The following is a 117040-nucleotide window of genomic DNA, read 5'->3' as shown; positions in this document are numbered from 1 at the left end:
AAAGGAAGTCCGCTGCCCAATTTGTCGCCCCTGGAAGATGTACTGCCCGCAGTGAAAGAAGGTGATGGTGCACCCAAAGCAACAGCTTGCGGGCAACCCGGTGGAGACGGGGGGACCTGAGCCCGCCCTGGTGGTTTATGTATGCCTCCACAGTAGTGCTGTTCGTCCAGACAAGCACATGTCTGCCCTGCACCTCCTTTAAAAAAAATCTGCAAGGCTAGAAACACTGCCTGCAGTTACAGAATATTTATATGGAGACCCTGCCACAGGGGTCTCCATACTCCTTCTACTCCCCTGTCGTTCCACCCGGCACCCCAGCCAAGGCTGGGTGCATCTGTGATAACGACCTCTCTCCTGGAAACGCTGCCCAGCGCTATGCAGGCTGTGTCCACCAGGATGCGATAGTGGCATCTACTGGTGGAAAATCAGCCAAGCCAAGTTTTTCATGCAGGCTGTACAGCATTCCCAAAGAATGTGAAGCAGCAGGTGCTGTAGACAGGTGACCCCAGGATGAATGCACCTCAAAGAGGAAATTCGGAAGTACTGGAGGAGACACCTGAGAGGGAAAGGTGTCATCCTCAAAAATCGATCATCTACATGCCATGTAACATTCAAAACATCTGTGGCCCTTTTTATCAGTGGCAAAAGCTCAGTTGATTATGACACATGCGCTACTGGTGTTGCGCCATCTGAGTCACCCTCCTCAGAGGGGAAATCTTGATCAACTGTCTCCTCAGAAGCAGCGATAGACAGCAGATCCTCTTGCTGCCACTCTGCATGTACTCCTCCCTGTGACTGTAATGGTGCAGAGGGAGCAGGTGTAGCAGTGTGGTTGCGCAACAGCTCCGCTAACATGTTTCCCTGTTGAGAGACCGCCTCCCAGAGCTTATCCAGTGGCTCAGAGCTCTCCAATCTATTAGACCGGTGGCTCTTTCTTCCTTTTCTTAGGAGGGGAAATGGAGGAGGAGAAGGGGAAGGAGAGGATGAGGAAGATCGTGAAGCCAGTCTCCTACGTCATGGTCTCCTATCTTCCCTAGGCACAGAGCTCTCATAAGAGGATACAGCTGTCTCCTTCTGAGCTAAGGAAGAGGAGCCTTGTCCAGGTGGAACAGACAGAGAGCCCTCCATAGAGGAGCTGCCAGCTTCACGCGGATCACAAGACTGCTGAGGGACTAACAAACAGCCACGGCTGAGTGCACAGTACAGGAAGTAATATTTACTAAAACACATAAAATAATCACAATAAGTGATATGACATAAGAGAACAATCAGATATAAATCTGACCTCCTTTCTTTCCCTCCTCCTCCTCCTCCCCCTCCTCTGATCTCTCTATCTCCATTCCTCTGGAATCTACCACACTCTGTCCCTCCTCCTCAGCTAAGAACCTCAGAGTCACCCTGGACCCCTGCCTCTCTTATTCCCAGCACATCTCCACTCTGGCACGCACTTGCCGATTCTTCCTGAGCAACATACGAAGAATCCGACCCTTCCTCACCAACTACGCCACCCAGCTCCTGGTCTAGGCCCTGGTACTCTCCCGTCTAGACTGCAACTCCGCTGCTCGCCTGGTGTTCTCTCTGCCTCGCTTCTCCCACACAACTCCACTGCTCCACTCACTCCACTGGCTCCCGATCACCGCTCGCATCCAGTTCAAGACTCTTGTACTAGCCTACAGATGCCTTGACCAGACTGCACCCAGCTACCTCCAGACCATCATCTCTCCCTACACACCCACTCGACCTTTCCGCTCCTCCTGCACAAGACTGGCTCTACCTCCTCTACGCTCCCCTGCCTCCAGAGCCCGCTCCTTCTCCACCCTCGCCCCCGAAGTGCCTGGACGGTATCCCTACCTAATTAACAATGATCAGTGTGCTGTCTTTGAAGCGCACTTCCAAACGAATATGGGGTGCCATGTCTTTTTTTCCAGATTTAACTTAAATCTTGTATTTTTTCACCAGATTTATATAATGTAAAAATAAATAAATATTTTTCTAAATGTGTACATTCAGATATAATTTATAAATCTAGTTACAAGCTTTAACATTTAGCTAGATATTTAACTACATTTTAAATTTCTTAACAAGATTTAACATTTATCTAAATATTTAACTGAGCAGCTAAATCTGGAGTGTGTATGCAAATGAGCTCCGTCCGCTTTGTGAGAGATGTGGTAAAGCATATTTAAAAAAAAACATGACAAACCATTACATTACATATGTTTCTATTTATTAAATGGTTACTTCATAGAATCTATTCTTTTTTTAAAAATATTGAATTTCTTACCATTTAATATGACATGATATTTGTTCTGTATATGTTTTCTATTGCAGTTTCTGATTGGATCATTGTTTTTCTTCTATTAAACTAAAAGCTGTGATGAAGTAAAATACTTATAAAATACCTTCTAGAGCTATCACACCTATGCAACATTTAACACAAATAAAAATAAGGGGTCACCAAATTAGGCAGCTTATTTACATATTTTTTTAGTGAAAGGTATGAAACGAGGACATGGTTCTTTTTTTATAATTGTTTTAAACTATTTGTATCATATACAGTACTCAGCAATCAATGTGAATATATTTTTTTAAAGAAATTAAATTGGCACCAGGAGACCTGAAACTATTGTATTTCATTATTTCTAAAAACAACACAACATGAAATAAAAAACAAATTCTGAAACTTATAAAATATTTTTACAATATGAATTTCACAAATGTGAAAATGATTTTGTATTATTCACTAACATACGTTTCTTAGAGGGTATGGTGAACAAAGTGAATATATATATATATACTTATTTCAAAAGAAAATATGTTTCCAAATACTTTTGTCACATTGTACAGCCCCTCCTATTGCTGTGATGGGCTAGTTTAATGCACAAAGGGCCCTATTTAGCAATGTTCGCAAACCCCTAAGGCAATTGCAAAACACAGTTACCAGACCAGAATCAGGCACATGTGTGGGCAAACAGACTTTGCCCACCTATGTGATTTAGCAACACGTGTTTTTGTGCCCACTCGGCAAGTTAGTGTCAGCGCTTGACAAGGGCTGAACTTGGGGAGTGTCCTCATTTAAATACAAATGTAGCGATTTAGCAAACCATCAACAGCGTTGGCGTTTGCGTTTCAGTAGACATGTGAAAACCAGGTCTAAACTGTGAGCAAATTACATGGTCCACTATAAATACCGGTGAAACTACCAGAGAAGCAGACAAATAAAAAGAGAGAGAGAGAAATAGAAGAAATATTGAGTGCACACTGGATTAATGTGATATTTTATAATGTGATATTTTATACTGTGATTTTGTAACAATTGTTCAGTAGTTCGGGACAAACACCAATCACAAAATGTTTTAGTACAAATATTTATTGTAGAGAATGCGGAGTACGCGATTTTACAGAAAAGTATGCTGTATATACACATTCATTTGGCATCAAACCTAACTTGGTTTGAGGGTTCGCTGCCTGGCCGACTGGACGAGGCTGAGACCCCCATTGATAAAACATAAAAATTGTTATTAAGAAAGGTGGAGATGGGGAGGTGGTGGGTTACGATGAAATCAAAACGCAACTGAGAGATAAGTGAAGAGGGTATTTATAGTGCTAACAATTTAATTAGCTAATGTGTAAATTGAATGATTCAATTTGGTGACGCGGAGATTGGTGTCTGACCCTCCTCCCGAACTTTAATTATAAATTTCATTTAGTCGCCTTGGATTATGCCGTCTGCTAATAAATAAATAATAATAATAATAAAATAATAATAATTGATGCAAACAACTACATCCCAAATATGTATGCAAACTATCGTTGCTCCACTCATGACTTGTTTATCTTTGCTAATTCACAGGTGGCAGCTGTGTTTCAGTGGTATGACTGAAGTCTGAGAGGCTGGTGATAGGGGACACCGGGTATCCACTGAAGTGATGGCTACTGTGACCACTGCTCAACCCCACGTTTAATCGTACCTTTAAATAAGAACATAAGAATATAAGAAAGTTTACAAACGAGAGGAGGCCGTTCAGCCAATTTTGCTCGTTTGGTTGTTAGTAGCTTATTGATCCCAGAATCTCATCAAACAGCTTCTTGAAGGATCCCAGGTTGTCAGCTTCAACAACATTACTGGGGAGTTGGTTCCAGACCCTCACAATTCTCTGTGTAAAGAAGTGCCTCCTATTTTCTGTTCTGAATGCCCCTTTATATAATCTCCATTTGTGACCCCTGGTCCTTGTTTCTTTTTTAAGGTCAAAAAAGTCCCCTGGGTCGACATTGTCTATACCTTTTAGGATTTTGAATGCTTGAATCAGGTCACCGGGTAGTCTTCTTTGTTCAAGACTGAATAGATTCAATTCTTTTAGCCTGTCTGCATACGACATGCCTTTTAAACCCGGGATAATTCTGGTTGCTCTTCTTTGCACTCTTTCTAGAGCAGCAATATCCTTTTTGTAACAAGGTGACCAGAACTGAACACAATATTCTAGGTGAGGTCTTACTAATGCATTGTAAAGTTTTAACATTATTTCCCTTGATTTAAATTCAATACTTCTCACAATATACCCAAGCATCTTGTTGGCATTTTTTATAGCTTCCCCTCATTGTCTAGATAAAGACATTTCTGAGTCAAAATAAACTCCTAGGTCTTTTTCATAGATCCCTTCTTCAATTTCAGTATCTCCCATATGATAGTTATAATGCACATTTTTATTGCCTGCGTACAGTACTTTACACTTTTCTCTATTAAATGTCATTTGCCATATGTCTGCCCAGTTCTGAATGCTGTCTAGATCATTTTGAATGACTTTTGCTGCTGCAACAGTGTTCGCCACTTCTCCTATTTTTGTGTCGTCTGTATATTTAACAAGTTTGCTTACTATACCAGAATCTAAATCATTAATGTAGATTAGGAATAGCAGAGGACCTAATACTGATCCCTGTGGTACACCATTGGTTACCTCGCTCCATTTTGAGGTTCCTCCTCTAATCAGTACTTTCTATTTTTTACCATATAGGTAATTTTCCATTTGGATCTTATTATAGTTTACATAAGTTTACATATAATAGAAGTCAGACTTAGTGGTCTGTAGTTGCCTGGTTCGGTTTTGTCTCCCTTTTTGTGGATCGGTATTACGTTTGCAATTTTCCAGTCTGTCGGTACAACCCCTGTGTCAAGAGACTGTTGCATGATCTTGGTTAGCGGTTTGTAAATAACTTCTTTCATTTCTTTGAGTACTATTGGGAGGATCAGTCCAGGGGATTTGTTTATTTTAAGAGCTCCTTGTCCCTTCAACACTTCTGCCTCTGTTATGCTAAAGTTATTTAAAACTGGATAGGAACAGGTCGACATGTGGGGCATGGTGTCCGTGTCCTCCTTTATAAAAACCTGTGAAAAGTACATTTAATATATTTGCTATTTTTTTTTCTTTGTCAATGATTTTGCCATTTGTGTCTCTTAGACATTTAACCTCCTCTTTAAATGTTCTCTTGCTGTTATAATATTGGAAAAACATTTTGGAATTGGTTTTAGCCCCCTTAGCAATGTTGATTTCTATCTCTCTCTTGGCCTTTCTAACTTCCTTTTTGACTTGTGTTTGCAGTTCCAAGTACTCTTTCTGTGTACTTTGTTTTTGGTCCCTTTTAAACACTCTGTAAAGTGCCTTTGTTCACTGAATATTTTTGTAATTGATCTATTAAACTATTTTGGCCATTTTGTTTTAGATTTAGATTTGTCTACTTTTGGGATGTAATTGTTTTGCGCCTCTAGTACTACATTTTTAAAAAACAGCCATCCTTTTTTCTGTGGATGTTTTCTCTATTTTACTCCAATCTACTTCTGTTAGTCTCTGTTTTATACCTTCATATTTTGCTTTTCTAAAATTGTAAACCTTAGATTTAGTCCTTACTTTTGGGGTTTTAAAAATCACTTCAAATGAGACCATGTTGTGGTCTGAGTTTGCCAATGGCGCTCTGACCTCTGTTTTAGTTATTCTGTCTTCGTTATTTGAAAAGACTAAATCAAGGCATGCCTCCCCTCTAGTCGGTGCCTTGACAAATTGCGTTAGGAAGCAGTCATTTGTCATTTCCACCATTTCAATTTCGTCCGTCATGCTCCCCATCGGGTTTTCCCATTTTATACGGGGGAAGTTGAAATCTACCATTAGTATGGCTTCTCCTTTTCTACATGCATTTCGAATGTCATTGTATAACAGATTATTTTGCTCGGCGTCTGAATTTGGCGGTCTATAGCATGCTCCTATTTTTATGCCCTTTGAATTTTTGTCCATTATTCTGACCCATATTGTTTCGCCATTGTTTTCATTGTCCAGATTTAACACCTGGGCTTCAAGACTATTTCTTATGTATAGCGCTACCCCTCCGTCTCTTCTGTCCTGCCTGTCTTTCCTATACAGTGTGTACCCACTAATATTATATTCGTCTCCATCACTTTCAGGCAACCAAGTTTCTGTAACACCTATCACATCATAGTTACTTGTTAGTGCAGTAGCTTCAAGTTCTAACATTTTGTTTCTGAGACTTCTAGCATTAAGATAAATACATTTAATAGCTGTCTTACCTGAGTTGTTGCCTTTGTTTTGATGTGGTCTCCCTTCTGTTTTTTTGTTTTCTCCCCTCTTCCTTTCTAGTTTAAATGCTTCTGGACCTCTTCAAGGATCCTTTCTCTGAGTAGATTGGTTTCCTTTTTATTTAAGTGCAGTCCGTTCAGCCTATATAGATAGTCCTTGTTGTAGAATGTGCTCCAATGTTCTCGTACTGTAATTGAGCAAACTTTTGGAATACTCAAAATGTGATTCCGATGTTTGGATGTCTGGCGGAATACTACAGTACATTCCTCAGAAGCTTAGACAACATATCTCTCCATAATAGATGTTGAACTTACAGAGGAACGATTACAGGGTTTGAGGGAAGCAGATGCTGAGCTTGAAGCCCCAGTGTTTGAGGTTGCAGATGCTGCAAGTGCCAGGCAGGTCAGACAAAGCCTTTTAGACAGGGGTTCACAGGTACGCATACAAAACAATAAAAAAAATGCAGACTTTGTTATTGTTGTATAAGACGCAAATGCTACCATCAGCATATTTTTAACAGGAAAGCATTTACGATAAAGACAGCGACGGTGCTCACGGTTCAAAGGTGAGCTATACACTCCTTGATTCAAGGAAATCTCCTGATTCTAAATGTTTCGCTCTCACTCGCTCTCGCGGAATTTTCAATTTTTTAAAACTGAAACGTTTGCTCCCTGCTATCACTGTACATGTCACTAGAGCGCATACACACTATTTGTACAGTGAGAAGTGTGGAGGGGTTTCAGTGCGAGCTTTAGTTCAGCCATGTAAAGATTCCTAAGGCCATGAGCTCCAGAAACAAATCTAAACTAGCACCGAATATAACGGCAAAAGATAGGGCACAAATGCAAAATGCAAAAGTCCAGTCATGCAACTACTTCGCCGTCTAGTCTGGATATTAGTGTCAAACAACTTTATTATACAAGCTCGCCACCTCCCAGGCATTCTCAATAACGCTGCTGAAGCTCAAACTGCCGAGGAAGCTCCTCACGGTTCTCGAGTAGTGGGAGTCATGTCTGTCCTGTCTGTCTACTAATTCTCAGCCCTTAAAGGAGCCCTGTGAAGTATAGTTTAAAAATGATATCCAATAGTCTGTGTTGTAAGAGTTTTTTTAGTTTTTTTTTAAGGGAACACTCTTTGCTTTATTGTATGTGTTTTTTTTTTTCTTCTTTGATTTCCATAAAATATGGCAAACATGTTTGTTCTGTTGTTTTCAGATTTTAGTAATGCGATTTAATTAAAAAATAATAATAATTTAACTAACTGTGACTTACTTTTTCTTATTTATGTATACTCATTAACACTGTTTTTCATTTAAAAAAATTGCAGATTTTAGGAAATTTTACCGCAGATTTAATGCTAAAAACTATTTAATGTTACTGGTCGTTCAACCTCCTTTAGTCACATCAAGTGTTGTACTGTAATAAGATAGGTATAATACAATATTCTGTAATTTCTCTTACCAGCGCGACAATGCTCTGAGGAATAAACGGGACGAAATGAGCGTCCCAAAAGGTTCTGGGGACAACACTGGGACCAGTGTTCCAAAAGTGGGACGTGTGGTCACCTTACTTTAGAGTGAATAGCAGTGTGAGCTTTTCTGGTGCTAAAGCAGTAATAGAGCATTTGTAATGTGATTGATGTTTGAACTACAGTTGGAAACCCCTGCCCCTTCTCCTCTGAAGAAAATGAGAATCCACAAACGGCTTGGCCACATATAGCTTACTATTGATATGTATGCATACATGCCAACAGTCCCTATATGGTCGAGAGTCCCTATTTCCTAGCAAATGTCCCGCGTCCGGATGCATAGGAAGAAAGTCCCGATATTTACCCATAGAAAAAAAATGTATTCTGCACAGTAGAGATTGTGAAAACCACACGCTGTGCTCTTCGTGTGGCTGACGCTAACTTATACAAAGGTAAGAACGCTTCATTATGTCTATTTTTACTGTCATGATGGTCGGGTCGTGTCGTGTCGTGTCGTGTCGTGTTGAGATGGGGGGGTGGGGGGGGGTTAATACGTCTGGTTAATACCCCGGAGATGAGCGTCCTGCTGAACAGTTTCCAAATGTTGGCAAGTATGTGTATGCATATTTAAGTCAATAGATATGTATCTGTAAAATATGTATCTTAATAAGAACAATTTCAATTTGTTTATTAATAATCTGTGTACTTAATCATAATGCGTTACTTTAAATATGTGCAGTGCCAGAATATTTTAATGGAAAGTTTGAATTAAAAGAATTAGAAGGTAATTTTGCAATGTTTTTGTTTGTTTGTTTGTTTGTTTGTTTGTTTGTTTTGGGGCTGGGGGGGGGGGGGGGGTTGTAATGACAGCGCCATTTTATGTCATGGAAAATACATTTTCATTTTTTGCACAACGTATACCAAGTGGTAAGCCAACACCCGACCCGGAGGAGATAAGCCAATCGGACGTGCAACGGTTTCAGCCAATCACACGCGTTGGTTTCCAAAAGCTCAGCTGTGACGAACAAAGAAAGCTAACCCGGAAACTTGCAAACGGCGGAACAATGTAAGAAAACCTTTTTATTTTAAGAAACAGTTTTAAAAAACATGCAAAGGAAGCGCGATGAAATACACGCGGATAGTTTTCAAATACAGATATTTTTTAAGTACAGTGTATTTATTTTTGCCCAAGTTGTCACACTCAGAGCTTGTTAGTCGTGGGGCGCCCATGTAAACTAGAACGCTTTGTTTTTGTTTTGTAAAATGCATTATTCAGTTCAAGGGTCTTGCAAGGTGAAGTTCAGTTTTCGTTTTGTTTAGGTTAATCTACGATGTATAGCTAGTTTTACCGATGAGATACGGTTGAACATACCTATTTACCCAAGCTTCGAAGAAGCTACACGCATGGCAATGTGGGACTTGTAGTTGTTAACCAGCCTTGTTCACATTGAGAGCAGGCAACGTCTATTTGATTACAAACGTCAATTACCACAATGCCGCGCGGCAGTCTCCGTACGCCTTTAAACTACATTTCTGTTCAAATGTAATCTTTGCAATCGCCGTGTTTTTCATGTAGAATAGAACAATACGCAATGCTATATGTTACGTTTTTGAAAAATAAAGAATGCATTTTAATTAGTTTCTCAAACAAGTTTGAACACCCATATAAAATAAATATACAGAACAGCCATACTAGTAATAATCCTATGTCTGTAATATGTATCAACGAGCAAAATATATTCATACATGGTGTATAACCAAGGACAGTGGGTCACGGGCCTGTGTGAATACAGTCATGACGGAAAACTACTTGTTAAACAATATTTCATAATCCCATAAAACCGAATAATATATTCTAACTGTACCTGGAATATATGTGCAATGATATAATATAACTCCTACCCAAATATGTTTTCATGCACTCTTGAGATATGTAAATATGTGTGTGTGTGTGTGTGTACAGCTATGGCCAAAAGTCTAACGTTGCCTAAAATTGAGACATAGTTAATATATATATATATATATATATATAATCTTTTATTTAACATCATATAATCAAAGAAACTAGAAAATGATATTGCAGAAGTCAACCGGAAGCCATAACAGTAAGGCAAACTACATTTCAAACAATACCAGGTTGATCATTTTTAGCCTATTCGCTAAAGTGCAAGTTTTTGAAAATGACCCATTTTCATTGGTCCAATAGTTAAACTGAACGCAGTAGGGATTCAAGGAAATAAGAACATAAGAAAGTTTACAAACGAGAGGAGGCCATTCAGCCCATCTTGCTTGTTTGGTTGTTAGTAGCTTATTAATACCAGAATCTCATCAAGCAGCTTCTTGAAGGATCCCAGGGTGTCAGCTTCAACAACATTACTGGGGAGTTTGTTCCAGACCCTCGCAATTCTCTGTGTAAAAAAGTGCCTCCTATTCTCTGTTCTGAATGCCCCTTTATCTAATCTCCATTTGTGACCCCTGCTCCTTGTTTCGTTTTTCAGGTCAAAAAAGTCCCCTGGGTTGACATTGTCTATATCTTTTAGGATTTTGAATGCTTTTGACATATTTATAAAACCATAAACAAACTAACACACCGTCAAATACAATAACTAAATCATAATATACAAAAACAAAATAACACAGGGGCGGAAGGGGCGGAGGGGTACCCCGTTCCATAAATAAACAAACACACACATGTACAGGGCTCCTCGCCCTGTTACAGGGAGATGCTGAAATTGAAGAAGAAATCTATGAAAAAGACCTAGGAGTTTATGTTGACTCAGAAATGTCTTCATCTGGGGGGCTCCCGAGTGGCGCATCCAGTAAAAGCACTCGCTAGAGTGCAGGATGCGCTCTATAGCCTGGATGTCGCGAGTTCGAATCCAGGCTATTCCACAGCCGACCGTGGACGGGAGCTCCCAGGGGGCGGCGCTCAATTGGCCGAGCGTCGCCCGGGGGGAGGGAGGGCTAGGTCGGCCAGGGTGTCCTCGGCTCACCGCGCACCAGCGACCCCTGTAGTCTGGCCGGGCGCCTGCGGGCCTGCCTGTAAGATGCCCAGAGCTGCGTTGTCCTCCAACGCTGTAGCTCTGAGGCGGCTGCGCGGTGAGTCTGCAGAGTGTAAAGAAGCGGGCGGCTGACGGCACACGCTTCGGAGGACAGCGTGTGTTCATCTTCGCCCCTCCCGAGTCAGCGCAGGGGTGGTAGCGGTGAGCTGAGCCTAAAAATAATTGGGCATTTCAAATTGGGGAGAAAATAATAAAAACTAATTGGCAACGACTACATTTATAAAAAAAAAAAAAAAAGAAATGTCTTAATCTAGACAATGTGGGGAAGCTATAAAAAAGGCCAACAAGATGCTCGGCTATATTGTGAAAATAATTTAAATTAAGGGAAGTAATGTTAAAACTTTACAATGCATTAGTAAGACCTTACCTAGAATATTGTGTTCAGTTCTGGTCACTCTTGCTCTTATTGTATGACTTGTATTGTAACACTTGAATGTATTTGTATTTGCTTGCGATTGTAAGTCGCCCTGGATAAGGGCATCTGTAAGAAATAAATAATAATAATAATAATAATAATAATAATTTGTTGCAAAAAGGATATTGCTGCTCTAGAAAGAGTGCAAAGAAGAGCAACCAGAATTATCCCAGGTTTAAAAGGCATGTCGTATGCAGACAGGCTAAAAGAATTGAATCTATTCAGTCTTGAACAAAGAAGACTACACGGCGATCTGATTCAAGCATTCAAAATCCTAAAAGGTACTGACAATGTCAACCCAGGGGACATTTTCGACCTGAAAAAAGAATCAAGGACCAGGGGTCACAAATGGAGATTAGATAAAGGGGCATTCAGAACAGAAAATAGGAGGCACTTTTTTACTCAGAGAATTGTGAGGGTCTGGAACCAACTCCCCAGTAATGTTGTTGAAGCTGACACCCTGGGATCCTTCAAGAAGCTGCTTGATGAGATTCTCGGATCAAAAAGCTACTAACAACGAAACGAGCAAGATGGGCTGAATGGACTCCTCTCGTTTGTAAACTTTCTTATGTTATTAAGAATGAGCAAGGTTAGGGTTAGGTAAGAATGAGAAAGATTAGAGAAACACAGTGAAGTATGGTTATCCATTAACACACTTGAACAGTGTTACATTTTAACAGGAACACGTAGCTGGGACGCCTGTACAGCCATCCATGCATCATGCTTAGTGTCCCAGCACCCCCTGCAGTGTTACAGAAACACATGGCTTCTCTTTGCTGTATCCTGTGTTGTCCGTATCGCAGCAGTGTTACAGAAACACATGGCTTCTCTTTGCTGTATCCTGTGTTGTCCGTATCGCAGCAGTTCTTTTTTCCAACATATTCCCGATATTATTGCTATTTTATTATTCACTGTGAACAGGCTGGCTGTAGGCGTGACATCAGGCCAGAAAGGAACGCACAGACAGGCAGTACTGGCAGGTGAAACTGAGACGAAATGGCTGCGCTCAGTGTGTTTAATGAATTAAACAAATAAAAGATTTAAACAAAAATAGCACACGGCACTTGAGGCCAAAATTAATAGACAAACAAAACGGACTAACACTAAACAATGGACTAACAGACAAACAAACACGGTGAGTCAGAACAAACAAATATCGTGCTGTTCCTTCCAGCACGAAATAGCAATTGTATTATTTATTTTATTTATCCTTTTAATTAATTCTCCTCTCCACTCACCGAACACACAACCCAGAGTGAGTAAAACACGCATCTGTATATATGGTTGTGCCGGGATTCAGTTACTAATTAATTATTCACTTGAATCCCAGCACGTGAACTAATTTGTGCAATCCTGTGCACACATACTATTACATGCTTTATCTGCACGTGAAGTGATTATGCAATCCCTGTGCCTAAATACAACTGTATATTTTAAATCACTCGTGCTACACAGACCCATTTATATCCCATGCACCAATACCTATACACCAACATTAACACACCACACGCAACACAACACATAACACGCAAATGGGTGGTGCACACTGCTACATTCACACATCACAGGTAAATCAACACGGGAATTACTTTTTCCAGCTTTTACTCGTGAGCGTTCACCAGGAGGAAGAGGATGTTTCTTCTAAACATTGCAGTGCATCCAGTTCACACTCCCTCCTGCAACAATGCTGCCACTCTGATTGAAATGAGTGGCATGTTCTGGGAACAGGAAACCGGCACTGTCGCATGTGGGAGCGTGATCTGGATCTAGAGACCCATTTAGCTAAGAGTGATGAAGTGTGTTCCTTCATGACAGCCTGCTTGCTTGTTTCAAACAGAGTCCTTGAAGCAGGCTGGACAATGGAAGACATTGCAGAGCACGTCGTGGATCTGGGCTCAATAACGGTGATTGAGGATGCAGACCTGGAGTCTGTCCACACAGAAGAGGAGGAAGATGAGGAGGGGACTCTGCTGAGAATAATCATCCCTGATATGCAGGAGCCTCCCAGTCCTGAGTTCAATGCTGTGAAAGTCTCTCTGGAGAAAAGAGTCAAGCCAGAAAGAAGATATCCAACAGCTTCCACTGGCGCTGAGACACGTACGTAACCTATAGCAGGGCAGTTCCACTAATCAGGCAACCCCACAGACACAGTCATCCTAATTATTATTATTATTATTATTATTATTATTATTATTATTATTACATTTCTTAGCAGACACCCTTATCCAGGGCGACTTACAATTATTACAAGATATCACATTATTTTTACATACAATTACCCATTTATACAGCTGGGTTTTTACTGGAGCAATCTAGGTAAAGTACCTTGCTCAAGGGTACAACAGCAGTGTTCCCCCCCGGGATTGAACCTACGACCCTCCGCTCAGAAGTCCAGAGCCCTAACCACTACTCCACACTGCTTTAAAAAGGTTCTTTGTATACTATTTGGAACCCCTGAAATACGGTTTCTTGGAATAACTTTTTCAAGAGTGTAAGATTTTTAAAACTCACAAATATATTTGAGAATATTCCTGGAAGGTATTGGTAATAATCAGACACTTGATGCAAGTGTAGCCCATCAACCAACAAAACCTTTATTATTTAACTTCCAGTAAAGTACCAAACAAACAGTGTGAGTTGGGATTTGAACCGGGAATCACCTGGTATGAAGCCTTTGTCTTTAACCACCTTACCCAAGCTTCATCAAATACCTAGCTAAATCACCTTTTTAACTCTCAACTCTTGCTCTTATGTCATTCTTAGAGTCCATGACAATTCGTCCAATAATTACACTGTAGCTTACACACTAGCCGGCTACTTTTATTTAAAAATATTACGATTACTTTCGGGTATTATTATACCAATAAACACAAAAAAAGTGTATTCCTCTTATTATGAGATATTGTGGGAGTTATGTCATGTATCGAGGCTGTCTCCTTTAAGAAGAAAGGCATGCTGGGATATCATAAGACGAAAGGGAGAGGGGGATCTGAGGAAAGCCTTGTTTCCACGGCCGTAAAACAGGTGTTTCCACTGCTGGAAAAAACACAGAAACACGTTTCTGTTGGCCTGGGATGGTCAGGGCCGGTCAGCAACAGCCCCGGCCTGCAGAGGAAACGAGGCAGAAGGGAGTTTAGAGAGTTCAGACTGCAATACTTGGTAACAATAGGCACTGTAACATTTGTTCGTTTATCTTTGTTATGAAAAGTTATTTTATATATATATGGCATTTCACACACAAACAAATGCATTATTTTTTACTTTAAATTTAAAAAAAAATCTTGACAGTAACAGTGCACATGTCATGAAAATAACTGGTATTTGTGACATGTACCTTCAATTAAGATGTGTAAATGTGTATTGTTGCAGTCTCATAAATATAAGTTAGTTATATCCAAAATAACAACATTTTAATTATCTACTCTCTGTTCTCGTGAATGTCAGACTATGATATGTCCCAACCGCAGTTTGTGTTAGAAATGTCCATACATTTTTTTTTTTTTTTTAATAGTCTTTGTATTACTGGCTTGATGCTGTCTAGATCATTTTGAATGACCTTTGCTGCTGCAACAGTGTTTGCCGCTCCTCCTATTTTTGTGTCGTCTGCAAATTTAACAAGTTTGCTTACTGTATCAGAATCGAAATTATTAATGTAGATTAGGAATAGCAGAGAGCCTAATACTGATCCCTGTGGTACACCACTTTAAATGCATGTGCATACTTTAAGTGCAATCCCTGTGCCTAAATACAACTATATATTTTAAATCACTTGTGCTACACAGATCCATTTCTATCCCGTGCAGCAATATCTATACACCAACATTAACACACCACACGCAACATGTAACACAAAATAAATTTTTTGTGCACATTCCACACACATAAACAACTCTGATAATCGCTCATAGCTGTACCTGCATCACTGTGCCAGTGTCACATAAATTCCTAGATCTTTTTCATAGATTCCTTCTTCAATTTCATTGTCTCCCATATGATATTTATAATGCACATTTTTATTGCCTGCGTGCAGTACTTTACACTTTTCTCTATTAAATGTCATTTGCCATGTGTCTGCCCAGTTCTGAATGCTGTCTAGATTGTTGGACACCATGATATTTTATGAGCATTTCTCTCATCAAGACACATAATGTCTATCTGAATTCCAGTCCGAATAGCTTGACATACCATACCCAAGTAACAAGCTACTCCATGATTATACTAATGATTGCCCACATCCTTAAAGTGTCTGAAATGTACGTCCGAGACTGTGGAACTGCCCAGCAACAGCATTGTTATATGCCATTTTATAAGTCATGGGGTTGTATTTTAATCATCTATCAGCAGAACTAAATACAGCATACTGGGGGAGGGGGGACCACCACAGGGTTTAATATAACGGGGCGCTAGTGAATTAGCCCTCTTAGACACTTAGACACTCAAGTTTTAAAAATTAGTCCCTGGTAGTTTCACAAGCTATGGCCAAATCAACCAGTTTCTTGGAACGTACTCGGGTTTCAGTGATAGAAGCACGTGCATTAGGCACTAGACATTAATAGGTTAATTTTAAAAACATTTATGGATGTTAAATATGCTAATAGCCAACGCAAACTCTGAGCATTGGCATAGAGAACATGTAAGCAGTCTAGGGCCATGAGACTGGTCGTGCTGCATCATGCTCAATTCATTATTCGGTCTTCCATTTAGCTTCCTCCTATGCCTGCGCTTCATGTTCTACTGTCTAAGGGTGGGTTGCGCACATCGAGATCAAGATTCGACCCAATCTAGGATTGACTAATCCGGGATTGAATCCTGGATTCATTTCTGTTGCGCACGTCAAGATTGGTCACAGATCTGCGACTCCAAGATTGAGTCTAAAACTCACCCGTTAATCCTGGATTCATGGTGTCTGTGATGCTGGTTCATTACGTACATCGTCTCGTGAAGTGATACATTAGAGCATAACCATGGCTACAATAAGTAAAACTGTTGCGTTTTCTTTATTTGAGAAAAACTTGTTATCAAATTTAATTCTTGATAACAAAAATTACAAAGAAATTATAGAAAATAAAGACGGATAACGTAACTTTAGCACGGAAGGAGTCAACCTGGGCAAAGATCAGTGCAGAATTCAATTCCCACAGTGGAGTAAACTGTCGGGAACTGAAGCAGTTAAAACTATTACATAAAAATTTAAAGGCTAAAGCAAAAAAAGCCGTTTCCAGGGAGAAACGAGAGCATCACATGACTGGTAGTCTACCAAATCCATACGATGAAGATGCCTGTTTCAACAAGGAAGCTTCCACTGGGGTAGGCTTCGGACAGTTGTAGAAAACAAACAAAATAACATTTATTATATTCTGTATCAATAGCCTAGATTATACATTTACAACTAAATATTGTTATTTACCTTGATAGCAAGTCCATATGCTGATTAACTCATTTATGTTTGTGTTATTAATTAGAATAACCAATCAACTGAATTAACTAAAACATTGATTTATTTACAACACATTTTCTTAGTCGACGATCCAAGTCCATTTTCCAAGTCGACGATCTGCCAGATAGCCCAGCTCCTGACACCGCTGTCTGTACTGCTGCTAACTCAGCCACTAGCTCTCCTCTCGTAGAACAAGGCCCGCCCACTGTCACTTTACCGCCTGTAACAAAGCGAAAAAGAAAATCAGCTGACCCTGGCCCAGTTGAAATTCATCAGATATTTTATTCAGTAGGGTCAGATGGACCGCTAAAATTAAGGTTTAGGGATCTGCCACAACAACTTGAGGTCTGGCACGGGGGCAGATTTGTGTTTGTATTTTATTGAAACATCATTTTCATTCTATAATATGTAGTCATTTCTTTCTCTCTCTCCCCTTCTGTAGCGGAACAAGAACAAGAAGATGCACCCTGTCCATCTCCGAGCTGTGAGGTCAGTGTGGAAGAAGTGGACCTTGGCAAGGTGAAGGTAGAAGCAGGTGCCCCGGAGGAAGGAGAGCACCCAGCCGTGTCCTCTCAGAGCACAGCCCCCTCAGACCTGCTCCCCGATGGGAGCGCCTTCAGCAGCAGCATGCCGGCCGGCTCCAACGACCTTGTCGACTTCACAGCGATCAACAAGGCAGGGGGCCAGTTCCACTGCGTCCTGTGCGACCGCTACTTCACCAGAATGACCAGCCTCAAAGTGCATGAGAGGATCCACACTGGGGAGACGCCCTACGTGTGCAGCGAGTGCGGAAAGCGCTTCAAAGCCTCGGGGAAGCTGAAGATCCACCAGCGGCTGCACACCGGCGAAGCCCCATACCACTGCAGCGAGTGCGGGCAGAGCTTCAAGCAGTACGGGACCCTCAAAACACACCTGAGGACGCACACCGGGGAGACTCCCTACCAGTGCTCTGAGTGCGGGGACAGCTTCAGCCAGTTGTCCAACCTCAAGACCCACAAGCGCATTCACACGGGCGAGGCGCCATACTGCTGCCCGGACTGCGGGAGGGGTTTCAAGGACTCGGGGAAGCTCAAGATCCACAGGAGGCTGCACACGGGGGAGATGCCCTACAGCTGCAGCCACTGCGGGAAGAGCTTTCGTGAATCGGGCAACCTGAAGCGGCACCAGCGCAGCCACACGGGCGAGGCGCCCTACCGCTGCACCGTCTGCAGTAAGAGCTTCCGCAGGATGGAGACACTGCGGGAGCACCAGCGCATTCACACGGGTGAGACCCCGTTCGGCTGCACGCTCTGCGGGAAGCGCTTCACGCAGATGGGGAACCTGCGGACGCACCTGCGCATCCACAGCGGAGACACGCCATACCGCTGTGGTGACTGCGGCAAGAGCTTCAGCGACTCAGGGAACCTGAAGACGCACCGGCGCATTCACACGGGCGAGACACCCTTCCCCTGCACGGTCTGCGGCAAGAGCTTCACGCAGCGGGGCTCGCTGCGCACGCACCAGCGCATTCACAGTGGAGAGGCGCCCTTCCCCTGCACCATGTGTGATAAGCGCTTCAGGGACTCCGGGAACCTGAAGATTCACATCCGCACTCACACGGGGGAGGCACCCTACCCATGCACAGAGTGTGGGAAGAGCTTTAAGGACTCGGGCAATCTGAAAAGACACCAGCTGATTCACACCAGGGCTTTGGCTGCGGCTACCAAGTAAAATGCGCACCCACCCACGTGATGGATTTCCTTTTTTTTTTTTTTTTTTGTAAAATACGTATCAATGGTGGGATCGAATAAAAGGAAGGTTGTGGAATAAAGACAGTGGGGTCTCCCAACTCCCAGGTGTGTGGTTATCTCAATGTAACCATAGTTACTACAGTGCTGTATTGCTGTTATAAGTCAGGTAATTCACTATAGCTATTTCAGTGGACATGTTTGTTTAATTTTTTTTTTTTTTTTTTGGGTACAGTGTGTTATGTTCAAGGACCTGACAGTAATAACGGCTATTTTGGTTGGTTCTTGAACTTGGAACTCCTGAACTGTTACTTAAGTACACAGAATACCTGAGCAGCAGTATAACCTGCAGTTTGGAACTCTTTTATTTAATGGTGTTAATAAGCAATTGTAAATTATTCTCATTTTTAGGATGGTTAAAGAGTAAGTAGCGGGGTTCCACATCCCCACGTGTTGCTACAACTGTTTAAATAACATACCTGCAATTTTTATTTTCATTGTTAACATCCTGACAACTTTTTACACTTATAACTTTAAAGTCCGTTTCAAAGCGGTTTTCAAAACGTCTGCTCTAGTACTTTGATAGTGTCTGGATTGTTGTCCACATTGTCAAACAGCTAACACAGCAATAACAATCCATGATGTGGTACGGAACAGAAAAGCCAGAGCACTTATTATGTGTTTTTTTTTTTGTTTTTTTGTTGTTTTTTTGTAATTGCTCTTCCTGCAGCCTCTACTAGCTTCTTAATAGAACCAGCAACTAGCAGCAACTTTTTACATCTATCATTTTAAGATATCTGCAAGTCCCAAATTAAAGCATACAACTAAAACAAAGAACACACAAACACAGAAACCTTTTTCCAGTTTAATTCTATAGAACATGTTTAATCATTTGGACTGGCTGAGCTGGTTTCTACAAAGCTGGACTGGTTTGAATTACAGTCTCCACTAGAAAAGTTTGTACAGGTGTTATGCCACACCTTCAAAAAAAAAACTAAATCATTACATTTATGAACGAAGGAGTTGAAACATTTATTTGCTTTACTAGAAGTCTTTCTCAGCGGCTTCAGTGTAAATTCAATGGCAAACGTTTCCACTAGAAGTCTTTCTCGGTGTCTTCAGTGTAAATTCAATGGCAAGGTTTTTGCTGCTGAGGTAAGCCTTGATTGCTTCATCCACCTTTCCGAGGCTACCCCTAGAAATAAGTAGTTGATGCAATCCAGAGTTCTTCCTTTGTGCTGTAAAATCGACAGGAAAACACATCTGTGTTGTATCCCAGCAGGCTAAAGACTGATCAAGTCAACCTCTTGTTTTTTTAGACGTGTTTCAAAGTCTCTTCTGTTACAAAGTAGAACAAGAAAGCATTGTATGATTACTGTGGGGTGCTGCAGAGCAGTCTGCAATAGCACTGTAGATCTGCTAGCCTACTGTAGGAGTGGGTCAATAATATAATAATAACCTTTAATAATAAGATACTTCAGCACAATACAGTCTGCTTTCTGTGGTTCTTGCTGTGTGCTGAGTGAAATACTGTTCAGCTGAATGAATCTACTAAACTGATACCAATGAACTGACATCGAATCAAAAGACATGTAGGATGGGACGGCCACAAATGAAATGTTTGCTACGGAAGTAGTTCACCTTTAAATGAAGCTACCATAGGGGGTACATTTGCAGAAATGAAATTGCTTACAGTGATAATTTCATAAATCTCCCTGCCTTGTTCTTTTCATTACTGACTAGTTTTGAAAGAAGTTTTGACATGTGTGCATTTTGAAACAGAAATCTGGCACACTGGGTCAAAGTAGTTCTCAGTTTTCTTCCCTTGCCTTACAGAAAATTGATTACTGCGTCACTTCCTCTGTGATTTAACCCCTGCAGTGTTATCTGGGTCAATGCGACTTGCTGGCTACAAAGCATGTCAGTCATTCATCGAAGCAGCTGGTTGGTTACTTCGTTACTGACAGGAAAGAAGGCTGTGAAGGAGTTGGGACAATTTTACTCTGTGTCACCCACGAAGTGCAAGACAATCTGACAAATTGAGTTTTTCAAACAGGGATTTTTTTTAAAGCTGTACTATGATATGTTGTAAAAAAAAAAAAAAGAACTGTTCTCTTGAGCCATATGTAATTCATTATTATTTTAGCTGCACTTACTTTAAAGGTGAAACAACTTCCATAGTAAATATCATTATTAGCCATCATTTGTAGGTGAAACTCCCATCATCCCTTAGTCTAAAAATATAACAAGTGTAGTGGTACATATCCCCTACAGCCTCTCACATTCTGTCTTTGTGTTTTGGGGTGCTTCAATGGATGAAAAAGACCTGTAATATTCAACATCACAAAGATTCATACTAAATCAATAATCAATTAAACATGTTACCTATTAGATACAGGGGGCATCTGATTCTAATAAAATGGTACAGCAGTTATGGTACCCCATATATTCAGTGCAGTATTTGAAACTGAGGTGTAATGCCAGATTTTCAGCACTAGAGGCGCACATATCACAAAAATATTTTGGAGTCTAAAAAGTGCAATGGAGCCTCCAGTGATTACCATGGAATATTTATACTTGCTGTAATATCATATCATAGATTTATATATATATATATATATATATACATTGATTATCTTATAGGATGGAAGTGTGTGTATTCTACCAACTTGTAAGTATATAACCTTCCTCATACGAAAGCATAAAAGAGCTGTATTGATGTGTTACAAAAAACATTTTGTTTAGAAAGAGTTCATCATGAAGTAAAAACCTCCCTGGAAAGCACCATCCCAGCTGTTTTCCAGGATGCTCTTTATTACATTAGGATGTATAGAGAGATTTTTGCTCAGCTTGGATGTTTGTTTGTTTTTTGACCACTTTAAATATATTGGTTTCAGTAGCGATACAGAACACAAGGTGTACAATGCTCAATTTACTTTTGATCACAAATGTTTGCATTGTCAAATGTTTGCATTTTTCCAATTCACTTTATACATGCCAACTGGATTTTGCTTGTATCTCATGTAAAGCAGACATCCGTTAATTCGTGCAGATAGGGATCGAAGTGTGCCAGAATAAGTAGAAAACACAAATTAGTATGCATAACAATATAGCCCTGTGCTGACATTAGTTACATTACACACCTACCGGTATATCTGCTGTTCAGAGGCAGAGGAAGCTGGTTTAAAAATGCCACTCATCTTGCTTTGTCTATTTTTTGTCAAGCTATTGAAGCTACATTAATAAATGAGAAACAGAACAAACTTACTGACTTCAGAAATGTAAGGAGACCCACCCCTGCAACAGAGACAATGTGTATGTATTGAAACATCAAAACTGCTTCTTTCAGAAACATCAAAACTGCTTCTTTCATTACCACCTGTACATAAAACCCCAGAAAAGAACGTAGTCTGTTATTACTTAGTTATATACAGTATTTTACACAATAAAAAACATGTTAACCCTGTCCCAGCATCATGTTTTTTCTTTATTTCTAAAAGCCCAGGACCATCATAAAACATGTCCAGCAGTTAGAGGGCTACTTGAGCAGACAATCCTGCAGTGTTGTGTAATGTGATCTAGTAGAGCAGACAGACCTGCAGTGTTGTGTAATGTGATCTAGTAGAGCATCCACTCGAGCAGACAGTCCTTCAGTGTTGTGTAATGTGATCTAGTAGAGCATCCACTTGATCAGTGGCAGGGAACAATGCTGTACCTGAAGTTAAGTGGAGATCCAGGGTGAATGCAGTGTGTATCCAATCCCGTGTACTGAGGTTAGTGGAGCTCCAGGGTGAATGCAGTGTGTATCCAATCCTATTTACTGAGGTTAGTGGAGCTCCAGGGTGAATGTAATGTGTATCCAATCCTATGTACTGAGGTTAGTGGAGCTCCAGGGTGAATGCAATGTGTATCCAATCCCATGTACTGAGGTTAGTGGAATGCAGTGTGTATCCAATCCTATGTACTGAGGTTAGTGGAGCTCCAGGGTGAATGCAGTGTGTATCCAATCCCATGTACTGAGGTTAGTGGAATGCAGTGTGTATCCAATCCTATGTACTGAGGTTAGTGGAGCTCCAGGGTGAATGCAGTGTGTATCCAATCCCATGTACTGAGGTTAGTGGAATGCAGTGTGTATCCAATCCTATGTACTGAGGTTAGTGGAGCTCCAGGGTGAATGCAGTGTGTATCCAATTATATGTACTGAGGTTAGTGGAGCTCCAGGGTGAATGCAGTGTGTATCCAATTATATGTACTGAGGTTAGTGGAGCTCCAGGGTGAATGCAGTGTGTATCCAATTATATGTACTGAGGTTAGTGGAGCTCCAGGGTGAATGCAGTGTGTATCCAATTATATGTACTGAGGTTAGTGGAGCTCCAGGGTGAATGCAGTGTGTATCCAATCCCATGTACTGAGGTTAGTGGAATGCAGTGTGTATCCAATCCTATGTACTGAGGTTAGTGGAATGCAGTGTGTATCCAATCCTATGTACTGGGGTTAGTGGAGCTCCAGGGTGAATGCAGTGTGTATCCAATCCTATGTACTGAGGTTAGTGGAGCTCCAGGGTGAATGCAGTGTGTATCCAATCCCATGTACTGAGGTTAGTGGAATGCAGTGTGTATCCAATCCTATGTACTGAGGTTAGTGGAGCTCCAGGGTGAATGTAATGTGTATCCAATCCTATTTACTGAGGTTGAAAAAAAAAATCTAAACGCAAGCTGCATTCATGTAATTACTTTGAAGTTAACAAAATTATCATAACAATATAGTTAAAGAGAAGATTTAAATAACAGGTAGCTGGCAGGTTAAAATGCTCCAAAAAATGACAAACTAGCCTGTCCTGAAATGAGGACAATGGCACTTAATAGGTTAAACAATATCATTGTTTATATTCATTGCATCTCAATGCTAAACACATACTGAAGTCTGAAGTTATTTAAAGATGGGGCTCACATTATAAATTGATGCAAAGTAGGACAAACTACCTTAAAAAAACCAAAATTGAACAAGTGGGTCTACATAGAATTCCATAAACATAGACAAAATCCGAATGTGGCAAAAAAAAAGAAATTAATTGCTGCAAACAGTTAAATAATGCGTGCAACGTGTACATTATAAATATACAATAATAACCAAATCACATTAATCTGATTCTGCGTTTCACACATAAAGACTACAACGTCATCTACATTGCATGGTGTTATACGAAATACTTTCCATTAGTCTTTCTGTACTCTGCTTCTACAAAATAAAACAAAAACGTGGGGGCACGCATGCGTTCAGCTATGGACAAAGCGTCGATGTGTTACCACAGAAACGGCGTCACTCTTGAAACGGAACAAACCATTCCAGCATTTATAAATATATATATTATAATATTATAATTAAAAACAACGTGCAGTAACAATGAATAATAATTATTAGATAATAGAAACAAAAATCCGTAAACTGTTCTTTTCGAGTGATTCAATAAGGAACGTGGTGAGTGACGCCATCTCTATAGCGACCCTGGACCACTCCATCCTGTCAACAGAGGGTTGAAAGCATTTTTTCACAGCAAAACTACTGACATATATACCACTAGTATAACGTTTTATACGTGGTTATATTTTAAACTCTGTATATAGAGTATAAAGTTAACGTTTAAATGACAGCCTTACTTTGTTCTGTGTAATTTTGTAATGCTTTGATCTTACGGTCACCCTAAGTGTTTGTGAATCCAAACCCGTTTATCCTCACGCATGCGCGGTACTGCAGAATCAGTTGGTTGTGTTGTTGGAGCTGTGTTTGGGTAAGTCAGAATGTTAATTTTGTTTTTGTTGTTTTTTTCTTAAATAATATTCTTTAGATTTTTTTAAAATCTATTAGAATGTTTGTGTGCATTTTTCAAAACACAAAAAACTGTTTATTACGCTATGCTAAACGTATAGCACGACCAGGTGTGTAGATTTGGTAGTTCTACTTAGTTTATTTACAATGTGGAAGATTACGAGTCAAACCATTTGTATTTAATTGTTAGGGAGTAACTTTTGAAAATGGCAGTGCCGGTGTTACGTAGAATTCAGTGCCCCATGGAAATCAGTTTCCCCTGCTTATTCGTACTACATGCAATCAGGCGGTGTGGCACTTTTAGCACTTTCGCCAAGGTTTGTTTTGGACGAATCCCGAAGTGACCACTAGTGAGGGTTTATATACTCGCCCGATTATTTTCCAGACGAAACGCAGTACATTATTGGCAGGGGAAACTGATTTCCATGGGGGGGGGGGGGGGGGGGGAGACATCATCTTTTAGTTTAGTTTCGAACATGTTTAGTAGTAGGTTAGGCTTTACTGAACAAGAAAAAAATCAGCAATTGAATTATTGAAATGTATATTGTCATGTATTATTATTCCATTCCACAGCCAACCTGTGTGCCTGCCTAAGGGGGTCATGTCCCTGCATGTCCCATTCACAATAAATGAAGGGTAGTTTAGCTTGACAGTCTTTTAAGCTATTTAGAAAGTATATATTGTCAAACTGCTTTTCAGCTGTATTCAGGGGCATAAATCCCCCACTGCATAGCAGCTAGAGCCATGCTAGGTTTTATTATGAGTCAAACATAACTAGGGCTGTGCTTTTTTCAAAGAATAATACAGCCTTACTAATCAATGATGTCTTGATTTCAGAGTGCTAGTGACCCACCTTGGGGCAAGTTATTGACTACATGTGGCCACTGACTTGGCAAGGCAGAAGGGTTTTGTAGAAGAAAAAAAAAAGATTCTGTAGAAGATACAGATTTTGACAGAACAGCCTTCTCTTCAGAAATGCAGACGCTGGATTATTTATTTCATCTTGTCCTTCTGCTGATGTTGACAAGAAGCATTTTTTAAGGTGTACTCTTGCCTAAGCAGTGGTCCATACACTCTTTAAAGTGAACACCGGTGTCTACCAAGACACACACAGTGTTTGAAACGCTCTCTTTAGATTCGTGCATCTCAATTTTCTTTTTTTTTTACTTTATGAAAATCTGAATTCTTGTAACATTTTCATGGCTGCTTTCACAGATCTTGATCAGCACATGTCAAATCAACCAACATTTAGCAAAAATGTCCTCATGCTCCTAATAGATAGTGTCTGAGATATGGCAGGTCATAGTAGTGGTTGTGAAAACTCATACACACTGCAGTAAAGAACCTTTTGAAATACTTATCATAGGGCTACACAACTCCTATGTTATTTGATGTTTAGCCGTTGATTCCACACATCACACCATTAACTCTGTCATACATTTCACAGCTAAATTGCGAACCAGTGGTCAGTCAAAGAATTTTAAGAGGTCTTGAAACCAGCTGATGGATTATTATTCACTTTACTATTGTGTTTGTTTTTTCTCACATAGGAAACTCTGTCGGTACAACTAGATAAAAGGAAAGAACTCAGCATGCCTCTGTTTGGGAATGTGTTTAGCCCCAAGAAGACCCCACCACGGAAATCAGCGTCTCTGTCCAACCTGCATACAGTGAGTCTATAATACCAGAGATCATTATCTCTGTGTAACCTGCATACAGTGAGTCTGTAATACCAGAGATCAGCATCTCTGTGTAACCTGCATACAGTGAGTCTATAATACCAGAGATCAGCATCTCTGTGTAACCTGCATACAGTGAGTCTATAATACCAGAGATCAGCATCTCTGTGTAACCTGCATACAGTGAGTCTGTAATACCAGAGATCAGCATCTCTGTGTAACCTGCATACAGTGAGTCTATAATACCAGAGATCAGCATCTCTGTGTAACCTGCATACAGTGAGTCTATTATACCAGAGATCAGCATCTCTGTGTAACCTGCATACAGTGAGTCTATAATACCAGAGATCAGCATCTATGTGTAACCTGCATACAGTGAGTCTATAATACCAGAGATCAGCATCTCTGTGTAACCTGCATACAGTGAGTCTATTATACCAGAGATCAGCATCTCTGTGTAACCTGCATACAGTGAGTCTATAATACCAGAGATCAGCATCTCTGTGTAACCTGCATACAGTGAGTCTATAATACCAGAGATCAGCATCTCTGTGTAACCTGCATACAGTGAGTCTATAATACCAGAGATCAGCATCTCTGTGTAACCTGCATACAGTGAGTCTATTATACCAGAGATCAGCATCTCTGTGTAACCTGCATACAGTGAGTCTATTATACCAGAGATCAGCATCTCTGTGTAACCTGCATACAGTGAGTCTACAATACCAGAGATCAGCATCTCTGTGTAACCTGCATACAGTGAGTCTGTAATACCAGAGATCAGCATCTCTGTGTAACCTGCATACATAAGAAAGTTTACAAATGAGAGGAGGCCATTCTGCCCATCTTGCTTGTTTGGTTGTAGTAGCTTATTGATCCCAGAATCTCATCAAGCAGCTTCTTGAAGGATCCCAGGGTGTCAGCTTCAACAACATTACTGGGGAGTTGGTTCCAGATTCCCATGATTCTCTGTGTAAAAAAGTGCCTCCTGTTTTCTGATCTGAATGTCCCTCTATCTAATCTCCACCTGTGACCCCTGGTCCTTGTTTCTTTTTTCACAGTGAGTTTACAATACCAGAGAATAGCATCTCTGTAACCTGCATACAGTGTGTCTAGAATACCAGAGATCAGTATCTCTGTGTAACCTCTATACAGTGCATTTATAATATCAGAGATCATTATCTCTGTGTAACCTGCATACAGTGAGTCTATAATACCAGAGATCAGTATCTCTGTGTAACCTCTATACAGTGTATTTATAATATCAGAGATCATTATCTCTGTGTAACCTGCATACATTGAATCTATAATACCAGAGATCAGTATCTCTGTGTAACCTCTATACAGTGCATTTATAATACCAGAGAATAGAATCTCTCTGTAACCTGCATACAGTAAATCTTTGACAGAAGGTAAGGAGCTGCTCTTCAGTTCTTGTCGCCTGCTATAGACATAATGTAGGCAAGATCAATCAAAGTGTGTTTGTTACTTCACACTGGTTCCAGCTAAACTAAAGGACACTTGTTTGAAAAGTCTCAAATCACTAGATGGCGCTAGTTCACTAGACCTGGAGAGCAGCTCCTGAACTGTGCTTTAAATTCATTTTATTTTGACCTAGCACTACACAGGCTCCTGAACACATGTGTTGCTGTGACTATTTAGATACATTGTATGTAATGTAAAGAAAGTGCTATAGTTGTTGCCGCGCATGAGGATATTAAAAGATTGTGTATTTTGCTCTCTCTCTCTGTCTCAGCTGGACCGCTCCACTCGGGAGATGGAGATCGGGCTGGAATATGGCTCTCCTATGATGAATATCGGGGGGCAGAGCCTCAGGTTTGAAGATGGCCAGTGGCTTGCAGGTGAGGACAGGTTCTGGATGTCAGAGTATTGAACAGAAGGGTCATGTTTCTGTTTTCACACCAGGCTTAAATACAGTAACAAGAGCACCCTCAGGCTAGGCTAATGTTTGCCTTCACACCAAAAGGAAATGGGTGAACTAATCCTTATGAAGACAACAGTGATGCTTTTTGGTTTGTTGACGTGAATATGGAACCATTAGCATTGATATCGCACTGGCCCTCTGTGGCAGGATGGCTGGGTGGGTGACGTCACAGACCAGGAAATGCAGGCCACACACAAGAACTCTGGGGGGAGTCACCACATTATTAAATCAAATGCACTTTAAATAATAAACAATAAACAAATAATAAACAAAAACACACAAAACAAAAGGTGATGGTCAAAACAAATATATAAACATATAACCAAACAAGTATCGTGCTGGTCCTTCCGGTACAAGTAGCAATTGTTTACCTTTAATTTCTTCTCCTTCGCTCTCTCTCCTGTTCTTTCTCCCTTCAACCCTCTCCTCACTTTATATAATTACTCTTATATAAATGACCATCTCTAAATTAGTAGTTACTCTTTCATATACATGACCATCTCTAAATTAGTAATCACTCTTTTTTAATACAGGACCATCTCTAAATTAGTAATTACTTCATTCATTTGGAGATGTCCACATTATGCACGTGTTTTAAAGGGATGGTGATTTAATAATACTAATATATTTATTTTTATATAGCGCCTTTCATAGTGGACCACCATCACAAAGCGCTTTACAGAGGTAGGCTGTGAACTGTGCATTATATGCAGAGTCACTTACAATAGGACATTGATTTAACATCTCATCCGCAGGGTGGAGCACAAGGAGGTTAAGTGACTTGCTCAGGGTCACACAGTGAGTCAGTCAGTGGAGGAGGTGGGATTTGAATCGATGACCTTCTGGTTACGAGCCCTGGACTTTAACCACTGGACCACACACACTGCCAACCCCTTTCCACGCTGCCAAACAATAACAAACACAACCCAGTACCTTTAAATAACCACGGAACAATCAATTTAATTCATAACAATACACAAATAATACAGTGGCGGCCGTGCCCCGTCACACCCTCCCTACTGGTGTGCTGTAGATATATTGATGCTGTGCTTTTTCAGGATGTGGAGACTTTTCAAAAACTGTTGCTTTATGGTATTAAAACTGCTCTTTGGGTTACATGTTCTCATTCCTGTTGGATCTTTTGAAGTAAGTCTGACCTACAGCATGGAAGTCAGGGTGGAAGTAAGACCTCTATTGCATAGCAGTTTCACCCATTCCAGGTTTTACTGTGAGCTTGATTAGCCCAGGTGTATAGGTACAGGTAGAGTGTAAGCTCAGGTGTGTCTTATGAAGCTCCTAGTAAAACAAGGAATGGATCAAACTGCCATGCAATGGGAGTCCTATCTCCATCCCTGGGAAGTGATTAGCAACCAGGATGAAACAACATGTATTCTGTTGAGTTGTATTAAAATGTATGTCTGCATTAAAGTACTATAAACAAACACAGCAAAGAACCTGCAACATATACACTGCGTTGTTTTCTCCCTCTACTTGGGACTGTGCAGATGCTTATACCCTGTGTAGGAGTCAGTGGAACGTATTCACAAAGCATTTAATATGTAACTATGATGCTTTGGTGAGGTCTAAATGAAGTTTTATTTTAATTGTTTATTTGAAGCTTAGTAACATCAATGTTTATTTTTTTTTCTTTTAAAAAAAGAAAAAAACTGTGTTAACTTAGCACAGCGGTAAATATTTAAGAACATAAGAAAGGTTACAAACAAGAGGAGGCCATTCTGCCCATCTTGCTCGTTTGGTTGTTAGTAGCTTATTGATCCCAGAATCTCATCAAGCAGCTTCTTGAAGGATCCCAGGGTGTCAGCTTCAACAACATTACTGGGGAGTTGGTCCTAGACCCTCACAATTCTCTGTGTAAAAAGTGCCTCCTATTTTCTGTTCTGAATGCCCCTTTATCTAATCTCCATTTGTGACCCCTGGTCCTTGTTCCTTCTTTTTTAATTTTGTCATTATAGCCTAGTGTGAGTTAAGCTGAAGGAACACAAAGCCACTTTGTGGCTTGGAACTTGGTTTCAGGAGACTAGGTTTAAGGCCACTGCATGGCACACCAGGGGAGATGGTGTTTGAAAGAGCAACCTCAAACTAGCTCTCCTGTTCTGGAACAAGGTTTCAAGCCACTGTTCCTGAAAAAGTGGCTTTGCGTTCCCTCAGCTGTAGACAGAGGTTCAGTGTCTTGTTTCACTGTGTGCATTGACAGATATATCCATATGATTTGTTGTAGTCGGGAGGCAGTGTGTCTCAGAAGCAGGTTCAGTGTCTTGTTTCACTGTGCATTGACAGATATATCCATATGATTTGTTGTGGAGTCGGGGGGCAGTGTGTCTCAGAAGCAGGTTCAGTGTCTTGTTTCACTGTATATTGACAGATATATCCATATGATTTGTTGTAGAGTCAGGGGGCAGTGTGTCTCAGAAGGAGGTCCAGCGCTTGAAGAAGCGAAATGTGCAGCTGGAGGAGGAAAACAACCTGCTGAGACTCAAGATTGACATCCTTCTGGACATGGTGAGACACTGGAACTCAAAACCTTTCCTTTAAACAATGTGGGGCCCTTGTTAAGCAGGGGTCCAATCATCCCATAGCAGCCAGGGTGTAATTATTGATGCAGCACTGGGATCCATCTTCCCTTCAGCAGTACATTGATTGTTTAATTAAGTCTGATATTGACGAAGAAACCTTTCTTTGTGCCTGCTAAAGATTGTTTAATTACGTCTGATATTGACGAAGACGAAGAACCCTTTTTGTGTCTGCTAAAGCATAGTCTTAACAACTTAACTCTTTAAAGTGATCACAGATGTCTACAACAGCACACAACCGTACAAAATAAAGGTTTTAAAAAATGGCTTGAAACACGATTTATAAACATTTTTCAGGCTCTGACGTCTTATTTTTAGCTCATGAGAACAGCAGGGGTGTAGTATTTTCACATCTTGTATCATTGATTGATTTTGGGATATTCTTTTGTATTTTTTTTTTTTTTTTTGTATTTGTATTACATTTTTAAATAACATAGAAGCAATCTTACAATACAAACATATCCTCTATATACTGAGCATCAAAAGAAACTTATCACTTATATTTGAACATCAAAAGAAACTTATCACTTATATCTGGATAAAATTCACTAGATGTGATTGAAAAATGACAAACTCTGTTTTAGAGCAGGTGCAGTGACTTTTTATTGTGCTGATTAACAATTGACATCACAGAGATGCTGCAAAATGATCTGTTGATCTTGGGCAGGTGTTGTGACTCTTGGTCTCCCAGTTCGTGGCCTGTCATTGACAGTGTGTCTGGCTATACCGTCTCGCCAGGTTTGAAATTGCTGGCTGTGAGCACCCAAGATGGTGAGCCACAGTACGCTGCCCTAGTCCAGCCTCCAACATGCTGATTGCACGAAGGTGCTGCTCTCTTGACAGATGTGGCATATTGGTTTTTTTCTGTGATTTTCTTTATTGCTTTTATTCAAGCTTGCAATTCAACAGCTGAAATTACTCCATATCCAGTGTCCAATCAACTGTCTGACTAATTAGGTGATTAAGTGCATATGCTTCAGTCATAGTCACTCAAGCAGCGTGTCATGGTCAAGGATGAATGATCGAGTGATTAACAAGAAACCAAAAACATTATGTCAATGTCCATAATTTATATACCTTATTTTATTCTAAAATAAATGTGTTATAATAGTGATACGTTTCTTTTGATGCTCGGTATATAACTAACATTCATACATGTATAAATCTAAACCTGCAACCCATACCTACAGTAATAATTACATTATAGGAATACATAGCGAGTTTCTTTCACTGAAATAAACAATGCCCTTATTAAGTAGTTATTAGGTACCATAGTTAATGTAGTGTCTGAAACAGTGCTCTTTATAGCAGTCCTACAATCTTGTTGCCCATCAAGTTTCATCTATTTTTAGTTGATTCCAGATTATATTTTTTTATCAGCTTGTCTGACACTTCTACATAAAAAAATAAGTAAATAAATAAATCTGTTATTTATGAGGACTTCTTGAAATCTGAGCTCATTTGTTTTTTCTGATCAAACCAACGTAAACACTGGCTGCCTAGCCGAGTTTAAGTACTGGGAGAAACATGTGTTTTTCATGATGCAGCATTCTTTCAAAATGTAAACAATACAAGTACAATTTTACAGAAGAGCTGCACCTGATGATTTTTTTATTATAATAAAATAAACCGTTCTTTATCCCTCACTCTAAAATGACATACTGTGTATCCTCAAATTAACACTGCCCTCGAGTAAACACTGCACTCGGTTACAGATTTGTAATAGACCCTGCCCTTGAGTAAACGCCACATTCAACAAGAAGCACATGTTCATTTTACCCTGTGAAGATCTCCAGCAGTGGGTCGATTGCCCTTCTCATCTGTGAGCTCAGCAGCGTTCAGCTTCAAAACAAACCGTAGGATGACTACTTCTCCATGCTTCTCACGCTATGCGAGCACCTTGGCAACCGTATGTAAGTCGTAGAAGGTTCTCGAAAACCGTAAAACTTCCAATAAGCGCTGCCCTTGAATAAATGCTGCAGCTGTTTTAGGCAGTTTAAAATAAACACTGCAGTGTTAATTTGAAGATGTATGGTAAGATATTTTCTCTCGGGTTGCAGGTAGAATGCGTGGTTAGTGTTTTCCTCGAGTCGTCTTGTTTTCCCAAGGCGTGGAGCTGACTCCCTGCCTTGTCTTTCAGCTCTCGGAAACAACGGCAGAGTCCCACCTTATGGAGAAGGAGCTAGAGGAGATCAAGAACCACAACCGCAAGAGAAAGTGAGCGGGGAGACCAGGGGGCACAGCACACAACACCACAGAGCAGAGAAAGAGACACAACACAGACGTACTTTCAACAGGGCCTTACACTGGAGGGTGAGACACGCTGCTTCACACAGAAGATGTGCAACAAAAGATTTGTTTTGTGGTAATTTTATCCTCTCTCCGGTAATCAGGTTTATTTTTGGTCTTTGAATTGCTTCTGTAATGCCCAAGTATTTTTTCTAGACCCCATGTTCCAAACACACAATGTGAAATCTGTCCAGCAATATGTAATATATGTAATATACAAATCTTTGCTTTTGAGTCTGAATTGAAAACACAATATGGTACAGAGACAATGATAAAGTGTTGTATCATGCTTGATACACAACCAGTGCTAACAGAGAAAGTCAGAACACTTTGATGGGTTACCTGAAAGGGTATACAGATACCAATGTATTTTTTCAAAACGGGTACCATGTTCTGGATTGTCTGCCATGCCTATCTCTACTTTAAATAGATAGAATTGTACACATCCCGGCCTCTAGCAGGTATTGGGAAAGATGAAATGCAGCCCATTTGAGCTCACTTGGACCCGTACCAGTTTCGGCAATCTCCGTTGCAGAAACCTGTGTTTTGTTGGGATCAAATGAAAAACAAAATGCCCAACCCAGTTCTGCATCGGTTGTACATTAATCATATTGTGGGTACACCTCTGCACTTGCTTTTGTAAATATTTGAATTTGAGACTCCTGTTGTTTTTAAGGATAACAAAATGTTTCAGATTCAGATTGATGCAACAAAAGCTACAAGCCCAGCCGTTTTAACATGTTAACTTATACACAGAATATATATTTATATATATATATATATATATATATAATTTTTTTGTTTTGTTTTGTAATACTCAGATTTCTGGGTTATGTCAGTCATTTACGTCTTTGAAAAGCATGCCTAAAGTTTTTTAAACCATCCCCTTTATTAGTTTTGGTTCCCCTATCATTGTGCAGTTGAACTTTTTCATTTTCAACAGAGAAAAAATAATAGTATAGGACACTGGCATTTGACATCATTTTATGACACTAAAGAGACTTTTATATACTGTTGAATGTTTAATCTTCATAACTGTTGTACACAGAGCCCTGTTTAAGAGCCCTGCACTAGTGGTACTCATGGTACTTATGGCTCTTTTAGTCCAGTCTATTCCATGTGAGGACTGTTTTAACAAGGTACTAGACTAGAATGTCCCAGTTTATGGATTTGCTACTGTTTAGATCAACTTAATAGAACATTTTGCCCCTTTAATTGTGAAATTATGAAGGTGCAGCACTCATGTCCAGCATATTGTGAATTTTTAAAGTTTGATTGCTAGTCCTGTAAGTATGTAAAGGCCTACAATGAGTCTTTATTTGGTACTGTGCGGTGCTATTTACAATGTCAGTGTTGTACAGGTACTGTGCAGTGCTATTTACAGTGTCTGTGGTACTGTGCAGTGCTATTTACATGTCTATGTTGTACAGGTACTGTGCAGTGCTGTTTACATTCAGTCATTACATTATACAGTCAGAAATGTAGCTCTCTAATTATCTTGGTACGACATTGCATATATATATATATATATATATATATATATATATATATATATATATATATATATATATATAATATAATATAAAGCTGTAAATATAAAAGTATAAATCTATTAGAATATTCAAGGAAGACTTGGGTGGCACAGTAGCATATATCTTGAACTTTTTATGCCTTTACCTCTGGAGGTCTGGGTTTGAATCCTGCTGGTTGTAATCCAAGCTCCCATTGGACACTAGTCCTCATTGTAAAACAAACATGCCATATGTTAAGATTGTCAGTCTGTGTTAGAGAGAGGCCCTGGACTGAATGGCAGACAGAGGTGTCCTGGTCAGGGTTTAGGTGTGATCTCTCTCACTCTCTCACTCGCTCTGTCGCTCTTGCTTGCAGAGAAAGAGGAGAACCTCTCGTTTGTGTGCCTAACTGTACCAATGAGTTCCTCGCCTTTCACAAAACAAACAAGGGGAAAAAAGTCCCCTGGTACTGCTCCAAAGGGAATGTCACTTTTAACTTGTTTAACTTTGTTGTTTGATGTTTCAGCCTGTTTCCTTGTAAACTATTCATGGACACGTTTTTGTTAGCTGGCTCTGTTGGACTGTTTGGTTTTTTTGTATACCCCTTTGTAAATAAACAGATTAAACACATTTCTGTTTTCCCTTGTGGTCATTTTGCTTGGCTCTTCAATATGGGTACACAGTCCCGCTCTTATCCTGCTGACTCACATAGCACGCAACAGATGCAGATTTTTAACCTTTTAATAAAGAAGTTGCCCATCCAGCCCAGGGGTCCTGATTTTTTTTCACTGTGGACCTGCAAGATACATTTAATGTGGAGTGGAAAATGTGCCCACAATGAAAAACGCACCTTCTTTTTAGCCACAATGCAGAGCATTGCTATATCCCGACCAATCTTGTAGTGCACATTTTGATTTTTAGAGGAAATGATTATCAGGTTAATCTGCAGATCAGCGTGTTTGCTGGGTCAGCTGATCCCTGTTAGAAAGTTGGCACCCCATTCCCACTCACCTCTCAAACAATTACACTCTTTCTTTTATAGAAATGAGATTAAACAGTTTCATGCTCCTGGTTCATTTTCAATGCGTATTGTTAACCATTTGAACAGCAACTCTAACCAAGGCTTTAAAATCCAGTTACTTCCCTTAAGCACTAGTGATATTTTCACTGGTCACATTTTTTCTTGTGTTTTAAGATCTTTTTGTTCAGTCTTTTTGAAATCCAGCCTGGATAAGCCATCACTGGATTTGACACAGCAGGGATCAAGGATTGCAGCAGCCACCTATTTATGGGGGTAAAATTGGGATACCCTTGTATAGGTGGTTGATGAAATCCAGGGTGAGTCCTGTTAGATAAACTAAAATCCAGCTGTGGCTGATCCGGGTAGGGTAAAGGTTGATTCAGCACAAGTATTTTGTATTGTAAAGCAAGTTAAATGTTTAATTATCTAAAATGGAAGCACCCATCTGCTACTTTAGAAGAAAATAAATAATGTGGCAAAAAAACAAACAAGCATTGCATCTTTTACTGAGCGCTGTGGAAACAAGCATTGCATCTTTTACTGAGCGCTGTGGAAACAAGCATTGCATCTTTTACTGTGCACAGTGGAAACAAGCATTGCATCTTTTACTGTGCACAGTGGAAACAAGCATTGCATCTTTTACTGAGCGCTGTGGAAACAAGCATTGCATCTTTTACTGTGCACAGTGGAAACAAGCATTGCATCTTTTACTGAGCGCTGTGGAAACAAGCATTGCATCTTTTACTGAGCGCTGTGGAAACAAGCAGTGGTCGGCGATGTGATGCATTTTGGGCTAAAAAAAAAAAAAAAAAGTTATTTTATTTTGTTGTTTTTCTAAAGGTTAACTTTAATTTGGATTTTGACTGCAAACTACCTGGGTGTTAAGCTTTTGTTGTTTATGCTGTTATTGGTCTCTTACATATAGTGGCTTGATTCCAGAATCCATTTTTTAAAAATGATTATTATATTATGGAATCAAGTACGTGTACAGTGCATCTCATTTTTATGTTATTATAGCATAGGTGTTATTGAGCAACACCGTTTTGTTGTTCTTTGTTAGTAAGCTGTCCTGTTGTGTGTTTTATACAAGTCGTCAAAGGGTGTTCAATGCAGCTGAAAGTTTTGAAGGTCCCTTTTATAAAGTTCTGTGTTTTATAGTTAAAACCCCTCTGCTGTGTATTCTTATTTCTTACTTCTAGTTTAAATCATTTTTTTACTTTGAATACATTAGATACCTTTAGATGTTTCTTCTCTGTTACTGTTGATGTATTTATCTATGTGTCCCTATGTATGGTTGCTGCTAATACAGTCTAAGGACCCGTCGCTATTATGAGTAATTAGAGGTCGAGTATTCAAAACTTTTATTCTTGTTATATTCAAATATCTTATTCGAAATTCCCACCCCTGGTATTTATACAAGGGAGTGATAGGATAGGTGTGGCCCCGGATCTTGCTTTGCCTGAAAGGAGATAACCCTCCTCTGAGGAGACTGACAGCTGCTACAAGGAGGTACACTCCTCTGAGGAGACTGACAGCTGTCACAAGGAGATACCCTCCTCTGAGATGAGACTGACAGCTGTCACAAGGTTGGGTGATGGAAACATCGATCCCCCAGAGGAATATGCATGTGCAAAGGAGGCAGAGGAGGAAGTAAGAAACTCATCAACAGGATGGAAAGAGGTATGTCTCAGCTTTTAAACGGTTGCGGTAGACCAATGTGGGAAGGAGGCCTGTTGGCTCGTTCTAGAACAGCAGCAAGCATTGAAGGGGTTTAAACATCAGCCACCGATAGGAGTTATTTCTTTCATGTCTTTATAGATTGAAACATTCCCAATGTACAGTACAGTCTTTTCTGATTTCCTCCAGGATTTGTTTAGATGAACACTGTTTAAAGAACGAGAATATATTGCAGGTCCAACATACTCCCTACAGTTATTGTGTAGTCCTGTTGCTTCGATTATTGCCCCCCCGAAACTCAGTAGTTCTGCTGTACTTCAATTAAGAGTATTAAAAGATTGGTGCGTGGTTGGCAGGTTACTCCAAGGAGGGAAGTTACTTATTCAAATAATGAAATACCTGCCTGTCAGAAGTGAGTTAAAACTTTCCATGTAGGAGGAACAGCAGATACAGGCTTCAAGCTGTTCAGAGGTAGCAAGGGAATTAGAAAAACTAAAACCATGACGTGTAGCTCTGTCTGAAGAGCATAGGGACCAGGGGAGAGGAGCTGGGAGAGCTCTGAAGAGTATAGGGACCAGGTAGAGGAGCTGGGGCAGCTCTGTCTGACGAGTGTAGTGACCAGGAGAGAGGGGAGCTGGAGGACAACAGTTCTGAGGGAAAGCTGCCAGTCTTCACTGCCACCAAGATGAGGAAGGCAGTCTGGAGGAACAACTGATGTATATCTCACATTCTTTTAAACAGAAAACCTGAAGGCAAGCCAAAGTCTGGACTTGAGCAACCACCACCGGCTATTACAAGACTTTGAATCATTCAAACAGAAAATCTCGAGAGCGAACTTGGACTGGAGTCTGGTAAGAAATACCCTCAACAGATTTAAGAAACTCAGTCACGCTACATTTTAATACAGGCACTTTTTTTATTAATGGTTTAAAATGCTGTGACCTATTTATTATCATATTAACTTATGGTTGTCTTTAAATATGTTAAAAAAATTCCTGATCAAATTTAAAACCATTTCACTGATATATTAGAATCATTAAGTAATAACCAAGCAGATAACCTGGAAAAATGCTTTATTTAAGGAGTTTAATGTACCCATTGGCCACACGGCTACAGCATGCATCATTTTAAAGCTAACTTTCTCCAGATCAAGATTAACCCTGTTGTACTGTGCCATTGTGGTCCAGTTTTTTTTTAAAAATGGTTCAAGCAATATAACTACACATTGAAAACCATTAAAATCGTTGAAATTACAAAACAAGCTCTGAATTTACCCTGGATCACACCATTCTCACCAAAATTGGAAAGGTGGGTTGTTGAAACATGATAGTTTTGATTTGACACAATTGAATCACTTAGAGGCCTCCTCTATAAAAAAATATTGACCCCTTTCACCCCAAGAGAGGCAATTTTGACTATAGAATTTGCAACATATTTTAGTCTTGTAATAAAAACTGTTATACAAAATGCTTAATTCAATGTATACAACTAAATACACAGGTCTTCCTCATCATATTAAAGACAATCTGGGCATATCAGAGTCTCCTATTACCAGTAGTGCCCTTTAATGTTTTATGTATTTTTTCCATTTTGCTCCCCAACATTCCACTCTTCCAAAAGAAAGAATGTTCCACTGTACTTAATGTTGCATATTTCTAATACACAAACACATTGAAGAAGTATGAGCAACACAAAATATCTACAATGTTAAAACTTTATAACCTCATGTTTTATATCACCATTTTCTACTTTTTACAGAAACCTCATTTAAAACAATGTAGTAAGAAAATATTATATGATACATATTACCAAATTGTTACATGTTTGATTAATCTTGAGATTTGTATTTGTATGATATAGTTTATTAATCAAATGTATTGGTTCTAACACAGGGACATTTTTTAAGCCTTAATGTAGTGATATTTATATTTTATACCTTTAAGTCATTTGACTAATAAATGAGAAAATGTAATTGGAATTTAGTGTCAAAATGTATTTTTTCCTTGATTTCTTAATGATGATCACTCCCGATTTTCTTGCAGCAATACAAAACTACGGTACACAAAACATTGCTGTAATGCTTTATTTCTGAAAAGAGAGAATAAAACAACATTTATTTTTGCTAAATAGTTTATTGGATATATATTTTGGATATCTATTAATTGAGGGTCAGCCAAATTCTAATGTTAATGTTCATTTTCAGCAGTTTCATCATCAAGTTGATTAACTGCTATGGGATTACAGCACCCCTCCTCTCCTGGCATGGGCAAATGTCAATATGTAACTCTGGATAACAGTAATCGTAATTAATTTAAAGTGCTTGTTGTAACCGGCTACGGCATTTGGGATTAAATTCCAACATTTATATATAAAATAATTGAATAAAAATATTATGCTGTGCACACAGGTTCTTTTATTTTGTGTTTTCAATACAAGTCCTTCCCTTGTCACAAATACCAGAGAGGCAAAGTTGAAAATCAAGTCTTTTACTACAAAAAAAAGAAAAGCTGTAAACAGGAGGAGAAGTTCAGCAAATACATCGCTGGCAGCAACAACAAGTGGGACACAATCATGAAGTGGAACGAAATTTATTGGATATTTCAAACTTTTTTAACAAATAAAAAACTGAAAAATTGGGCGTGCAAAATTATTCAGCCCCCTTAAGTTAATACTTTGTAGCGCCACCTTTTGCTGAGATTACAGCTGTAAGTCGCTTGGGGTATGTCTCTATCAGTTTTGCACATCGAGAGACTGAAATTTTTGCCCATTCCTCCTTGCAAAACAGCTCGAGCTCAGTGAGGTTGGATGGAGAGCATTTGTGAACAGCAGTTTTCAGTTCTTTCCACAGATTCTCGATTGGATTCAGGTCTGGACTCTGACTTGGCCATTCTAACACCTGGATATGTTTATTTGTGAACCATTCCATTGTAGATTTTGCTTTATGTTTTGGATCATTGTCTTGTTGGAAGACAAATCTCCGTCCCAGTCTCAGGTCTTTTGCAGACTCCATCAGGTTTTCTTCCAGAATGGTCCTGTATTTGGCTCCATCCATCTTCCCATCAATTTTAACCATCTTCCCTGTCCCTGCTGAAGAAAAGCAGGCCCAAACCATGATGCTGCCACCACCATGTTTGACAGTGGGGATGGTGTGTTCAGGGTGATGAGCTGTGTTGCTTTTACGCCAAACATAACGTTTTGCATTGTTGCCAAAAAGTTCGATTTTGGTTTCATCTGACCAGAGCACCTTCTTCCACATGTTTGGTGTGTCTCCCAGGTGGCTTGTGGCAAACTGTAAACGACACTTTTTATGGATATCTTTAAGAAATGGCTTTCTTCTTGCCACTCTTCCATAAAGGCCAGGTTTGTGCAGTATACGACTGATTGTTGTCCTATGGACAGAGTCTCCCACCTCAGCTGTAGATCTCTGCAGTTCATCCAGAGTGATCATGGGCCTCTTGGCTGCATCTCTGATCAGTCTTCTCCTTGTATGAGCTGAAAGTTTAGAGGGACGGCCAGGTCTTGGTAGATTTGCAGTGGTCTGATACTCCTTCCATTTCAATATTATCGCTTGCACAGTGCTCCTTGGGATGTTTAAAGCTTGGGAAATCTTTTTGTATCCAAATCCGGCTTTAAACTTCTCCACAACAGTATCTCGGACCTGCCTGGTGTGTTCCTTGTTCTTCATGATGCTCTCTGCGCTTTAAACGGACCTCTTGAGACTATCACAGTGCAGGTGCATTTATACGGAGACTTGATTACACACAGGTGGATTCTATTTATCATCATTAGTCATTTAGGTCAACATTGGATCATTCAGAGATCCTCACTGAACTTCTGGAGAGAGTTTGCTGCACTGAAAGTAAAGGGGCTGAATAATTTTGCACGCCCAATTTTTCAGTTTTTTATTTGTTAAAAAAGTTTGAAATATCCAATAAATTTCGTTCCACTTCATGATTGTGTCCCACTTGTTGTTGATTCTTCACAAAAAATTACAGTTTCATATCTTTATGTTTGAAGCCTGAAATGTGGCAAAAGGTCGCAAAGTTCAAGGGGGCCGAATACTTTCGCAAGGCACTGTATATTAATAAGTACATCTAGGGCCTGTTTCACAAACGTGGTGTTCTCCGGCTAACTTCCAGGTTTAGATTTGAAATTCAGGCTTATTCGGTTTCACAAAACAAGATAATAATAACTCAGGCTTAACCATGGTAACATATCATGCTTAAATAAACCTGCTTCGGTGCAGGATAACAAAGAATAATCCTGACTTTTAAATCTAGAAGAAAAAAAACAACAGTAAAATGGCAGCACCTTTCCTATCGGGAGCTGTAGATGTTGGCAAGTCCCGCTGAAATATACCGATTTCTAACCTGTATGAGCAATATCGTTTTTCAGGAAATGGCATATTATATCTGGCGGGTCTCTCTTTCTCACACACACGACAGGTGTGGAAATTAATTATTATTATTTTTTTTTTAAATCACAGGGATATATTGACAGATTGCATAGGCCTAACTACATTCAGTCAAAATTATTCATAGTGCTTGAGGTGTAAATCAGTCTACTTACGCGTTGACTGCATCGGCTGTTGTTTGCAGGCTGCTTCCATGGCTGTACTGGCAATGGTGGTGTTTTTTTTTGGTTGTTTTTTTTTTTTTTTAATGGAAACATCTTTTACTTGATCATATGTCGTTATTAAAATGTGTTGCACGGTGGCAGTGAAGAAAGTCGCTCTTCTTAACTCCTCCATTTTTTAGATGATCATTTAATAAAGATTACCATGGCAACACACTCGACGCCGCAATAGAATGCCTGTTAATGGTAGGTTCCAAGCGCATTGACAGAAAGTTAGCCTGGCTTGAGTTATCTAGGATGTCTGTGCCGTGGTTAACATTTTAATTATGGTGCCTCCATGCTTATTAAAAAGCACCAAATAACAAAACAGAGCAAATGTAATAGTATAATGCATCAGCAACAACATCATGCCTTGGAGTGTTTCAGCGCTCGTTATTACAGTGACAGCGTTGGAGTGCTGAGAATGGAGTGTTTCAGTGCTCATTATTACAGTGACAGTGCAGCAGAGACGAGAATGGAGTGTTACAGTGCTCTATATTACAATGACAGCGCTGGAGTGTTGAGAATGGAGTGTTTCGGCTCGTTATTACAATGACAGCGTTGGAGTGCTGAGAATGGAGTTCAGCTCTTTATTACAATGACAATGTTGGAGTGCTGAGAATGGAGTGTTTCAGCTCTTTATTACAATGACAATGTTGGAGTGCTGAGAATGGAGTGTTTCAGCTCGTTATTACAATGACAATGTTGGAGTGCTGAGAATGGAGTGTTTCAGCTCGTTATTACAATGACAATGTTGGAGTGCTGAGGATGGAGTGTTACAGTGCTCTATATTACAGTGACAGCGCTGGAGTGTTGAGAATGGAGTGTTTCGGCTCGTTATTACAATGACAGCGTTGGAGTGCTGAGAATGGAGTGTTTCAGCTCTTTATTACAATGACAATGTTGGAGTGCTGAGAATGGAGTGTTTCAGCTCTTTATTACAATGACAATGTTGGAGTGCTGAGAATGGAGTGTTTCAGCTCGTTATTACAATGACAATGTTGGAGTGCTGAGAATGGAGTGTTTCAGCTCTTTATTACAATGACAATGTTGGAGTGCTGAGAATGGAGTGTTTCAGCTCATTATTACAATGACAATGTTGGAGTGCTGAGGATGGAGTGTTACAGTGCTCTATATTACAGTGACAGCGCTGGAGTGTTGAGAATGGAGTGTTTCAGCGCTCGTTATTACAGTGACAGCGTTGGAGTGCTGAGAATGGAGTGTTTCAGTGCTCATTATTACAGTGACAGTGCAGCAGAGACGAGAATGGAGTGTTACAGTGCTCTATATTACAATGACAGCGCTGGAGTGTTGAGAATGGAGTGTTTCGGCTCGTTATTACAATGACAGCGTTGGAGTGCTGAGAATGGAGTGTTTCAGCTCTTTATTACAATGACAATGTTGGAGTGCTGAGAATGGAGTGTTTCAGCTCTTTATTACAATGACAATGTTGGAGTGCTGAGAATGGAGTGTTTCAGCTCTTTATTACAATGACAATGTTGGAGTGCTGAGAATGGAGTGTTTCAGCTCTTTATTACAATGACAATGTTGGAGTGCTGAGAATGGAGTGTTTCAGCTCGTTATTACAATAACAATGTTGGAGTGCTGAGGATGGAGTGTTACAGTGCTCTATATTACAGTGACAGCGCTGGAGTGTTGAGAATGGAGTGTTTCAGCTCGTTATTACAATGACAGCGTTGGAGTGCTGAGAATGGAGTGTTTCAGTGCTCATTATTACAGTGACAGTGCAGCAGAGACGAGAATGGAGTGTTTCAGTGCTCGTTATTACAGTGACAGAGCTGGAGCTGAGAATAGAGTGTTTCAGTGCTCGTTATTACAGTGACAGTGCTGGAGCTGAGAATGGAGCGTTTCAGTGCTCGTTATTACAGTGACAGCGTTGGAGTGCTGAGAATGGAGTGTTTCAGTGCTCATTATTACAGTGACAGTGCAGCAGAGACGAGAATGGAGTGTTTCAGTGCTCGTTATTACAGTGACAGAGCTGGAGCTGAGAATAGAGTGTTTCAGTGCTCGTTATTACAGTGACAGTGCTGGAGCTGAGAATGGAGCGTTTCAGTGCTCGTTATTACAGTGACAGCGTTGGAGAGCTGAGTATGTGTTTCAGTGCTCATTATTATAGTAATAGCTGCAGAGCTGTGAATGCAGTGTTTTCTGATCATTGCTAAGGTCACTCTTCTGCATTCTCCCGGTAGAATTGCTTTTGTGTTGTCAGCCCTAATTACGTAGGTCCAAATCCCAGCCTCATTATAAATTCTAAAGGAATAATCCTCAACCTGCCCCTGTAATCCGCTGGTATTAATTCCTATTCAGCCTTTATTTGGCTGATAAAGTTCTTTGTGCCGACGTGTGCAACAGCACAGAACACAGTGCAGTGCTGGAGCTGCTCCAGCTACCCTCCAGTACAACGTGTCTGTCTCTATTATAATTCCTGGGAGAACTTTTTTGCTCTTGCTAATATGTCTTATCTTAAAGTGATTGTAGCTGACAAAATCATTCCCTAATTCTTACCCATTGTGCATGTCAATTTGCCACATGGGTCTCAAATGTGCAGTTTTGAAAGAAACACATGTTTTTATTTTATAGCATGTTATTAACATGTTAGGTTAATCTGTTCTATTGCACTTCCTAGATCATTTCACTTCAGCAGTGTCTTCTGGGTAAAGCAGTAAGTGGCTCAGAGCATGCCAGTCAATATTGGGAGCAGCTGGATGGTTAATGACCATAAAAAGCATCTGAAGTGGTGGGGGCATTGCTATTGCTAATACGGATTTTAAAACTTTGGTTAGCACTACTTTAAAGGGGTTATAGCAAATGAAAGAATCCCATTACTTGACATTCGTTATTTAGATCTCAAATGTCCAGTTTTAAAGAAACGGAGTGTTCAGAGTGTTCTAGTCTCTTCACTATCGCTAGTCTGTGGTAGAAGCAGGTTCTGTCAAAATGCAGTTAAACTGAATTGTTTAAACACAGCGCATGTTAAAGAGTGCAGACACACTGGGACTGTGTGCAATGTGCTCTTTCTTTATTCCTGTTAGTAATATAGGTCTACAGATTAGTTTTTTCAGCTCTAAGAAGTCCCTGTTCATCAGAGTGGCTCTTTTAACCAGACAGTCGGACAGTTCTGGTATGCAAGTATCACTGAAATGAGTTCTGCTCTCCCTCCCTCTCTTGGGAGGATTGTGTTGTCTGCTGGCCGGGGCCTCAGCCACCTCATAAACAATAGCCCTCTATTACGCTGGACTGAAGTGCCGTGCCCAAACCAAGGCTTTAGCTCCTGTTAAAACTCATATACTCTATGAAGGTTTTTTAGTGTTTAATGGATTCCTCCCTGAATAGAGGTTATTAAAAAGAATTAATGAATGCTTAGCCAGTTCAGTTGTACAGGCAAGCACATTCTTAGCACACGTACCCCTCTGTGGTATCATTTTAAATATTTTTAAAAACCCCAAAAGTAATGACTAAAGCTAAGATTGACAATTTTAGAAAAGCAAACTATGAAGGTATGAAACAGAGACTAACAGAAGTAGATTGGAGTAAAATGGAGAAAACATCCACAGAAAAAGGATGGCTGTTTTTTAAAAATGTAGTACTGGAGGCGCAAAACAATTCCATCCCAAAAGTAGACAAATATAAATCTAAAACAAAATGGCCAAAATGGTTTAATAGATCAATTAAAAAAAAATATTCAGCGAAAAAAGGCACTTTACAGAGCGTTTAAAAGGGACCAAAAAACAAAGTACACAGAAAGAGTACTTGGAACTGCAAACACAAGTCAAAAAAGAAGTTAGAAAGGCCAAGAGGGAGATAGAAATCAATATTGCTAAGGGGGCTAAAACCAATTCCAAAATATTTTTCCACTATTATAACAGCAAGAGAACATTCAAAGAGGAGGTTAAATGTCTAAGAGACACAAATGGCAAAATCATAGATGAAGAAAAAAAATAGCAAATATATTAAATGATTACTTTTCACAGGTTTTTACAAAGGACGACACAGACAACATGCCCCACATGTCGACCTGTTCCTATCCAATTTTAAATAACTTTAGCATAACAGAGGCAGAAGTGTTAAAGGGACTAGGAGCTCTTAAAATAAACAAATCCCCTGGGCCGGATGAGATCCTCCCAATAGTACTCAAAGAAATGAAAGAAGTTATTTACAAACCGCTAACCAAGATAGAGTTGATCTAGACAGCATTCAGAACTGGGCAGACACATGGCAAATTACATTTAATAGAGAAAAGTGTAAAGTACTGCACGCAGGCAATAAAAATGTGCATTATAAATATCATATGGGAGATACTGAAATTGAAGAAGGGAACTATGAAAAAAACCTAGGAGTTTAGTTGACTCAGAAATGTCTTCATCTAAGCAATGTGGGGAAACTATAAAAAAAAGCCAACAAGATGCTCGGATATATTGTGAGAAGTGTTGAATTTAAATCAAGGGAAGTAATGTTAAAACTTTACAATGCATCAGTAAGACCTCACCTAGAATATTGTGTTCAGTTCTGGTCACCTCATTACAAAAAGGATATTGCTGCTCTAGAAAGAGTGCAAAGAAGAGCAACCAGAATTATCCCGGGTTTAAAAGGCATGTCGTATGCAGACAGGCTAAAAGAATTGAATCTATTCAGTCTTGAACAAAGAAGACTACGCGGCGATCTGATTCAAACATTAAAAATCCTAAAAGGTATAGACAATGTCGACCCAGGTGACTTTTTTGACCTGAACAAAAGAAAAATGTATTTATTTATTTATTTCTTAGCAGACGCCCTTATCCAGGGCGACTTACAATTGTTACAAGATATCACATTATTTTTTACATACAATTACCCATTTATACAGTTGGGTTTTTACTGAAGCAATCTCGGTAAAGTACCTTGCTCAAGGGTACAGCAGCAGTGTCCCCCACCTGGGATTGAACCCACGACCCTCCGGTCAAGAGTCCAGAGCCCTAACCACTACTCCACACTGCTGCAAAAAAAAGGACCAGGGGTCACAAATGGAGATTAGATAAAGGGGCATTCCAACTCCCCAGTAATGATGTTGAAGCTGACACCCTGGGATCCTTCAAAAAGCTGCTTGATGAGATTCTGGGATCAATACGCTACTAACAACCAAACGAGCAAGATGGGCTGAATGGCCTCTTCTCGTTTGTAAACTTTCTTATGTTCTTAGTGTTGTGGGAGGATGTTATCCCGTAATAAAAACAAAGGTGTGCTCTGTTTTATATAAGGGATGTACTGAGCAGGCATTGGTAATTGTAAATGAATAATAGAAAAGCCTGGAGTAAACAAATTAGGTACCATACTAATAGATTTTTTAACTGAAAAAAAACACTTCATTTATAAAATCCTGTCCTTGGGACAATTAATGAATCTTGTGCATGTGGAAGAAGTTAGACAACAAGCAGTGGAAGGGTTGAAGAGCATAGACAGCAGCGCTCTACCAGGCAAAACTAAAACACTGGTGCTTTCAGTTTGGTCTACTGCCGAGGTTGCTGTGGCCACTGACTGTGTACGAGGATTCTTTGACAACAGTAGAGAAGCTGGAAACTTTAATCAGTTCATACATCAGGAAATGGTTGGGAGTTCCACGCTGCCTCAGCAGAGTGGGACTTTATGGTAAAGGAATACTGCAGCTACCAGTCTCTGCTCTAACCGAGGAGTTTAAGTGCGCCAAGGTCAGACTGGAAATGACATTAGTAGAGTCATGCGACAAATGCGTAAGGGAGGCAGCACCTGTGTTGAAAACTGGAAGAAAGTGGGCGGCAAGAAAGCTGTGGAGGATGTAATGGCTGCCCTTCGAATTGGTGATGTCATGGGGCAAGTTCAGCATGGAAGAGGGGGTCTTGGTCTCAGTTCAGCTCCTACTACATGGCACAATGTAGCCCCAGCTCAAAGGAGGAAGCTGGTAGTCAACGAGGTGCAAAAGCAGGAGGAGAGGATGAGGTGTATAAAGGCCATTTCCCAGGCCAAACAGGGAGAATGGATGAGATGGGAGAGTGTGGAACAACGCAAGATTGGCTGGCAAGACCTATGGTCAATGGAACAGAGCAGGATCAGTTTCCTCATCAGGTCAACATATGATGTTCTCCCATCACCACAGAACCTAAACCTCTGGGTAGGACAGGATCCCTCATGTCCTTTGTGTTCATCACCTGCAACATTAAGGCACATTTTGACAGGATGTAAGGTGGCTCTTAGCCAAGGATGGTTTACTTGGCGCCATGACCAGGTGCTGCGATGTTTGGCCTTAGCATTGGAAGACAAGCGTAACATGACCAATAAGTTGCCACCTGTTCCATCAAAACATAACACACAAAAGACAACATTCCTCTGCCCAGGAGAGCAACCACTAAAAAAAGGTGTTAAATCCAATCCTCGCCCAGGACAATTGGAAGCTGCTAGAGACTGGAAAATGCTGGCAGATGTTGGTCAATGGCTTATTTTTTGACCTGAGATTGCCACCACTAACCTTTGACCAGATATTGTCTTGTGGTCTGGATCAGCACGCCTTGCTCACCTGGTAGAGTTAACAGTGCCATGGGAGGATGCTGTAGATGAGGCGTATGAGAGGAAGAAACTCAACTAGCCACTGAAACGGAACAGCGAGGATGGAGAGTCCGGGTTTACCCAGTGGAGGTGGGTTGTCGAGGATTTGTGGCACACTTCTACAACCCGGTTTCTCAGAGACATCGGATTCAGTAGCCAAGAGTTGCGTCGCACAGTGAAGAACTTATCTGAAGCAGCAGAGAGGAGCAGCAACTGGCTGTGGTTGAGACGGAAAGATTCTGGCTGGGGATCTCAAGCACAATAGAAAGAAAGAAACGCTGATGTACAGGTAAGTAAGCTGGGCTGAGTTGAGTGGGGGACAGAGGGGGGTGATGCTGGGACGCCAGAATCACCGTTGAGCCCTCTTGAGGTGTCGTGGGCTAGTCTACGAAACACTCAAGATGGAAGGTGCCTACTTGAAGACCCCAGAGATGTACCCTACTTAGCTCAATCCAGACGGTTGTCATGCTGATGCGCTGGGGAGGCCGCACTGTGGTTGATCTCTGGAGCCAGCATCGCAGCCGTTGTGTGTGCTGATGCGCCAGGGAGGCAAAATAAGCTGATCCCTGGAGCCAGCATTACACTTCAGCCATTAACACCAGACAGAAGGATATCTACATCACCATATGGAAGCAAGCGCAAATGGATGGAGACACATATGGATCACATTAATTTACTGTAAAGCTACATCTTAGTTGGTGCTTATCTTGGCGAGAGCCGAGTTCAAATCAGCATGAAGTTTTAACATCTACTCTTGTGTAATGGAAATCTTGTTATATAATATTTTGGCACTCCTTTCCACTAAAAATATAGTGAATGAAACTTGCAAGGATCCTGTTTGTGCTATAGAGGGGTCACAATAGAAACTTCAACACATAGAAAGGGATACCAGTTAGTAAGATGTTAGGAAATGTCCTTTATAGGGGGGTGGGGTAGTTAACCAGAGATTAAATAGAAATCAGACAATTTTAGCAAGTTAGCAAGAAGATTGCATCTAATAAAAGAAGATTGTATCTAAAAAAGAAGATTGTATCTAATAAAAGTCTGCTTCCTCTATCATCCAAACAGGTTGTAACAAATGTGCTGGAAAATGACATGGCGGAGAGCGGAGGCTTCTGGGTTGCAGGAGTGGGCGGGGGGGTCATACTGAAATGACAGTTTAACGAGTGCCTGTCTGTGTTCCAGGGTGCGTAGGGAATGGGGTTTCATGACGAGAGGGTCCTGGTGAAGCCCCCCGATGGTGGCTGGGGCTGGATGGTGCTGCTCAGCTGCTTCGTCATCACTGGGTTCTCCTACGCCTTCCCCAAGGCCGTCAGCGTCTACTTCAAGGAGCTGATGAAAGACTTCCAAGTGGGCTACAGCGACACTGCCTGGATCTCCTCCATCATGCTGGCGATGCTCTACGGGACGGGTAGGGGAGTGTGTTTAACATGCAGCGCCCCGGCCATTTTATTATACATCACGAGAAATCAACCAGTCACAGCTCAGGATTTGTCAAAATAATTCCAGTGCGTCTTATCTTGTGAGCAGATCCTGTGCTTAGAATATATGGCCCAAAGCTTAAAAAAAAACAAAAAAAACTTTTTATGCAGTTTTTATGTAGTAAAATATTCATTTTAATTTATAGTGAGTTAACGCCTCGTGTGTAGGGTGTCTCGTATCATATATCATATTTACTTCTGTTCACGGTTCTCTTGCCTAAAGCCTTCTGTTCAAATTACTGGTCCATAGTCACTAACATTAATGACTGTTATGTAATAGTCACAGATTTCCTTGTAGGTTTAACCTCTTCCCGTTGGCAGGTCCAGTCTCCAGTATACTGGTGAACAAGTTTGGCTGTCGTCCTGTCATGCTGATTGGAGGTTTGCTGGCTTCAGCAGGGATGGTCCTCGCCTCTTTCACCACAAACATACTAGAACTCTACCTGACTGCTGGAGTGGTGACTGGTAAGGAGAGGTCGGGTCTAGTCTATAAGGTGATCTTTAGCAACTGGTCCATCATGACAGCATCCTGAAGTATCTCCACTACCCTGAAGAGCCAAATAAGAAGTAGTAAGAAAACATCCAAAAAGGAGAGGAGGTCAGTCAGCCCATCAACACTTCTGGATCAATCCCAGAACCCCATCCAGTCTGTTCTTGAAGGCTCCCAAGAAACTAGTAACAACCTGGCTTGACTACCCATTCCAAACACCCACCACCCTATGTGTGAACAAACGCCTCTTACCCTCTGTCTTAAATGTGATTCCACTCAGCCTGGTCCTGGTCTCTCTGCTCAATTTGAAAAACGGACTGGGCTTGACTTGGTTCATGTCTTTTATAAGATTTTATTTTATTTTTTTATCCCCCTAACCCTTCTAGTTTCTAGACTAAATTGTTTAACGTTTCATCAACCTATCACATGTAGCACCAGAAAACCTTAAGAAAAAAACATGCAGCCCTTTATAACAGCTAACCTTGTTCCTCTTTCTCTTCTCAGGTCTGGGTCTAGCCCTGAACTTCCAGCCCTCTCTGATCATGCTGGGCAGCTACTTCGACAAGCGCCGTCCCCTGGCCAATGGCCTCGCTGCTGCCGGGAGCCCGGTCTTTCTCTCGGCCCTGTCTCCTCTGGGTCAGGTCTTGCAAGACCGGTTTGGCTGGAGGGGGGGCTTCCTCATTATGGGGGGGCTGCTGCTGAACTGCTGCACCTGCGGGGCCATAATGAGACCTCTGGAGTCCAGGAGACGGGTTCTGGCTTTGGGCACATCCAGGGATCCCCGGGAGCTGAGGGAGATGCTGCCCATGAAAGAGGGGGGGACGGCAGAGGACGAGAGGGTTGGAAAGAACAAGGTCAAGAAGCAGAAGAAGAAGCTCTTGGATTTCAGCGTCTTCCGTGACCGAGCGTTTGTGATATATACTGTAACAAAATTTATCACTGTCTTAGGACTGTTCGTACCCACAATCCTCTTGGTGAACTACGCCAAGGATATGGGAGTCCCCGACCGCGAGGCTGCCTTCCTGTTGTCCATCATCGGGTTCATTGATATCTTCGCCCGGCCCACCTGCGGGGTCATTGCTGGCCTGAAGTGGGTCAGACCCAAGGTTGCCTACTTCTTCAGTTTTGCTCTGCTCTTTAACGGGCTCACTGATGTTTGTTCGGCCAAGGCGTCGAGCTACACAGGGCTGGTAGTGTTCTGCATGTTCTTTGGGGTCTCGTATGGCATGGTTGGGGCCCTGCAGTTCGAGGTCCTCATGGGGATCGTCGGGTCTCAGAAGTTCTCCAGCGCTCTGGGTCTGGTGCTCCTGATAGAGGCGTTTGCGGTGCTGATTGGGCCTCCCTCTGCAGGTAACGCTTATTAATTCTTATTCCACAATGGCAGGGATTGTCCTCTTATTCGTTTCATTGGGCTATGCAATGTCTCATGAGGACAGCACCATGGTTCTCTTGAAATCTCTTTGTGTTAGTTTCATATTCGTTCTTTCTCCAGTTTCACCTGATGAAAATGCAATAATAATAATGTTCCTCTCATGTTTTTATTCCCTGATCGCAGGATGCCTGGTAGAGCACTCTTTTAATAATGTTCCTCTCATGTTTTTATTCCCTGATCGCAGGACTCCTGGTAGAGCACTCCTTTAATAATGTTCCTCTCATGTTTTTATTCCCTGATCGCAGGATGCCTGGTAGAGCACTCTTTTAATAATGTTCCTCTCATGTTTTTATTCCTTGATCGCAGGACTCCTGGTAGAGCACTCTGGTAGAGCACTCCTTTAATAATGTTCCTCTTGTGTTTTTATTCCCTGATCGCAGGACTCCTGGTAGAGCACTCTTTTAATAATGTTCCTCTCATGTTTTTATTCCTTGATCGCAGGACGCCTGGTAGAGCACTCTTTTAATAATGTTCCTCTCATGTTTTTATTCCCTGATCGCAGGACTCCTGGTAGAGCACTCCTTTAATAATGTTCCTCTCATGTTTTTTTTCCTTGATCGCAGGACGCCTGGTAGACGCCTTTAAGAACTACGAGCTGATTTTCTACATGGCCGGCTCGGAGTTGATAGCTGCCGCTGTCTTCCTGTGCGTGGCTTCCTTTTGCTGCATTAGTCGGGATCAGCGCACCACAGATCCGCCTCCAGGGGTGGGATCAGATGGTGAGGCACCGTACCCATTGGGTGACTCTTCAAATCCTCGCCCTGCCAATAGCGATGCTCAGATGATGGATGAGGGCGAGGTTTTGCAGGAAGAGGAAATGCGGCTGAATCTCGATCACAAAGTGGAGAGGGAGAGTTTTTAGAAAAACAAAGTGGTCTTGCACTGTTCAGTCATTTTGAACATGAATTAGAAATCAAATATGTTTATAATTAAGAGAGAGAGCAGAAAAGTGGCATATGCTCATTGATATCGTTTTAGGAATTTAAGATTCGTTTTTAGAAATATGTCCTTGTGTTGTTTAACACTTTAGGCAATGTGCTTTTAATGTTAGCCTTAGGGCAAAATTTCGGGGGGTGGTATCTGGGCAGCTTAATAAATTAACGTTGATCATCATTAACCTCCTATTTAAACCCCAATCTCACACTCCTTCTCTGTCTAGTGTTTTGCTTTCTTGCATACACTGCGACCTGTTCTCTGCACAAAATTTCAAACTCTTAATTTTCAGCATGAACCAACTGCAATTCAGATCAGGAAAACTCTCTGCCGGATTCTCCTCAACAATATCTCATTTATTACTCCGATGGAAACTCAGTACCGTCTACTTCTAATGCAGACTTCTCCCAGCAACCAGACCTGCTGTCCCAGCATTATGAAGATCAAAACACCCCGCCAGCAGGCACAGCCTTCAGAGCAGCTATTTTATAAGGATTGGCTACTCGCCTAACTTTTAAAACCATGCACGACAACAGTATCAAATTCCCGTCTGGAAGCGCTAGTATGGCATTGTTCAATATTTATTGTACCTTTTATATCTGCTACACCATGCTGCCTGTTTCTCAAGCACATTCTATCTCCCTCTGAGCATTTAGGATAAACATTCCAACCACGAGGGCTATTAATGACAATAATCAAATATTCTACCCTGAATCACTTTCTAAAGTTAGCGGTTTATTCTAATCATAACCTCTAGATGGCAGTATAACACCAAGTTCTATACATTTTAGCGGATCCTCTTTCATTGAGAAAGTCATGTATTTTCAAATCAGGATCGGTTTCAGAGTTAATATTTCATTCGATGTGAGACACGTGACGGATATGGAAACCATATCTTACTATTATCAACGTTTCTGTCATGGCGCCCTCCTACCCTGCAATGGACAATACACTGATAGACTGCTCCTGATAAAATCAATAGGTTTCACAGCAGCCTCAGAGCAAAGCATTCTTCAACCTCAGGTTATGCAGTGTTCTCAGATCTTTGCATTCTTTATTTCTGCCCCATCTTCAGCTCCACCTAAACCGCTTTAACACTCAAAGACCAATATCCACATTCAGCAGATCTCTGCGCTCTACAGCAGCCCACTGCACACTACCGATTGGAAGTCCACCATTCACTAGTACAGATAACTGCTTCAGCAGATCTCTGCTTTCTACAGCTGGGCCACTGCGCGCTACTGACAGCACTCAGCTCCTCACTACAGCAGATCTCGACTTCCTCTTGCAGCACGCAAAAGTTACTTTAGTTTACAGCTTAAATCTACAACTGTCCTCCTCCAGCGCTCCAGCTTACCTCCAATACTCGGATCATGGCAGCCATTTCTGCTTGACCTCCTCAGCAATCTAGTCATATGTCCGCTCATCCTTCCAAATACTACAAACATTAATACATGGTGAGAGGCATGGTACGAGACTGGAAATCTGTCGATTATGTGTTAAGGAGTTCCACTATTAGGAGAATGACTGGAGCTATGAAACCCAAATCTCTGAAATGTGAGTTCACCTTTTCCATTCCAAGCAGACATGATGGTAGCAAACCACTGATCAATCCCAAATTAACTAACACATAGGATGGTCTCGCCACTTTTGTCTCCAGAACCATCTTCTCCCCAATCATTTCCGATCGAGCAGGTACTTCCGCAGCCAGAGCCAACATCGATATCCGTCCGGTCGTGAAGCGTGGGGCGCTGGTCCTCTGCAGCAGTTGATTCATACATCCGTTCATCCCCTACCGACATAGCAAAATCCACCAGCTAGCATGCCCGGAGTGGGGGCTACCTGACCGCAAAGGCTGCCAGATGTTTTCCCCTCTAGGAAGGGTTTTTTTCCTCTCGACTGAGCGGCAGGTAATCACATAACCATACCACACTAACACTATTTTAACCTCTCCAGTTTGTCTCGTATGTCCCTTCCTGTCCCATCTTTTCCAGCTGTTTCTTTTCTGTTATGCACTGGCGCAACTCTATTGTTTGTCTCACGGTGAGCGTCTCTGCGGGGGAGCCGGGGGTCCATCCTTTGGGAGAGTAAGTGCAGATTCACTCCCCCGACCTCATGTCGCGACAATACTTTGACCTCGCTCTACGGGGGTTCTCACCGAGTGAGTCAGAGGGGACCCCCCAGCCACACTATTCTTTCACAGCTCATGCGCTTTTTCTACCTTGTCATGTGAGGCGCGGTCCTTCATTCGCTAGGGACATGGCCCGCTTTAAGCTCTCAGTGCCCAGTCACAGACTAACCCATCTTTCTGCCCCAGATTCCTTGCGGGAGCTTTTTTCCGGCTTTGGAGGACTGAGCCTCACCTCATGCAAGGGCAGCACCAGACCAGTAAAGGAATGCTTTTTCTATTCTCCTTTCAACCCCCATGATCGGGCGCCTCTGCCAAGCAGAGCAACATTTATATGTTTTCAGATCCTCAGGAACGCTACCTTCGACCAAGCTCCATCCTCGGTAAAAGGAGGGCTCAGCAGTCGGGATCTCTTTCTATCTTAATTTAAGTGGGGTCCTATCTGGCCCATCTAAGCCTCTGTCCTTGGCCCCCGTCTTACTAACAGCTCATTTGTTTCCTCTGATCTATCCTTACAGCCCAGCAGACTCCCCGTGAATTGGGCTACTTGTCTCCCCCTGCCCACTTCAACCTTTACCCCTTCCTTTATCCCTCACTCCCATTTCCTTCCTCACTCCCCCTCAGCACACAGGGTAGTGATCAGTCCAATTTGTTCAGGTCATTTAAATGTGTTCACTGGATCTTCTGCTGAGTATGCAGGAATTGGAACTCATTTGAGTTCTCTGGGATTTTCTAGTCCCTAAGTTTTAAGCATCCTGTATTTTATTGATAAAACGTGTTAAAAATGACAGCAACATGTAGGATGATGCAATTATAGTGATCTTTAATGTATAAAAAAATTGTGGTTTGATATGGACTGATAGTAACAGTACTGTTAATATGACTCTTAGGTATGTAATTTACCTTTTTTTTAATGTTGTCTTGGCCATACAATAGATGTTAGCATTTATATAACAAGTTATTTTACCTTTTTAAATGTAGTTTCTTGGAAACATCTGTAAAGAGGTACTTTTATACAACCCGTATTTTCAAAATATTTGTATTTGCATTGTATTACCTGTTTAATGCATAATTTCCTGTTGCTGTTTATTCTGAGATTGCTAAATTATGTTTAAAACTCCTTCTGGGTTTGTAACTGTAGTTCCCAGTGCATCAATACAACAGTTTTAAAGGGGGAAGGAACTACAGCTGCATGTTTGTTTCAAACAACCTCAAGCAGTGTGGCGTAGTGGTTAGGGCTCTGGACTCTTGACCGGAGGGTTGTGGGTTCAATCCCTGGTAGGGGACACTGCTGCTGTACCCTTGAGCAAGGTACTTTACCTAAATTGCGCCAGTAAAAACCCAACTGTATAAATGGGTAATTGTATGTAAAAATAATGTGATATCTTGTAACAATTGTAAGTCGCCCTGGATAAGGGCGTCTGCTAAGAAATAAATAATAATAATAATAATTTCAGCAATTCAGCTGTTAGAATGGTAGATTATGATCTAAACTGAAACAACAATATAGAACTATGGAACACACAAAATTCTATATTAAACAGGTAAGATGTCAAATATCTTGACAATAAAAGGCATCCTTTGTAAAAGATTGGTCACAGTCTTCAGTAAAGTTTAAAGTGTATGACACTGTGCGTGAAGGTTAGTCAGTTGTAAGTATGCAAATTTAACAGATATCAAAGACAGCTGTTAGGTTAGGAAATACATTATATGCCATTTTCTAAACTGTTAAGTTGCTGATGATTGCGCTGAAACTGTTCGGTATGAAACTTATTGTATTGTCATTATAAAGTATTATGCTGCTCAGCATTTTTCATAAACACACTTTTAATGGACAACTTTCTACCCCTGTAAGTGTTGTAATTCTTTCATGTCAAAAGAGAATCTAAACTGCAAATGTGCCGTGACAGCAGCTGTCATCGTCTGAAATACTGATTGTCTGAAATACTTGACTGGGGAACTGAAGTGATTACAATGTATTACACCATGCTCTTAATATCAAGAGAAAAGTGTCCATGGCTTCAACCTTGAAAAAAAAAAAAGTACCTGTGGACAAAAACCTTTACCCATGTGCTAGTCTAAGGTCATTACTTCTTTAACAATCCCAGTTTATCATGCTGAGGGAACAGTAAGCTGCTTTGTAGCTTGGAACTTGGTTTCAGCCCATTGCATGGCATACCAAGCGAGACTTTCAATACAGCAACTCAAACTGTCTCCAAGATTCAAGCCACTGTTCCTGAAAAAATGGTTTCATGTTACTTTAGCTTTAGTCTCACCTGGAGAACCACTACCTATGCAACATCCTACTGCTGCTCTTCCTTGGTCATTCATGTTGTTGATCCACCAGAAATGTACAGAAAAGAGGTCAACATAGTACAACTACTGTGCTAAATCATGTCTTCACAGCACTTTCTTGACACATGCCATCAACAAAACTAATCCAGTGACAAAAAATTGTGAGAATATATACAAAGTATTACAATAGGGGTGAATATAAAGACAGCAATTCAGAGAGAACTGTTTCAAAACATGGCAAATAAAAATGTGCTCTGCTTTGAGTTTAAAATATAGATTCTGTTTTGCTCAGCTACATTTTGCTGCTGAAATAAAATGTATACAAATGTGTAAAGAAAGTCTACTGGGGTTAGAGGAGCCTCGTACAGCAGCTACACACATAAACGTGAATTTATTCATCAGTATTTTATTCACCTGTGTTTTAAAATATCACTAACACAAACTGAAAACCAACTTCAACACAAAATAAAGAAAAACATGACAACATTGTTCCCCAATCAACCCCACATGAAATACATTCACACAGCCAGGCAGACAATGATATATACTATAGAGAGAAATATATACAGTGCTCCCATTACAATGAAACCCTTGAGAGTATTTACACAAATAAAAGTATGTTACTGAATACTTAAAGCTTGGAAAGAAAAACAAGCAAATACTAAATATAAAGAAAGGCTAAAAATCACATAACAATCTGAACGCTCACCTGGGATCAGAGATCATTTATTTTGGGTGCTCATTAAAGATGTGCAACAGGCTACAGTTAGTGTTGACAGAGATGCAAACCTAAATTCAAGTGGGAAAAGGGCATCCCCAGTGCAAACGCTTGAAGACTGCAGTTAAACACGGACTGCTGTATCAAAGGATAAATAATATATTACTACACTAAACCAATATGTTTTTAAAAGAAAAAATCTGAATGTCTCCGCTTCAGAATGGCAGGAGTGTTGCAGCTTGTTACTGAAGTTGCAGTTCGAGATCCACTTTTGAAAACTGAAAGGTAATATTTACCGGCTACTGGCAGAGTACATCCTGTTTATCCTTCAAGCACAACTCTCATAGAACAGAAAAATAAATACAACTGTACCCCCCCCCCCCCCATATCAGCTTTATATCATTAAATGGTAAAATAGTTGTACTGCAGTATAAATACAAAATTGCATTAACCCAAGTTAAGTTAAATTGAAATAGCATAATGTGTTCAAATGAATGCCAGGAGATCTACAGAACAATGGAGTGCCTGCAAACATGTATCGTGGCTAAGCTGACAGTAAGGGCAGGTTAAAGCAAACCAATCTGTTGTTTGATCACAGTCTCCAATGCCTTGTTTCCAAATGAATTGGTTCATAAATATATAAAATGGTATGTGTTTTCGTAACGTACAGATTTTGAGTCAAAATGAATCTGAGACCCAGTCAGTTAAAACAAGGTACAAGATGATTGAGTGTATAATGTTTCCCCAAGTAATTCCCTCCCTGCCTTCCATTCCAATAAATAAATAAAGCTGTGAGCAGGCGATGATAATAATAATGAGTTTGTGTTATTTATATAAAGATACTCTGTTCTAATCATCATCGATGAGTTTTTCTCCGTTCTCCTCCTGCCTGGCATCTCCGTCCCCCAGCTCCCCCTGTCCCTCCTCAGGCTGTTCTTCATCCCCCTCGTCCTCATCCTCAGCATACAGCTCTCTCTGTCCCCCGTAGTTCAGCATGGTGCGGGACAGGTCCACCTCGATAGGGAACACGTCGGCGTCCTTCAACACTGCATAGCACTCGTCATAGTACCGGGACATCCCCGACACGAAGCGCTGCAGCTGGAACACAATGTCCTGGACTGCAGAGAGAGGAGAGGCAGCAGGGTGAGGTCGTCTCAATTCAAATCCCACCCCCTTCTAATACTAATCTTTCACTAGAAAACAGTACATTGTGCGGTAGTAATAATAAAGTGAACTTCTAAAAAGTCATTTTTCTTACATTTCAATATGAAGTGGTTCTGAACCCCAGTTCACAGGGATCCCTACTTTCTATTGCAGTGCACTGCTGCAGTTCCACAGTTATTAAAAGTCACAGTTTAAGCTGTCTAGGTGCCATTTCATGTGTAAACTGGAAAGCAATGCAAATTTGAAACAAACCCCCAGACTGCTAGGAGTCCTACAGCAGGGGTTCCCAAACTTTCCTGTATGTGCTACAGCCCCTGAAACCATCCCGCGGCCCCCAGCCCCCAGTTTGAGAACCCCTGTCCTACATAATGAGTTGAGAACCACTGTAAAATCCAAGCTTCAATGCATATAAAGCACAAACAAATCGCTGATCCCAGACTAGGATATGGGGTGGTCCATCGCAAAATCTAACTGAGTATCACTGCCCCTGTTGCCATATCCGAATAGACTTGGGTTATAGGCTGGTTCCCTGTGTCAGCTGTCTCACCGTGCTTCTGGTCCAGGAGTTCAATCTTTTCCAGCACATCTTTCCTCATCTTGGCAAATCGCGCTCGGGCCTCCTGCCGGCAGCGCAGGACCAGCCGGTACTCATAGTTCCCAGTGGCAACCCGGTATAACGGCTCTCCCAGAGCCTGGGGACGACAAGCAGGGTAAATCAGAACTAGCATGGCCCCCAAAGCGACTCAAGTGAACAAGAGTTACGTCTAAAACACAGCAAAGCAAGCCTCCTGCACCCCTCAATGGACCAGTTACATCTAAATCCCTGTGTTTTAGAGGTAGCTCTGGTTCATTGAGGGGTGCAGGAGGCTTGCTTTGCTGTGTTTTAGAGGTAGCTCTGGTTCATTGAGGGGTGCTGGAGGCTTGCTTTGCTGTGTTTTAGAGGTAGCTCTAGTTCATCGAGGGCTGAAGAAGGCTTACTTTGCTGTGTTTTAGATGTAACTGATTCATTCAAAGCAAGCCCCCTGCACCACTCTGAATGAATCAGAGTTAAATCTTGTACTCAGGACCACTTGATGTGTTGCCTGAAGGATTCGTCCACACCCTCCAATTATTGGCAAGACCTGCCATTCAATGGGTTGATAAAAAAAGCAGCCCAAGTAGCTCAGTCTACTTCATATTGATATTAAGTGCTCAGTCTGTAGATGATCTAGATATAAATGTTTGTCTTGGTTTAGATAGCCAGACAAGTATTATTTAAAATCCTGCATTCTAGTGAATCCTGTGTTCTGGTGTATTTGTCTGAAACAGGATACCAGAAGAGGGAAGTTGTATTAATTTTAATAGCGTCCAAAAACAGCCAATATAACTTCTATGCACTTGTTGAGCAAGGGTTTATAGACAAGCAGGCTATGTGAGTTTTTGTGAGAGTTATTTTGAATCACACATGCTCATAGTCTACCTCGGGGTGAAGCTTCATTTACTTGCTAACCCCAACTTCTTGCAGCAAGTTTTTATATACAGTAACATATATCACATTATGTGGTATAGCAGTCTGTTAGAACAGATCAGAGACATTCCACATTACACTGTTGTACACTGGTGGATTGTGAGACCAAAAACTCTGTGATAGTAGGAAGGAGCACTTACTATACAGCTGTATTCCTCGTCGTCCATTTCTTTGACCTTCAAGCAGTAAGACTGAAACACACACACACACACACACACAAAAAAAGTTTGTGATCAGTATGGTAATTACACCATTATTTATTTTTTATTATTTATTTATTTAGCAGACGCCTTTATCCAAGGCGACTTACAGAGACTAGGGTGTGTGAACTATGCATCAGCTGCAGAGTCACTTACAATTACATCTCACCCGAAAGACGGAGCACAAGGAGGTTAAGTGACTTGCTCAGGGTCACACAATGAGTCAGTAGCTGAGGTGGGATTTGAACCGGGGACCTCCTGGTTACAAGCCCCTTTCTTTAACCACTGGACCACACAGCCTCCTTAAACCATGGAATTGACATCCCTCAAGGTTTACCAAGATTTTTAATATGCCTTGGAAATATTTCTACCACGGGCGCTGTTGAGCACAGGTATGTGAAGCAGCAATTCTCTCGAGCTCCGCAGACCATATCCTTATATTTATTATTAAAAAAAAAAAAACAACTAACACATTTCTCATCTTACCTTTTATTTAGTTTTCTGTTTATTTGGGACTTAATTTTTTTGATTTTAAAATATATTCAACTAGCTGAAATGCCAGGCTCGCATAACAAAGAGATCCACATGTGGAGGCCCGTGGGCCCTCGCATTCTCTTGCTACTAACTCCTCGTCTGCAAGTGGGTCGAGCGGCGGTTCGGTTGAACTGGACGCTGCGAGCGGCGCAGCTCTATGGCTGCCATAAAATCTCCGGGAGCAGACCTCCACTCAAAAACTGACCTCAACTCTTCGATAGAGACCGCTGCCTTTCATCATACGAATCCACCATTTTGATGTGAAAGAGAAGATTACCTGCCTTACTAGACAGAGCAACCAGCTCCAATTTCAGGCAAAAATGTGTTTGTTTGCTTCCCAGATTTCGCACACGAGATCGCAAGGAAGCGATCTGCTTATGGGAAAGTTAAGTGCATTTTAAACAATTTCCCTGATGCAAGGTATGGCTTGTTTTTCCCTGCTCGTTTCAAGATTTCATTTAATGGAAACCAGAACATCTTTGAAAATCCTGAGGATGCCATGACCTTTGTCAAACAGAATATTCTGCCTACAGAAAAGGTTCCTCACCTGCTTGATCCGGCATGCCAGGTAACTTAACAGAGTTTAAATCTACTGAACTGGTCTTGTTCTTGAGCAGGGCAGAAAACGTTTGTACTACGAGGGAGGAAGAGGAGAAAAGGTTATTTTTTGTCTTTTTTTTTAATTCTCTCTTTCTCCCTCTGCCTTGCTATAGGCAGTGTTGCAATGTTTCGACGCTGTCTTTTATAATCCGATTTCAATGCTGCCTAACATGTTTACATAGTCACAAACGTGCAAAAATTACGTTTAATTGCAACCCCCCTTTTCTCTCCTTTTAATGTCTACTAAGCTATGTTTCTAAAATATGTAGCAGGTTTACTGTTAGAATTTAGAGGGGGACTCTAGTTTCGAAATCATGTTCAATTTATCTTTCTTACATACCTTATACAGTTACACAGTTTCATGTATATTTGCTATTGCTATTTGAAAGTAGTCACTACTCTATAATGATGGCGGTGCTGCAGTAACACCAGGGCATATCCCTAACTAGTGCCTTCTTTTCTGGTTAAACATGAACTACTGTCGAACTCTTGTGTATGTCCCTGTATTGTGTGTATTTACGTGGACGCCAGCGTTTATCCATTCAGTATTATTGGATGCCTTTTAGATGCGCTCAAATATTGTACAATGTAGTGCAGATTTTCCTCCCCTGGGTGGGGGGATTTCTCCCGTTTATTTGACTTGGTGGCTGCTGTACGTACCGCCATTATACTATTCAAATACTTTATTAAATTTGCTTTTAAAGTAAATGTTGTGCTATTATTATCACTGCTATTATTATTGTCTATATTTATGAAATCAGTGTTTTTTTTTTTTAATACTTTCCTATTTTATAGTTTTTTTTTCCATTTACTTATTTGTTTCTTTTTCTCCCTTCTGACTTTTCCCCAGTGCACAGACCATTGCTTTCTTAAATATTTATTTTCTCACTTTTGACATTGCAATTTCCAGTATAGCCACTATTAATATTAAGTATTTTATTATGACCCTTTTTTCCCCCTTTCTCTCTCTCTCTTTAGACTTATGGGGATAAATAATTCTATGTAGTTTTGTTTTGTTCTCGCAAAATGTGTTTGCAGAGCTATAGAACCAAGGAATTTGTATATGTGGGCTACTAGCAAGCTTTGTGCTCTTGATAGTAAATTAGGCTTCGTTTGGGGAAGCGTTTGGGGGTGGGGGCGGGGGGGATTTGTTCCCTTGCTCTTTTCTTGTTTTTTTCACTTCACTTTTTGTCATTGTAACCAAGTTGTGCTCGGCCAAGCAGCACATTATTAGTAACACTTACCTATTTATTTATTTATTTGTGTTATTCTGTGATTGTTCCCTTCAATCAATCCAGTTTTATAAAACCTTTTTATTATGATTAATCAAAGGTCTGGGGCTGGTGGGTGTTCTGTAAACTTCACTAGCTGGAATGTCAAGGGGCTTAATCACCCTGTGAAACGTAATAGAGTCCTTACCCATCTACAACAACTTAAGACAGACATTGCATTTCTACAGGAAACCCATTTTCGTACTTCTGACCACTTCAGGATTCGGAGGGGCTGGGTGGGGCAGTTATTTCATTCAAATTTTCATGGTAAAGCCCAGGGAGTGGCAATTTTAGAGCACAAAACGATTCCTTTTGTAGCATCCCAAATTACCTCTGATCCGAATGGAAGATACATTATGGTCACTGGCAAACTTTTCAATACTCCTGTAATTTTGTCTAATGTCTATGCCTGCAACTGGGTGACAGCATTTTAATAATATTTTTTTTTCCTACCTACCTTCCCTTGACTCCCACCACCTGATTCTTCGGGGGGGGGGGGGATTTTAACTGCTCCCTCAACCCTGCTCTTGACCGCTCTTCCAGTAAGTCTGCCTCTGTTTCTAAAACCGCTTTAGCTTTTAAATCTTTCCTTGATTCCTATGCAATCTTTGACCCCTGGCATTTCCTATTTCCCTCTACAAGGCAGTATTCATTCTTCTCCCATGTCCACCATACTTACTCCCGGATTGATTATTTATTTTTGGACAATAAAATTACTCCCTTCATCCGTTCATGCACATATGACAGTATTGTCATTTCAGACCGTGCTCCTCTTACCTTAACTTTTCCCAACTATTCTGCTACATGCCACCCTTGGAGAGTCAACCTGTTGTTACTTTGTTCAATTTATCACCTCTCAGATAGATCTTTTTTTGGAAACAAACACCACCCCAGAGATTTCTCCCTCCATTTTTTGGGAGACACATAAGGCTTACCTACGAGGGCAAATAATATTATTTACTGCTCAAAGTAATAAATTCAGATCAGGGAGACTTTCAGCACTGGTGAATCTCATCTCACAAATAGATCAAGCTTATGCTAACTCCCCCACACCGTAACTTTACAAGGAGCGTCTAGCTTTTCAAACTGAATCTGATCTCCTGTCTACAAAACAGGCAGAACATTTACTGTATAAAGCATGCCATATAGCATACAAGTATGACCAGTAAAGCGCTCGCCCATCATCTTTGGCAGTCGGCTGCTCCCCATCTAATTTCACAAATTCAGCCACAATCTGGCCTGATAAACAATCAAAAGGAAATAAACAATCAGTTTATAACTTCTACTCTGCACTATACATCTGAATCGCCTTCAGAGCCTTTCTTAATAGATTCGTTCTTTAACAACCTTGACATGCTGGCTGCGCATGACACTATCTTTTTTTTTTTTAATTATTGTGGTTATTATATATATATATTTTTTTTCCTTCTGTGTGTTCCCCCCCCCTCAATTATTATTATTATTTTATTGTTTATGTTTTTTTACTTGCAAAGGTGGGAGGGGATAAAAGATATATATATATATATATATATATATATACAGTGCCTTGCAAACGTATTCAGACCCCTGACCAATTCTCTCATATTACTGAATTACAAATGGTACATTGAAATTTCATTCTGTTTTTCATTGTTGGATTTTTTGTTAAAAAAGCATACAGAACTAAACAAGTTTAAGATGTAGCTGTGTTCTACATACTATTCATTTGTCTTTGTTTGTTGTGTTTAACTACTGTAAAAACTCAATAAAAATAATTAACAAATATATGTATATATGTATATATATATTTCTACCATGACTCCACCATACAGATCTGCTAAAGAAAAGTACTGAAATCAGAAAATAGTATGCTGATGAATCCTTGCAGTGTTCAATTACAAAAAGGTCGATTAAGAACATTATTATTAGAGAACTATCTGAACTCTGCTATTGGCCCGACACATGGTATTCTGAACTCAACCACAGAGGACTTAGTCCTGTCAGGATTCTTCTCATGAAGGGCTCTGTCGCATTACCAGCACTTTGCCCCTGACAGTCACACAGGAACACCACACCAGTGTTCCTGTCCAGCATTACTGTCTGCTAATGTGCATCTGCTGTCTTTAACTTTAACCCGCAGTCATGCTACAATTACCCTGGGAGTTAGATTCAGGAGTTGTGTTTCTTACCAGGTATTCAAATTTAACATCCAGGTATTTCCGGATGGTGAGTTTGGTGTCTGGGATTGCTTTGTTCAAGTAGGTATTCAGGTCATGCAGCATCTGACAGGAGAAGAGAACACAGCATTACACATACTGTACTCTGGGAGTCTACCGGAAAACACTTTGAAGCATTTCTGTCCCGTGTGGACCAGCTCAGAATGCCTTCCTTCCTTCTCTCTCTCTCGTTTTAGTTGTATTTGTCTGCTGAAGTCTTCCTGTCCTTAACTGTATTTTGTATGATATGTAATTGTTTATACACATATCCCACGCCACTGCTATACATAAAGAAATAAAGAATAAACGAACATTAGAACCGTGACCTACAGCAGGGTACAAAATCATGAAGCCACCCGCAGCTGCCCAATAAGTAGCCAGTTTTTGAAGTGCCACTGAGCAGCAGCACAGTAACACAGTACTGCAACGACCAAAACAAGAGAGGTTTCTGGGGGAGCAGTCCAAAGAGCAATTAGGATCATTGATCAATGTTCTGAAGTACAGGGACCAGAGTTAAACATTGTAACAATGACATGGGCTACGAGTGTCTGCATACAAAATATCAAAGGGGTCTAGATCTAATACAATGGGCAACTGCACAGTGTGAGGCTGAATTATGAATGATGTATAAACCATCACTGTACATGATTCCATGTGTCCTGCTTGCCACCATAATATATCAGAAAATCCCACTGCAACCTATAGGGTTAGGAACTATGTATAGATTTTTTTTTTTTTAATCCAGTCATGTAAAAATTATGAGGAAACAATATGAACATTGTGATTTGAATATCATCCTATCTTTACTCACAGACTCACACATACAGGTGCCTCCCTGTATACCTGTCTCTTTACTCACACTCATACATACAGGTGCCTCCCTGTATACCTGTCTTTTTACTCACACTCATACATACAGGTGCCTCCCTGTATACCTGTCTTTTTACTCACACTCATACATACAGGTGCCTCCCTGTATACCTGTCTTTTTACTCACACTCATACATACAGGTGCCTCCCTGTATACCTGTCTTTTTACTCACACTCATACATACAGGTGCCTCCCTGTATACCTGTCTTTTTACTCACACTCATACATACAGGTGCCTCCCTGTATACCTGTCTTTTTACTCACACTCATACATACAGGTGCCTCCCTGTATACCTGTCTCTCTACTCACAGACTCATACATACAGGTGCCTCCCTGTATACCTGTCTCTCTACTCACAGACTCACACATACAGGTGCCTCCCTGTATACCTGTCTCTTTACTCACAGACTCACACATACAGGTGCCTCCCTGTATACCTGTCTCTTTACTCACACTCACACATACAGGTGCCTCCCTGTATACCTGTCTCTTTACTCACACTCATACATACAGGTGCCTCCCTGTATCCCTGTCTCTTTACTCACACTCATACATACAGGTGCCTCCCTGTATCCCTGTCTCTCTACTCACAGACTCATACATACAGGTGCCTCCCTGTATCCCTGTCTCTCTACTCACAGACTCATACATACAGGTGCCTCCCTGTATCCCTGTCTCTCTACTCACAGGCTTGAGGGTCTTGAGTAGTCGGATCCCGAACTTCTCAATGTTGCGATGTGCCTCTGCAAACTTCACGAAGGCTTCGCTGGCAGCAGCCTGGGGCTCCCGGACTCCAATCACAGAGAACACGTCTCCAAACGCTGGGGAGCGAGACAAGAGGTCAGTGAGTCTCATCAACAACTTCAAAACACACAGTCATTAACTCCAAGTAAAACCTATACAAAACCTAGACTCGATCAAACTGACAGAAAAACAACAGAGGACACTGTGGAAACAACCCAAACATACAAGTACCAGGAAGAACATGTTTGTTTTGAGCTGGAGTGTTTTACTTCAAAAGAAAAAAATAAATATATGACAGGAGGCAAAGTGGGTAATTGTTACAGGATACAGTCGTCTCTGCGTATAGCAACACCTCCTAAGGGGAACACCCTTGTGGTGAAACAGATTGTTTCCCATTATAAATGCACCGGCTAAAGGAACAGGAACTTTGCTTAAAAGAACACCTTCATGGCACCAATAGCGATTCGTTCACAACTGATACAGTACTATTTTGTAACCTGATAACTCACCATCATCAAACTTCAATTCAAATGGTGTATTCAGTCTTTTTGAAAATGCCTTGTCATCACGAGAGTGTCTGAGGCACACCGATTGGTTTATTAAATCTTTCCAGAACCGCCGTCCTATCATTGACTCGTTTTGTATTCTGATTTTCATGAGTGCACCTCAGCGCTACAAAATAGCATGTAAGTAAATGGCGAAATGCGCCACGGTTTCTCTTGCTACAAAATGTTGGAAATTGTTCGAGCTCTTGAAAAAAAACTGAAATCAGACACAAGTCGCTGAGCAATTTGGTGTTTCCCGTTCTGGCGAGTTGCTTCACCATTCTGTTAAATGATGTGCATGTCTTGAATATTGGTCCTGTACATATATTCATAATTAATCTAGAGCTGTTGCTGCATTTAACGTGTGTAGGGGTGCTGTGTTACTTTAGTTTGAAAGTTAGTATATTAACATTAGTTTGTCAGTTACTTTTATTATCATAGTTTATTAACATACACTAGCCTATTGCTTTTCTTTTACTTATTCAGTTCATTTCCTATGCTGATGCATGTGCATCATGACAAGTAATACATATTTATTGATTGATTGATTGATTGATTGAGGGTGTCAGCTTCAACAACATTACTGGAGAATTGTGAGGCTGACACCCTGGGATCCTTCAAGAAGCTGCTTGATGAGATTCTGGGATCAATAAGCTATTAACAACCAAACGGGCAAGATGGGCTGAATGGCCTCCTCTCGTTTGTAAACTTTCTTATGTTCTTATGTTCTTTCTTATTTTCTTATGCAAGTTCTTATGATTCACATTGTGTCTGGTGGCTAACCTTAGAGAACACTTCACTTGCTTCCCGACGGTTGTTCTCTTAGCCGGAGACCACTACTGTAACCAATAAAAAACCTCACTAGATCCAAGATGACTTATGAATCCTACCTCGGTGTGTCTGGGACAGTTCAAAGAAAGCCCTCAGTAGTCTCTTGGTGTGCTCCATAAGCCCTGTGCAACACAAACACATACATAAATACACATTCATAAATTAAATTTAGCAAATCTCAGAAGTTTAGAAAAACACAGGTACAAACAATGCAGTAAAAATAAAAAACTTAAGCATTTTTCATTGATACCATGCATACTCACATAATAGGTTGACATTGGATTGTTTCCAGTTAATTTAGTACTTCTCATATATATATATATATATATATATATATACTTTGTATAGCTCTGCAGTTCTCATATACAAGTTAACTCCTGCCTACCTTTGTACAGCTCTGCCGTTCTCTCCAGCTCTTCCAGCCTCTTCACTAGCCCGTCTGCAATTAGACAAGTTTTCAGTCATTCTTTTCATTCTGGGAGAATGCTCTGTGGACACTGTGTCAGTAACGGTCATTGACCCCACCCTTGGATATGAGTAACGCACATGTGAAACAGGTCACCAGTGCCATCACTTAGAAATCTGGGGCCGTATTCACAAAGCTGACTTAAGTCTAAGACCAAAAAATTGGGTTAAGTCGCTTTTGCAGACTTTGTTATGACCAAGTCTTAAGTCTGTTTCACAAAACAATTTTCTGGGGGGTCTTAACTTAGAGCAGCGTTTCTGTCCGCACAACGTCTTCACTGTCTTCCACTCGAGAGAAAGCTCATACTCATGCAACAGTCTCTTGACACAGGGGTTGTAACGACAGACTGGAGAATAAGCAAACTTGTTAAATTTGCAGAGTACACAAAAATAGGAGGAGTGGCAAACACTGTTGCAGAGCAAAGGTCACTCAAAATGATCTAGACAGCATTCAGAACTGGGCAGACACATGGCAAATGACATTTAATAGAAAATGTGCATTATACAGTGCCTTGCGAAAGTATTCGGCCCCCTTGAACTTTGCGACCTTTTGCCACATTTCAGGCTTCAAACATAAAGATATGAAACTGTAATTTTTTGTGAAGAATCAACAACAAGTGGGACACAATCATGAAGTGGAACGAAATTTATTGGATATTTCAAACTTTTTTAACAAATAAAAAACTGAAAAATTGGGCGTGCAAAATTATTCAGCCCCTTTACTTTCAGTGCAGCAAACTCTCTCCAGAAGTTCAGTGAGGACCTCTGAATGATCCAATGTTGACCTAAATGACTATTGATGATAAATAGAATCCACCTGTGTGTAATCAAGTCTCCGTATAAATGCACCTGCACTGTGATAGTCTCAGAGGTCCGTTCAAAGCGCAGAGAGCATCATGAAGAACAAGGAACACACCAGGCAGGTCCGAGATACTGTTGTGGAGAAGTTTAAAGCCGGATTTGGATACAAAAAGATTTCCCAAGCTTTAAACATCCCAAGGAGCACTGTGCAAGCGATAATATTGAAATGGAAGGAGTATCAGACCACTGCAATTCTACCAAGACCTGGCCGTCCCTCTAAACTTTCAGCTCATACAAGGAGAAGACTGATCAGAGATGCAGCCAAGAGGCCCATGATCACTCTGGATGAACTGCAGAGATCTACAGCTGCGGTGGGAGACTCTGTCTATAGGACAACAATCAGTCGTATACTGCACAAATCTGGCCTTTATGGAAGAGTGGCAAGAAGAAAGCCATTTCTTAAAGATATCCATAAAAAGTGTCATTTACAGTTTGCCACAAGCCACCTGGGAGACACACCAAACATGTGGAAGAAGGTGCTCTGGTCAGATGAAACCAAAATCGAACTTTTTGGCAACAATGCAAAACGTTATGTTTGGCGTAAAAGCAACACAGCTCATCACCCTGAACACACCATCTCCACTGTCAAACATGGTGGTGGCAGCATCATGTTTTGTGCCTGCTTTTCTTCAGCAGGGACAGGGAAGATGGTTAAAATTGATGGGAAGATGGATGGAGCCAAATGCAGGACCATTCTGGAAGAAAACCTGATGGAGTCTGCAAAAGACCTGAGACTGGGACGGAGATTTGTCTTCCAACAAGACAATGATCCAAAACATAAAGCAAAATCTACAATGGAATGGTTCACAAATAAACATATCCAGGTGTTAGAATGGCCAAGTCAAAGTCCAGACCTGAATCCAATCGAGAATCTGTGGAAAGAACTGAAAACTGCTGTTCACAAATGCTCTCCATCCAACCTCATTGAGCTCGAGCTGTTTTGCAAGGAGGAATGGGCAAAAATTTCAGTCTCTCGATGTGCAAAACTGATAGAGACATACCCCAAGCGACTTACAGCTGTAATCGCAGCAAAAGGTGGCGCTACAAAGTATTAACTTAAGGGGGCTGAATAATTTTGCACGCCCAATTTTTCAGTTTTTTATTTGTTAAAAAAGTTTGAAATATCCAATAAATTTCATTCCACTTCATGATTGTGTCCCACTTGTTGTTGATTCTTCACAAAAAATTACAGTTTCATATCTTTATGTTTGAAGCCTGAAATGTGGCAAAAGGTCGCAAAGTTCAAGGGGGCCGAATACTTTCGCAAGGCACTTTAAATATCATACAGGAGATACTGAAATTGAAGAAGGAAATTGAAGAAGGAATCTATGAAAAAGACCTGGGAGTTTATGTTGACTCAGAAATGTCTTCATCTAGACAATGTGGGGAAGCTATAAAAAAGGCCAACAAGATGCTGGGATATATTGTGAAAAGTGTTGAATTTAAATCAAGGGAAGTAATGTTACAACTTTACAATGCATTAGTAAGACCTTACCTAGAATATTGTGTTCAGTTCTGGTCACCTCATTACAAAAAGGATATTGCTGCTCTAAAAAGAGTGCAAAGAAGAGCGACCAGAATTATTCTGGGGTTAAAAGGCATGTCGTACACAGACAGGCGCAAAGAATTGAATCTGTTCAGTCTTGAACAAAGAAGACTACGCGGTGATCTGATTCAACCATTCAAAATTCTAAAAGGTATTGACAATGTCGACCCAGTGGACTTTTTTGACCTAAAAAAAGAAACATGGACCAGGGGTCACAAATGGAGATTAGATAAAGGGGCATTCAGAAAAGAAAAAATAGGAGGCACTATTTTTACACAGAGAATTGTGAGGGTCTGGAACCAACTCCCCAGTAATGTTGTTGAAACTGACAGCCTGGGATCCTTCAAGAAGCTGTTTGATGAGATTCTGGGATCAATAAGCTACTAACAACCAAACGAGCAAGGTGGGCTGAATGGCCTCCTGTCGTTTGTAAAATTTCTTTTGTTCTTATGACAGTGCCACAGCAGGCAACTTGGAGTCTTACCATTGCACAGGATGGCTCTGCTCAGCCCCAGAGCATCTGCTGTTCCTGCACTCATATTCTCCACCAGGCGGTGCTTCACCTTCTTAAGAACTGAGAAACAGAAGTGAGAGTCAGACACAGACAGCTGCCACAGCAGAAATTACTATAGCAACAACATCATCACATTTATATAGGTCTTTCATTAGACCTTCTGTATCAAAGCAATACAATTATTACATTCTAACAATAACTATGTAAAAACGCACACTGTTTCAGAAGGGTGGCAAAGCATTCCTCGGTCTAGGGGCAAAGCAGATGCAAGCCCCATTTCCCAGAGTGCACATCTCAGTTTGTGGCACACATAACAATCCCAAGTCAGAGGATCTAAGAGAGCGTTTGTGTGCACAGTCTGGCAAGAAACGAAATATGGAATAACAATAATTTATGTGTGTGCATGACTTAGAAAAAGTCATAAAATGTCATGAAAAAATGATGCAAAAGGGCTGACTCAAACAACATAGGAATCAGATAAGACACACATGTATTCAGAGCAGTATTAAGGAATCCCCACAGGTTGATGCAAATCAAGGGGCGACTCCCAGGGCCAAGAGAAAATCAAGAACACAATTACGCAATCCACAGAAACCAACACCCCATAAATTCTCACATTTTAGAATAAAGCAATATTAAACCACGTAAATATATCCCCACCATGTTAAGCAATGATGACGTGTAAGGCTGCGTTTGCTGTGCTCTGTATGTGCTGCTAATGCACACCCCATGATGATGGGATTGGTCTTCAAACACAGTCCACTGTAATCTATTGTTTGAGCATCCGCAAAGATCCAAATACATTACACTTCACAGCTTGTTCACACAGTACTGCAGTAAATTGCACAAAAACGTTTTTTAATGTAAAATCACAGTGCTGTATCTCGTATTAGACATTTTTAATTCCACAATGAAGATCAAGACAGTGTGTGACCCTGAGCAAGTCACTTAACCTCCTTGTGTTCCATCCTTCGGATGAGACCGAGATCCTATTGGAAGTGACTCCGCAGCAGCAGCTGCGATTCACGGTTCACCCTAAGTCTCTGTAAGTCGCTTTGGATGAAGCAGTCAGAGAGTCGTCAAAGGCAACAGTAACCCTCGAAACAGAGTCAAGTGCAAATTGGACTAAGCAAATTATTAATTTGTATTATTTCAAACGTGACTGCATCAGGAACTGTATACCCATGTGTGCCGTTTTAATCTGGGTTGTTCCACTTTTTACGTCACACAATGCAAAAATATCTTTATCCAAACATCTTTGCATGTACTGCAATGAAGACGAGTTGTGTCATCTCTCTTATTCCACCCGTGCCTCAGTTCAAGTTACACTGCATCATGACAAACTTTATGAAGATGGGGGACAGTTTTGCAATTTTTGCAGCCACACAATTGACTGTTCACAAGCACACAGCTGAAGAGCACATGAAATCTCATTCTGAACAGAAGGCAGCGCATTAAAGCAAATAAAAAAATGATGGTAAAATATTTCATCTTAAGTTTATACATAATTAGTTGAGTCCACTTTCTTTGTCATCCTTCTGCAAGTTTTTTTTTTCCTGTATTCAAATGATTTAATTACAGTACTACAATTTGCCCCTAATAATATACCCCCGACCCCCAGCAATTTTGCCAAGATATGGTCAAATATCCCTGCAACATCTGGCAAAAAATGTTCTCAATTTTCCATAGGCCCTGGTGATTCTCGTGCTACAGTGCTTTGAGCTGTGGCTTTTCCCAATAGGGTTCAGATAGTTCAGCTCAACCTCTCAGAGGGTTAAAACGGTTTGAGTTTCAGTGCTTAGTGAGTGTGGTGTGAATTAACTAGCACGGTTAGACAGGAACTGCTACTGTACTGCTAATCCAACAAAAACACAGATAGAAACTGTGAATAGGGAGAGACTGAGAGCCATTGAAAACTTGGACACTGCATACCTATGTCCAGACACTTCCCTTGCTTCGGATCAGCCTGGAGTTTGTTGTAATGGATGTTAACTTCCCCCTCCTAATAGAGATTAAAAAAATTAATAAAAAAAAAACACATCGGGAGATTACCCATCAACACAACACCGTACAATACAATGTAATAAAATGTAATAGGCCTGACACGGGTACAGACATCTGAAATGTATTTGTATCCGATGGTAATGACATCACATTAAGATGGGCTGACTGTTTAAGTAGCTTCAGTTTTAGTTTGCAATCATTCTGGGTTCTGTTGCTCGGAAATTAAATATTATCCGTTATCTATAACCATTGCAAATCATTCAAATAACATTTGGTGCCAATTGGTCTTCATGCAAGTAAATGACCTCAAACATGATCTGAATGTCAACTGCCTGCAATTCACACATTCACTCTGAAACAGACTGCAAATTGTTCCATATTGCTTGGTGGTTTTCTGAGATGAAAAGTATGAGGTCTTTCAAATAGCATGATCTGCCACTAAGTCCTCGAGGCACTTTATGGAACATAGGTCATTTTAAGGTCCTTTGTTTTACCAATTTTAAATGAAGGAACATTTCACAGGAGCAGATGTGTATGTGTGCCTTTGTATATTTGTCTTTATTGTATTAAATACAGGGATCTGGCAATAAAGAGATGTGAACCCGTGGTAACACAGTGTGTGAGGCTGCAAGGGAGTGCAGCCAGGATGGTGCAGGAGTGTGGCACTAAGACTGCATGGCATTAATATCTGCTCCACAATGCAATGAGTTATCTTTTCTGATCAAGTGAAGCACAACCAATATAGGTCAGAAGCGATGTGCTACATACTGCAGAAAATTCTCATTTTCTTTTTTTATACAATCTTGAGAAAACATATTAGTTATATTCATGCGTGAATCTTTTTACTTCTTGAAAACAACCTGGCTTTGGATTTCAGCAAAACCTTGCTGTAAGCATGCTGTTAAATGGGAGGGTTCCAATGTTATGGTCTCATGCTGAGCAATCGGTTTCTGCAATCGTTTCATAAAAACAAGCCTAAAACCACACTGAGCCGGGGGCTAAATCCCAGCTACCTTAAATATCACAGAAGAGGAGCACTCCTCTTTTTAGGAGCCCAGGCTCACCCTCCACTTTCAGCTGCCCCAGATTCTGAAATTCTATTTATTACGGCAATAGACTGAGGTGCTGCCCTATCTGTGGAACTGGGGCTGGGGAAGGTAGCTAAATATTCATTTAGAAGTCACAGTTAACTTTTGAAGAGCCCACACAGAACTCAGATACAAGGACTGGTAAGTCATTTTGTATTTCTAGTATCATTTGTATTGGGAGGGTGTTTTGGTGGAGCCAAACTCTGATCTACAATCTAGGAAATGCTTGTACTATAATAACCTGAGGAGATCTACAGGTATGGCCAAAACTTTTGCATCACCCTATAGAACTAACCAATTTTGCTTCATAAAGTTGAATGAAACCTGCTAAATAATGTTACGTTAACATATTGAATTGCATACCCCTTTGTAGTTCTCCATATATATTTGTTTTATTAATGGTCTTATGTAGTAATACTGGCCTTGATTTTATTCTTAGGCTGCATTGAAAATGCCTCTTGAATTAAATGAAATACCTCATAAGGAACATACAGTAAGAAAATAAATGCAGTTTAAAAGTAAAAAGAAAATATGAAACAGGTGTAATATGACTAATGTTGTAAAGTAGCAAACCTGAAGAATCCTGAACATGTCATCTAAAATGTACTGTTTTATGGGGATCCTGCATTTATTTTCACACTTTGGTAAGTGTGGCAGTCTGGCTCGCAGTGGTGTGGTGGATGACGTCACGGACCAGGAAGTAACTCACTCCAAAACAGTGGATGGGCGGGTGAAACCGAGTGCAAAAGCACTCAGCGTATTTAATAATAAACAAACAAAAGATTTAAACAAAATACAAACAAAAGGGCACGAGGGCCAAACGAATAAATAAACAAACAAGTAAGTGCCGTGCTGGATAATCCAGCACGTATTAGCAATTGTTTTTTAAATGTTATTCCTTCTCTCCGCTCCCCGTACTCTCTACTCCAACACCCCAACCCCGAGTGCAGAGAGCTGCTGGTTTATATACTCTGGCCGAGGGATTTAACTAGTTGGTAATTATCTTATTATCCCCCGGCCAGAGTCTGCACGCGTTTGGTAAGGATGCATGACTGTCAGCTATTTAAATAATCAGTAGCTGATCAGCCATGCATCCTCACAGGGTTTTTAAATAATAATAATAATAATAATTTACCCGCGCCGCAAACAAAAATACAAATAATAATAAATAGGGGCGGGACACTCCGCCACACATGCCCCCCCTTGTGCGCAGCACACATGGCCCCAACGGCCACCTCCCCCCTCAGTCTTAAAGTCCCGGAAGAGGGGGAAGCAAGTTACTTCTGGGGGGTGGCCATGGTGGAATCTCTGGCACCCCCCCATTCTTTGTGGCCGGCAGCTCCCTCTTCCGGGGCTCCCGCCACACTCTATCCTGCCGCGAAAGTGCGGCTGGGGAAGCTGGCCTCCTGACCTCCCCCCCTTTCTTCATTTCTGGCAGCTCCCTTTCATGGAGCTCCGGCCATCGTGTAGCGACCCCAGGCGAAGCAGGATCCCTGGCAACCCCAGGCAAAGCAGGATCCCCGGCGACCCTAGGCGAAGCCGGACCCTCGACGACCCCAGGCGAAGCAGGATCCCTGGCGACCCCAGGCGACGGCAGCAGCAGCGGACCCTCGGAAGGCGACGGCAGCAGCAGCGGACCCTCGGAAGGCGACGGCAGCAGCAGCGGACCCTCGGAAGGCGACGGCAGCAGCAGCGGACCCTCGGAAGGCGACAGCAGCCGCAGCGGACCCTCGGAAGGCGACGGCAGCCGCAGTGGACCCTCGGGAGGCGAACTCGGGAGGGGAGCCCCTGGCCATGGAGGCGGCAGCGGGAGCTCCACTTCTCCCTCGTACCCTATGTCCTGTAGAGAACAAAAGGCAGCCCCAGGCGATGCAGAACAGCCATCCCCAGGCAATGGCGATGGTGGGAGGGGAAAGCAGTCCTCCCACAGCGGCTGAGACGGAACCAGCAGGTATTCACCCTCTGCTGGTGGAGCTGGGAGTGGCAAGCAGTCCTCCCACGGCGGCTGAGGCGGAACCAGCAGGTATTCACCCTCTGCTGGTGGAGGTGGGAGGGGCAAGCAGTCCTCCCACGACGGTTGAGGCAGAACCAGCAGGCATTCACCCTCTGCTGGTGGAGGTGGGAGGGGCAAGCAGTCCTCCCACGACGGTGGAGGCGGAACCAGCAGGCATTCACCCTCTGCTGGTGGAGGTGGGAGGGGCAAGCAGTCCTCCCACGACGGTGGATGTGGAACCAGCAGGCATTCACCCTCTGCTGGTGGAGGTGGCGGAGGCAGAGGCAGCTCTTGCTGCTCTGCTCCTGGTGGTGGTGGAGACAGAGGCAGCTCCTGCTGCTCTGCTCCTGGTGGTGGTGGAGGCAGAGGCGATGGGGCGGATGCTGGCCACTCAGAGGGAGGCTGTGGCGGTGCTGGCTCCCTCTGCTGTGGCGGCTGGGCTGGTGTGTGCCGTGCTCCCTTCAGCAGCATAAATAGAGGCTGCTGGGGAACACCAGCATCCTGCCCTTCTCCCCCCCAGAAAAATTCAGGGGGTTGAGCCTGTAACTCCTCCCCTTCTGGCTCTTGGGACTGCAGCTTGGGTCCTAAGGCTGTGGAAGCGCAGACTTCCACCTCTTGGGCTATGGACGCACCGACTCCCCCCTCTTTGGGCTGTGGACGCACCGACTCCTCCCTCTTGGGCTGTGGAAGCACCGACTCCTCCCTCTTGGGCTGTGGACGCACCGACTCCTCCCTCTTGGGCTGTGGAAGCACCGACTCCTCCCTCTTGGGCTGTGGACGCACCGACTCCCCCCTCTTGGGCGTAGGACGTTCGGGCTCCCCCCCCTCGGGCGTAGGACGTTCGGGCTCCCCCCACTCGGGCGTAGGACGTTCGGGCTCCTCCCACTCGGGCGTAGGACGTTCGGGCTCCTCCCACTCGGGCGTAGGACGTTCGGGCTCCTCCCACTCGGGCGTAGGACGTTCGGGCTCCTCCCACTCGGGCGTAGGACGTTCAGGCTCCTCCCACTCAGGCGTAGGACGTTCGGGCTCCTCCTCCTCAGGCTGTGGAGGCGAAACCAGCAGGCATTCTCCCTCTGCTGGTGGAGACGGTAGCGATGGCTCCTCTCCCTCTGATGCTGGAGACAGTAGCGATGGCTCCTCTCCCTCTGCTGGTGGAGACGGTAGCGATGGCTCCTCTCCCTCTGCTGGTGGAGATGGTAGCGATGGCTCCTCTCCCTTTGGTGCTGGAGATGGCAGCAGCAGGGTCTCTCCCATATCCGCAGCCAGGTAGTTGAGCACCATGGCTGTGATGTCTGGGAGGGATGCTGGGTGGTGTTGCTGTTCCCAGGCCTCCCAGCGCTCCCCATCTCTTGCCCACAGGAGGTTGATCACTGCAGGGAGGGCTTCCTCATAATCCCTCCCCGGCTCCACCAGCCAGTCCCAGACTCCCTCAGAGGAGAGTGCATCCGTCCTCTTTGGAGGATGCAGGTCCTCCCTCACTGGACGCTCTGGCTCCTCTTTCTCCTGCCATGGAGGGGGTTGGTCGGGTGCTATGTGACCCACCTCCCCAACAGCGAAGCACCACTCCTCACCTTTCAAGCAGGTGGGGCAGACGTCCAGCATGGTTGAGCTACAGTGGGACCTGCGACCGGCCCCACGCTGCTGTAGCTGCTGCTTCCTCCGTCCGCTTCTTCCCATATTTTTTTTTTTTTTTTTTTTCCCCAAAAAACACACAAAAACCACTTTGAAAAAAAAAACGAGCTTTTCTTTCCTGGTCCGGCTATTGGAGGCGTTTGTTTTGTCCCACGCAGGACACCATATGTGGCAGTCTGGCTCGCAGTGGTGTGGTGGATGACGTCACGGACCGGAAGTAACTGACTCCAAAACAGTGGATAGGCGGGTGAAACCGAGTGCAAAAGCACTCAGCGTATTTAATAATAAACAAACAAAAGATTTAAACAAAATACAAACAAAAGGGCACGAGGGCCAAACGAATAAATAAACAAACAAGTAAGTGCCGTGCTGGATAATCCAGCACGTATTAGCAATTGTTTTTTAAATGTTATTCCTTCTCTCCGCTCCCCGTACTCTCTACTCCAACACCCCAACCCCAAGTGCAGAGAGCTGCTGGTTTATATACTCTGGCCGAGGGATTTAACTAGTTGGTAATTATCTTATTATCCCCCGGCCAGAGTCTGCACGCGTTTGGTAAGGATGCATGACTGTCAGCTATTTAAATAATCAGTAGCTGATCAGCCATGCATCCTCACGGGGTTTTTAAATAATAATATAAGACGCGGCGCTTTTACCCGCGCCGCAAACAAAAATACAAATAATAATAAATAGGGGCGGGACACTCCGCCACAGTAAGTTTTAAAATATTTAGCATCTTGATGTCCTGCAAACCCTTGTAATTAAATACTACCTGTGAAGATCAATGTAAACTTTGAAATAAATACAAAACTAAAAATGTTGACAACTATAAAAACTAAAGCCAGTCTAGATTCTCATTGTGTCTTGAAGTTTAGAAATACTAAAAGAAACACTGAAAAAGACTTTGAGTCGAAAAGTTTCTCATTGAGTTTATTCATTTTTTTTATTATTATTTCCTAACTTGGCACTAATGAGTGTTTAATAGTTTGGATGTCTTGAAGTTTAAACAGTAAATGGCTTTTTGGATATGAAGTCTATCTATTAAATGTGGATTTGCAGCCTTACTTAAATTGAAATAAGCCATGCCTTATCTCCTTACAGCAAAGTAAAAAACTAGGCCCATTGTTTAAATTCAAAACAGACAAGAACTGGCGCTACATCGCATAAGGTAACTGTGGTGCGTTGGGTTAGAACAATACCAAAATAAAAACAAAGGAAACCCTGCAACTCACATATATATAAAAAAATGTGTTTCGACTTAGCATTGCCTCATCGGGGTACAAAGAAGACAAAGAACTGGCAAACTTACATCCATTCCCATAACAAGCACACTAGCAATCAGTTAGTTCATTTTGTTTGTCAATTAGTTCAAATTGGTTAAATTCCCCACAAATTTACCTTCACAGCCTGGATCATCTTGGCGACCTCCACCTTGGTCTTGCCCTTGACCGGTTTGCCGTTGACCCCGGTGATCTCATCGCCTGCAGCCAGAGTGCCGTCCAGCGCTGCCGGCGTGTTGTCAAACACCTGCAGGAGAAAGCGTGCCTTCTTGAGGACCAGCAGCCCCCCACAACACCCAGGTCAGCTCTCAAGCTGTGCTTTATAGCAGAGGCTGTTCTCCTAGTGTTTAATATCTTATCTGTTTAATATTCTAATACCGGTGTTCTGTAGGAGTCTCCATTGCTGCTTCTGCTTCGATCAGTATTTGACAGGCTTACTAACCATTCCAGCAAAAACATCCTTCTGGAAAGACTCTGGAAAAAGCTGATTATGTGATATTAAATATGAATGTTCCTCATGATTCAGGGTGCAATGCATCACATATTATGGGAACAGTATCCTGGGAGAGTCTGCATGGTTTTAGGAAAGGGAGATCATGTCTAACTAACCTGCTTGATTTTTTTGAGGATGAAACTCTGACAATGGAAAATTGCAAAGCATACGACATGGTTTATTTAGATTTCCAGAAAGCTTTTGACAAAGTCCTGCATAAAAGATTAATTCTCAAACTGAACGCAGTAGGGATTCAAGGAAATGCATGCACATGGATTAGGGAGTGGTTAACATGTAGAAAACAGAAAGTACTGATTAGAGGAGAAACCTCAAAATGGAGTGAGGTAACCAGTGGTGTACCACAGGGATCAGTGTTTTTGTTTACGTTTGTAAGTCGCCCTGGATAAGGGCGTCTGCTAAGAAATAAATAATAATAATAATAATAATAATAATAATAATAATAATAATAATAATAATAGGTCATCTGCTCTTCCTACATCAATGACTTAGATTCTGGTATAGTAAGCAAACTTGTTACATTTTCAATAAAAATGTGCATTATAAATACCATATGGGAGATACTGAAATTGAAGAAGGAATCTATGAAAAAGATCTAGGAGTTTATGTTGACTCAAAAATGTCTTCATCTAGACAATGTGGGGAAGCTATAAAAAAGGCCAACACAATGCTCGGATATATAGTGAAAAGTGTTACATTTTAATCAAGGGAAGTAATGTTAAAACTCCACAATGCATTAGTAAGACCTCATCTAGAATACTGTGTTCAGTTCTGGTCACCTTGTTACAAAAAGGATATTGCTGCTCTAGAAAGAGTGCAAAGAAGAGCGACCAGAATTATTCTAGGTTTAAAAGGCAAGTCATGTAAAAATTAATTAGTTTTAGCAGCGTAGATCGTGGCCCACAACAACCTGTTAATTGTTAGTTAGCAATCAGCAGATTGTCTTTGATCATTTATTAGTGCAATAAATATCAAGTTTGGCTCTGATTCGACTGAAGGCTAATTCGTTAAGGATTGTTGTTACAACACACACACTGTCAACATCCCGGTCTGTACTCATGGGATGCTACCTCACAGTGAAGTCCACTCTTATCTTAGAAGAAGCACGCACTGTGCAACTGCCTCCGAAACAAAGATAATTTTATGTTGCAACAAAGCTGGAAACTATACTGATCATTTGAAAAAAGGAGTAACGCATGCTTTTTGTACTGCATTTTAATTCTTTAACGAATTGGATAAAGCAAACGCAGAATACTGCATACATGAAACAAACAAGTACATGTAATTCTACTTGTATTCACAATATCATTTCATTAACTTACTCCAACAGTTCATTTTGATTGTCCTTTTGCTATAACGAACCCCTCTATATAACGAACAAAAGGCTTGGACCCCAACAGGTTTGTTATAGCGAGGGTGTAATGTACTTGAAATCTTTGTAACCAGTCGTAAACCTAGGACAAGAAGCCCTCCAACAGAGTGCTGTGAATGTGAACGCACCACATTCTGCCACAGTGAGGGAACATATTAAACAGGTTTTAGCTTAGCGAATGGCAGGAGACAGCAGGATGCACCAGGGTGGCTCATCTGTGGACACTGGTGACACAAGGGGTCCAGCATAAGATGACTGCAGAGAAAAGACACCAGCTGCATCAAAGACTGTAAATATTTCTGCTAAATATTCTCTGTTATTTTTACATGTATTTATGTTTTTATTTTGTTTGATAATTCACTGATGGTGAAATTAGAATGTCTTAACACTAGCATCACCATAGCGGCTTTCTGAACGGCTTTTGCAATTCAGATTTAAATATCTCCGCGTATGTGAATATCTCATGCATGTCCGTTCTTAAGTGTTACTAAATATTTGAACTAAATACCCATACGGTGTTTCAGCTGCAGAATCATAAAAAATGAATAAGTTATAAGCACTTGCTTCTTCAACTGCCAGACCTGCAGTTTATGCAGCATATTGAAATCAATACAATATAGCTGACAATTTAGTCTGGGCTTTGTAATAAAATCAAAGTCATTGTGAAAAAACTTATTATATACTCCCGTCGAGTGCTGAAACACTAATGAAAATCTACACATCATATATTATTATTATTTATTTTATTAGCAGTTGTCAAAAAATACACATTGAATCACAATACAGTGTGATATAGCTACACTACTTACAGGTGTAAAAAAATAAAAAATGTGCTTATTCTAAGCTCTCTGCACAAATCAGTGAAGATCAGGACTGATGCTAAACAAAAGCCAGAGACTGTTGCATTTTACAACGCAACGAAGTACGGTGTGGATGTACTTAATCAAATGGCACGGGAGTATTTTGTCAAAGGTGGTCCTCGCAGATGGCCTGTGGCTGTTTGTTATAATGTTTTGGACCTGGCTTTTGTTTTGTACAAGGAGTGCACCGGAAACACAATGTCCCGGAGGGACTTCATTCTGCAGCTAGTCCTGGAGCAACGGCAGAAACATTTTAATAAGAGACACGAAAGCCGGCTGGTAAATGCCCCTCAACCTTCAGCCAGCGCTGTGCTCACTGGCACACGGAATAAAAGACAATGCCAGGTTGCTAAATGCAATAAAAACAGAACTTCTGATGTCTGCGCCTGTTGTGAAAAGGCAGTCTGTGGCAAATGCACTGGTACAGTTGAAAAGGGTGTTTTCTGCGTAGATTGTACTTGGAAAGCTGTAATAGAACTCTGAACAGACAGGCAGAGCCTTTGAACTCTGTTTCACTCAAAAAGCGCTTTCACGTTGCATAAGTATGTTATATTTTTGTTTTATGCTATTTTTATAACTAGTTATTTATGTTTTATAATTTTATATGTGCATACCGTTTTCTACACCTGTTTACACAGAAGTTTTTTGCGTAAAGTTTATTTTATTACAGTTTTCATGTTTATGTGCTCTTTTTGAAAAAAATAATTAAAATGTTTAATTTTCAAAGTAAATATGGTGTTTCTGCTCTGAAAACGTTACGTATGTTCATAAATAAAAATATTAAGTTGTATCGGATTGCTTGTTTTTCATTTTCATATCGAAGCTGTTTTAAAATGGAGCCGCACATTTTGTATGTAGTCTGAAATCTCAGCGGTTCTAGTGAGAAATGGTGTACATAACATATTCTACAATTTACCATTTACTGTTTTTCAGATATGCATTTAAATATTTAGGAACATTTGTTGTATAATAACGGTAGAGAAAATGATCAATTTTCAATGTGACAACATGTTTAAATCGTGAAATATCTTGAAATACCTTTTTAGACTGTAAATAAGCGATTTACAGCCCTCCTTATAATTACCAATCGTATTTGAAAAATCATACGGCTTCCATTTAAACTTTAACTATGGACACCACTGTCCTGGAAGTGAAGCACTTGAAATGCAGGGAGGGACTGAGCTTCACCTGATGGATGATGATGGGACACTCCTTACCTGGACGATGTAGAGACAGGGACAGTACTGAGCTCCTCCTCCAATGCTGATCCCAATCAGATTCTGAGGGTCCTTCTTGAGGGTGACTGTCCCAGGGACTGTGGGGATCCCCCTGACAAAGCAACAGAAAACCACAGTGAAGCCCCCAGCTCAGACACACACATACAGTGAGCTTGTCACAGTCTCAGTTGTTAAAGGAGTGTTGACTGGTGCTTTAAAACACATTTTCTTATTAGCTTTATTACCGCTTTATTAAGAACATAAGAACATAAGAAAGTTTACAAACGAGAGCAGGCCATTCAGCCCATCTTGCTCGTTTGGTTGTTAGTAGCTTATTGATCCCAGAATCTCATCAAGCAGCTTCTTGAAGGATCCCAGGGTGTCAGCTTCAACAACATTACTGGGGAGTTGGTTCCAGACCCTCACAATTCTCTGTGTAAAAATAGTGCCTCCTATTTTCTGTTCTGAATGCCCCTTTATCTAATCTCCATTTGTGACCCCTGGTCCTTGTTTCTTTTTTCAGGTCAAAGAAGTCCCCTGGGTCGACATTGTCTATACCTTTTAGGATTTTGAATGTTTGAATCAGATCGTCGCGTAGTCTTCTTTGTTCAAGACTGAATAGATTCAATTCTTTTAACCTCTCTGCATACGACATGCCTTTTAAACCTGGGATAATACTGGTTGCTCTTCTTTGCACTCTTTCTAGAGCAGTAATATCCTTTTTGTAACGAGGTGACCAGAACTGAACACAATATTCTAGGTGAGGTCTTACTAATGCATTGTAAAGTTTTAACATCACTTCCCTTGATTTAAATTCAACACTTCTCACAATATATCAGAACGTCTTGCAAATGAAGTGCTCCAGCAATGATTTTTGTTTCAAGTTCTCAAACTCAACCCTAGTTTATACCCGCCACTGTTAAGATCAGACACCATGGTCTGACTGAAGTTGGACTATTCGAGTTTGATCTTCAACACATGAAGTGATGAGGGAGCAGAGAGTAGGAAGCAGCTGCAACTTTTCATCTATAGTGTCTTTCAAATATCTGCATATTCCCAATTGAAGTACAATATACAGTTTTTTTTCCCCAGCACTAGTTACAATGTTGCACTCCTTTTGTAACTCACAGGTAAAGATCATCATATTAAATATTATGAATCATTTTTTTTTGTAAAATAGAGGCTATTTTCTGAGGCAAGATGGTAACTGAATTTTTAGAACACCTTTCTATGACGTATTAAAAAAAGTAAATTTGCTAACCCTACACCCAATTCTGTGCCATTCTTACAATGTGTTTCTTTAGTTCTATATTTTTAACACTACTGTAGCACCTGTTACTTACAGCTTATCTTCCTCTAGTTCATAATCCAGATCGGTAAACATCTTGCGATTCTCCTCGTCCCTTATATACAAAAACCTTCCTTCTGCAAAAAATATAGAAAATGACTGAGACATCTTCACAGTGTGGAACACATTTGCAATGGAGAGCGAATCATCCCAAAGAGAAAGGGTGATCTCTCCAGGGCAGGGGTCACATTGCATACCACCAGAACCATACTATTGAAACACAACTGAAATAGCCTACATTTGTCATTTGATGTCCTTTGAATTATGATTTTTTTTTTCTCAATACTGTATCACAAGTCTAGAGAGGTTATATTAAGATCAATGCCCTAGTTAGACTCCACCTAGAAGTTGTAGTTTTGGTCACGTCACTACAAAAACGACTAGGCTGATCCCAAGACTTAATGTCATGAGGATAGGTTAAAATAAATCTCTTCAGCCTAGAAAAAAAAAGTGAAAGTGGGGACTTGAAGTCTTTAAAATCATAAATGGATAGACTTTTTTTTTAGTTACAATTACCGTTATAGTTATCAATTTGCTTGAGTTAAATTTACAGTTAACTATTTACTTTTAGCTTTTATTACAGTTAATAAATAGAACGGTGCTTAAGAACTAAAAAACATGTGCTTACAGAAATAGTTAAAAAGAGGCTACTTAAAAATAAAATAAATAAATAAATAAATAAACAAACAGGTTTGCATGTTTGTAAAATATTCTCTTCACATAGGCTTGAGATGCTGGTGCAGCAACTAGATTTTCAGCTACACATGGCATTCTACCAAAACATAACAGTTAAAAAAAGGGGGGCAAATGCTTTCACAAGTACCCCACTGCTTGTGTGCAACTATTTCTTTTACCACACGAATGAACACAGAATTGTACTGCTGTTCAGAGTGTGAGCGCCCTCTATGGGATAGAAAAAAAAATGTTTTCGGTATTATTTGGTTGTCATTTGACAGTATTTTTAGTTGAAGTTACAGTTACTATTATGACTATGATTCATTTGTATTAATGGATATTTTAGTTATAGTTAACTCAAAAGACTCCAGTATAGATAAAGTTAACCCAAGACACTACTTCAGATTTAGCACAGGGAGAACAAGAGGGTATAAGAGGCAGCTAAGCAGAGTTTAACAAGGGACGTGTCTTAATGGGCAGAATGAGGCAGCTGAATTGAGTTTAACAAGGGACAAGCCTTGGTGGGCCAAATGGCCTCGTTCTCAAACTCTTCTTATGTTCTAAATAATCACAATGGTGTTTCGTTTGGTAACCTAAAGGACTCTACCTACCTTTAAACCCCAACATGAGAATAAACATGGACAAACAAGCCTCAGCACATCAGGGATCTTTCTTCTGAATCTCTTTGCTTTATTAAAACAGCATTCAAACAACTAGCTTTATTAGTGACCAATACTGTTGAGTTGCAATTGAATGTATTGTTTGTAAATTGTAAATTTAAGCTGTGATTATAGTTACATGTATTCATTTATTTATTTTGGATACTATTTATACTAATTGAAAACAATATAATTTTAACATGTGCCAGGATCCATTTTGAAAGAGGGTTACATCCTGGTTAAGTAACATTTTTATGTGAGCAAAACATTGTCAAGGCAGGAGGTGTGTGTCCCTTAAGCTACAGTAGCTGGGCTGCCTAGGACTTGAATAGGTTAAACAACAAGATAATGTAGTAAACAAAGGACATGCATTTTAGTTCATAATCGAACAAGATTTACAGCAACACATACACTGTACAATACGTACAGGCACAGGGTACTGCAGCTGGATACCTGTCTCTATAACTGAAGCAATGTACATGCACACAGACAAGTATACACTGTGGATGGACCCAACATGAGATAACCTGTCACAACGCAGTCAAACTACACAGCAGTCATCACCGCTGAGGCGCAATACCGCTCAAACACAAGCAAGCTGTGCAGTCTGAAAGGAGGCACAATGTCGTATTCATTCGTTGTTATATATATATATATATATATATATATATATATATATATATATATATATATGTGTGTGTGTGTGTAATTAGCATCACATTTAACACACTAGTATTTACTATTTTAGCACTTTCCTTGGAAAACAGAACGAGATTTCTGCAGCATCACAAGCCTTGGATATTAACCAAAAAATGACAGATGCCTATTCACCTGCCACCGCTGATGTGTCACTAAAGAAAGATATCGTTATTTCTTTTCACCTTTCTTATCGTTTTTTCTTTCGTGCAATACGTTGACACGTTCGCGGTAATACCGGAAGAATAAACGTCTTTTATTTCATAAAATCTATATTATTGTCTTAATAATTTCTAGTTTGTTTGTTTTGGTGTTTTTTTTTTTTTGCATCGCCCTCACATCCCTACTCACCTGTCAGGACGTCTCTGTTTGTATTGGCTCGTCATTTCCTGAGAAACACCGGAAGACGCAGTCTAACACATTCCTCCTTAATCCCACAATACAATGCCCAGAATATGGAGCGGGGAAGTGATGCACTAGGGAGAAGTTTGCCCGAACGGTAACTGACAGGCAGGTCTGCCTGTTAGGAAGATAGGAAACACCCTCCACGAACACCCGCCTCCTCAGTTACATCACAAAGGAAACACGCCTTACAAGAGCGTAAGCAGCCTGTTTCCACTCCCTCAATTTCAAACTGAAAACTGCGCGCCAGGATACTGCAGAAGAACAGAGTTTGGAAGAAGGTAGGATGTTTAATTCATCTTCTTAAAATATAGCCTGTTTAAAAAATACGACGCATGCACACAAAAGCATTTTAATACATTATGTTGGGTTTTGCCTTAAGTATGAATATTAATATTTTCTTCTATTAAGTTTTATTTTAAAAAAAAAAAAGTTTTCTTTAAAACAAATGTGTGTAATCGGAACAGTTCTTTATGCTTCATCTGTCTTTGCCTCGTTTCGTTGTTCAAACGTGTATACGTTAATTCTTCACATGATGTGCTTTGGTTGCTTACACTGTATCTTGCTGCATAGCGTTTTTGCTTCTTCACAGTGACCTGAGAGTTTACATTAAATGTAATTTATAATTGTTTTGCCTTGAAGAAAAATCTATCATAAACTTACCAGGCATGTCAGACTCTATACTGAGAATCATATTTCTTAAGCAATTATTACTAATAGAATAAAAAGGTTGGTTACTCTAATGTAAATTATTCATTTATCAATGACGGGCTAATAGACACAGAGGCCTGGCAGGCTGGTTTATAAAGGACACAGGTGCCTGGCAGGCTGGTTTATAATAGTGGGCACAGGTGCTTTACAGGCTGGTTTATAAAGGACACAGGTGCCTGGCAGGCTGGTTAATAAAGGGAGCAGGTGCCTGGCAGGCTGGTTTATGATGTGCACAGGTGCCTGGCAGGTTGATAATAATGTCTCTCCTAACTACAATATTACTACAGTATTAATAAAATGTATGCAACAAAGCTTTTCTATTGAAATGCATCAAAGCCCTGCAGTTTTTGCTAAACTGTAATATTGTGTTAGTGTTTTGTTTGTTGGCAGGTGTCTTTGTTGATCAAAATAATTAGCGGTATGTAATTTTTAGCTTACCATTGTCATAATTTCATACTGAAATGCCTCCCAAAAAATGTAAGAAGTGTACTTTGTTTACTGGTAAGTATGAATTATTGTTTGTGAATAATTAAGTTTGATCAAATTATTGAATAGTTTATTTAAATCAAGTAAAGCAGTGATATTTACAAGGTCTTGTATTTTTTCCTTCAGTGAAAAATCTTGCTGAAAAAGCTCATGCTACACCAGCAACCCTTGATGCCTCATGTATGCGCACCAGCTTCTTTAGAAAGAGAGACTGATTCCCCACTGCCACAGACATCTATCTATCTATCTATCTATCTATCTATCTATCTATCTCGTTTCCATTCTAAGTTGTCTTGCATTCAGGCATCAGCTAAATTCACATGTAACATGCATAACATTATACAGAGTATTTATTATGAAAGAAATCCATTCATTGAGATTATAGAAAGATGTAATGGCATTATTTTTGTAAGTTAAAAGTTGTTTGTTACAACAGTAGTAGTGCTTTTTTTTGTCTTCAGGAGAAGCCTGTGATTTAGGTGTGGGCATCGGCAAGCTGGCAGTGAGGACGATCCCTTTTGACAGGATCACAGTTTTGGAGGGCTCAATCGCCAACAAAGATGTTGCCATGAAAGCATCATGACTTTTAGTACGTTTCTTTAAAGTTTTAAACTTACCAAATGTTGAATTAAAAAAAAAAAAAAAATCTGTAACGAAAAATCTCTATAAAACAACTGTCATAATAAGTGTATACAACATGAATATGTTGTATACACAAAGCCTCTCAAACTTAAAATCGGACCAAAAAGTTTCCCATATACGAAACAACCAAGGTAGAAAGAGGGATCAGCCAGAGAAAGATAGGATGCAGTCAGGGGTACCAAGTTGGTAACAAAAAAAAGGTGTGGAGTATGAAGTCAACAGAAAACTCAATTAAACTATATATTTTACCTGGTGGCTTGCGGTGTACAGGTGCCGGAGATGGAGTGCTTAATCAGGAGACAGACCATTGCAATCCATTCAGAACTTTTTTTTTATTATTATTATTATTAAAATTTAGTCGTCACCAATTTTTTACCCCCGGTTTTCTCCCCAATTTAGTATGCCCAATTATTATCTGTATCCTCGGCTCACCGCTGACAACCCCCCCGCCAACTCGGGAAACGGCGGCTGGAACACGCGTCCTCCGAAACGTGCCCCTGCCAAGCCATCATTTTTCGCACTGCAGATCCACAGCGATGCCACCAGACCTATAGTGTCGGAGGAAAACGCAGATCTGGCGGCTCCACTGCAGAACCACAGGCGCCCTATCGGCCACAGGGGTCACTGATGCGCGGTGAGCCGTGGATTCCCCTGCCGACCTAAGCCCTCCCTACCCAGGCAGTGCTCAGCCAATTGTGCGCTGCCCGCAAGGAACTCCCGGTCACGGTCGGCTGTGACATAGCCTGGATTCGAACTTGCGATCACCAGGCTATAGGGCACATCCTGCACTCCACGTGGAGCGCCTTTACTGGATGCGCCACTCGGGAGCCCCAGAACTGGTTTTTAATTATAATCCTGGTCTGGTGACCAAACAATAATTCCATGCAGTACAGAACAATGTGTAATGCACTGGAATAAATAAAAAGGTTGCAGTCCCAAATAATAAACACAGTCAATAGTACACTCACAATACACAAACATGGTCACCAGGTGCTCGTGGTGCAAAATACAATCAAGCATGGTAACAACTGAAGTGCTGTCCAGGTTGGTGCTGGCCTCTGGCGACAGCTCCGGACGTGTTTAGCCGTCTACTAAATAACAAGCAACAATTAGAGACAAGACAAAACAAACAAAACACTCACGCACAATATAACACAGGTCCTTCCGGTCGATTCCTTAACCAAAACAAAGGAACAGATTACGTCGCTTTGTCCCCTTCTTGTACCGTCACACATGGCCCCTTGGTAAACAACTGCAGCCGCTCCTTCAATCCGCGGCTTAGTGTACTGAAGCTCCGCCCCCTTTCTAGATGACTGACTTCCTTTTAACCCTGGGAATTAATTGTCAGGCCAAACAGTCCAGGGAACTCTGTTCCCGTTACTTGGCGCCCTCACAGGTCGGGATGGAGATTTACCACCAAAGATCATTCTATTTCAACTCTGTCTACCTTTTGGGACAAGACCACACCCAAACCAACATCCGATGCATCGGTGTGGAGAATGAATCTCTAGGTGAAATCTGGTGTGATGAGAGTGGGGGCCTGGAAGAGTCTTCGCTTAATAGTATCAGATGCTCTCTGACATTCTGCTGACCACTTAATTAAATTTGGTGCACTCTTTTTGGTGAGGTCGACTAAAGGGTTAACCACTGTGGCATACTCTGAGGATAAAGCGGCGGTAATAACCGGCTAATCCCAGTAGGGACCTCACCTGAGTCTTGGTTTTGGGGATTGCCACATCTACCAAAGCCTGGATTTTAGTGACTACAGGTCTCACCCTTCCATTCCCCATTAAAAATCCCAAATATTGAGTCTCTGTTTTGACAAACACGCATTTTCCCAAGTTAGCTGTGAGCCGGGCTAACCATAGAGACTGAAGGACGGCTGTAATCCTAACCAAATGCTCTCGCTAGGTGGAGCTGTAAATAACCACATCATCAATATACGCTGCTGCATATTCATAATGTGGGCGTAAAACCTGGTCCATCAGGCTCTGGAAGGCAGCGGGCACACCATGTAGCCCAAACGGCATGGTTTTAAAATGAAACGGCCCTTCAGGGGGTGAAAATGCGGTTTTCTCTAGAACTGCAGGTTAACACTAGAAGGACCAGAGATATATACTCATACCTAGAAGCCCCGCAGCCGTCTGTCTGACGGCTGTATTCAAAACACTGTAAATCGTATAATGAAAGGAGAAACGATGTACTTGTCGGATGTCATTTGTTTACGTCACATAAACATCTGAACAACTGAAGTGTGTGTGTGTGTGTGTGTGTGTATATCTCTCTATATATATACAGTATGTGTGTGTGTGTGTGTGTGTGTGTAATATATATATATATATATATATATATATATATATATATATATATATATATATATATATATATTGTGGGGCAGTGAGGGCTAATAAGTATGTCAGTCTGAGGCTGACAAGATCTATGTTCCCCTGTTAAGGTGAAAAACTTGTAGTTCATGATAGGCGTCATGGCCGAAGTGGCTGGGGAAACTACATTTCCCGGAAGCCTTTAGGGCTGATGGTATTCAGCCAGAAAAGGGAAAAACACCTGTCTAATTGGGTAGATAGGGTGTTGATTGTCTGAGTGTTTGCAATTATCTGTGCTATATAAACTGTACTTTTGTTCTTAGTGTAAGAAGGAGGTGGCAGGAGTGTTGAATGTGGAGAACGTAAGTACAGAGGGATTAAAATAATTGATAAACTAGATTTGAGACAGGGAAACAGCTTAGCTGTCCTGTGTGAGTTAGGGACTTCAATACAGTGAAGTTAGTATCTTCAAGTGAAGATAGGCTTTTGGTTTGTTCTGTTTGTAAAAAGGGTTTATAACACAGGATTTTTATAAAAGAATAACATTTAAAACCTGGATTTACCTTGTTGTTCTATGATTTGCCAGGTACTTTAGTAAAAAAAACATTCCTATAGCAGTGCTTTTACGAGCAGTATGGTTGCCACCTTGACCTAGACAGTCCGGAAACTGGAGTCTGTGTCCGGGTGGCAGGAATTAACAAGCCTGGATGCCCTAATGTCCGGTTTTAAGTGAAACGCATAACACCAACCTTCCTTTAATATTTTCTTTGACATACATTAGTTGCTTAAACGATTTCCACTATCTTATTAGAAATGTACTGTTTAGTACTGATCTGTACATTCTTCTTTGTCCCCAGTATTATTCAAATGCTAGGGAAAAGAACATATCCACGTGATGTAAATATTGCAATTGAGAGGGTGCAGTCACGTGACCCCCGCAGGCTACGCCACCATACTGGCGGTCAAAACAATCATGGCGGCTAATGCAAAAACGTTATCTTCCACAGCAAAATGTAATGTATTTATAACCACAGAGCATACTTCTTACCTGCAGTCACAGGAATTAGAAAGCTATCATGATAAGTGCAGATACATTGTGACCCTACTGTGCACCCAGGGCAGTGACCACAGCTGACATTCTACCAAGGCCAAACTGAGGCTTCAAGCTGTAGCCAGCAGTGTTTATATACATTTACAAATACTGCATTTTTTAAAAGATGAACCACAACTGTCGGAAAACAAGAAGCGGTGCGTTCTTGGTGAGTATTCTCGTCAGGTTTGTACAGTTTTCTATACGATTTGTTAACTGCTCAGCGTCGAATTGAAATCTTAACTTTGAACATTTTCTCATTGGATGCTTGCAGAGCCTCTGATATCCACTCTCATAATTAAATCAATACTTTTTTTGAAATGCTGCTTTGACTGTTTGGTATTTACTATTCAAACTCAAAATGTATGTTCTACAAAAAAAATTTTCATGTACTTTGCCAGAATTTGTACTTCAGCATTTTGATGCCCAAAGAACACAGAGGACACAGCCTCCATTTCCTCATAGCTAGTGACGGCCTGTGCAGCCCCTGTGAGCCAGCACACTTTCACATTATTTCACCAAGTTTCTTTTTCCTTTGAAGAAAACTTACTTGCATGTTACCAAGTAAGACAATATAAACGTGCACGTTTGTTTGAAAATACAGTACTAATATGAATTATATACAGAATTTCTATGTTTGTATATAAACGTTTGTAACAGGGCGAGCAGCCCTGTACATTGTTTTGTGTTATTTTTAGAACGAGGGTTCATCCTCCGCCCCTGTGCAAAGTATTGTTTTTGTTTATTATGATTTATTGTATTTATGTCGGCGAGCGCCGTATGTTTGTTATTGTTTCGTTTATTTTTAAAACGTGTCCTGGCAGAGGCGAGATCGGTGCTCGTCCTCTGCCAGGAGTAATAATTAATAAACTCGTGCAGAAGGTGAACCATCTCCCGAATTAATTACGGGATTAATTTTGTTGCTAATTGGGAGATGGTTCACCTTAATAAAAGCCTGCAGCTCTCTAGTTCGGGGTGGGTGTTTGGAGTAGAGAGACAGAGAGCGAGAGGATTAAAAACGAAACTAAAGCATAGCATACAGGAACAGTGACAGCAACTGCCCAGCCTGACCTGTATGGTTTATGGTTTATTTATTTTGGATTTTGTGTTCGTGATTTGTTTTTGTTTAACCTTTTATTTTGCTCTGTGAGCGAGTGTTTTCTGTTTGAATATTTTATTTATTTTTGGATTCATTAAATAAAACGGCGCCCGCGCCACTGCACAATACCTTTTTGTTGTTGTGGTCCCTTCTTCTGCCGTGACGTCAGACCCTCGTCCATTCCTGCCACACGTGGTGTCCTGCGTGGGATCGCAGCGCCTCCAGGACGCAGGCAGAAGAGGGTACTGCAGGTTTTTTCGTTTTTTTTCGTTTTTGTGTGTGGAGAAAAGGAGAGTGAAGAGGAGGATGGGAGGAAGGAAGATGGGAGGAAGAAGGAGGATGAGGAGACAGCAGCCGCTGCAGCAACAACAGCAGGCACAGGAGGAGATGAGCTGGGAAGCCCTCCTCCATAGCATAAGCCAGCTGAGTTGTTGCTGCATCTGTGGGGAGCGGGGGCATTTCCCAGTTAATTGCCCCCTCCCTGAAGACTGGGATTACAGCTGCTGGAGGGGAGACAAGAGGGAGGAGTTGGTGCGTCCTGCGCCTGAGTGGGAGGAGCCCGAACGTCCTGCGCCTAAAAGGGAGGAGCCCGAACGTCCTGCGCCTAAAAGGGAGGAGCCCGAACGTCCTGCGCCTAAAAGGGAGGAGCCCGAACGTCCACAGCCCAAGAGGGGGGAGTCGGTGCGTCCACGTCCCGAGAGGGGGGAGTCGGTGCGTCCACGTCCCGAGAGGGGGGAGTCGGTGCGTCCACGTCCCGAGAGGGGGGAGTCGGTGCGTCCACGTCCCGAGAGGGGGGAGTCGGTGCGTCCACGTCCCGAGAGGGGGGAGTCGGTGCGTCCACGGCCCAAGAAGGGGAAGGCCGAAGGTCCACGGCCCAAGAAGGGGAAGGCCGAAGGTCCACAGCCCAGGTACCTGCCAGCAGAGGGGGAATACCTGCTGGTGCCGCCTCCATCTCCATGGGAGGACTGTGAGTCGCTCCCACCTCCGCCAGCAGAGGGAGAATACCTGCTGGTGCTACCTCCGTCTCCGTGGGAGGACTGTGAGCCGCTCCCACCTCCGCCAGCAGAGGGAGCATTCCTGCTGGTTCCACCTCCATCTCCGTGGGAGGACTGTGAGTCGCTCCCACCTCCGCCAGCAGAGGGAGAATACCTGCTGGTGCTACCTCCGTCTCCGTGGGAGGACTGTGAGCCGCTCCCACCTCCGCCAGCAGAGGGAGCATTCCTGCTGGTTCCACCTCCACCGCCCTGGGAGGACTGTGAGTCGCTCCCACCTCCGCCAGCAGAGGGAGAATACCTGCTGGTGCCACCTCTGTCTCCATGGGAGGACTGTGAGTCGCTCCCACCACCACCAGCAGAGGGAGAATACCTGCTGGTGCCACCTCTGTCTCCATGGGAGGACTGTGAGTCGCTCCCACCACCAGCAGAGGGAGAATACCTGCTGGTGCCACCTCCGTCTCCGTGGGAGGACTGTGAGTCACTCCCACCTCCGCCAGCAGAGGGAGCATTCCTGCTGGTTCCACCTCCACCGCCCTGGGAGGACTGTGAGTCGCTCCCACCTCCGCCAGCAGAGGGAGAATACCTGCTGGTGCTACCTCCGTCTCCGTGGGAGGACTGTGAGCCGCTCCCACCTCCACCAGCAGAGGGAGCATACCTGCTGGTTCCACCTCCACCGCCGGGGGAGGACTGTGAGCCGCTCCCACCTCCACCAGCAGAGGGAGCATACCTGCTGGTTCCCCCTCCACCGCCGTGGGAGGACTGTGAGTCGCTCCCACCTCCGCCAGCAGAGGGAGCATACCTGCTGGTGCCATCTCCACCGCCCTGGGAGGAATGTGAGTCGCTCCCACCTCCGCCAGCAGAGGGAGCATGCCTGCTGGTTCCACCTCCGTCTCCATGGGAGGACTGTGTGTCGCTCCCACCTCCGCCAGCAGAGGGAGCATTCCTGCTGGTTCCACCTCCACCGTCGTGGGAGGACGACGTGTCGCTCCCACCGCCAGCAGAGGGAGCATTCCTGCTGGTTCCACCTCCACCGTCGTGGGAGGACGACGTGTCGCTCCCACCACCAGCAGAGGGAGCATACCTGCTGGTGCCACCTCCGTCTCCGTGGGAGGACGACATGTTGCTCCCACCACCACCACCAGCAGAGGGAGCATGCCTGCTGGTTCCGCTTCCACCACAACCAGCAGAGGGAACATGCCTGCTGGTTTCCCTGTCGCTGCCAGAAGGGGAGGAGCCGCCTTCGCTGCCAGAAGGGGAGGAGCCGCCTTCGCTGCCAGAAGGGGAGGAGCCGCCTTCGCTGCCAGAAGGGGAGGAGCCGCCTTCGCTGCCAGAAGGGGAGGAGCCGCCTTCGCTGCCAGAAGGGGAGGAGCCGCCTTCGCTGCCAGAAGGGGAGGAGCCGCCTTCGCTGCCTTCGCAGCCTGAAGGGGAGGAAGCCCTGCCGCCTTCGGAGCCTGAAGGGGAGGAAGCCCTGCCGCCTTCGCAGCCTGAAGGGGAGGAAGCCCTGCCGCCTTCGCAGCCTGAAGGGGAGGAAGCCCTGCCGCCTTCGCAGCCTGAAGGGGAGGAAGCCCTGCCGCCTTCGGAGCCTGAAGGGGAGGAAGCCCTGCCGCCTTCGGAGCCTGAAGGGGAGGAAGCCCTGCCGCCTTGGCCGCCTGAAGGGGAGGAAGCCCTGCCGCCTTGGCCGCCTGAAGGGGAGGAAGCCCTGCCGCCTTGGCCGCCTGAAGGGGAGGAAGCCCTGCCGCCTTGGCCGCCTGAAGGGGAGGAAGCCCTGCCGCCTAGGCCGCCTGAAGGGGAGGAAGCCCTGCCGCCTTGGCCGCCTGAAGGGGAGGAAGCCCTGCCGCCTTGGCCGCCAGAAGAGGAGGAGCCCCTGCCGCCTTTACTGTCAGGAGGAGAGGAGCAGGAGCTACCTCTACCTCCACCACCACCATTGGGAGAAGTGGAGCTCCTGCTGCCGCCTTCATGGCCAGGGGCTCCCCTCCCGCCGTCGGCATCGCCTAGGGTCGCCTGTGTCTCCCTTGCATCTCCTAGGGTTGCTGCCGGTCCTGCGTTGCCTCCCGAGGGTCCGCTGCCGTCGCCTCCCGAGGGTCCGCTGCCGCTGCCGTCGCCTCCCGAGGGTCCGCTGCCGCTGCCGTCGCCTCCCGAGGGTCCGCTGCCGTCGCCTGGGGTCGCCAGGGATCCTGCTTCACCTGGGGTCCCTACACTGTGGTCGGAGCCCCATGGAGGGGAGCTGCCGGCCATCAAGAAAGGGGGGGAGGTCAGGAGACCAGCTCCCCCAGCCGCACTTTCGCGGCCAGAGGTCATGTGGTCGGAGCCCCACGGAGGGGAGCTGCCGGCCATCAAGAAAGGGGGGGAGGTCAGGAGACCAGCTCCCCCAGCCGCACTTTCGCGGCAGGATATTGTGTGGTCGGAGCCCCACGGAGGGGAACTGCCGGCTATGAAGAAGGGGGGGGAGGTCAGGAGACCAGCTCCCCCAGCCGCACTTTCGCGGCAGGAGTTTGTGTGGTCAGAGCCCCACGGAGGGGAACTGCTGGCCATGAAGAAGAGGGGGAAGGTCAGGAGACCAGCTCCCCCAGCCGCAATTTCGCGGCAGGAGAGAGTGTGGAGGGAGCCCCAGAAGAGGGAGCTGCCGGCCACGAAGAATTGGGGGGTGCCGGAGATTCCACCATGGCCACCCCCCAGAAGCAACTCTCTTCCCCCTCGTCCGGGACTTTGAGACTGAGGGGGGAGGTGGCCGTTGGGGCCATGTGTGCGTTGCACAAGGGGGGGGATATGTAACAGGGCGAGCAGCCCTGTACATTGTTTTGTGTTATTTTTAGAACGAGGGTTCATCCTCCGCCCCTGTGCAAAGTATTGTTTTTGTTTATTATGATTTATTGTATTTATGTCGGCGAGCGCCGTATGTTTGTTATTGTTTCGTTTATTTTTAAAACGTGTCCTGGCAGAGGCGAGATCGGTGCTCGTCCTCTGCCAGGAGTAATAATTAATAAACTCGTGCAGAAGGTGAACCATCTCCCGAATTAATTACGGGATTAATTTTGTTGCTAATTGGGAGATGGTTCACCTTAATAAAAGCCTGCAGCTCTCTAGTTCGGGGTGGGTGTTTGGAGTAGAGAGACAGAGAGCGAGAGGATTAAAAACGAAACTAAAGCATAGCATACAGGAACAGTGACAGCAACTGCCCAGCCTGACCTGTATGGTTTATGGTTTATTTATTTTGGTTTTTGTGTTCGTGATTTGTTTTTGTTTAACCTTTTATTTTGCTCTGTGAGCGAGTGTTTTCTGTTTGAATATTTTATTTATTTTTGGATTCATTAAATAAAACGGCGCCCGCGCCACTGCACAATACCTTTTTGTTGTTGTGGTCCCTTCTTCTGCCGTGACGTCAGACCCTCGTCCATTCCTGCCACAACGTTTAACATATTTTGTTAAATAGACTCGCAATTAAAACAATGTAGGCTATATGACATATTTGGTATAGAAGAGTATCGAAACATCAGTAGATGGAATCTGTATATTTCCTGTAAAATCTGTAAAACTTCAGCGAGTGACAGCTAAACATTTCCCTTTCAATTCAAAGACGACCACCATAAAAGCCATCTACTAGTCAGTACCCTCCACCCCACTGCTCCTACTGTGCCTTTTGTCTTGCCTGTCCTGCTATGACTGTCTCTCACATCCCTGTTCTGTCCTCCCATCCTCGTCCTCTGCCCTCCCTCTGCTGCTGCTCCTCCAACCCCTCTAACCTCATTTCTCTGCCTCTCCCCCCCTCCCGCACACTCTCTGGTGCACTCTGGAACTGTCACTCTTGTGCTAACAAAGCTGATTTCATCTCTGCCTTTGCCTCCCACCTCTCTCTCGATTTCCTTGCTCTAACTGAAACCTGGCTGTCCCCTGATAACACTGTTACTCCTGCTGCCCTGTCCTCTCTCTACGTCCTGTCCCATACCCCGCGTCTCACTGGACGGGGAGGTGGGACTGGTCTCCTTTCTCCCTCCTTACTCTTTTCTGTCCCCTCCTCACTCTCTGTTAATACCTTTGAATTTCATGCAGTCCAACTAACCTCTCCCTGTCAACTCCTGCTCATTGTTCTGTACCGCCCCCCCTGGGCCTCTCACTCACTTTCTGGATGAACTCGACTATCTACTCTCCTCCCTCCCCTCTCTGTCTACCCCAACTGTCCTGTTGGGTGACTTCAACATCCATCTCTCCAACCCCAGCCACTCTGCTGGATTCCTCCCTCTCCTTCACTCCTTCGACTTCTGTCTCTCTCCATCCCCTCCTACCCACAAAGCTGGCCGTCAACTGGACCTCACCTTCTCCAGGGCCTGCTGCCCCTCCACCCTCTCTGTCACCCCCCTGGACCTCTCTGATCACTATTTCATCTCTTTTTCTCTGTCTCTCCCCCATCTCCCTGCTCCTCCTACCCCCACTGTCACCTCTCGCCGTAACCTCCGCTCTCTCTCCCCCTCTGTCCTTGCCTCCACTGCTCTCTCTCACCTCCCTCCTATCGACTCCTTTTCACAACTCTCCGTAGACTCTGCTACCTCCACCCTCTTCTCCTCCCTCACCTCCTCCCTCGACTCCCTCTGTCCCCTCACCTCCCGACCTGCTCGCCGCCCCCCCTCCCCATCCCTGGCTCTCCTCTGTGCTCCGCTCGGCAAGAATCACACTGCGATCTGCTGAAAAGAAATGGAAGAGAACCAAACTCCCTGCTGCCCTAGACCTTTATCGCACTCTCCTCTCCTCCTTCTCCTCTACTCTCTCCTCTGCTAAATGTACTTATTTCCAATCTATAATCCAAGCCTCCACTAACAACCCACGTAATCTATTCTCTACCTTCTCCTCCCTCCTAAACCCTCCCCCCCTCCTCCTCCCTCCTCTATCGCCCCTGATGACTTTACCTCCTTCTTCTCTTCTAAAATCTCAGATACCCGCAAACTCTTTAACTCCTCTCCCTCCCCCGCACCCCCTCCTGCTCCAACCCCTACACCCACTGCATCCCCTACTAACTCACCCTCCTTCTCCACCTTCTTGCTCCTCTCAGACTCTCACCTCTCCTCCTTGCTCCAGGGTCACAAACCCACCACGTGTGCCTTGGACCCCCTCCCCACTTACCTCTTTCAAGCTGCTGCTCCTGCTCTACTCCCCTTCATCTCCTCTCTCCTCAACACCTCTCTACTTTCTGGTCTCTTTCCCTCTGCCTTCAAAAAAGCCTCGATCACTCCCCTCCTCAAAAAACCTACCCTCGACCCCACCTCCCTCCAGAGCTACCGTCCTGTCTCCCTTCTACCCTTCCTCTCCAAAACCCTCGAGCGGACTGTACACCGCCAGCTCTCTGCTTTCCTGTCCAACCACTCTCTGCTCGACCCTCTCCAATCTGGCTTCCGCTCTGCTCACTCCACTGAAACCGCCCTCCTGTCTGTCATCAACTCACTTAAGTCTGCCCGAGCTGCCTCTCTCTCCTCTGTCCTAATTCTCCTCGACCTCTCTGCTGCCTTTGACACTGTTGATCACTCTATTCTACTATCATCTCTCGCTGACCTGGGGATCTCTGGCACTGCTCTGGCCTGGTTCTCCTCCTACCTCTCCAACCGCACTTACCAGGTAACCTGGCGTGGAGCAACCTCCATACCTCAACCTCTCTTAACTGGAGTCCCCCAAGGGTCAGTCTTGGGTCCTCTCCTGTTCTCTCTCTACACCCGCTCCCTGGGCCCCCTCATCGCATCCTATGGTTTCTCATACCATTTCTATGCTTATGATGCTCAGATTTTCCTCTCCTTCCCCACCTCTGACTCCACCATCTCCTCCCGTATCTCTACCTGTCTGTCTGCTATTTCCTCCTGGATGCACTCACATCACCTCAAACTCAACCTCTCTAAATCTGACCTCCTTTTCTTTCCCTCCTCCTCTGATCTCTCTATTTCTGTTCCTCTGGAATCTACCACACACTCTCTATCTTCCTCTGCTAAGAACCTCGGAGTCACCCTGGACCCCTGCCTCTCTTATTCCCAGCACATCTCCAGTCTGGCACGCACTTGCCGACTCTTCCTGAGCAACATCCGAAGAATCCGACCCTTCCTCACCAACTGCGCTACCCAGCTCCTGGTCCAGGCCTTGGTACTCTCCCGCCTAGACGACTGCAACTCCCTCCTGGCTGGCCTCCCTGCGTCCGCCACCCGTCCGCTCCAGCTCATCCAGAACTCCGCTGCCCGCCTGGTGTTCTCTCTGCCTCGCTTCTCCCACGCTACTCCACTACTCCGCTCACTCCACTGGCTCCCGATCACCGCTCGCATCCAGTTCAAGACTCTTGTACTAGCCTACAGATGCCTTGACCAGACTGCACCCAGCTACCTCCAGACCCTCATCTCTCCCTACACCCCCGCTCGACCTCTCCGCTCCTCCTGCACTAGAAGACTGGCTCTACCTCCGCTACGCTCCCCTGCCTCCAGAGCCCGCTCCTTCTCCACCCTTGCTTCGCAGTGGTGGAATGACCTTCCTACAGATGTCAGGACTGCCCAGTCCCTGACCACATTCCGGCGCCTCCTTAAGACTCACCTCTTCAAACAGCACCTGTAGAACTCCTCTGTTTTTATCCTGGGACACTATCACCCTTCCTTAAATGCGCTTTATTTGCTCTTATCTGCCCCCTATTTTACTGCATTTAATCCTGTACGTCAGAGTACTGTAATCTGCCAAGTGTTTAATCTGTAGTATTTTGTATTTAATCATATCCTGATGTAACTATCACTGTTATCTGCTGTATTATTGAATTGTATTTTGTCACACTTATATTTTGCTTGAACAAAAGTCATTGTATTTATCTTGCTTTTATTGTATTACTTGTATTGTAACACTTGAAATGTATTTGCTTACAATTGTAAGTCGCCCTGGATAAGGGTGTCTGCTAAGAAATAAATAATAATAATGACATTACGTATGGGATATGCCTTCCCATTGGGTAAGTATCACTGAGCTCTCTATACCAGAGCTGCTGATAGGCCCCTTCCAGGGATGATGCACTCGGTCCTGCCCTCTGAGGGGCTCATCCAAAGGAAGCCATCTCTTTTTTTCCTTCTCAAGATGGTAAGGTTAAGACCTCTATGTCTAGCTGAGCGTGTTGATAGAAAAGAGCTTCTCAAGTCGAGTCGTCGATTGTATTACCCTTGCATTCGTGCTGAAAGCTGGCTCGCCACTTTCCCGGAATCAACGACTTTGAAAAGACACAGCCTTCTGTCTTTCGCCTTTCTGTCTTTGTTATCTGTCTGTCATGTGTGAGCGACTGCCTGTGCAGTCACCCGCGAGTGGTTGTCTATTTCTTTCTGAGAGTACACAGTTCCTCCACGGGGCTAGGCCTTGCCGCATCCCCGCTGTCGAGTAGACCTTGCCGGCTGGTGAGTCGGGCCTTGTACACAAACAGCGTGCTCTCCCCTATACTATCTTTCTACCATGTTTTTGCTGTCTGCTTCAATTCGGCGCTTGTGTCCCCCTGGTGCACGCTATGCGCTGACCAGGTGTGTGTGACCGTGCGGTTAGGGTAGGCACATTTGTGTAGCCACCCCCCTGGTGCTTGGGTACCGTGGTGCACACATAGCACTTGGTACTTTGGTAAATCAGTGCACAGTGCATACGGCACACAGTGTAAAGCGCCACAGCGTCACTGCACAGTCACAGGGCTGCATGGTATAAAGTGCACAGTGCTCTCGGTACTCGGTGCATGCGGTGCTTGGTACGCACGGTACGCACGGTGCACACGGTGCATGGCGCACACGGTACTTGGTACCCACTGCTACAGCACTACTGCACAAACGCACAGTGCTGCTCAGCACGCACGGTGCACGCGGTGCTTGATACTACTGCTATATCAGTGCACGGCCCATGCACAACACCAGGCCCATGTCAGGCAAGTCGGGGTTCCACCCCTGCACGACCTGCAATGAGAATAAGGATAAACATAGGATAAACATACCCTCTATGCGCAGTGCTTGGGTGTCCAACATGCCACCTTGGCCCTCGAGAGGGATGTGGCCTGCAGCATCTGTGAGGCTTTTCAGCCCCGGGTGAAAGAAGCTCAATGGAGAGGGTCACGAGGGCGAGCTCCGCATCCTCTATGGCCGGATCATCGGCGGCTCTTGGAGCCCCAGAGCCCCTCCTCCATGACCTGTCCCAGGACCCCCTGCTGAACATCCCTGATGCGCAGGCCTCACGGAGTCACTCTCCATCTCTGCAGGTGAGAAGGGTGAAGCGTTCCAAGCAGGTGAGGGACATTATGGACCTCTGTCCAGGCTCCGTTGCAGCCCAAATTGCCCTCCCCCTCTCCCCCAGGGGAGTTCCGTTTTCCAGATGCAGACAATGGCTCCTCGCCCTCAGAAGTTCCTAGCCTTCCCAGATTTCATGGAGGAGGTACGCTCCTCCTGGAATCGTCCGGCCACGGGTCCTAGCGTGATAAAGCAGGCCGCACCACTTACTTCTCTAGAAGGTGCGGAAAAGCTTGACCTAGCGGGGTTCCCCCCGGTAGACACCACCATCGCCGCCCTGGTTAAGGCCCCCCCGGTGGATAGGTTGGCTAGAGACCCGGCGTGCCCGAACCTTCAATGCAAGGTGACGGAAACGCATCTCAAGCAGGCGTGTGCAGCAGAGGTGCAGGCAACTCACCTGTCAAACAACCCTGCTTTCCTCCCCAAGGTGATCACAGCCTTCCACATTAATCAGTCTGTGGAACTGGAGTCCTTCCATTCACCTCTGTTTGCTTCAACAGAGGATGAGAGATTGAATTTCCTCTGCCCAGTGCGGGCATTAGATGCTATGTGATTAGGACAAGAGCTCTGCATCAATCTGACCAGCTCTTCATCTGTCACGGAACACGGACCCTAGGACAGCCCCTCTCTAAGCAGCGTCTGTCACATTGGATTGTGGATACAGTCTCGACTTCGTATAATGGTGCTGGCTTGCCCCCACCTGGTAGGGTAGCCGCACACTCCACTCGAGGGTTGGCTACATCTTGGGCCCTCTTCAGAGGGGCCTCGATGTCTGATATTTGTACTGCGGCTAGCTGGACTACGCTGCATACCTTCTTCAGGTTCTACCGCCTTAATGTGGTAGACCTTGCCCTGCCTTCATTAGGCACGAGTGTCCTTGAGGGTGTAAGTTCACACCGCTAACCTCTGGGTTAGACAGTGCTAGTGCATCCCTCATAGGCTGCCATTCCTTCTCCCTCGCGATGGCTATGGTATACATTATCCCATACATAATGTCGTTGGTGGTCATCTTCGAATTGAAAGGGAACGTTAGGTTAATTACCGTAACCCTGGTTCTCTGAAAGAGAAGATGACCACCAACCATGAGGTCGCATCGGTCGCCCTCACAGGTTCGATGGAAAAAGAGAAACGGCTTCCTTTGGATGACAGTTGTATCCCCTCAGTGGATGGGACCGAGTGCATCATCCCAGGAAGGGGCCTATCAGCAGCTCTGGTATAGAGATCTCAGCAATACCTACCCAATGGGCAGGCATATCCCATACGTAACGTCATTCATGGTCGTCTTCTCTTTCAGGGAACCAGGATTACGGTAAGTAACCTAACGTTCAGCTAAGAGACTGTACTAAAGGACTATGCTGTGCCAAAATGAGCACAGCATTAACAATGTGGAAGGTACCTCCATAACGATTTCTGTTCAGTTTTCAAGTAGCCTAAAATTACCGGTAGATGAATGCAGTTTGCATTATTGTGCGTTTAAACATGTTATAAACTGATGATGGTTCAGTGATTTCATATTGAAGTTCAGTAATATGAAATGCATTCTGGTAACGGTAAAGTAAGAGTTTGTGTAAGGACTGGGAATAACCAACCCGCTTAAGTGTAACTACCGTTAAAGTGTATAAATATTTCTGAAAAATCGATTATTATTATTACGTGTAACACTTAATTGTATAACCGAATTCTCAAAAATATTTATATGAAATCACAGAACCATCAGTTTATAACATATTTAAACGCACAATAATGCAAACTGCATTCATCTACACTTGAAATGTATTTGTATACTGTAACACTGTATACTGTAACACTTGAAATGTATTTGCTTACAATTGCAAGTCACCCTGGATAAGGGCGTCTGCTAAGAAATAAATAATAATAATAATACATGCAATTTTAGGCTACTTGAAAACTGAACAGAAATCGTTATCGAGTTTGATTGTAAGTTCGATTGCTAGAATTATCAAGAGCACAACACTGCATGATTATTGATTTGTACCGAGACCTGGTGGGATTGTGTTAAACTGTATTACAGTATACTGCAGTTTTGATAGACCAAGACTGACTGAGAAGGTCTAGGTTTGGTCTGTGGAAAAGGTGGCAACCCTAACGGGCAGTGTTGTGTGATGCACTATGTAAGGATTCTGTCCCCCGGTTGGGTGAGATGAGATGAGGTTGAGAGCCCTATATCCACGAATGCAGAGATATTTAAAAGCCCATTTCCTTATTTATACTTGTGTCCTAGAATGTGTGAGTTTGTGAAGGGTTACAATTATGGGCTTGCGTGTCGGGAGCAGTAATCCCATCGTTGAATGACGAAAGAAACATTAGAACATGCGGAATGTAGGGTTCCAGACTGTGCTTCAATCCCTTCCCTGTAGTGATGTCACGCACAAGACTCCACCCAAATGCATGATGTCATCTGGTTTGCAGCTTCACTGCATTACTGACCAATTCCATTTGTTTTTCACAGGAAGTTTTTGAATTGAAGAACGTCGATCTGAAAGTAGGTGAAGCTCAAGGGCAAAATTTCAGACGATGCTTCTATGTAAGCCATTTGTTATTTATTCATTGATTTATGTATATGACTGTGATGGGGTGCAGCCTATTTTGTGGTGGTTTTGTGTTTTTTGTATTGTTTAGAGTGGATATGAGTGAGTTTGGGGTGTGTTTCAGTGAGTGAGTTTGTGTGAGGAATGTGTGGAATGTGCCTGGGCTAATGAGGTGCGAATTGCCCAATTAGCCCCGGCACCTGTATACAAGGGAGTGATTGGGTATGTTAGTGGGTGAGTGTTTGTGAGAGTGAGAAGACCTGTGTGAGAGAGTGAGTGGTTCTTTTTGGTATAGTTTGTTTAGAGCCTGTTTTTGTGTTTGTCTTCTTGGGTGCCTTTTGTTTTGTGTATTTTGTTTAATTAAAAGTCATATTTTCCCTGCACATCCTGACTTTGAGTCTCCTTACCTCGGTCAGCCTGTCACAATGACACATTAATTTATTGTAATATTACTGAAGTACATTTTTACAGTTTGTCAAATTGAAAAGGAGAGGAGAAAGTGTGTTTAGTTACAATGCTCCAGATTGTGGAACTCATTGCCCTTTTCTGTTAGAGATGCTGCTTCAGTCAATATTTAAGTCAAGATTAAAGACTTACTTTTGTAGTCTAGCCTTTTTAACCTGACTTACAAATATAATTGTTTATCTATTTAATATGCTTATTTTTTAATTCTGTGTTTGATCTATCTTGTTATTCATTTCCTGTTTTCTTCAATTGCCTTTCATTTTTCGTTATTCATTATTGATATTATAATTATTTTTTGTTATTTTTTTTACTACTTCTTGGAACTGCATCCTTCTTTCTGTTTTAACCGACAACGCTTTGAGATAGTGTGGTATGAAAGGCGCTGTATAAATAAATACCTTGAAATTCAAAATGGAATATCTGAAGACATTCATCACAGGTAACAGACAATACTGTTAGTCCTTGTCCACACTTACAAAACATGGAAACTGCACTTAAATGAATGATCTAGATATTACAGTGAATGATCTAGATATTACAAGTGAATCATCTAGATATTACAAGTGAATCATCTAGATATTACAAGTGAATCATCTAGATATTACAAGTGAATCATCTAGATATTACAAGTGAAATCATCTAGATATTACAGTGAATCATCTAGATATTACAAGTGAATCATCTAGATATTACAGTGAATGATCTAGAATCAGGGGTCTCCAACCCTGGTCCTGGAGAGCCCCTATCCAGCAGGTTTTATAGGTGTCTTTACATCATCAATGGCTAAAGATCTGGAACACCTGTTAATCTTGACTAATTAAGCCAATAATTGGTTCAATTAAGTAACAGATTGGTTTGAACAAAAACCAGAAGCCCCAGTAGCTCTCCAGGACCAGGGTTGGAGACCCCTGATCTGGATATTACAAGTGAATGATCTAGGTATTACAAGTAAATGATCTAGATATTACCCAGCGACGTCAGTCAAGAGCAGATATGATAGCCTGTATGGTTTCTGCAATATTGATCTTAGTGTTCTAGGAGGTGTCTGACATTCTTTCAAAACTACACAGTTCAAGCAGTAATGAATAGAAGTGCATGACAGGGTATGGAAGTATTTTATTATTATTATTATTTATTTATTTATTTATTTATTTATTTATTTAAATTTCTTAGCAGACGCCCTTATCCAGGGCGACTTACAATTGCTACAAGATATGACTATTTTTTACATAAAATTGTTACAAGATATGACATTATTGTTACATATAATTACATTATTTTTTACAGATTATTTTTACATACAATTACCCATTTATACAGTTGGGTTTTTACTGGAGCAATCTAGGTAAAGTACGTTGCTCAAAGGTACAGCAGCAGTGTCTCCCACCTGGGATTGAACTGTGATGTTCTTTGAGCGCTGGATGCGGAACCAGCTATCTTGTTTGTTAATGTCCGTGTTATCTATGTGATGTCGGGGCTATCAGTATTCATGAGATACGCCCTTTTTATTTTTTTTTGGCATCTCTCGGCTCCTATCGGTCTCACTCAGCCATTGAATGGTTTTCTCGGCTTTTTCCGGAGAAAAAACGACTAGAGACCTGTTTTTTGCATCTTTTTTATGACATTGGACTGGAAAGGGAAAATTGCAATGTCGGACCAGATCCGACATAGGGCCGCAAAGGGTTAAAGCCCCACCACTGAATTACATTGTTAGGATGCAGTTTAAAGCCCCACCACTGAATTACATTGTTAGGATGCAGTTTAAAACCCCACCACTGAATTGTTATGATGCAGTTTAAATGACACTTGAAGTGTTACAGTACTAGTATACAGGAAGCGCATTACATTGCCTTTGCTGTGTCCCGTGTGGTCCTTACCACAGTGTTATATTCTGCAGGGGATCCTGTAACACTTTAACCCCCGCCTCCAGTATCTCTTTACAGACAAACTGGTGAGAGGAACAACACTGGTCCTTTCAGCTTGAGAGGACTGTCAGAAACAGATTGAAAATGAATAGAAACCAATACAGTGTTATTAACCTCACCTGGCAGACCCCTTCATTAATGATGGGCACCTGTTATAAACCAAGATACTTTCTAAGCAGGATCTTTTTCGTAAAAACATGTACGCAATCAGAATTACTTTAATCTGATTAACTATGAAATCCTGCTTGTGTCTTTCCACAGTTGACAGTGAAGGTCTTGGGCGACTGCTTCGAGATTGAACTGCCCAACGAACATATTGTCGCCTTCCTAAACCACCTGAGTCTGGACAAAATCACCTACATCAGAGTCAAGGGCGATCTCAAAGTGACCTCCTTCAAATTCGAATGAACACCTACCTCTACCTGCTGAATAAAACTTCACGCAAACCTGTCTCCCCTGAGTGTGGCTTTCTATTAAATCTTAACGGTCTAATGTGTATCCCAGTTGTCTTTATTTACCAAGTCATCTACAATTGCACTGCAGTGAGTCAGTGGCACTACAATGGCAGTCCAATGTTTCTGTACTGATTGGGTTTTTACAATGTGATGAGGGCACCATTGGCAGAACAGAACCACAGTATGCTACTGTGCCTTTCCAAAATACTTCCATAGCACAAACACAGTGGCACAACAATGGCAATGCAATAATGGGTCTGTATTATACTAAGGGTAGTATACAGTGCCGTGAAAAAGTATTTGCCCCCTGTCTGATTTTCTGCATTTTGCACATTTTTCACATTGTATTTGGTCAGATTTTTTGTGGTTTATAGTAGTATATAGAGAGAGTCTGAGAGAAGAAATGACACAGACTTTTGGTGCTTCTTTCATTTGTTTGTTGTTCATTTGCAAGGTAATCAAACATGCAATCTTCAGGTTTGAAAAAGTGATTGCCCCCCCTAGTTAACTCAACCCAATTAAAGGGATAATTAGGGTCAGCTGTTTGAGTACTTTGGTTAACAACCAGGCCTGATTTGGGCCAGCCCTGCCCAATATAAATCTGACTAACTTTGGCCCTTACCATCAGAGTGAAGTTGTCAGCTCACAGGTTCTAGAGGCACATCATGCCACGAACAAAAGAAATTCCTGAAGACCTCCGGAAAAAAAGTTGTTGATGCCTATCAGTCTGGAAAGGGTTACAAAGCCATTTCTAAGGCTCTGGGGCTCCACCGAACCACAGTCAGAGCCATATTGTCCAAATGGAGAAAGTTTGGGACAGTAGTGAATCTTCCCAGGAGTGGCCGTCCTGCCAAAATCTCTCCAAAAGCAAGGAGTAAAATCGTTCAGGAAGTCACAAAGAACCCTAGAACAACATCCAGGGATCTGCAGGCCTCTCTCGCCTCGGCTAAGGTCAGTGTTATTGACTCCACCATCAGAAAGACACTGGGCAAAAATGGGATTCATGGCAGAGTAATAAGGCGGAAACCATTGCTCACTAAGAAGAACATGAATGCCCGTCTCAAGTTTGCCAAAAAGCACTTGGATGATCCTCAAGAGTTCAAATGATGGACAGTTCTATGGACAGATGAGTCAAAGTGGAACTTTTTGGCTGACATGGGCCCCGTTATGTCTGGCGAAAACCAAACACTGCATTCCACAGTAAGAACCTCATACCAACGGTCAAGCATGGTGGTGGTAGTGTCATGATTTGGGGATGCTTTGCTGCATCAGGACCTGGACGCCTTGCCATCATTGAAGGAACCATGAATTCTGCTCTCAGAGAATTCTACAGGAGAACGTCAGGCCATCCGTCCGTGAGCTGAAGCTGAAGCGCAGCTGGGTCATGCAGCAAGACAATGATCCGAAACACACAAGCAAGTCTACATAAGAATGGTTGAAGAACAAGAAATTTAACGTTTTGGGATGGCCTAGTCAAAGTCGAGACCTAAACCCCATTGAGATGTTGTGGCAGGACCTGAAACGAGCAGTTCATGCTCAAAAACCTACAAATGTCACTGAGTTGAAGCAGTTCTGCATGGAGGAGTGGGTCAAAATTCCTCCACAGCGCTGTGAGAGACTAATCAATAACTACAGGAAGCGTTTGGTTGCAGTTATTGCTGCTAAAGGTGGCATAACCAGTAATTGAGTCTAAGGGGGCGATTACTTTTTCACACGGGGGCATTGGGTGTTGCATAACTTTCTTTAATAAATAAATGAAATATGTATCAAATTTTTGTGTTATTTGTTCACTCAGGGTCCCTTTTATCTAATATGAGGTTTTGGTTGAAGATCTGCTAACATTCCGGGTCAAAAATATGCAAAAATGCAGAAAATCAGACAGGGGGGAAATACTTTTTCACAGCACTGTAAGTGTTGGGCAGCTATAATGGAATGGCATGACAGTATGGTAACTATACCCTTCCCAAATGATCCTCAATGGAAATGTAGACAGGCAATGGTGAGGCCATGATTGTGTACTGAAGAGCAGTGATAGCAGCATGAAAACCAGAAGACACAGGGTGTCCCCAGAACCGGATTTGAGAACCCCTGGCTTAGTGAAATCCAATTTTGACACCCCGGTGGGATTACAAATGACAGTATAAACCAGGCATAGGAAACTCTGGTCCTTTCAGACCAGATGCAAGTTCCAGACCTGTTCTTAATTGTTCAATTGAACCAGTTAAACCTGCATCCAGGTCCCAAAGCAAGCACAGTAATTATTTAATCACACCTGATACACATCAGTACAGAACCATCATATCGTATCAGTATAAACAGTACAGGACCAGTACTGTATATTCATCAGTGTTTGCTCCAGGACTTACAGGTCAATGTGGCCCCCTCTCAGAATTTTAGGGGGACATTTTCTTCAGTGAGGGGGTGTGGCGGAGTGTCCCGTCCCTTTGTTTATTTATTTATTATGATTTGTTTATTACGGCAAAAGCCGATTTTTGTTATTTGTTATTTTGTGTTTAAAAACCTCGTGAGGATTTGTGACTGATCAGCTAGTGATTTATTTAACTAGCTGACAGTCACGCATCCTTACTAAACTCGTGCAGACCGTGGCCGAGGGATAATAAGACAATTAACAGCTAGTCAACCCCTTGGCCAGAATATAAGAACCTGCAGCTGTCCGCACTGGGGGGAGAGAGTGTCAGTGGAGAGACGTAAGTCTGTAGGAGTACAAAGAGAATTAACAATTGCTATATACGTGCTGGCTAAAAACCAGCATGATACTTGTTAGTTTCAGTTTGTTTGGCCAACGCGCCGTTTTGTTTTGTGGTGTTTGTTTGTTTAAATCTTTTTGTTTGTTTTGGTTTATTTATTTAATAAAAATGCTGAGCAGAAAAGAAGGCAAAGAAAAGTTCACTATCCACGCATCTCTACAGCTGACCTCATTACAAAAACATATTATTTGCATTTTTTAATTCTTGGTGACTAAAACGTACAATACTGATGCTAATTAAAAAAAATAATAAAACGCTTAACTTGCATTAGTGTGATGGATGTCCCTGCTTGTTACCACACAAATCACTGATGATGGCAGGGAAATTGGAGAGAGCTTCAGTCGCAAGACTCAATCTCTGACGGTATTTCGTCTTGATCGCCCTTTGCTTGTAATGTACTAGTGTTGAGCCAACAATCCATATTTTTTCACTGGATTGAAAACTAAAACCTCTTACTCTCACACCAGACGTAACGGCTTGCCAAATTAGACCGCATGGCAATACATCGGTTTCTGATTGGCCATACATTCTGTATTATGAAATGAACCAATAGTACTTAAGTTACAATAAACTTAATAGGGTCATTGAAAAAAATAAATATCGATTTGCTGGCACGAATGCACACAGGAAATAAAATGAGTTAAAGACGAGGCTTTTAGTTTTTTAAAATATGTAATCTTTTTTTTTTTTTTTATCCAGAAGCCCAACTGTTTATATGACATTTAAACAACAGGGCATATTTAAAACGTACATATTTAATATGTAAATTTGTCATGTGTGCACTGAACGCTGTGTCACAGCACATCAGTCTGGTGTTAGCGATTAAACGTTGATTACATGACAAAAGTTTGCAGTAGATTGGCAAGTGGTACTAAATAAAATGCGTTGTCCGCCATTTCAGAATTTTTCTCACGTACCCCAGTTTGAAAACTGCTGCATTACAATAAACCACATTACCAACAGATACAGTTTAATAGTAGTATTTAAATGCCATTGTTCTGACTTGTAAATTCTTACCTTCCAGCTGCCCCTTTATTTTGACAATTTCTATATAAAAAATGGCATTTTTTCTTGACATTTTTCATTCTTAGCCCACAAGTAAATATTTTGGACAGTTTTCAAAACAATTTTTGCTTTATTTTTTACAACACACGTTGATGTATTATAACGGAAAAAAATATATATTATATTTACCTTTGGATAATGTAAATATAATATATATTTAGAAAATTACAGAAAAGAAGCCCCCAAGTAAATGTTTTGGACAGTTTTCAAAACAATTTTTGCTTTATTTTTTACAACACACGTTGATGTTGTACTGTTTAATTTTTTTCAAGGTTAAATGAAAAATGTCAATATACAATATGTATTTCGTTGGTTTTGTGGATTTGCTATATTTTAACATACTTTAATACTGCACCTAAAGATATAGTTTTGAAAATGCTGCTTAACAAAACCGTGACTGCACGTGCATTGTATTACATAATAAATTCCTTTGTTCCGATTCCAGTGGTGTTTTCTCAATGCAAGATGTATTGTAGGTATACAGTGCTGTATAAAATCACATACACTGTATATATATATTTATCATGCCGTTATAGGTCTACTGGCGAAATGGCCAAGAGACAGTTGGTGCTTAACACATACTGCATTATTTTGGCCCTGGATTTTAGCATTTTTTGTCATAGAAAAGACAAATTTCACATATTTATAAAGTATCCGAAGACTACTTTTTTTTTTTTTTTTTTTAATCAATGATGCGGTTTTCGTTTCACGAATCTACTGCACTTTGTCTATAAACTGTACTGTATGCAGAAGTACACATTTCTCTCATTCACTTGCTAGGTCACTCCATATCTCCAAACATCTAACACAGTTTGTCTAGCAAATAGATAAGTTTACAGCGGATGAATTTCACAGTATTTTTAAGTACAAATATAATAGCCTACATTTCAACAGTCACTGCCGAAGCCGATTACTTATTCTTCCAGAAGTAATGGTCGGGTGTAACAGGGATACAAGGTTATATTGTGCAGTGCCATGTTGTTAACAAGCCTGATGTTGTCGTTTAGGCTTTACTGTGAAACTGACTGTAACCAGGGAGGGTGTGAGCGCATTCTACTGGACTGGACGATAATGGCACGGGAGTTTAATTTTGCAATTACGCAAGTGTAAACAAACAAGTAAAAAAGATTAGCCTGTCTTCACATGTCATCTTAATACAAAATGCATTAATTTACTGCGTATTGGTATTGCGTCTGGTCTGGGAAGGGGGACACACGGGCGCGTTAAGAGAAATTCAGCGGGATATTTTTTATTTCAGGGGGGCATTGGCGCAATGGCGCAGCCTAGCACGAACACTGATTCATTCTGTGTTCACAATAATGTGGTTGCTAAGGATTCAGTTTTGGTGTTTTCAGGGTAATACACTCAGATTATAATGGGATCCTAATGGGGGTTTCCAATACTTTCTGTAAAGATCCCCCTTTAACTGGGTCCAGATGCAAAGGGTTTATGAACTAGACTCTTCCTATGGAAGCCACTCAGTTATGCCTTTAGGGCAGTGGTGCACAACTCGGTCCTGGAGGGCCGGTGTCCCTGCAGGTTTTTATTACAACTGCACCCTAAAGTACTTTATTGGACCTTATTAGAAGCTTAATTGGTTCAATTAACTTGTGCACCACTGCTTTATGGCATCCACTCCACCCTTGAGAGGAACTCCCCTTTTTAATATTCTTGAACTGTTACCTGCATAAAATCACGGGTGTGAACATTTTCTGCAAACACATCGAACCCTGATGTTGACATCGATTACTGTGCAAATTCTAACGACAATTATCGATCATTACCTAGCTAAAATGCTTAAAAAAATAAATAAATAAATAAATAAATAAATAATCCCTCACAGTAACAGTTTAAAGGAAAAATAAGTCCTCTTTTTAAGAGCAAGTATAAAAAAAAAATTCAAACAAATCCCAATGTTTTAAGACATGTTTGATAAATCAACCCCACTGTCCAAAGGAGAAAAAAACAAGGTTTGAAAGCTACATTAACATTATGGTCTATTTATTTGGAAATAATTCGAGCTCTCATTTTTTTTTTTTTTTTTGCTGTTGGTTACAATTCATGAATTGCCCAGCTTCTGCAAGCGAACGTAGCAGTCCCTTCCAGTGTGCCGCGGCTGCAGAGATGCATTTCACTTTTTGCTGTCATTTTAATCAGAACTTTACATGACTTTGCATAGAGACACTTAGATTTGCATTATCTTCGGTGAATACAAATATATTGTCATTTTTCCAAACAGTACATTAGACTCCAGAAGTCGCCTACCCTTTCCTGCAACGAAACTTCTGTTGATAATTTTATTTTGCGTCTCCATACTTGAATATGTATAATATCTCTTTCACACATGGATGTGGATTTATTATTAATTAACTTACTGCCCACATCGCAACCAAGATATGTAGAATATCTCTTTCATACATGTATAGGCCTAATCAATCTACTTACCACGTCGCAACCAAAAATGCATCACATACTGGAGTGCTCAGAGAAGCATTTCGCTTACACTCATATAGTACATTACTAAGGCCCTACCTATTTCACGGCCATGAAAAACGTGACACAGAGTGTGAAATTCATTCTTCGCTGTGAAAACTGTCTATTTTGTGTACTTTTACCCAGCACTTAAATCCAATTAAGTTATGTGAATTGGTCCAGGTTCCTGATGTGAGAAAACTGGTCATGATTTTTTGATTGAAACTTAACAGCAGCCAATAAGCACTCTGGGCTCTCCTCACTGATTGTAGAAATGGGCATCTGGGGCGGGTTTAGTATCCTAGGAGATCTCAACTGATATTGTTAAAGTGTCCTTCCAGCGATTTGTACAACTAATAAATAACTATTTTACATACCCCAAAACAAACTCTAATGTGCTGTTAAACTCAGAGGTTGCTCCGCAAACTCTTTAACACCTCTCCCTCCCCCGCACCCCCTCCCGCTCCAACTCCTACACCCACTGCAACCCCCTACTAACTCACCCTCCTTCTCCACCTTCTTGCCCCTCTCAGACTCTCACCTCTCCTCCCTGCTCCAGGGTCACAAACCCACCACGTGTGCCTTGGACCCCCTCCCCACTCACCTCTTTCAAGCTGCTGCTCCTGCTCTACTCCCCTTCATCTCCTCCCTCCTCAACACCTCTCTACTTTCTGGTATCTTCCCCTCTGCCTTCAAAAAAGCCTCGATCACTCCCCTCCTCAAAAAACCTACCCTCGACCCCACCTCCCTCCAGAGCTACCGTCCTGTCTCCCTCCTACTCTTCCTCTCCAAAACCCTCGAGCGGACTGTACACCGCCAGCTCTCTGCTTTCCTGTCCAACCACTCTCTGCTTGACCCTCTCCAATCCGGCTTCCGCTCTGTTCACTCCACTCCCTCTTCCTCCGCTAAGAACCTTGGAGTCACCCTGGACCCCTGCCTCTCTTATTCCCAGCACATCTCCACTCTGGCACGCACTTGCCGATTCTTCCTGAGCAACATCCAAAGAATCCGACCCTTCCTCACCAACTATGCTACCCAGCTCCTGGTCCAGGCCCTGGTACTCTCCCACCTAGACGACTGCAACTCCCTCCTGGCTGGCCTCCCTGCGTCCGCCACCCGTCCGCTCCAGCTCATCCAGAACTCCGCTGCCCGCCTGGTGTTCTCTCTGCCTCGCTTCTCCCACGCTACTCCACTACTCCGCTCACTCCACTGGCTCCCGATCACCGCTCGCATCCAGTTCAAGACTCTTGTACTAGCCTACAGATGCCTTGACCAGTCTGCACCCAGCTACCTCCAGACCCTCATCTCTCCCTACACCCCCACTCGACCTCTCCGCTCCGCCTGCACTAGAAGACTAGCTCTACCACCGCTACGCTCCCCTGCCTCCAAAGCCCGCTCCTTCTCCACCCTTGCTCCGCAGTGTTGGAATGACCTTCCTACAGATGTCAGGACTGCCCAGTCCCTGACCACATTCCGGCGCCTCCTTAAGACCCACCTCTTCAAAGAGCACCTGTAGAACTCCTCTGTTTGTATCCTGGGACACTATCACCCTTCATGTAAATGTGCTTTATTTTGCTCTTATCAGCCCCCTATTTTACTGCATTTAATCCTGTACTTCAGAATACTGTAATCTGCCAAGTTTTTAACTGTAGTACTTTGTATTTAATCACATCCTGATGTAACTATCACTATTTAATCATATCCTGATGTAACTATCACTATTACCTGCTGTATTATTGAATTGTGGTTTGTCAAACTTGTACTTTGCTTGAACAAAAGTTATTGTATTTCTTGCTCTTTTTGTATTACTTGTATTGTAACGCTTGAAATGTTTTTGCTTACGATTGTAAGTCGCCCTGGATAAGGGCGTCTGCTAAGAAATAAATAATAATAATAATAATTTTAGTCTGTCTGCATACGACATGCATTTTAAACCCGCGATAATTCTGGTTGCTCTTCTTTGCACTCTTTCTAGAGCAGCATTATGCTTTTTGTAACGAGGTGACCTGAACTGAACACAGTATTCTAGGTGAGGTCTTACTAACGCATTGTAAAGTTTTAACATTACTACCCTTGATTTAAATTCAGCACTTCACAATATATCCTAGATGAAGCCGTTTCTGAGTCAACATAAACTCCTTGATCTTTTTCAAAGATTCCTTCTTCAATTTCAGTATCTCCCATATGATATTTTTATTGCCTGTGTGCAGTACCTTACACTTTTCTCTATTAAATGTCATTTGCCATGTGTTCTGAATGCT

General features: G+C 42.3%; 4 protein-coding genes across 5 annotated transcripts; 3 read left to right on the top strand and 1 right to left on the bottom strand.

Moving 5' to 3' along the window:
• Window positions 1-8983: 8983 nt before the first annotated feature.
• LOC131723091 (zinc finger protein 501-like) lies at window positions 8984-22158 on the top strand. Its single transcript, XM_059016438.1, has 3 exons — window positions 8984-9117; window positions 13366-13625; window positions 17408-22158. Exons 2-3 carry the CDS (start codon window positions 13388-13390, stop codon window positions 18673-18675), a joined length of 1506 nt encoding a protein of 501 aa, XP_058872421.1. The 5' UTR covers window positions 8984-9117; window positions 13366-13387; the 3' UTR covers window positions 18676-22158.
• A 2165-nt stretch (window positions 22159-24323) lies between these two features.
• Window positions 24324-35163, top strand: LOC131723161 (protein chibby homolog 1-like). Its single transcript, XM_059016621.1, has 5 exons — window positions 24324-24480; window positions 26069-26188; window positions 27954-28059; window positions 30550-30662; window positions 32874-35163. Exons 2-5 carry the CDS (start codon window positions 26111-26113, stop codon window positions 32952-32954), a joined length of 378 nt encoding a protein of 125 aa, XP_058872604.1. The 5' UTR covers window positions 24324-24480; window positions 26069-26110; the 3' UTR covers window positions 32955-35163.
• A 2446-nt stretch (window positions 35164-37609) lies between these two features.
• Window positions 37610-56060, top strand: LOC117432741 (monocarboxylate transporter 3). The gene is made up of 5 exons (XM_034054716.3): window positions 37610-38082; window positions 49604-49829; window positions 50221-50364; window positions 50894-51739; window positions 52385-56060. Exons 2-5 carry the CDS (start codon window positions 49616-49618, stop codon window positions 52681-52683), a joined length of 1503 nt encoding a protein of 500 aa, XP_033910607.3. The 5' UTR covers window positions 37610-38082; window positions 49604-49615; the 3' UTR covers window positions 52684-56060.
• A 1507-nt stretch (window positions 56061-57567) lies between these two features.
• On the bottom strand, window positions 57568-87558 carry LOC117433093 (PRKCA-binding protein-like). 2 transcript variants are annotated; one of them, XM_059016397.1, is made up of 13 exons: window positions 87431-87558; window positions 85045-85126; window positions 83702-83813; window positions 79860-79988; window positions 73677-73746; window positions 71715-71804; window positions 68744-68797; window positions 68418-68480; window positions 66926-67059; window positions 65340-65432; window positions 60707-60757; window positions 59607-59751; window positions 57568-59013 (listed from the first exon to the last, which is right to left on the bottom strand). In XM_059016397.1, exons 2-13 carry the CDS (start codon window positions 85083-85085, stop codon window positions 58745-58747), a joined length of 1251 nt encoding a protein of 416 aa, XP_058872380.1. In that variant the 5' UTR covers window positions 85086-85126; window positions 87431-87558; the 3' UTR covers window positions 57568-58744. The 2 variants fall into 2 exon arrangements, with proteins under 2 accessions (XP_058872380.1, XP_058872381.1); XM_059016398.1 differs by lacking the exon at window positions 60707-60757.
• Between the last annotated feature and the right edge of the window lie 29482 nt (window positions 87559-117040).

Source organism: Acipenser ruthenus, chromosome 53 (assembly GCF_902713425.1).
Source record: "Acipenser ruthenus chromosome 53, fAciRut3.2 maternal haplotype, whole genome shotgun sequence".
In the NCBI taxonomy this organism is placed as follows: Eukaryota; Metazoa; Chordata; class Actinopteri; order Acipenseriformes; family Acipenseridae; genus Acipenser; species Acipenser ruthenus.
The sequence above is the reverse complement of the archived record's forward strand: the minus strand, read 5'-3'. Positions and strand labels throughout refer to the sequence as shown.

Bases quoted from the DNA above. Each gene is read 5' to 3' on its own strand.
- LOC131723091 (XM_059016438.1), top strand. From the start codon at position 13,388: ATGGAAGACATTGCAGAGCACGTCGTGGATCTGGGCTCAATAACGGTG. The intron at 13,626-17,407 runs GTACGTAACCTA...CCCCTTCTGTAG, and splicing joins TTCCACTGGCGCTGAGACAC to CGGAACAAGAACAAGAAGAT.
- LOC131723161 (XM_059016621.1), top strand. From the start codon at position 26,111: ATGCCTCTGTTTGGGAATGTGTTTAGCCCCAAGAAGACCCCACCACGG. The intron at 26,189-27,953 runs GTGAGTCTATAA...TCTCTGTCTCAG, and splicing joins CTCTGTCCAACCTGCATACA to CTGGACCGCTCCACTCGGGA. The intron at 28,060-30,549 runs GTGAGGACAGGT...GATTTGTTGTAG, and splicing joins AGATGGCCAGTGGCTTGCAG to AGTCAGGGGGCAGTGTGTCT.
- LOC117432741 (XM_034054716.3), top strand. From the start codon at position 49,616: ATGGGGTTTCATGACGAGAGGGTCCTGGTGAAGCCCCCCGATGGTGGC. The intron at 49,830-50,220 runs GTAGGGGAGTGT...TCCCGTTGGCAG, and splicing joins GGCGATGCTCTACGGGACGG to GTCCAGTCTCCAGTATACTG. The intron at 51,740-52,384 runs GTAACGCTTATT...CCTTGATCGCAG, and splicing joins GATTGGGCCTCCCTCTGCAG to GACGCCTGGTAGACGCCTTT.
- LOC117433093 (XM_059016397.1), bottom strand. From the start codon at position 85,085: ATGTTTACCGATCTGGATTATGAACTAGAGGAAGATAAGCT. The intron at 83,814-85,044 runs GTAAGTAACAGG...TTGCTTTGTCAG, and splicing joins GAACTAGAGGAAGATAAGCT to GGGGATCCCCACAGTCCCTG. The intron at 67,060-68,417 runs GTAGGATTCATA...CTCGCTCCCCAG, and splicing joins ACTGTCCCAGACACACCGAG to CGTTTGGAGACGTGTTCTCT.